Below are 144179 nucleotides of genomic sequence, written 5' to 3'. Positions count from 1 at the left end.
TTAAACTAAACGCTCTCCCCTTTTAGAACATGGGACAAGATGGAGAATATCCCTTGTTTCATCTACCGCACTAATTAATGCCTAGCACAAGTTGATGTTAGCGACCACCAGCCGATGTTGGGGACATATGTTCAGTGGGGTACCTTAGATGGTTCACTTCTAACCAAGGTAAATCGCCACGGTAACTTATGCGGGACTGCTAACCTGCTCCAGTGCAGGCTAGGTTCAAGATAAGAGATCAAAACCTACCAAGGACAGAGTGATGGATCTACAGGATCAAGACAGGGATAGAAGAAAAAGTTAGAATTAATAAAAAATAAGCAGATGTCTTTACAGATGATTGGAATCACACATTAACTTTTTTTCTACTTCTCTGAACTCAGCGTTAAATCTGAAGTTACCTCGACAATGACAAATCCTGCTTCATAGTCCAGGCCCCAGGTGTCAAGTGCAGTGAAGTTTTCTTGCTTGTTTTTCTTACAAATGTTGACATTAAGGCTGTCTTTGCTCTATTTTAAATGAAATATTATAACACGCGCCTGTCATTATTCAGCAAGTGAATACTAGACAGGCCACTGTGCAGTCCTCACATATGGAGGCAGAAAGGCCAGCTCTGCTTTCTACAAATTAAACTGAAGCTGCAGCTTTGAGTTGTATGAGGTTTTCTGGTCCCCAGAGCACAAAATTACCGACTGGATCTGTGAGGTTGTGTGAGAGGCTTAATTAACATTCCCTGAGTGTTTACAGTCACTTATTCAACACAGTAGCTTTCTGTGGGAGCTACTCATTACTCTGACGCAGTCAGAGAGAGAATAAATCCTCTTTTAAAGAAATAGAAATCCAAGAAAATAATCTTTTCTCAAAAGGAAAATATTATGTTTGAAGTATGTAGGTTAACTCTATGATGTTGTAAAATCCCCGCGTCACAGACGACGGGGAACTTCTTCTCTTATTTGTAACTTTATTAAAGTCAACACGAACATGTCACACTTTTTGTTCCTAACTCCGACACTCCTCACATCAACACTCCTCTTCTTCACTCCCCTTCCTCATTCACCCTGACCCGCCAACAAACCAGCCAATGAGAGCCTGTCATCCCACACAACCCCACCCCCATTGGTCTAGAACTGTCACATGCCCCACACCGAACTTTTCACTGACCCTCAGGACATCTCAATATTTATTTAACACGGTGTACTTAGCTGAACAGAAGTCATAACAAACATATAGCAGTCAAAGCGTACATAAACCTAACTACCAGTCCGTTACAATATATACTTAAACCTGAATAACTATCTAATCAAAACAGAAAAAGAAAATGACCCCATTTAGTGTTCAATCACAGCTGGTGGTAGAGCATGTTAAGCAGCTTAGCATTGAATCATTGAAGCACTGTGCAGTGCACTGATCCCCAGAGTGCAGAGTATAACCTTTTCTGGAAAAGGTTTACAGTGCATACATGCTACAGGGTAATTGTGCATATCCGCTAGATTGATATAAAACAAATTAACTACCTCTCTGTCCACACACATGCCTATTCTGCATACAGACACACTCACAAGGTCAATACTTTATGGGTACACAGATATTTACATACATTTACACCCTCCCACCACTAAACAGGCATGTAGCTCTGCCACTGGCAATTACACCTCGTTTTCAGATTCTCTTACTTCCTTTTTTACACATTTTCTCCTCTTTTTCCATCCTGTTGGTTTCTCTGCATGACCGCAGGATGTGTCACATGTGGCTGAGGAGAGGATATACATTGAGATATTAACATTCCTGACGGATTGCTCTGGTTACTTTGAAGAAGCTGTTGACACCTTTTTTAGTCTGGGGTGAAGAGTTACAAGCGGAGCGAAACCGTTTAAATGTTAAAGGGAGAGTTACATTCAAATCAGCATCTAAGTCATAATAAACAGCTCCAACCGGATTAAGGTTGTAGAAATTGCAGTTGCAGGGGATCGGTGGGTGGCTATATTCTGAACTCTGGTGAACATTGACAACTATTGAAAGAATGGTTTCAGTTGTGTTGACTTTTTATCTTTTTTTATTTGGAGATGTTTCAATTCTCTTTTCAAATTCAATTTGTATAGTTCCAATTCATTATATACATTATCTCAAGGCGCTTTATATAGAAAAGTCTATGTGTCTTTCCATCTGCGTGTCACCAGATTTTTTGAACATCAAAATTTAACATCTAATAGTACCTTCACATAATTTTATGCTATCAGGCCATAATTTAATAATCTTCGATTTCGCATTATCAGAATATATGCCACTTATAAAAAAACGAATTTTCTAGATGTCTACTATTATTATTATTTCTTAAGGAAATAATAACAAATACATTTAACCCCGTATTATCCGTTGATATAACCAACAAATCCTTTATAAACCCTAGCTCCACTGAGATTGACAATCTTGTTGATAGCTCTGTAAAGTCATTACCATTAACATTAGACTCAATAGCGCCTCTAAAAAAGAAACGTGAAAAACATAGTAAATTAGCTCTGTGGTATAATTCCAAGACACATGAATTAAAACAAGCGTCAAGAAAACTAGAAAGGAAGTGGCGCTCCAACAACCGTGTTGAAAAAAACTTGAAAATAGTGTTAAAGCATATAAGAAGGCCCTCCACAAAGCAAGAGCTGCCTACTACTCCACACAACAGAAGAAAATAAAAACAACGCCAGGTTTCTCTTCAGCACTGTAGCTAGGTTGACAGAGAGTCGCACCTCCACCGAACCCAGTATTCCTCGATCATTGATTAGCAATATCTTTATGAGCTTCTTTAATGATAAAATTCTCATGTTAGAAATAAAATCAACCATCTCCTGCCCTCTTTTCACTTCCATAGAGTTCATGGATTCTTGTGACAATAGTTCCCCTCAGAGGCGTTTTGTAGGATGAGTTCCCTGAGGCGATCTGGATAATGTCTTGAAGCCCCTTGACTATGTTGATGGGTCTGCAGTCTATTGCAACCCATTTAGCGATAGCATTAGTTAGCTTAGCTGTTTAGCTGTCGTTTTGTTGAGAGCCGACTCTGCTGCACTCCGCCAGTGTAGCTTGATGAGCACGGCTTGATCTCGTCTCGGTGTAGCGTCTGTGTTAGCAAAGATGTGCTTTGCAGGAAGATGGTACTTCACACTCGTTGTACTACGGTGGAAAGACAGTTCATCACTGCAGTATGGACACACAACTTTGGTTTTAGCTAAACTCCCATTCCGAAGCTTTTTAAATCTAAATTTGCCGTTTAGCACACCGGGGTCTGTCTCCTCAATCATCACTTCATTACTTCTTCAGTAATAGTGCAGTACCTGTTCTAAATCTGCCTGAGCAGTACCTATTCAGGCAGTACCTGTTCAGGCAGATTTAGAAAAGGTACTGCACTATTAAAGTCGATGTAAAATCACAAGTGGACATCAGGTCATCATGGATGATGTACATTGGACACATGTAGTCTGAACTTACTGATGAACTTACTAACCATCTATTGTTAACATTTGCAAAAATCAGTACATAAACATACTTCCCAGACAGTGTAGCAGTCACATTTATGCAAATAAACCTGGACACACTTTAAAGGTTGCAAACGTAATTACAAATTTAAGTACCAGTAATGTTACCTATGTGGACCCTGTTACTCTGTGTAAATAATTAAAATGTTTGGCCTGATAATGGTGAAAGAGAAAGGTTTCATGTATGTCAAAAATGTATATTCTCTTCAATTATGAAGGCTTGTGGCTCATCAATTACATTATAGCATATTCAGATTGCTCTGCAAATTACATTTAAATGCTAAATGTCTGTTTTTATTATATTTTCTAGACTTTACAGTAGTTTTTTTCTATTCACCCATTCAAACGCACCTCCATACAGTGCATCTATATGCTACACTTTCTTTTCTGAGCATTTATTGTTTTTTTATTTCCTACATAAATAAACAGTAGACCAGGTCAAGGTCATGGAGTATGAGTCAGCGGATAACAGAAGCAAATAGTTGTGAAAAATGTAAAGATTGGGATAGAGAATTTAATAACAGTCAAGATTCAAAAGACCCCAAAGACTAGAAAAAAATGTAAAGGGACAATAATTATGTACCTAGGCCTCACTAGAAGTGTTGGAATTAATGACACAAATGTCACAGTACTCCGTATTTGTATGTTGATAAATTGAAGAAGTGCAAAGAATAGCATCGTGTTGGAGATGACTTTGGAAGTAAATGTTACAGCAGTGATTGCTTAGCATATGGGATCAACAAGGCCTCTGTAGGTTACCACTTGACAACTCCAACAAATTTACACAAAGCTTGATTATCTCACTGTTTCCATACAATCTTCCACGCACATTACCAATTGAGGCAGCAAGAGAGTGAGGGAGAAAGAGAGACGAACAAACCCTCCTTTTACCAACCAATAAACATTAGTCCAGAGACAATCTGAATATTTATAGCCTCAATAACTCAATCTGCTTCGTTAGAAGTCACATTCTGCTGGAGAGGCCTTTCAAAGACCCACAGAAAAAAGAGTCCATTGTTGAATTCTTGCTCTGAGGCCCTGCAGCAGCTTCCACCATTCCATCATGCTCCAGCAATATTTGTCTGTGTGTAGAAGTCCATTGCAGTGAAATGCTGTGATTAACTCACTTAAGTTGTGTAAGTTGTGTGTGTGTGTGTGTGTGTGTGTGTTTTGGGGGGGAAGGGGTTGTTAGGAATGGACGTATCCAGAATGTCTAAGTAACTTCACAATAGGGGGTTGCCCTGTGAAAAGGCCAGAGCCGAATCAAGACAAAGAAGCAACCTGGATCCCTGAAGTGCACCCACGGGTGGGGGTAAGAGTGGGAGATCCTGCTGATTGCCATGTTTGATGGTTCTTTAAAAGCCAAAGGTAAATTTACTCTGTAATATACTACTTTTTATAGCACTTGTCTTAACAAGTGCTAACCAAGAGGACAAACCCCTACCCCCCCCCCCAAAAAAAGACAAGATAGTTTAGTAGTAGACTAACAATATAGCAACCAAAATGAATAAAATAAAAAAGGTTAAAACAATAAAAATAAATGTAGATCAAATCTTTCAGAAAGAGAGTTTGGTAGATAGATTTCAAAGTATGGGGGCTCTAACAAAATAAGTTTGATCTCCATTTGTCACATACTGCAACCTTGGAGTAACAAGCAAGTAAAACCATCTCCAGATCTGAGCAGTTGAGAGGGCACATCAGCTCAATAAATTCGAAATGTATTTAAGAATTAAGCCATTTGGCATTAAAAGTGAATAATAGAATCTTAAAATCAATTTGAAAACTTACACACTGTGGTCCATAATCTCGTCTATTTAAACCAACTTCTTCTGCTACAGTGTTAACATTCCAACCAAACATTTAACCACTCCTTTGCAAATACTCCCAACGGTCACCCAGTCACCTTTTCTGCAGGCTATTCCTCTCCAGACCCCTTTAACTTAACCCAATATGCCAATGACAACTTTGAGCATTTTAAATATAAAGATAATTCATCTGCTTCAGGGAGTGAAGCATCCTTTTAATTGCCCAAATACTGAACCTTAGAGCTTAGTACTGAATTCTAGCCCTATAAATATCCAGAAGTGACTGGATGTGTTAATCTGCTCCCTATTCATAACCATAAACATGATCTTCTTTATATATGGGTTTGTTTCTGTTTGTCTCTGACTTGCTGTAGGAAGCGAAACCTCTATTATTGGTTTGTTATAGGGCTCTTTCACACTATTAACCACATGTGTAGCCCCTAACTGGCTCTCACTTTCCTTTTTTTAACTACATCAACATAAGATACCTGGTTTATTACATCATACTTCTTCACCTCTCTAGCTTGTCTTTGGGCAGGGCATCCTCCAAAAGCAGCCCTGTGAGCACCTCCGCAGTTGCAGCACTTTTTTTTGTCATCTTGACGACATTTTCTAAAGTCATGTTCAACTCTACAATTTGCACATCTTAACTTTCCTTTACATGGTCCTATGGTGTGTCCCATTCCTTTTCACTTGACTAGTGCTGGGATAAAGTCTCTGACATTGTTATTTAAATATCCCATTCGTACTCTCCTGAGCATGGCAGTTTGAAACCCAAGAACTATTGACAGGCAATCTGATTTCATATCCTATCTTTGAGTTTGTAGGCTTGTAGCTTTCACCACCTTTCTTCATTTCACTTCTTGAAATATCTCTTCCATCATCATTGATAAAGGTACATTGTGAAAAGCACCTCTAAGCTTTGCTGCATTCCATAGGATATAAGCACTGATTCTTTCACCGTTGTAGTTTCAAAGATCAAAAGCCTCCTGTTGCTTATATACAGTTCAGTACTTAGCTAATTTGATTTTACCAATTTCTTTCTCAATTGCTTTAGTCAGTTTAAGTGGGTGAAAATGCCTCTCTTTTTTTGAACATTACAATTTCTTTCCATTCAGTTTGTTCATCCTCCCTCCTCATATTTGTAGCCTTCACTGTTGCTCCTATCTTTTTTCTTTCTAATAATCTCCTGCCATATTATATCATCACTATCTCCATGTGTAGTATCACACATGATTGTTGCATTCACTGTACAATTGTTGCTAATCTGCCAAATCAAATCGCTCAAATCGCACGCCGTCTCTCCCTGTCCCTTTCAGTACTTTTCCATTCATTCAGCCTTGTCCTCACACAGCTTGTCAGGCACTCCCACTTAATCAACCAAACTCCAGTCACCAACAGAACTACTTACCTGCCTCGTCAGAATCACGAAAAATCACCTCAGCCTTCTTTCCCAAACCTCAAGATCTGCCTTAGCCCTCCTGGGTCCTGTCTGCCCATGATTGGTTGGTGTATTCCTCTGTTAACGTTTCTGCCATCTTGCCTGTGGTGAGGATTTTCACATCGGGCCACTACCCAACCAGCCTTTGTGTTCTCCGCGGTTCTGCTGACTCAGCCCGAGACCCCTGCTCGATTTCGAACCTGTTCATTATGTCAAAGAGCATTCACTGTTGTAGGAGAATTATCGTGAAGAATACACAGGAGCATATACAGAGGAAGACCTGCAGTGGAGGAGTTCATTTTATTACACATCAGCTGCAGCTTTTATACTGTTTGAAAAGCAACATTGTTGGCAGCAATAACGTGTGCGAGTGCGTTATTCCTTTCCTGGAAGTCCTTACTTGAAGTGTATGTGGAGTGCTCTCTTGTCCTCATATTGTGTAGTGTGTGTGTCAATTGTGTTTGTGCTTAGACATGTTCTTTGGCCAGATAAAGATACAATTGGGATTAACAATATCCCTTTTAATTTTTCCATTCATTCTATGTTAAACTACATCATATAAACCTTGTAGCGGCTGTGGCTGAGGGGTAGAGTGGTCGTCCTCCAACCTGAAGGTCGGCGGTTCGATTCCCAGTCTGAACCATCTGCATGCCGAAGTGTCCTTGGGCAAGATACTGAACCCTAAATAGCCCCCCATAGAATAACTAAGTGCTGCAAGTAGATGCACTGTATGAATGTGTGTATGAATGGGTGAATGTGAAACTGTACTGTAAAGCGCTTTGAGTGGTCTTCATCAGACTAGAAAAGCGCTATATAAATACAAATCCATTTACCATTTAAATCCATTTACTTTTCGTTGGGTTTGTTTTTACACATCAATGTTTAATAAATATTAAATTCCTTATTGTGAAATTATTAATCTACTTATCTCAATATAATTTTAGCTAAAGATCATACATAGTATGGTTAGAGTTTAACATATTGTACATTAACTTCAACTCTTTGCACATTTACAATATTCACAACAACAATAGAAATAATAATAATCTGTCCATTATCTACACTTCTTATCATTATAGGGTCCCAGAACCGACAGATACAAGCAATCATTCACATTCACACTGACTGTCTTACAGTTTTATGGAAGTGCAATATCTATTTTAAGCCCGATGGCTTTCATTTCAACATTTGGGGATCCCAGCTGCTCTCTTGGGACATTTCAGTCAGCCTACTCACGCTCACAATATTTATTGCAGCAGCAGAAGATAGAGTTTGGCTTCAACTTATCACTTCCCCGGATATGATTACATTGATACAATGGGGTGTGATGAGCAAAGATCTTTTGTGGATGCTGGGGTAGTGGATGGGCTGAATCGGCACGCAGCAATATTGGAACAGAAGAGGTTTTAACAAGAAAAGGAAGATAGGGGACATCTTTGCAGATTAAATACATTTTGAGGGTGTGTATGATAGAGGATTGTGAAATGTGAGGCATGTCACATGAATAGAGCAGCGCAGCTCAACCTGACAGCCTGCACTAACTTGCAAACGGTGCTCCATTAATCACATCATCCTACACCACACGACCAATCAACATGCAGCTGTTGAGCTCGGGTCATCTACCATCATTCACACAGTTATGTGATTGGATACTGACCTCACATGAACCAGGTACACTCTTCACTACCATCTATTACATCACCAGTGCCTTCTGAATCAAGCCTAATTGCAGGGAATTTTGTCGTCAATTCCTCTTTTAATCACAGACTGTTCGGTCCCACAAATGTATACCATGTTTAGCTATGCAACAGCGCCCCCTTGGGGCAGTTCAGGTGTGTGACGTTGCTGTGGGTCAGGGAGTGATTCCCCCGGAAGTGATGCAAAGTTAGTTTTTCTGTGTTGTTTATAGATGGCAGCTCCACTCATAAGTTGTGTCATCCTTCTGCGGGCTAACGCATCGTCTTTTCACAAAATTCAATAAAGTTCGCAAAATACCTACCGTGGAGTTTTTTGAGTGTTTAAGCTGGTTGGAAAGCTAGCGTCCGCGCTAGCGAGACCTTAACAGTGAAAAGACGGCATTACAGCTGGTACGGAGACGACGACATCCAGCTTCGGGAGCTACGCCAGGAGCTAAGTGTCTAACACGGGGGAAGTGGACAGCCTTCACGCCAACCCATCACGCCAGCTTACCTCTTCACCTGATATCGCCATATCAACGGACTTTCACCATAATGGACAACATGGACAACGCGAGTAAAGTGAGCGCAGTGGCAAGCTTCGTGTGCACACACGCGTCACGTGCATCATCCAGCTCAAAGACAAGTTTAGCGGTGGCCATGGCCAGAGCAAAAGCTGAAGGTGCACAAGTTGGAGCAGCACACTCCAAGAAGGAAATCGAGCTGAAAGTCGAGCATGCACATATTCAAGCTACTCTGGATGCATCAAAGGATGAGAAAGAAAAGGATGCTGCCATAGCTGAAGCAAACACGTTGCAAGCTGGTTTAATAGAGCTTGACGTTGAAGTGTCCAGCAGAGGCTCTGGTCCAGTGTCACAGGAAATTAAATACCAGCGCACTGCTGATTATGTGGAATGGCAAGCCGACACAAGCACAGGTGAATAACCTATGAAAATAAATGACATTGTTGCCCCTCATCAAAGTAAACCACAATTAAACAATGATGATGTTAAGCCAACACTGCATTCCCCACTCAAAGGTTTCTCCAAAACACAACCTGCTGCTCCTGCCTACACCACGCCTCATCACACATCACAGGCTCCTCAGGATCATTGATCACCACCACAACAGAACATCTATGATAATTCCCCACTTCCTGAGCAGAGAACCTCTTACGGATCCAGTTATAATCAGCCCCAAACAACCATGGATCTGGCTAAATATCTTGCACGCAGAAACCTAGTAACCTCAGGCCTCACCACATTTGATGACCAACCAATGAACTATTGGGCGTGGAAAGCATCTTTTCTGACTGCTATCGCGGGTTTAGACCTATCTGCTGGTGAAGAAATCGACCTGCTATACAAGTATCTGGGTAAAGAGTCAGCAGAACATGCAAGAAGAATCAAAGCAGTCAACATCAGAAACCCAAATGCTGGACTGTTAATGGCATGGGAGAGACTTGAGGAAATCTACTTCTCACCAGAGGCTATTGAACAAGCCCTCTTCCACAAGCTGGAAAGCTTTCCCAAGTTTACCACAAGAGAACAACAGAGACTCAGAGAACTAGCAGACCTGCTGTTAGAGCTGGAAGCCGCAAAGAGAGACGGCTCCCTCCCAGGCCTGTTGTACTTGGACACCTCCAGGGGGTTGAATCCAATCATCGAAAAACTCCCACACAACATTCAAGAAAAGTGGATGTCTTTTGGTTCAAAGTACAAACGTGATCATCATGTCAGTTTTCCACTGTTCTCTTTATTAGTAGACTTTGTTTGCACAGAAGCAAAAACTCGCACTGATCCCAACTTTAATCTCTTCATGCCAGTCTCTATGGAGAGAAAGAATAAATGGGACAGACCTGTGAAAATGTCTGTATCTGTGCACAAGACACAAGTTTAATCTACAGAAAGATCTGAGTTCAGAGACGACAATAAATCAGCAGATCCGAACAAACATTGTCCCCTGCATAACAAACCACATCCTTTAAGGAGATGCAGAGGATTTAGAGAGAAGAGTCTAGAGGAACCCAAACAGCTTTTAAAGGAAATCTTTGTGTGCTTCCGCTGCTGCTCATCTACAGATCATCTCGCCAGGAACTGCTCAGCTGAAGTCAAATGTATGGAGTGTGGCAGCACCGGTCATGTGACAGCGCTCCATCCAGGACCACCTGTCTGGAAATCCAAGACGTCCCCTCCCTCTTCAGAGCATGGCGGGAGGAAGACAAAGCGGACATCCAGGAGGTCACACAAGTGTGTGGTGAGGGAGTAAGCTACACAGCATGCTCCAAGATATGCCTCGTAAGCGTGTATCCAGCCGGACACAGAGTAGAGGCCAAGAAAATGTATGCAATGCTGGATGAGCTAAGCAACCGCTCCTTGGCACGCTCCAAGTTCTTTGACATTTTCAAAATCTCAGGGTCCTCTTACCCGTACACATTGAAAACATGTGCTGGACAAAAAGAGACAACGGGCATGAGAGCTTGTGGAGTCAGCAGATGAGAGACTTAGTTTTCCTCTACCCAACCAAATTCCTAATAACCGCTCTGAGATACCTACCCCGACTGCAGCTTGCCACCATACTCACCTGAAGCACATCGCCGACATGATACCACCCCTCGATCTGGACGCCAACATACTCCTCCTACTGGGCAGAGACATTCTCAGTGTCCACAAGTGTCCTGCAGGAGCCCACAGACCATCAGAGGTGAACAGCTACAAGACATCCATTTTAGATAATGGTTGGGCCAGCCATCTGCAGCCATGCAACCGCCAAATCAAGGTAAAAGAGATCTTCAGTGAAGCACCTTAGCATTCACATCATGCTGCACTGACCCCCATGTACTGATCAACGACACATCATGACGAAAACTTAGGACAAATGACCTTCACCCGAACTGCTGATGACGATAAACTCGCACCATCAGTGGAGGACACAATGTTTCTCCAAACCATGGAAGCTGAGCTCCATCAAGACAGCTCGAGCAGCTGAGTGGAACCATTACCCTTCAGATCACTAAAAAAGAGACTGCCTAATAATAAAAACAGGCACACAATCGCCTTGTGTCACTGCGACGCACACTCGGAAAACGTCCGCAGATGAAGGCCCATTTCATAGAGGTCATGCTCAGCAAAGGACACACAGAAGTTGCTCCACCTCTAAAATAAAGACAAGAGTGCTGGTATCTACACCCGTTTGGCGTATGTCATCCTAAGAAGCCAGATAAGATCCGTGTGGGATACATCCACAATAGTTTCTAATGCATCCGTCAGTCACTCCTAAATGGTGGAACGAGCCCCCCAATGACATAGGGACACTTGAAAGTGTAGACACTTGAACACTTGGGGCAGGAAATGAGAGGTAGAAAACCTGGTCCTAACATTAATGGGCTTTAGTCTGAAACATACTGTCTGCACTGACTCTGATTAAGGCCACACTGTTGTGGAATGATTGGAATTTAATAGTCAATAAAAATATACGGACCCATTTCCGTGCAAAATGGCGTTTGTGACTGTTCGCATTTGATAATTTGGTGACAGGGAGAGATTGAGATTTACTGGATGTTTTATGCTGTGGCAGAGGGTTACAGTGGTCGTCCTCCAACCAGAAGGTCATCGGTTCAATCCCAGTCACCCATCGGCATGCCAAAGTGTCCTGTTAAGCGTGTTCATTTATCCTTTAAGAGAAGATGAGCCGAACTCAGTTGTTCAATCAAAGTATTTATTTAGGAGGCAATGAACAAGTTATGGATCAGCAAAACAATGGGCTTCCAACAGGTTTGTCGTATTAGAGCCGGCAAACATCCAGCATCTGTCCATTTTATAACAGTAGATCTTCGTTCCTCCCTCCTCGGAAGTGCGCAGGCGTCATCCATCCTCCTGGCATTTGGAATACGGAAGTAGACAGGGAGACACTCCTAATGATGCTGTAGTTGATCGGCAACCTGTTTACTTCATGAAAGGCCTTGACCCAGCAGATGCAATGAGGGGCAAAACTGTTGTCCAGCGAAGCAAAGAATATTATGTTTACTGCTATATCAAAACAATCCTGACTGGAAACATTCGCAACAACTGAACCCAAACAATGTCACAAAATGAAGTCAACAAAGTCACTCTGTCTGACCTCCAGAACTTATCAGACCGCTGCTCGAAATCTATGTGAGTTTAATGAATCTGAGGGAATTACGCTTTAATAGAAATGAGAACAAGTGAAACATTCATTCTTAATTTGTAGATTAAACCCTAGGAAGGAAAAGGTTATTATTAAATAATTTGTACCAAGGCCTTATATCTAGCTAAAACTACTCATATCCTTATTTGGTTGGAATTCTGTCAGCACAGACTATAGTTAAAAATTTGAAATCCTAACAGTCCTAGGGCAAGATACTGAACCCGGAATGGCCACTTGTTGTTCAAAGGATAAGGGCCACATAGAGGAGCAGTAAATTACTGACAGAGCCATTCAATGTGCAATGAAATCGGTTGTCTCGCCCCTATGTAGATTCACGTGCGGTGTGACCGGCTCGTGATGCCTACTGGCCACTGTTGATGTGAACGTGGTGCTCTCCTCATCCCCAAGTGTCCGCACGGACGGAGTCTAATCGATATGTTCTGCTTACAGTGATTTTGTTACCATCTTCCTCTCACTCAACATAAAGTTAATATAAATTGGGCCCCTTTTGTGTGACAGGAACCGTGGGCCAGGTCTGCTCAGCCCGTAATTGATGACAGAAACACTGCTGTTTTGGTTCCCTTGGATGTTTGCCTAGTCCATTTGTTTTGTTCAACTACTTTTGATGCTTTGCTTCCAACGCTTGGTTTGCTTGGCTCACCTACCCATGGTTCGCCTGCATGCCTTGGCTGCTTCGCCTTTACAGTGTGGAGGCCTGAACATAGCTGCACAGCTGGGTAAGCTTTTGGGTTCCTTTTAGCTTGGGTCAAATGCTATATGTTTAAGTGGACTGTGGGGTTACTTCCCTTCTTTTTTCCTGAATTGTTTGTGTTTCTCATTATTTGAATTGTTTATTCCATTTATTTAGTTTGTGATGATTTTTATATTTCATTGAATTGATATTGACTCATTTTCATTTGAGCGTTATTTTTGTTTGTTGTTTTAGAATTAGTTGCATTATGTTTTATGTTCCATTTTGGGTAACTGATATTATTGGAGTTTTTGTTTATTTCATTTAATTATATTAATTGATTATCAAACCTGGTGATTTTGTTTAATTTGGATACTCTTTTCTGAGTAATTTGGGCCTTTATTCAGTTATTTTGTAGCCCGGTGGCTGCCAACCCCATAGGTTTTTGGTATATCGTGTTTATTTGTACATTGGTTAATTTATATTGCCTGTTACCCTACTGACAGTGTTCCCTTATCCCTTTCAGTTGCTGATAGCTGAAGGTGGTGGTTCTTGTGTCCCAGGTGGTCGTCTCCTCCTTTGTGTGCTTGCTACCCCCTGGTTTGATTCACTTTACAACGTATTTGTGCAGGTGGTCTTCACGTGTGACTGGGGAGAAGTTGTATTTTGGTTTTTGGGATCACAACCTCCTAGTCGACCCATTCCCTCATTGGTAAGCCTCAGCTTCTGAGGTGGCGTTGTCTGGCTTTCAATTACTTGATAAAGAATTATTTCTAACGAGCATTAAACTTCCAAACTAACCTAATCCCACTCTGATCACCACATTATTTAATGTTTTTATGGCTATGGGTGAAAGGTAAAAGGCTGATTTGAAAGATTTTTTGCCATCTGTCGTGTGTCTGTGTGTCCATAATTATTAAAAGCCATAGAAGCATTAAGGCTGGCATTGGTATACGCAACACAACTGCAATTCACAATGGGTGTGTTAGATTAGCAGTGTGTGAATGATCAAGTATTGGAAATGGTCAGTAGTATTTCCATCACCAAGGCAGTGCGGGGCCGGCTCTGTTTACAAGCCATGCATGGTACTAAGTTCATCATCATCACATCAGTGGGCTGCAGATTACTTCCTCGACAGAATGGTGGTCCCTGGGACAAAACCAGTTGAAAACCCCTTCCTCAGAGCATGCCAGTACCAGCTAAACGCCTCTCTAGTAGGGAGGCTGTAGACTGCTTTTCTGCTTTTGCACCCACTTCCACAATGACTGACATTCATTAAACAAAATGTGAAGTATTTCACAATGCACAGATAGTGAATGAATAATTAATTGAGAATTCGTTCAAAATTTACATTGTTTCGTGTCGAATTTAAATGTCGGGACTTCCAGACACTTTGACGACACAACAGGAGCAGTACGGAAGCATGGTTTTTCTGTGGTTTTATTACATCTGAAGAAGGACTCACCATTGACTTCAATTGTATTTGATTCTGCTCTAACAAAGTTTACCCCTGAGACTCCAGAAGTGTTTTTGTGAACTCAAACACTTCACTCAGTGATGTCTTCCAGCTTCATCTTGCACTGATAAGTTTCCAACAGGGGCTATTTTTGTTGCTTTTTCTTGCTTGCATGTACTTGCAATTCAAAGAACCCCCTGTGTGTAGAGCTAAACAAAGACAAAGTTGTTTTATGTTTTCAAAAGTAACTTCCAGAAAGAGAAGAGAGAAAAGAAAATTAACTGGAGAGGTGTGTATAATCGATACACAAAAAATGCCCAACAGTAGGTCCAACCAGAATTTCCTGGTTGGACCTACGGTTGGGTTTAAAAAACCTATTCTCTGATTTAAATTGATCTTCATTTGAATGATCCGATAACGATTCATAAAAAGGACAGATTACCCTTTAATATAAACCTGTCAACCTGCTTAGGTTGTCCATTTACTAAAGCAAACCGGGCTGTTGAACTTTAAAAAAAACAAAAACTTATTACACCTGTATCATTAAAAATAATCTTCAGGGTCTTTAATTGCAGCGTCGTCCATTCACACAATATTGACTGGAGCTCATTACCTGACATTGTGATTCCGCACGAGTCAGAGTTTGTTTAATTTTTGTTTTTCTTTATTTAGGATATTTTCATATTTTTATTCTAATTTTAATGTCAGAGTATATATTTTAAGAATTAAAACTTCATTACTTATAGGCTAAGGTTTATTATTATTATGCTTTAATTTGATAATTTTATCAGTGGTATGAAATGGTTTCAAAATGACAATAATATATATTTTAACACACTAATTTCTGCAACAACGTATCTCCCATTAAAATGTATTCATATTAGAAGTTCCCTTACACAGTTCACACCTTTAGTTCTCTCAGTTTTTTAAAATTCTTTTATATCCAAGAAAAATTGGTATTGTACAATGAAATACCTTACCTGAATTGATATTATATCGTATCGAATTGAGAATCGAATCAATTTGGAAAATCAGTTGCAATACCCAGACCTAGTTGGACAGTATGTACGCTGTTCCCCGTTGTCATTCGACAGTTTGCCAACATTTATCAACTCTCACCAGTTTAAACAAGCCTAATAGTGCTACACTTAAAGTAGTCATACACAGTTGTTAAACATTTCCACTATACATACAGGTACCCTCAAATTATTCAAAATACTTTGCTCACAAGGAATAGGTTAAGATTTGAATAGAGAAGTAAGCATATCAGAGATGTAATCAGCACCAGCACTAAAATTCTGACTTTTCACACATGGGCATTTTCATATTTAATGTTTGAACTATTTGTGGACTCTACAAAATACTATGTTATTATAGTCAGTCATCTCTCTAATTGAAAGAATGATAATAATAGAATTTATTATTATTATACAACGGCTTGGTTGAATTTCCTATTGTGAAGCGTTCTTTAAAACTTGGAAAAACACTCAAATCTAAGTCCCCTGTATGAAAAGGTGCCTGCACCTGCAATCCACCACCTAATCTGAGCAGTCTAGTTCCGGTCCTGATGCCTTTTGAAGTACACTTCATATATTATTTGAAAGTGCAGTAAAGGCTTGGGGAAACGGAAACTAAATACCTGCTTGACCAACTCCAAGAACTTATTTATTCATTAGGCTAAAATTGAAATCTGCTTAAGGCACCAGGAATGCTGTCCTTTTTGTTTGTTTGTTTATTCTGTGCCTTCCTGCTATATTGATGCAATATGAATCAAGTAATGAGAGGGAACATCGACTTTAAAAGCGAATGTCCAACTTCAAGATCCAATGGAAAATGTCTGTTCTTTCCAACCAGTCTGCGTTCCAGCTACACCGCACAGATCGGTATGCAGCGTGTTAAACACACACATACACACACCCACACACACACACACACACACACATGTCAGGGCTGGATATTCTTCAGAAATGCTTTGGTTAAAATAATTTCCACTGACATAACTGTTTTACATATGCCATTGAATTCACAGAAAACCAGGATTTCTGATTTCTGAAATCCTGTTGAATCGTGTTAATTGCATCCAGGTTTACTTCACTTGAATAAAAGAGGAAATATTGGGATAAAGATGCCCTTTTGTAAGCCATAATAATATATAATAATATAATATATTATTATTATTATCATCATTATTGCTGTTGATAACAAATAATAATAATAATAATAAGCAAGAGAGCTTGGCTAATCAGATTTCATGGAATTTTCCATTTTCACCTACTTGTCAAGGGTTTACTCATGTTTCCTGATAATACAAGGGAGAGCTCACTTCTGTCAATGAAAAAGAAGAGTGGACGTTGGAATATAAAATGAAAACACGGGAAGACACTAAAAATATTAAATTGTAAAGATGTGCTGAAATTTGCTGTTCTCTAGGAGCTTTCACTGCTCTTTGGATCTCACTGCTCTCTGTGAAGTTTCAATGTTTTTTTCAAGTTATTTTAATGGTCAGTGAAATAACTTGAAACTGACAAAAGTAATAATAAATCAAAATTTACTGAAAATTAACTAAAGACAATCATTTTTTTTTAATTGTGGTTCAACAGAATCATTAGTGGGATAAAAAGACCGGAATGGGGTTTGAGGCGAATTCGCGACATTCGTCTACAAGAGGATAAAATACCTTTTTGCTGAGTTTTGCTGGGGTTCTCTGTATCAGCCACAGAATACAGAAATTTCCCACACGCCAAAACTGGGGCAATACCATACAGCCTGTCGAAATATGAGTGCACCTTACCCACTCTTGTTCTGCTTTTGAGTTTTTCCAAGGTCATGACAGCTTGATTATTTATTTATTTATTTGCTCCTCTTTGAATAAACACAAATGTTTATTCAAAGATCCCTCGGTGGGAATTGCGTGTAGAGGGTGACGCGGAGAATTCACATCGCGTTTGGTGGCATTACAATTCCAGCTTTAACCTGAACTTTTTAATGTTCCTCTTTACTCTTGCATCAGTTAGTTGTTTTATACATGATTATTTCAATACAAGTGAACAGGGACTTCATTATACAAAAAGGGAACTAGCCTTCCCTTGCCCTCCTACCCTTTCTACACTGTATAGGAGTAGACTTCTTCCCCTGGAGTCCCTTTGGCTTGTCGTCCACAGATCCAGGGGCGCAGCTGTGGCCATATCATGGATTACAGTCTGTCGATCGCGTATCAGAGATCGTGATGATGGATCCAGTATGGCGGATTCTGTATCGTGCTGGCTGATCGTGATAATACAGTTATTCACAATTGTTAACAAATGTTTTTCAAAACAATAACGGCTTTCTCAAAAATGCACACAGAAAACTGAAAACCTCACATACGAAATGCTAAACCTGACACTCCCTTTGCAAGATGACTCTTTGCCATCAAATCTCTTAACTGTTCACAAAATGGAACTCGTGTTTTCATTTGGTACACACAGCCATATTTTCAAATGACACACACATACCATTTATTTAGTACACACAACCAAGCATTTGCTTGCACAAATCCAAGCATTTACAGCACACTGAAGTGCAAAATTGAAAACACAATCATCGAAATGGAACACACCATATGAATGACAATGACTGGAGAATTAGCCATTTCTCCTTTTGTAAACTGTCTCAGTGTAGGCCTACTTTTTTCATAGGCCTGTTTCATGTTCATTTCAAACATAAAACAGCACACAAATATGCAGCAAAAAAAGGTTTATTTCGGTACACACAGAGAACAGTACCATACTGACACAGACGGCATGAGAATGCAAGTTCAACACAGTGGGCTACAGTGAGACACTGTAGAAAAGGAACAATATTGGATTACAGGTACAATACATGCATGTGTCAGTGCTGAATGTATGGTACTAACAAACACAAACTCTCGCCGTAACTCCTTGATGTGTCTGTGTTCCGTTCAAATGGGACCCTGTACACTTGTTTCATCCGAATGGCATTCCTATGAAGAATACAGTCCAATGTAGAGAGGCTGACATGGTCAGCCAGGATTCTTGTTTTTATTTTTCTGAGTGTGATAGCGTTGTTCTCAGAAACCATATCTTCAATTTCAGTCTCCTGTTTGGCTGTGAAAATGCGTGTTCTTCCTCCACGGTGTGGTTCTCTTTCAGTCCTGCAAAATATAAATACTGTGAGCACACTGTATTCTATTCTATTCCATTGTTCATCAAACAAAACAGAGGCTGAAGGCACTTTTATGCTGCAGTCCTGACTGCAAATTGCTCAACAGACCTGAATGTTTAGAGATTTGAGTATTTGTGTGTTGTAGGTTGAAGCTTTGAGATTTTACTTGAGAAGTGTGTGCAACAACTGAACATTGTGTCCAGTGTTTTGAAAACAAGGTGATGTGTAATTTACATCAGAGTGTAAAGAAGGAAAGTCAAAGTCTAATGCAGATAAGGGAGTGTGAAGTAGTGCCAAATTGGGTCAAGCGATTGGTACATGAAGTGAATGTTGTGCAATTTGTGCTGAATTTTTGCTTTTTGTGTGTTAACAACTGAGAAAAACTGTAATGGCGGATCCTTTATCGTGTTGGCATCTGATAATAGTGGTGGACCACGATCGAGGTGGCAGCCGATGATGGATCCTAATGGCAGCAGTGGACAATGACTGTGGACTATGGTGGCATCCGATCTTGATGGTGGATCATGATCTTGCTGGCTTGATACATAGTATTTCTCCTTAGAACCCTACCCTTATCAATGCTGCTAAAACCTTTATATTGATGATGTTCTCCTTTAGACTTGACATCTATTGCACTTATGTCCATCCTGGGAGAGGGGTCCGTCAGATGTGTCTCTCTCTGAGGTTTCTTAGTTCTGGTTACCCTGTTAAAAGGGTTTTTTAATAGTTTTTCCTTACTCTTGTTGAGGGTTAAGGGCAGAGGATGTCACACCCTATGAGACAAATTGTGATTTGTGAATATGGGCTATACAAATTAAATTTGGTTGATTGATTGATAGTAGCCCAGTTATATTGTTTAGGTTGAAATGAAAGCTCATGTATGTGTAACGTGGGTGGCTGTAATGCGCTCTGATTTCTGCTCCTCCATAATCGACCCTGTGTCTAAGTTAAAAAATGTCCCAATTACAGCCATTTTGAGCGCAGCTGGTGACGTCTTTTGATGTAATATTACCATCCGATCCAATTAGCCCAACACATGTCAACCTCACCCAGCAGTAACGGCTTATATTCTGAAAATCAGACTGGTCGAACCCTCTCTGTCTGTTCAAGTTTTATTTAGATGTAAATGAGTTTTCCTGAAAAGGCTTGTGTAATTTTTTCCTTCCTAGCAGTTTCTTACTGCACACAGACAAACAGTCAACTGACCTTTGCTGCGTGATTTCTTTGTCAGTTGGAAAGCAAGAGTGCTCAATGACCAGGAGAATACCTGAAAAAATAGACTAGAGGGGGCCAGACATGTAAAGCATTGTACCGTTAGTAGACTGACTGTTTAAAATAGTAAACAGATTGAATGCATTAGTGCTGGCAGAATACAGGTTTAGTTGCCAGCAGGGACGATTTTTTGTGAATGAAGTCTACCATCTAGTGGAGAAAAGACGATATACATTTTTTAGATAATTAAAAACCTCGGAAAGGGACCGTCTTAAACAACATACCTTATCTTAAGGCCTTTAAGTATAATGCAGAGAGAAACCCAATTTACAGTACAGTAAAAAGTGATAGTATATTGTAGTTTGAGGAAGACTAACTATTGTCGATAATAATAATTCTGAAGTAGCTCCAAAGCATCACCACAGGTCAAGAGAACGGCCCATTCCAAACAGGCAGGTAAAGAACTGGCATTGCAAAAGTAAATTCACAAAACAAAACAAAACAACCCTATTCTTTGTATTCATTAAAGAGATGGAGTAACACATCGAAAAATGTTCCTGCACAAAACAAAAAAGCAGTAAAAACTATTAATGTGAGCAACACGTTTAGTACATTTTCCTGTTTTATTTATTTATTTGTTTATTAATTTATTAATTTAATGCTTTTTGTCAGATATGTCATTTTTTAATTTTCTGTCAATAATTGATAATGTGATTATATATATATGTGTATCTCTGTGACTGCTGGAACAGTTTAAAATGAAGGGGGGAAATAGTTGCTAAGGTGTGAATTTGCCAAAGCTCTCTTCTGTTGCATGGATCTCCACGTGACAAGTCTTACGAAAAAGCCATTTTTCGCCCAATCCCCTTCCACTGCCTGGAACCAGAAGTTGTAAGTCAATGGTGTTTATCTCAGGTGAATGGGTCAAGCAGCTCTTTATAAAGGCTCATGGAACAGAGCCCTTACTGTAATTAGAACTATATAATAAGGTGTGGGAGTGTCCAGTGGAAAGAATCAATTATTGTTCCAATATGTGAACTGGGGAAAGAGCCTATTGTGACAGAGAGTTATACGCCTATAACTCAACTTAACTCAACATCTCATACAGGAAAGACGATGGAGAAGATGGTTAATTAAAGATTAGTTTATTATCTACAAAAAAAAGTAAGTTAAAATGTTACCAGGGCGCTTTTAGAAAAGGAAGAAGCCAAATTGATCCAGCATGAAATCGGGAAGGCAGAAGTAGACAAAGAGAGTATTGTGACTGTATTTTTTGACATCGAAAAGGCAGATGACATGGTGTGGAAAAAGGCCTAATAATTAGATTGCTCAGAGATCAGAGATTTATTTCAGTGAGAGTATGGAAAGGTTATTAGATATTTCAGTGGAAAATGTATAATTAGACCAGTTTTATTTTTCAATTATGATATATGAAATATTTAGTAAGGTAGACACATGAATTGGGTTTTATTGGATGGTGGAGCTAAGTTGAAAAGGGGATTAAATACAAAATATTCAACAAGCTGGAAATGAGGGCACAGGAACAGGGTTTTAGATTTTGAGTGGTTAAAAAAAATTGATAGTCAAATCAATCTTAAGTTGTATGCAGGGTTACAAGTATCTCTGGATGTGGTTTGAAAAGACGCTTCCATGGAACATTAATATCAGGAAAAAAGGAGAGAAATGTAAAAAGGTCCTAAGCATTATTAGGTGTCAGAGGGGCAGAGAGTTGGGAGAAAATAGGAATGCTCCGAAACGTATTTATATTGCACTAGTTATATCAGCTCTTGATTATGGATTTGTCCTATATGAATCAGCACCTAAGTCCATGTTAAAAAGGTTGGACACTATTCAGCACCAGGCTCTGAGGTTATGTTGTGGGGCCAAAAAGACCCCTCCAGTGTCAGCCTTACAGGTGGAAATGGGAGAAATGCCTCTTTAAATGAGAAGAACACAACTAACAATCATATACTGGGCAAACTTGAGGGGGTATAACAATACTCTCTCAGTTAAGAGCATACTGGAACCATGTCAAGAAAAGGACAGAAGGAAAGTTAAGTGTTTTGGCTGGACAATTGAGAAGAGTGTCACTTTCTGCAACCCCACTCAGACACAAGACAAGACATAATTTTAGAGATAGCACATACTGTATTATTAATAAAAAGAATAGGGATTGAAATTCAGTTCATATGGATTCCTGCATATATCTGGGTGGATGAAAATATAACTACGCAAAAGGATCAACAACGAAAAGTGATGTAGAAATGATAGTACATTATAGCAAGGAAAAGGAAACAGAGATGGCAGGAAAAATGGGACAGAGGAAATAAGGGCAGATACTTGCAAAGTACTCAAAAGAAAGTAGGTGAACTGAGCCACCAGAGACACCAAGGAAGATGTTGTAGAATCAAGAATGAGGTTTGTTCATACGGGTCTAAACAGCACCTTTAAGATAATGAGCAGGCAGATGTGACAGTTTAAATCAACTGGAAAAAGTGGAGCATATATTCTTGATCTGTCTATAATACCAGAGACAGACACTTGAAAAGTAACTCCAAAGAAAACGTTAACGCCAATTCTAAGAGATATATGATATAGGATATATTCAGGTTTTTAAAAAAACACTGGACTCTTTTATATAATTATATACAGGTTGTGACTCCAACAATGAAGTTAGGTATTAGGTACTCTCTCACTGTATATATTGTTTTGTTTTATATTGTTTTATATATATTTATACATATATATCTATTGTTGTTTAATGTCTGATTGTTATTTATGTAGAATGCACCAACCACACCAAGGCAATTTTCTGTATGTGCAAATATACTTGGCAATTAAAATAATTCTGATTCTGATTCTGATTCTGATCAGGTACATATCCATTCTGGCTCACACTCCTTTCCAGACGGTGGCGGTAAAGCGCACATAAGTTGTTTGCCACTCGCCTTTAAACATCAGAAGAAGAAGAAGAAAAAGAAGAAGAAGAAGAAGAAGAAGAAGAAGAACAACAACAACAAGAAGAAAAAGAAGAAGAACAGCAAGAAAAAAAAGAACTCACTGCGTGGTTTCATTTCAGTTGTTTCATTTGGAAGATGAAGCAGAACTCGAACGTCCCGGCTTTCCTCGCCAAGCTGTGGACGCTGGTCGAGGATGCGGACACCAATGAATTAATCTGCTGGAGTCAGGTGATGCTAAAGCAGTGCCGTTATCCCATCAGGATGCTAACCCCAAGTACACAACTAGACAGCCTTAATTTGACAAACAGTTTATTGTTCATCGGTCCTACATCTTCGTGCCATCCAACTAGTCGTGTCAGCATACGGAACAATTAGTATACCTCAACTGTCAGCTCTGTCTGCCAGCAAGTTTCTTAAATCCTATATCTTCTGTTTGGCTACCCATTATCTGCGTCATGCCAGCATCGCTGCTTTATTGAGATTTTGATACCGAGTCACCGAAAAGCTCTCTGTCCCCATGTGGAGTGTTTACATTTAAAATAAATCCTTTAGCCCGTTTTGACCGACATTGCCGATTGTTTGCAGGAGGGCAACAGCTTCCGAGTGTTGAACGAGCAGCGCTTTGCGAAGGAGATTCTCCCCAAGTTCTTCAAGCACAACAATATGGCCAGTTTCATCAGGCAGCTCAACATGTGTAAGAATCCATTATTTCCCTTGTTCACGAGTTCTGACATAACTAGGTTCTTTGCAGTAGTTGAAGAGTGACCCAGAGTGTCTGCTGGCTGGAACTGTTTGATTCAGGCTATATTTATCCCAGTTGGTTGGTAAGTTGTAACCTGTACTTTAAGAATTAGTTTCAATGCAACTGAACTGTGATGAGCAGCCAGTTAGGTCATTGTTCTAGTATTGCCCCCCCCCTACACCCAAGCAGAAGCAGGGCCACAACAAAGTTTGCAATCAGAAGCTGCTTAGACTATTGACAAATCTGCTGAAATTTACCCAATCATTGTTTGTCCACAAACAAAGGAAATAAAAAGAATAGATAGCTTGTTTGATTCAGAACAACAGTGCAAAACCTAAATGTGTTCAGTTCCCTATCATATAGGACTTTGAAAGTGTCATATCCTGACATTGTAGAAGTTGCTACTAACACCTCTTTGGCAGAACCAAGGTCGATTGAAGCATTTTCTCTACATTTACGCACTCTGCGACTAAAATAGCCGCACTCACAGACACATCTTTAAACCCAGACTGGGTAAAAATATACATATATGCATATACTGTATACATTTAGGAGGGTGTGTTTTTTGATGATTTTTAAGTTGTTTACACCTTTGTGTTTGTGTGCATGCAGATGGATTCCGTAAGGTTATACACATTGACACAGGCATTGTAAAACAGGAGAGAGATAGTCCAGTGGCATTTCAGCACCACTACTTCAAACATGGACAGGATGACCTGCTGGAGAACATCAAGAGGAAGGTAGAGGCATCTTTTTGTTATTTCTCTGCTCATCAGTCAGCAGATTGCTGCCAATGACCTTAAGACTTAAATAGGCTCCAGTAGTGCTTGACAAGCAGATACACCACAAAATCGAATCATAAATGTACAGTGGCAAAAAAGTAAGTGAAACATTTATTTTTCTATTTTACTTAATCCCTTATAACACAAATCAAAGCATTGTTCTCATTTGATTTAGGTTGGAAAAGGCATGTGATCCCTTCAGCTAATGAAACTGGAGTCAGGAGATAGTAAACCTGGAATCTAGTTTATCATACAAGAGGTGTGTTTTAGGGCTACTGATTTTTTTTTTTTAAAACAGGGCTCTGGACTAACTTTTTAAATTGATTGGGCCTAACTTGTAGTTGCACCAGCACATAATTTAGTACCAGAAATATTTTACTGTGCCTTTTGGCACCGCAAAAATACACTTATTAAACCCTTTCTTGACAGTTCCCATATATATATTGGTCCAACCTCTTAAGAGGCGGCTGAGATTCGCCTAAAAACGCCTGTCTGAGGAATACCCAAAGTAAATTGAAAGCTGTTCTTGAACCATTTGTAGCACAAGCTTGGTTTCTTTTGAAAGGTACCATTCTGAACTTTCCCCCCCAACAGTCAGAATCCCCCTAAGTGCTACTGGCATTGAGTAATAGCAGTTGGAACACAGTGAAGTAGAAGGTTTTTATATCCGCCTGAATATTTTTGGTAAACAGATGTCTGCAGATGACTCTAGCTGGGACTTATTAGATGGAAAACACAATTGTACCCTAGCATGAAGCCTTGACTAGCCCAAGTTCAAATTTGATAACAATACCACAGAAAATGAATATTTTACAGATGTTTTCCAAAGGGCATGTCTAGGCGTTTTCCACAAAGGCCATTTGGAGACTCCAGAGGACCCTTTGTAACCATGGTAACGAACTAGGCTAAAAAGGCTACCTTTACCCTCAAAATCATATTTTACACTGCTCAGAAAAATTAAAGGAACACTTTTTTATCAGGGTATGGCATGAATTTAATTGCAGTTTTTTGATAGTTATCTGGTCAGTTAAGTAGCAGAGGGGGTTGTTAATCAGTTTCAGCTGCATTGGTGTTGATGGAATTAACAACAGGTGCACTAGAGGGGCAACAATGAGACGACCCCCAAAATAGGAGTGGTTTTGCATGTGCAGGCCATTTCAAGTTTCTCCCTCTTGATCACTTCGACTGGTTTTCCATTAGTGTTGGCTTTAGCTAGAGTCATTATCTCTACTGGGAGCATGAGGCGATTTCTTAACCCTACAGAAGTTGCACAGATTGTCCAACTCCTTCAGGATGGCACATCCATGCGTGCCGTTGCAAGGAGATTTGATGTGTCTCCCAGCATAATCTCCAGAACATGGAGGAGATTCCAGGAGACAGGCAGTTACTCTAGGAGAGCTGGACAGGGCCGTAGAAGGTCCTCAACCCATCAGCAGGACCGATATCTGCTGCTTTGTGCAAGGAGGAACAGGTTGAGCACTGCCTGAGCCCTACAGAATGACCTCCAGCAGGCCACTGGTGTGAATGTCTCTGCCCAAACAGTCAGAAACAGACTTCATGAGGGTGGCCTCAGGGCACGACGTCCTGTAGTGTGCCCTGTGCTCACTGCCCAGCACCGTGGAGCTCGATTGGCATTTTCTATAGAACACCAGAATTGGCATGTCCACCACTGGCGCCCTGTGCTTTTCACAGATGAGAGCAGGTTCACCCTGAGCACCTGTGATAGATGGAAAGGGTCTGGAGAAGCCAAGGAGAATGCTATGGTGCCTGCAACATCGTTCAGCATGACCGGTTTGGTGGTGGGTCAGTGATGGTCTGGGGAGGCATATCCATGGAGGGACACACAGACCTCTACAGGCTAGAGAACGGCAGTCTTACTGCCATTAGGTATCGGGATGAAATCCTTGAACCCATGGTCAGACCCTACGCTGGTGCAGTAGATCCTGGGTTCCTCCTGATGCACGATAATGCCCGGCCTCATATGGCAAGGGTATGCAGGCAGTACCTGGAGGATGAAGAAATTGATGCAATTGAATGGCCCTCACGACCACCTGACCTAAACCCGATAGAACACCTCTGGGATATTATGTTTGGGTCCATCAGACGCCGCCAGGTTGCTCCTCAGACTTTACAGGAGCTCACTGATGCTCTTAGAGAGATCTGGGAGGACATCCCACAAGACACCATCCGTTGTCTCATTAGGAGCATGCCGCGACGTTGTCAAGCATGCATACAAGCACGTGGGGGCCACACAAGATATTGAGAAGTATTTTGAGTTGCAGAAATTTAATTTTGGCAAAATGGACAAGCCTGCCACACAGTGTTAATTTTGGCAGCTATTTTTGATTTAGTCTTAGTCTTAGTCTTTAGACGAAAATGCATATTAGTTTTAGTCACATTTAGTCATTTTTATCCTTCTTAGTTTTAGTCTAGTTTTCGTCGACGAAAACTCAGAACATTTTAGTCTAGTTTTAGTCGACGAAAACAAATTACATTTTAGTCTAGTTTTAGTCACATTTAATAGCCACATTAAACTCCTTATCTTCCCTTCTCAGGTCCAGGGACCCCCTGTGTTGTGTCTACAACTGCGTACTAGTCTAGCTTGCAGTACTTAGGTTGTCCATTAGATGTCCCTCCTATAGGTCTATAGCAGGGGTCGGCAACCTTTACTATCAAAAGAGCCATTTTGCCCCCTCTTCCCCCAAATAAAATTTGTCTGGAGCCGCAAAACATATTTGATAACAAAGCTGATAAAATGTTATATAAAGTTATACTATACTAATCTGTAGATTATTGCATTTATGAAATTATAGAACAACAATAAAGAAAACTGTTGACATTTTATTTATTTTTACCTGTTACAACAAAGGGAAACACCAAATGCTTATGAAGAGGAGAAGAAAATACACAGGCAAGTGTAGGCCTACTTTGAAATAAATTAAACGCAGAACTATGTAGGGTTATTTGAGTCATCCCCATATTTGTGGGAAATGTATGAAATAAGAAGTACCCTATTTTGAAATAAATAAAAACATATAGCTGCAGCCTATATATTTTAGTTGGCGTTGGCGAAATGTGAAAACAAAAAGTGAAAGCAGATCAGACTGGAGGCGGACAGTGAAACTGCAGCTTGGTAGAAACCAGCTGCAGCCTCTGCTCTGATCCAGAAGCTGCGGCGCTGATCTCAGAGCAGCTGAGACCAGAGAAACTCTGTGTTTTCACTGTTTCCATAGTTAAGAAGCAGCCGGTGAGTCAGTGACGGCCTGCTTCACATGACACTCGCACACACACTCGCCGCTCCGGGTACTTCATGACGGCCTGATACGATTATGTTTTTAAAAATTGTTGTGACTTAGTCAACCGCAAAATTAAAATAGATTTCGTCATAGTTTTTATTTTCAAAGATCCATTTCGTTACGTCTTCGTCTCGTCTTAGTCATGGGAAAAGGGGCGTTAACGAATATTTTTCGTTATCGTTATCGTCAACGAAATTAACACTGGTGCAGGACCAGGTATCAGCTCTGAAAAGTTATAATTAAAACTAACAGTGTACAGTTGCTTTTAGTTATTAATGATAGCAGCAACAGTTAATTTAGTAATACGTAATAATAGGTATTTTTAAGTGCTGTCAAACGATTCAAATATTTAATCGCGATTAATCGCATTTATGTCATAGTCAACTCAAAATCAATCGCAATTAATCGCAAATTTGTATCTATTCTAAATGTCCATTCATTTATTTTTTTTTCATAATTTTTTTTTTTCGTTTTAACGCTCTTATCAACATGGAAAAGTGGATTGGCTTGCTTTATGCAAATGTTTTATTTTATCGAAAAACAACATTGCCAAACAGGGCGGTACAAAATAAACTTATAAAGTGCACATTTCAGGTAAACAAGGACTCAGCCTATAGTGCAGTTAAACCATGACTTAATATTTTCTTTTTTTCAAGTTTGCTGTGAACATAGCAGTCAGGCCTCTTATTTCAGAAACAATGAACCATAACAGTTAGGTTAGCAATATAAGGTAAGCCTACTACTTATTTTCTTTCAGCCAGCTACTCAAACAGACAAGCAACAAAATAACAAACAAACAAAATAGACAGGCAAGTGTCGGCCTACTTTGAAATAAATTAAACACAGAACTTTGTAAGGCTATTTGAGTCCTCCCCATATTTGTGGAAAATGTATGAAATAAGAAGTACCCTATTTTGAAATAAATAAAAACATGTAGCTGCAGCCAAATAGCTCAAAAATATATATTTTAGTTTGCGAAATATTAAAACAAAAAGTGAACGGCAGGTCAGACTGGAGGCGAACACAGATACTGAAGCTCGGTAGAAACCAACTGCAGCTTCTGCTCTGATCAAGAAGCTGAGGCGCTGATCTCTGAGCAGCTGAGACCAAAGAAACTCTGTGCTTTCACTGTTTCCATAGTTAAGAAGCAGCCGGTGAGTCAGTGAACGACAAAAGACCAGAGAGTCTTTTTGATTTATGCCTTTCCGACGACCATCCGTCTGAAAACAATTCACCGCCGAACAGTAGGTGGCGCAACGGAAGACAAGCTTGGAGAAGCCTACCTCACGAGTAATCAGAAGAAGTCCACGCTGTTTATTTACTTACTCCCCACTTCCCTCACACACAGTGTAGGCTACGATAGCAACTAAATAAAATAAAGTGACACCCAGCAGGTCAAAATGCTGATGTAATCGTTTTTTAGCGCAGCGGTTCCCCGGTCTTGTGTCCAAACTGTGTTGCTAATTCCACAGCTTGAAGCTACACGGAGCTAGCTAGCTCCCCCCCCCCCCCCCAGCTTCCACACACAGTCAGCAGGGAACTGATACTAACTACTTCCCAGTGTTTGCTTCTAACCTGACGTTGTTTGAGAAACGGTGTCATGATAGTCGTGACAGCGGGTTTTTGCACTGTTACTACCGCAGTTAGCATGGTTGCTAGCCCGCTAGACTACCCCGCTAGCGCCGTTTTGAAAGCTTGTTATAACCGTATGTGACCCTGCACACATGCCTCAGTGCTCTGACGAGCCACCATCAGCCGGACAACTCCCCTGGCTTAACACACACGTCACATTAATCGTAGAATCGTAGTTGTGTTTATTGTGAAGCAGGAAGTTTGAGGTCCGGAAATGTGAAATCCGTAAATGACTTCGTACGGAAATTACGTCGTAAGGAAATGATGTCGTACGGAAATTATGTTGTTCGCGGACCAATCACAGCCAGGGGGTGTCCGTGGGGTCTCCGAAATAAACACTGACAGTTAGAAAAATCCGAGGTGCACGAAAAGCTCTCCGAGGCGCTCAGAGAGAGCGTTCCACCATGGATAGGGCGGTCCTATCTGTCCGTTTTATAAAAAACGCAGAAGCGTAAATCGGCCTTTAATCTCGCGAGAAAAAAATGTACGTCGTTAAAATTGGTTTGCTTTAATGCCGTTAATAACGCATTTAACTGACAGCACTAGTATTTTTGTTATTAATAGTAATAGTAATAATAATTAGGGCTGCAACTAACGACTATTCTGATAGTCGATTAGTCGTAGGTAATTTAAACGATTAATTGACTAATCGGATTATGAATGACACAAATTCTCAATTGCAATTATTTAGCAAGCAGCTTTTAAATTTAGCTTGAGGTTGTTCGAGGCATGTGATGACTGAAAATAAAGACAATAAAGATCGATACTTCATTCAAAAAAATGTCTTTTAATAAACTTTGCTGCATATAAGGGTACTGTTGACACAAAAGCAAAGAAATCAAGTTTTTGTCCATTTAAAACCAAGGACAGGCAAAGTAAAGTGCGTATTAAAAAAAATTATTTAAATTCAAGTTTCCCTTTTTACTGTGAACCAAGAACAGGCCAAGTGCTGATACTAAAAATAAATTAAAAATCAAGTATCCATTTTTCCAGTTAACAAAAAGGACAGGGAAAATAACATTAATAAAAACATCAACAAACAAAACTACAGTCTTCTTTGGACTAAATAATTGTGATTAAAAAAAGACGTTTGTCAGGCAATAGGATAACTTTTCGCTTTTAAACTCGTTAAAAAAAAAAGTTTAAACCATATTTTTGTAATGGATTCTAGAATCTTGCTCACGGTATGAACGTGTATATATAACATCTGACAGAGGCGAGTCCGCATCGTCTCCGTTACGATGTCACATGTGCCTCCGCCTCACATGCGCGTGTCATGCTTCCATGGAGAGAAGGTCCGCCGCACAGATACTGCAGCTAGTTTTTTTCGGGCTATGTTAAGAGTGCAGTTCTCTCAAACTTTTTACTTTGTGGTGCGCGAGGCAGCGGACGCCGCCATTGGTTCATGTTTTGTCGCTATTGCACGTGCGCGACTTTCAGAGATAGGAAGGGAGCAAGATGGCTCACTCCTCAGGTACTTCCATCAGCACCTCTGGTAAAACGACGTTTAGTTCCGCTGCGCGGCACGAGAAACACGCGCTACGACGTGACCACCAATTCATCGACGAGTAAATTCGTCGGCGACTATTTTTGTCATAAAATTTTAAATCATAAATCGTCGACTGATCATTGTAATGCAGCTCTGGAGTCAGAGATACCTGCAAAGAGAGAGACAGAGAGAGACTATGAGAGGAAGAAAACACATAAGTATTGACATTTATTAAACTAAATAAATGAATGTGGGGACAGAGAGGAGTTCTCAGTGATGGGAGTTCCTCCAGCAGTCTAGACCTACAGACGTGGACAAAATTGTTGGTATCCTTCCGTTAAAGAAAGAAAAACCCACAATGGTCAACTGACAAAAGAATTATTTTTTTTACTGAAAATTAACTAATGAAAATCAGACATTGCTTATGAATTGTGGTTCAACAGAACCATTTAAAAAAACTAACTAATGAAAATGGCCTGGACAAAAATGATGGTACCCCTAGAAAAGATTGAAAATAATTTGACCATAGGGACATGTTAAACTAAAGTGTGTTCTCTAATTAGCATCGCAGGTGTCTTCAAACTTGTTATCAGTCAGTCTGCCTATTTAAAGGGTGAAAAGTAGTCATTGTGTTGTTTGGTATCATGGTGTGTACCACACTGAACATGGACCACAGAAAGCTAAGGAGAGAGTTGTCTCAGAAGATTAGAAAGAAAATTATAGACAAGCATGATAAAGGTAAAGGCTATAAGCCCATCTCCACGCAGTTTGATGTACAGTAGGGCTGCCACTAACGACTATTTTTCTATCGATTAATCGGACGACTATTTTATCGATTAGTCGATTAATCTAAACGACTAATTTTCCTCCAAAAAAATCAAATTGACCATTTCATTTCAGTTAATTTTATTTTGACAACAACAAACTGTATGTCATCGTATAATGCAGCACAAAACAAAATGTAAACAAAGGCTCAAATATTAAAGTGCAAAACTGTAGGTTTAAACTAGCAACTCCAACGTGATAAAAATAAATAAAAAAGAGGGCATATAAGTTAAGTCAGCAGTGCAACTCAAAAAGATATCAAAGTTTCTATTTAACCCCTTATTTAAAAAAGTGGTCTGCATATTAAACAAAGTGCAACAAGTTTAAAGTATAAGAAACAATGGTGTCCAGCTCAGGGCCGGGTCTAGACAGGCATGTATGAGGGGGCAGCCACAAATCTTGAGGGGGCATTGTGCTTTATTATATTATTTTTATTATAAATTGGGATTTAGTTTGAGGGGGCACAACATTTATTTGAGGGGGCCAGGCCCCCTCTTGCCCCTGCCTAGACCCGGACCTGGTCCAGCTCAAAATCAAACTCAAACGTTAGTTAGACATGCGTGTTGTAATGTAAGAATGTCAGCATGTCCACATGTTCTGGACTCAGTCTAGCGGCCCCCCCTCCCCCCACGCGGGCGCCGTAGCTGAGGTGACGCGAGAAGGACCCGACTAGCGTCCAGGGCCGCCGTCCGCACCTGCGACGGACACCGCCCCGCGGTCCAAGAGAAAGGAAGCCCCCGCACCAGCGACGCCGTGAAGCGCCGTGGACGAGGACCCCCCCCCAAAAAAAAAACAACTTGAGGCGGGCCGCACACCGAGCCTCCGGCTGCGTGGAGGGGAGTGCGCCGGGGCGACTGCTGCCCCATCCGCGGCACGGATAGTCTATCGCGGCTGGTGCCCAGCGGTTTTAAAAAAAAATGCGTCTACGCATTTTCAGCGTCAACGTAATCGATGACGTCGACGAATCGCGGCAGCCCTAGACTACAGTTGCACATATTATACAGAAGTTTAAGGTCCACAGGACTGTAGCCAACCTCCCTGGATGTGGCCGCATGAGGAAAATTTATGACAAAATGAATAGACGGATAATACGAATGGTAACCAAAGAGCCCAGAACAACAAGAGAGCCTGTGTTTTGTGTTCGAAGTGATCTATTTGAAAAAAATGGTGTTATGAGCTCTTTGATATATGAAGGAGCTTAATTGTTAAGGGCTTTATATGTGTATATCATGATTTTATTTTAGCTTGTCTTAAGAACATGTTTGTTTTGTTATTATAGTTGTGCATGAGTTATAATGTCAGGTAATTGTGTAGATCTGAGTGGTGTTGCGGTTAAGAGAGAAATTGTTCAAATAAAAAAATATTTAACATATTTTGTTACATGTAACTCTGAACTGGCCTGTTAATTAATTTTCAAAAACAGAAGTCAGTATTTTAGTTTTGTGGTTTGGATAGTAAAGCATCTTAATAATATGTCTGAGCAGCTTTGTTGGAGGAAAGGTCTAAAACTCCCTCTGATCTCTGCTCTAGTCCTGGTTGGAGGTTATTGCTGTCAAAGGAGCTCCGACCAATTCTTAGATACAGGGGATCACTTACTTTTGCTGCCAGCACTGTGAATGTTTATTTTGTGTGTTCAGTAAAGACACAAACGATTTGACACGTTTGTGTAATAAATGTTGAAATGTTTCTTTGTACTTGGATTGAAATCAGATAACATCTTTCCAACGATTAAATCCTGGTTATTCGTTAGGGTTTACCTCATTTCTCCAACCACGATATGCTCATTTTCAATTACATCAAACATCTCCCACAAACAGTAAAGTGATGAGTCAGCAGTTTGATATTGATATTATTTTGATACAACCAGAAAAATTCGGTCATTCGGGTAAAGCTATGTACAGTCTTGACACATGGTCAATCCAAATGACAGACGGATCATGGGGTTTTTGGGGCAGAGAATCCATCACACAGCTCCACAATGAAGCAACGACCCAAAACACTCATAACACTTATGTTATGATAAGCGTAAAAAAGGACAAAGTCTAAGTTTAAGTCTAAGACTTGGTTGTATTTTTAGGTTTCTAATGCTCGGCCGGAGGACAATAAGATTCGACAGGAAGACCTGACAAAAATATTGGCCAGTGTTCACAGTGTTCACAGCAAACAGGAGAACATTGATGCCAGGCTGGCAACACTCAAGAGGTATGTGTAAAGCTATGTGCAAAAACAATATATAATGAAAACGACCAAAACATAGCCAACCACCCTAGAGCATTTAGAGAATTCCATTAATTTAGAATGATCTTAAGGATGATTTATGGGTTTGGTGGCTGTGAGGGTCTGCCTGTTATATACTGTATTTAATTGTTTCCCCAATATCAAGTCCATCTGGATATCTTTGCAAACGGTCAGCACTACAAGCTGGCTGGATGTGATTGTGCATTACTATATTCAAGGTCCTATTCTTGTTAAGAATTTTTTTTCTCTTCTTTGTTTCTTTTTCACTGTGTTGAAAAAAACATCCTGTTTTCATGCATGTGTGGAACATCAGTGTTTACTGCTCTGTATTCCTGCAAAATTATAGATCTAGATCGCCCAAAAAAACTATTTACTCATTAGCTACTCACCACTCTGCCAATGGAGGGATGGTTGAAGCCTTTGAGTCAAAAAAACACTTTTGGAGTTTCAGGGGTAAACAGCGAAGTAACTGGTGGTGACTTTTTCAGATGTAATAAAACAACAGAGAAAAAGCACATCATGCCTCCATACTGCTTGTGTGGTGTAACATTAAAGTCCGACTCGAAAAGGCGTCATTTACACTTGGTTTTAAGCCCATGTTGGAATGATGACATGAGTCTTTGTTTTATCGGCTTTGTTAAGGCCGGCGCATGCTTCTGCTTTTTTAGGGGCCCGCAAGTATAAGAGCCCTTCCGGGCCCTTTACGTGCTTACGTATCCCTTCTTACGTGCTTACGTGCGGCGCCCAATTTTTGTAACTAGACAGCAAAGCTCCACAAGCCTCACGTAGCCGGCAAGGCTCATGGTTTTCCAAGCGTTGATCGTTATGCAAAGCAATTCCCCGCCAGAACACTAGGCGGAGTAATGTTTTTCGTCGAAGTCGGCTCTTCTTCATGCCACACACGAAGAAGAGCCGTTTATTTACATCGCCACGGCGGGTCCTCAGAGCCTTTTTCTGGCGGACAAATCCGCCAGTCAGTGACGGGTTATACTAGTGGTCATAGTTTCGAATCTCTTCTGCCAAGTGCTTCCATGGTTTTCGCCGGTTCCGGGCATGAAACCGGACATGCGACTCCGGACAGGATGTAGTTAGCAGACCAATCACAGCCTCGCCGGCTACGTGAGGCTTGCGGAGCTTTGCCGTCTAGTTAGAAAAATTGGGCAACGCACGTAAACAGGGATACGTAAGCATGTAAGGGGCCCGGAAGGGCTCTTACGCTTGCGAGCCCCTGAAAAAGGCAGAAGCATGCGCCGGTCTTTAGAAAAATTGGGCTACGCAAGTAAGCACGTAAGAAGGGATACGTAAGGGGCCTGGAAGGGCTCGTACGCTTGCGGGCCCCTGAAAACGCAGAAGCATGCGCCGGCCTTAAGACATCTAAGTGGCCGCAGCGGCAGAGACACGGTCCCCTCACCGGCACGTCCCCGGAGCAAACGCCGACACGTCCACCAACAGCGAGCCGCTGACGTGGAGCCAGCAGCCCGAGGACAGCACCCAGCCAGCCCAAGCACTGTGACAGGAACGCCCCGAGCTGAGGAGGGTGCTGTGGCTCGTAACTTACCCCGGTTGCCAACTCTGCTCCTCCGCCAGACCTCCGCCTCTCACCCCGCTCCCCGGCTGGTTAGCTTCCCCCCTCGGCTAGCTTCCCACCTGACACCTGCCGCCCTGGGGCCATGTAGCGAGACACTCATGGAGATCAACCCAGAGCTCGCCATCATCACCATAATCATCTCCTGGCTCCAGGGAGAAACGCGCTCCATCGTGGAGAGTGGGTCTCCCCGGGGAGAGAGTCTCCGCGGTATCCGCCTCGACGATCGGCGTGTTTATCGGCCACTTAGATGTCAGATGGGTCGCTAGCTAGCATTAGCTCGCGAGCTAACTGCCCAAGCTCCAGCTCCCACTGCGGGGCCGAGCTGGGGCTCTCGTAGCCAGCCTTCGGCCCACCTGACTCCCATTATCTCACCGGTGGGGGGTCACCGGTGAGCCCCCGGAGCTGGCTCTGGTGGTGACACCAGATGGGTTAAAAGCAGAGGTTAAATTTCCCCTTGCATGAGTGTGCCTGTGCATGTCTGTGCATGTGTGTGGGATATATAAATGTATCTTAATCTTAAATCTTAATAATGGTGGTCCAAGGCCATGTAGCGAGACTCCCTACATGGGTATGGTGTGACTATGACGTGTGTTCTGGTCGTAATCCCATTCGACGCCCTCTAGCGTATAGTTTATGACATAGAGGAACCACAACAAATCGCGGGAGTTGTTTTTTTCCAGAGTTTTTGGGACGGTAGACATGCCAGATACCCAAATTAACGTGTAGAAGCACTACAAAAGTGGAATTCTCATAATATTCCACCTTTTAAAGTCTATCTTAAAAACACCTTTCTGTTGAAATGTCAGGAACAACTTCAGACATTATCACATTGTATGTAAAGAAAAATAAGTAGTAAGACACAGGAGAAAGGTTGGTTGAGCAGTAGATTATCTGTAAGTGAAACTTGTTTTGTTGTTTAGGGAGAATGAAGCTCTCTGGAGGGAGATCTCAGATCTGAGACAGAAACATGCCCACCAACAACAGCTCATTAAAAAGGTGAGCAGTATACGGGACCATCAGTTTACACTATCTGAAGCTGTTTTCACATACAATACATAACTTCTGTTAGCTCTACTACATTAATTTGCACAACTTTATATTTCTGAGGACAATATGATGCAGTTCAAAGGACATTAGTTAATCATTCATCCATTCAAGAGAATATGTATTTAAACAGATATCAGTTTTTATTAGTACTATTAATATTCTGCACATGCTAGCTTGAGTCAACATCAGCAGTCCTGTGAGTGGTGCATCTTTACCAGGAAAGTCATCTTTGAATATGTGCTGTAATTATTTCAGTGGGATAAACGGAATCAAATGTTTTTGTTAAGTATCCTCACCACTCTTTTGTACTTATAAACCCTCTATTTACATATTATCGGCAGTCAAGCTATTAAAACAGTTGGTTGAGTTAATTTGTAATTTATCATAAACTTGAATGAAATAGCCTTGTATTTAATAATTTTTTATGCTATCTTCCTGTGGCAAAAAGCACATATGGTATGTCCAAAATTCACTGCAACTTTTCAATTTCAATATCGGGAAATTTGAGACTGAAAAATACTGTAAAGGTGGAGTTTTGCAACACATCGGAGATCAAATAGGTTGCCATAGGAATGAATATCTTTCTAGTCCACGTATGGACACAGAGCTAAGTGGAACTGAGGCACTAGTGTCTGTGCTGTCAATCTATCACCATTTTCTGTTGTATCTCATGATATATATATTTTTTTCAGCTGATACATTTCATCGTCACATTAGTACAGAACAACCACATCCTGAATTTAAAGCGTAAGAGGTGAGTTCATCCTTCAACTGGTATCATAGTGAATGACCTACTGAATGAGGCGCCTCATGAAATGCAAAGAGCTGGCGATGTGCAGTATGTTTCTATAAAATTAATGTGAACTTGTGTATAATTTCTTAAAATGTGGTAAGAGCGTTGTTGTCCATATTTTCAGACTGTCTTGTGGTGGTCGAACATGTCATGGTTACATTTGGAATAACTGCTGATTCACTCCCACTACCTACCCCACTGTTGATGGGTTGTTTTTACAATGCTCATTTTCAGATACACTTTAAATTTTGCTCTACACAGTGAAAATGGGATATCATCTGTTTCATAACTTTTCCCAGCCAGTGGTGTAACTTTTTATGGCATCTCAGAATGTGAATTTATTTAATTTCTTCAAATTGTTGTGTAAATATAGTGATTTTCTTTTTCCAGTCAACCTGTAATGATCAGTGTTTGAACTGATCATGCATGATAAAGATACAATGAAACCCAATCTCTGTTAGAAGATGAATCAGCATTACATTTTTTGTTTGCATAACATGCATGATTTTTCTAATTTCAATTACCATGATATCTTTCTCAATAACGCACGTAAATCAACTAACCATTTCAGCACTCTCATATAATGATCTTTGATAATGTGTTACGGTCTTGTCAACAGGCCAATTCTTATTAACAGCAATGGAAAGAAGCCCAAATATATTCATCAGATCTATGATGACAAAGTGTGTGTGGAACAGGTCAGTAAATAAAAGAACTGATACAAACATGGGAGGTATTGCTTACAATGAAAACTTATGAGTCAATGTTTTTTAATATAGATAATTTATAAAAAAAATCATGTTGAATATATGATGTGTTCTTTTTGTCCCGTATAGCCATCTGTCAACAGTCTCAATGGTGTGAAGGGCTCTGAGATATTGGATGATGTTATCATCTGTGACTTATATGAGAATGATGCAGAGGTGATGGCGGAGATCACAGAGGGGTCACATACATACTATGAGGAAGGGTAAGACAAGTAAAATTTGACTTCTTAAGTGAACTTCAAATGCCTTCTCATGGATGATGTGGTAACTGATAACAGCTGCAAAACAAACAGTGTCTGATTTGTGGCAGTGCAATGCTGACAACACACTGAATATGTCATGATCTATTTTACTGCAAACTGCCTGCATAGTGACACAATATGAATTCCACTAATATATGCAACTGAGCCTCGTAAAAATACTTAACTGAGGATTTTACAAACAGTTGTAAACTGTTGTAAAGGTTTTAATTTTCGCACAAACTGATTGATTTATGGCACAATTTGAACCAGGCTCCATCACATCTGAAACTATTGGCACTCCCTGAATAGTTTTACAACCATAGTTCAACATTGTTATGAAAAATCCTACAAGCAGCAAACATCAAATGATAGTACAGTGAAACAGAGAAAATAGCAGTCTGTCTCCTCGAGGTTTAAACTCATAATGATGATGATGTTGATATAATAATTATAATAATGTATGTATATATACTGTTGATCAGTCTTTAGTATAGGAGCCATTTGTTTTCCATTTCTGTATTTAACAAAAGTCACATATGCATTATTCTATGCCCTCATACATTGTGCGTTTTATTTTTGAATAATTTCAAAGGAAAAAATATAATATGCAGGTGGAAGAGCTTAATATATTTACACACCATGTTAAACCGTGTTTTTTTTACATAGTTAAACATATGGATATTTGAGGTTAATTTGAGAGATTAAGGTATTATAAATAATCAAATAAAACTAAATAATTGTCTTTTGATTGAAAATGTCATGATTTATAAAATGTAATTAAGTGGAAAGCAATTAATTGTAAGGAAAGAGTTTGGATGCACCAACATTCATTACTATTTCAAATGCCAAAAATTTTATTCAGGTGAAAATGATAAGAAAATTGTTACAGATAACTTTGGAGGAACATTTAGTTTGTTCTTGATTGCTGAAGTGAGTGGTATCAACATGGTAAGATTCAAAGAGCTATCTGAGGCCTGTAGACTCTACATGCATATGACTCTGGGTAGTTAGTGATATACATAGCTTTAAAAATAATCTCAAATCAGCCATCCGACTGTCTGGGAAGTAATTACAAGTGGAGAACATTTAAAGCAGGTCAGCAAGAGTAAACGGTAGGATGCTTTAAGAAGACAAGAAGTCATATCAAATTAAATAATACTACAATCAGCGACGGCACAAGTTTGATTTTCATAAATTGGCTCCAATGTAGAAACCCTTCCTGACAAAATATCATAAGGGTAAGAATGAATTTTGCCTGAGAACACTTGGACAAAGACCAGGTGGCCTCAATTATAGACGTGTGTTACACACATAATGGGGTACAAAAAATGCATACGTCACTTTCCATACAGAAGTTGGGATCTATAAAAACAAACTTGCTGGGAGAATGTGTGCAACTGTAAGCGAACTCTGGCTCATGCACACAAACATTTTTGAGAAGATAAGTAGGCAACACAGACATGAGGTAGTGAATTGAAACCTAATTATAAATCGACTTTGAGAGAAGTTGTATGCCAACTCAAAGGAAATTACACCAGAAACCATTAAATGGCATTATAGAGTTACACAACTGAACGATTAATAGTTTTTAATAATATATAACACTGTGCATGTACAACTTTTTGATTGTTGTATAAATTAGCTGCAGTGAACATGACTGCTGTCAGGTGAACAGAATGCAGAATGGAGACCCCATAAATAAATGCAATTCTCAGAAAAATTATGGGAACACTTAATCATCACAGTATAAAACCAAGTTAGTTAAACTTCAGGGACATCAATCTGTCCATTTAGGATGTACAAGCGATTTTATCCATTTCACCTTCTTTGGTGCAAGGGAATAGTGTTACATGTGGTGGCCACAGACTGCTGCTCTCTCCTTGTCCTTCCTGAATGATTATTCTCTAGTTTTGTGATCTGCTAGTGTCCTTGTCACTACTGTTAGCATGAGGCGGTATCTGCAGACCAATCAGGTTGCACAGGTAGCCCAACTCTTCGAGGAGGCCACATCCATGCATCCGTTCCCAAGAAGGTTTGCTGTGTCTCCAGCACAGTCTCAAGAGCATAGAGGAGATATAAGGAGACCGGCTGTTACATAAGAAAAGCTGGACGGGGCCGTAGAAGGGCATCAACCCAGCAGCAGAACCGGCATCTGCTCCTTTTGTGCGAGAAGGAACAGGAAGAGCACTGCCAGAGCCCTAAAACAAAAACTCCAACAGGCTACTGGTCTGCATGTTTCTGACCAAACTGTGCAGAAACAGACTCCATGAGGGTGGCCTGAGGGCCTGACGTCCTCTAGTGGGACCTGTGCAGCTCGATTGGCAATCGCAAGAGAACGCCAGAATTGGACAGTCCGCCACTGGGGCCCCGTTCTCTTCAAAGATGAGAGAAGGGTCACACTGAGCACATGTGACAGGCGTAAAATAGTCTGGACACACCGTGGTGAACGTTATGCTGCCTGCAACATTATCCAGCAGGACCAGTTCAGCAGTGGGTCAGTGATGGTCTGGGGAGGCATATCCTTGGAGGGTCGCACAGACCTCCATGTCGTAGCCAACAGCCTGACTGCTGTTGGTTACCGGGATGAAATCCTCAGTGATTGTCAGACCTTATGCCTGTCAGTGGGCCCTGGGTTCCTCCTGGTGCAGGACAATGCCCAGCCACATGTGGCCAGAGTGTGTAGGCAATTGATGCCATTGACTGGCCCTCATCTGGGAAGAGATCACTCAGGACACCCTCTGCCATCTCATCAGGTGCATGCCCAGACATTGTTGGGAGTGCATAATGACAAGCAGAGGCCATACACACTACTGAGTTGCGTCATTTGAGTTGCCATGATGCAATTTTTTACTCAGATTTTCGGTGTGGTTTGGATGATTTTGGTTTCCTTTGACCATTGGTGTGATTTAGGTGTTCTTTAATATTTTTGAGCAGTGTATATTGTGTTCACCTATAATATTACCATTTCCAAATAATTATAATAATTTAGCAGCTTTAGGTTTTAGATTTTTGTTCTTTAAATATTGCTTTTTTAATTCATGCACTGTCCTCTCTGTCACCTCACTGCATTAATCTCAGCTGCAACACCTTGCCATTTGCTTCCTTTTCATTTGTAAGTGATACCACCACTGTGGCAACCAAACAATGTGTCACTCATGAGCCACTCGACTCAGGAGCCAGAAAGTCGTCTCCTTGTATGATTCCACCATTTGCCATCAAAATCATAGATCAGCAGGGTCATTAATATCATTCAGCATTCACAAGGTACTTTTCATTGACTTGAATGTGGGCTAGTAGAGCGTTGGACATGAGACAGATTCACAAATGCATGTTTCCAGGTGTTACGGCCACATCCTCAAACATTTTGTTTGGCTCAACCTACTGACCGCAACATACAAGAGTCATGGTTAAAACAAATCATAAAGTAACAAAATAAAGAAACAAAGAATGTTAAAATAATCTTTGGAAGTGTGGAGGCCTGGCCCAAAAGAACAGAGAAATTGGAAGAGCTTGTCCAGCAACACATTGGGCCATCTAACCCAGATAGTGAAAGTGAACCATGCAACATGACGTGACCCAAAACATTCCAGTAACTCTGGTAAAGTTTTGGTGTGGCCAAGTGGAAACCCAGAGCTTAGTCCCATTGCGACCATTGGGTGATTTGAAAAGGGATGTTCATGCAAGAAACCAATAAAACATTACACAGCTGAAAAAGTTCTAGAGCTGGGTAAAATTTGATGTCAGAGACAAGTTATTGGAAACATTGTAATTATTCCAGACAGAAGGGGAAATACTAGCTATAAGGGCATAGTGTCAAGGGTGGTGTTATAAGTAATAAGAAAGTGTTACATCATGGTATTACATCATCTTTGTCTATAGATATAATTTGAAAAACATCAATATTCACATGTTGATATTTCTTAATATATAACTGAATCTTTAATTGGGTATCCTAATTTTTTCACATGACAGTACTTGTAAGGATTGTCTTAGTTAATGACATGCTGTTTGAAACTACCCTCCCCAGTGATGTAGAAATCGTGGAAGTAGAGCAGGACAGATGTGCAGTCTTGCCAGCAGAGACGGAGGTGAGCACCACCTGCACAGATAACAAACAGACAGAGGCTGGTGTGACAGCATCATCAGAAGATTCCCAGAGGAGCAGCATTTTAGACAGCAGTTGCCCGACCAGCAGCGCCCTGCAGCTCAATAAACCCTCAGGCCTCAGTCTGGAGGACCCCTTCAAGATGATGGACTCCATATTGAACGAAAACGGAGCTATATCACAGAACATCAACCTGCTTGGCAAGTACGTGGCAACCTTTCTTTATATATATAAGTGAATAATTTCTTCCTTTTTTTCAAGAGCTGCTTATTACATATCAGGGCCATTCAAATTCAGTAGCAATTGAGCTATAGGATAACAGAATGTTGGACAACTAATGGCTACAAATAACTAAAGTAGATTTTTTTTTTGCTAAAAAATGTTGTCCCTCCATGTTTGATTTTCTTCTGAAGTCTTGTTTAATCATGCAAGTTTTCCCCACTCCAGTTCAGTAGTTGGCGCTAAGGCACTGAAAAGTTGGTTTCCAACTGCAATAACAAACCTGAAGAATCATGCCAGTTTCTGTGATATTCCAAGTCTCTGGAGTCACCACTGTGAAATAATTTCCTACAAATGGCAAGTGTGTGGTCTTACGTTGTGGAAAAATCATCTTGTGTTTGTGCTCTGGTGATTATAAGATTAGAAATCGGGTAAATCTGTCATTAAGTCTGTGGCCTCCCAATTTGTTATAATTGGTTAAGAGTTGAAAATCCTCTCGTGCACCAGGCTTAAGTGGGTCATGTTAACATGGTAGGGATGTTCCAGAAATTTTAAGGCTGTTGTTTGATCTGCACACCCTCTGTAGGGAATGGAAACTTTTCACCAATGTATGCTATTAGCCAATCTGTTAAGAATATTCCCCGGGTTAATTCATTCAGGCCCAACTTTTGAGGATTATTTTTAATACTTTAATATTATGTATTGACACATCCACAGATAGACATCAAAGGGGGCTTGAGCTTAAATTTGATTTATATTCCTGTTTGCACTCAGAAAAGGAAGGAGAAGGAGCGCCAGGAAAGAGCCAAGATTAGCAAATCTCTATATGCTTGGTTAAAAACAAGTACCAGCAGCAACACCAGAAAAGAGAACAGATGATTCAGATGTAGAAGGGGTTACACCTAAAGGCCGGCGCATGCTTCTGCGTTTGAAGGGGCCGGCAAGCGCAAGAGCCCTTCTGGGCCCCTTATGTACTTACGTATCCCTTCTTACGTGTTTACGTGCGTCGCCGAATTTTTCTAACTAGACGGCAAATCTCTGCAAGCCTCACGAAGCCCGCAAGGCTGTGATTGGTCTGCTAACTACATCCTTTCTGGAGTCGCATTTCCGGTTTCATGCCCTATAATACCGGCGAAAACCACGGAAGATTTAGAAGAATGAATATGGACCAAGAGATCCGAAACTATGACCACTGGTATAACCCGCCACTGACTGGCGGATGTCCGCCAGAAAAAGGCTTTGAGGAGCCGCCGTGGCGTTGTAAATAAACAGTCGACGACGACTGCCACACACAAAGAAGGGCCGACTTTGACAAAAAACATTCAAGCGCAACCCTTGGGGAACCATAAATTAAAACGAGTCCGTCGACACAGCTGCGTGAAAAGCCACAGACGCCGTTGCAGAAGCATGCGCCGGCCTTAAGAGTGCAGTGGAGAGCTCACAAGCAACAACTGAGAGACAGAAGGAGGCTTGTGAGTAGGGCTGCCGCGATTCGTCGACGTCATCGATTACGGCATTTATTTTTTTTTAACCGCTGGGCACATGCCGGGGTTGGGGGAGCAGTCGCCCTGGCGCTCTCCCCTCCACGCAGCTGGAGGCTCGGTGTGCAGCCCGCCTCAAGTTTTTTTGGGGGGGGGTCCTCGTCCACGGCGCCTCACAGCGTCGCTGGTGCGGGGGCTTCCTTTCTCTTGGCGGGGCGGGCCCTGGACGCGGGACGGGTCCTTCTCGCGTCACCTCAGCTACGGCGCCCGCTGGGGGAACCCTCCGTTCGCTCGGGGGGGGGGCGCGCTAGCCTGAGTCCCGAACATGTGGACATGCTGACATTCTTACATTACAACACACATGTCAAACTGACGTTTGAGTCGGATTTTGACCTGGACACCACTGTTTCTTATACTTTAAACATGTTGCACTTTGTTTAATTTGCAGACCTAACTTTTTTATTTTGAAAAGGGGTTAAATAGAAACTTTGATATCTTTTTGAGTTGCACTGCTGCTGACTCAACTTTTAAGCCCTCTTTTTGATTTATTTTTATCACGTTGGAGTTGCTAGTTTAAACCTACAGTTTTGCACTAATATTTGAGCCTTTGTTTAGTGCTGCATTATACAATGACATACAGTTTGTTGTCAAAATTAACAAAATTAGTTAAAATTAACTGAAATGAAATGGTCAATTTGATTTTTTTGGAGTAAAATTAATCGTTTAGATTAATCGATAAAATAGTCGACTTATTAATCGATAGAAAAATAGTCGTTAGTGGCAGCCCTACTTGTGAGGCAATATATTCACTATTCCACAGTGAAAATATAAATAAGGAAAGAAATAAAGGTAGCCAATATATTTTCAGATGAAACCACTGATGTATCTCATTGCGCGCAGGAAGTCAAGGAGCGCTTCCTCCATGTCTTCAATGTCTTAAAAAACAACAGATGAGTAGATGGAGAAAACCTTTTGACTTTGGCGGCTGTGGCTGAGGGGTAGAACGGTCGTCCTCCAACCTGAAGGGCGGCAGATTGATACTCAGTCTTCCACATCTGCATGCCGAAGTGTCCTTGGGCAAGATGCTGAACCCCGAATTGCCATCATAGAACAACAAAGTGCTGCTAAGAGTTGCACTGTGTGTGTGAATGGGTGAATGTTAAACTGTACTGTAAAGAGCTTTGAGTGGTCATCAAGACTAGAAAAGCGCTATATAAATACAAAACCATTTACTTGCTAAAGAACAATGGCCTACAGATCCAAAAACTGGTCAAGGCTATGAAGCGCTGCCAATATGAGTGTTCAATTCACAGGACTGCAGTGAACAATACTGCAACACAATGACAAGGCTCAGTATGTGAATTGCCAAGCCAACTGCTTAGATTTGGTATTGGCTAAATCAATAAATAATTATGAGTTATGAGTATGAATAATGAACCCTTATTGTCACTTGAGCCCCTGCCCCGTAAAATGTCTGTGCATGTCCCTGATTACGTGTTAGTAATGGAGCATTGTTTGTGTGTGCGTGTGTATTGTCAGGGATGAGCTAATGGACTATCTGGACAGTATTGACTGCAGTCTGGAGGATTTCCAGTCCATGCTATATGGAAAGCAATTTGGAATTGATTTTGATGCCATAGAGGTAAAAATGAAATCCCATTCACACAAAAACATTAAGATGATCAATACCTCCTTATACAATTGTTTTGACAATTTTCACAAATTTACTGCTCTAAAGATGGCACTGTTGTCGAAAGCTTGAAACTTGCAGGTCTTCCCACAAGTATATAGAGAAGCTAGCAAGGGGAGTCCGGAAAAATAATTTTGCCAAATGTTGGGCCTTTGATACATTCTAATGCGACTATATCCTTCTATACACTGACTGGTATTGATTATTTTTTTGTTTATTATTTTGTTCACCTGATTAACATATATTCAATAAAAAAAGTATTAGAAATTAAAAATGAATATTCACTGTTTCATTTCAAGCAAAGTGAGAGAGATTTTTTTGTGAAAGGAAAAATGTAAACCTTTGATCAGCAAATTTCATCAAATTTTATTTGTATAGCCCATATTCACAAATCACAATTTGTCTCATAGGGCTTTAACATGGTGTGACATCCTCTGTCCTTAACTCAACAAGAGTAAGGATTAACTACTTAAAACGCTTTTAACAGGGTAAAAAGAACGTGGAAACCTCAGAGAGAGCCACATGTTAGGGATCCCTCTCCCAGGACAAACAGAAGTGCAATAGATCTCAAGTGTAGAACATATTCAAGATATAGGTTTTAGCAGCATTGATAAGGGTTAACATTTTGAAGGATAACTGATGGTAAATCATTGATGGATCATTGTCAGAAATACTATATATCAAGCAGTCCTGCTAAAATCATAGTCTATGGCCAGCAGCCAGCAAGATCAAGATCCACCATCAAGATCGGATGCCACCATAGTCAACAGTCATTGTCCACTGCCGCCAATTAGGATCCATCATCAGCTGCCACCGCGGTCATGGTCCACCACCATTATCAGATGCCAACATGATAAAGGATCCGCCATTATTATCCTGATCAGCCAGCACGAAATAGAATCCGCCATACTGGATCCACCATTACGATCTCTGATACGCGATCCAATCCATGATGTGGACACAGATGCGGCCCTGGATCTGCGGGCGTTAGGGACTCCGGGGAAGGGGTCAAGTCAGAAACATGTATTGATGAGATATGAATTACTTTGATGTGATAATGATTTGAGAAGAGGAAGGAGACGCTGCAAAAAGAAGCTCTGTGTGTCATGTGTCACCCGACCTTCTAGATCTATAGCAGCATAACTAAGAGCAGGTCTAAGACTGGACCAGCTTTAACTATAAGCTATTATCAAAAAGGAAGGTTTTAAGCCTACTTTGATAAAATGTATGATGTCGAGAAGCATATCATTAGTGTATTTATTTTATGAAATTATGGTTAGGAGAATCTGACGTGACATCTCATAAATACATAAATATTTACGAGTCTGTTCTGTGCACATCCATAACTGCCTGGTTTGCATTGGTGCCAACCTGCCCACCATCCAAGACCTGTACACCTCCAGAGTCAGGAAACGGGCAGGAAAAATCACTGCAGACCCCTCACACCCTGGACACAACCTATTCCATCTCCTCCCCTCTGGTAGGTGCTACAGATTTCTGTTCACCAAAACTTCCAGACACAAAAACAGTTTCTTCCCCCTCGCCGTCTCACTACTGAACAGCCAACCCACTGTGCAATAACCCTGGATCTTTATAATAACCACTGTACAATTACTCCCGAAATTATATTATATTATAATTATATTTAATTATATTTATTTATTTCACCCTCACTGTATAACCCTAATACTCATATAGTTAAATATTTATCCGCTTTTTCACCGAGAGATATTTGTTTAGTTTTTTTTCTTTTTTGTATCTGTTTGCGTAATCAAAGCATCTTCATTCCCCCCACTCGCTTGCCATGAATCCAGCGGGCTTACCCTGCTGTGTGCTCACTTTGGATCTTGCGGTATTTCTGTCGAGTGGTATTCAAAGGTAAAGGGGTGTATTTTAAGTGTGTAGCCTTTTGTAATGGTTGAGGTTTTACAAAGGAATGAAACTTCAATGGAAACAATAAAAACATCTACTCATCACAATATGCACATAATTTACACATATTTAGAGCAGGAGTCCAGGGGAGCGTATGTACTCCAAGTCATACAAGTAAGAAAGAGATTTTTTTAGAAAAACACTTTTCTCATTGTATTTATAGTGGAGCTGCCTGAGAATAGTACAGACTGCACTTGTAGACATGTCACTATTGTTGTGTCAATAACAGACTAGAAGAAAAAAAATGTAAACCTGTCATTTATATCTACATTTTTGGGGAGTTTTGAAGCTGTTATGTGTTTTATAGGAGAGTGTGCCCTCCAAAGAGAACACTGCACAGCTGAACAGAGACAGGACAGAAGAAGAACACATTGGTAAGTTGAGAATACTTGCACACTCACAGCCTAACCTCCATTGACATACAGTGGAATTAGACAGTATTCACTCTTTGCACACTTCATTGTGCTGTAGGTTTCATTTTCAATGAAGAAAATCTACACTAAATAATCCAAAGTGATACTTTTACAGACAGCCAATGCAGAGAAGCTAAGGCTGGAGTATTGGCTCTCTTCTTCTAGTTCCTGTCAGCACTCATGCTGCAGCATTTTGGACCATCTAGAGGCTTTTCACAGACTTACTAGGACATCCCGATAATGAAGAATTACAATAATGCTGTTTAGAGGTAACAAAAGCATGGACCAGTTTCTTAGCATCCATCTGAGACATATAATTACATCTTGGTGTAATCTGGGAAATAATGGGAATGCTGCAGTGTCATGGCAATTATTTGAGAACATAGCACTACTTTTATTAGAGGAAATATACTAGTCATACCAGAACACATAGCAGGCACGCAATCTGTGTGAGCAACAGACGCCAGTGAGACACAGAAGTGCAGTGACCCAGTGGTCACGTGCTGCACAGGCAGCCAGACGTTACCCTACTGTAGCCCAATAGTCCAGAATGTTGGCCCAGATGCATAACAGATACATTCATAAATTACATTAGGCACCAGTTTATCATACGTTTTACATCAGTGAAAGATTTTAAGAAGACAATCTGTGTGTTAGTTACTGTTCCACCATGATCCCTCACTTCATTGTGTTAGTTTGAGTTGAGGTGTGGAGACAGTGAGGATACATCAATTTAATCCTCATCAGAGCTTTCAGTGAGCCCTGTAAACTGAATGGAAGCAGCATGTGTCCACACATTTATTCCGCTGTGTCCATAGGTTGTTGGCCGTCCGCAGTGTTACATCAGCACAAAGTGTGATTTGTAGTTCTCTTTACAACACATATGATGACAATTGTTGCATGATTACAGTCAGGCAAATGGTGATTATCGATTATGTTTCCAATTTTTGACCATTTGTTTTTGTTCAGATAAGCAGTTAATCCAGTACACCTCCTGTCCCCTGCTGGCCCCCCTTGATGGCTGTACCCCTTGTCCAGAGTTGGACCCAGGCACCAGTGGCAGCAGCAGCAGCTCCTCTGATTTCTCCATCATCCACCTTCAGCCCTCCAGCTCCAGTGCTTCTGTGGAGGCTGATCCCCCCTCAGAGCTGCTGGACACCAGCCTGGAGTCAAACAGCCAGTCTGCAACTCTTTTGTCTGCCTGGAGCCTCTGACAGAAGCGGAGGCCAGCGAGGACACACTCTTTTATCTTTTACTTGTGTGAACTGAGTCCTGTTGGATTGGAGGTCGACTCGACCCAGCAGCACAGAGTGTGAGCAGACACTGATGCCAGTCACACTGATATTGGTTCACTGACTGTGCCCCTTCCATCTTCCAGATAATGCTGACATTGTGTGTTAATCTTCCTCATCTCTCTGGCATGACGTGTGTGTTTTGGTTGAGAAGCAGCAACCAAAGGGAAGGCAACACAAGGCTTCTGCAGTTTATACCATGTTCCACATTTTTACATGCAAGACTAGAGTTTTTGAGAAATTTTCACATACAATACTAGTTTAATAACCTCTAGAAATGTATCCTTTTACAGATATGATTTGTATCACTCGGTCAAAACAGGAGACATGTATGAAGGACAAATATGTATTAAGTTCTTAAAAGACATGGAGATTGAAGGTCTCCTAATATCCTTAGGTCACCATTTGGACTTAGGGCCAATTTATGCTTTTACGCCTTTTCTAAAACGGATAGAAGACCGCCCTATCCGTCGTGGAACGCCCTCTCCGAGCGCCTCGGAGAGCTTTTCGTACACGTCTGATTTTTCTAACTATCCGTCCTCATGTCGGAGAGCCCACGGACAGCTCTTGGCTGTGATTGGTCCGCGAACGACGTCATTTCCCTACGACGTCATTTCCGGACCTCAAACTTCCTGTTTACTTCCCTGTAGCATCAAACACAACTACGATTCTACGATTAATGTGACGTGTGTGTTGAGCCAGCGAAGTTGTCCGGCTGACGGTGGCTCGTTAGAGCACTGACGGCATGTGTGCACGGTCACATACGGTTATAACGAGCTTTCAAAACGGCGCTAGCAGGCTAGGCTAGCGGGCTATCCACCATGCTAACCGCGGTGGTAACAGTGCAAGAACCCGCCGTCACGACTTTAATTCCACTTCTATCATGACACTGTTTCTATAGTACCATCAGGTTAGAAGCAAACACTGGGTAGTAGTTAGTGTCGGGAGTCCTGCTGACTGTGTGTGGAAGCTGGGGGGAAAGCTAGCTGGGAGGGGAGCTAGCTAGCTTCGTGTAGCCTCAAGCAGATTCAAGCTGTGGAATAAGCAACACAGTTCGGAAACAAGACCGGGGAACCTCTGCGCTAAGAAACGATAACATCAGCATTTTGACCCGCTGGGTGTCACTTTATTTAGTTCTGTTAGTTGCCATGGTTCAGTGTGTGGGAGACAGAGATAAACAGACACACGTGGACTTCTTCTTCCCAAAATTGGGGTAGGCTTCTCTGAGCTCGTCTTCCGTTGCGCCACCTATGGGTTTGGCGATGAATTTTTTTCGACGTACAGTGGTCGGACTAGTAAAAATTTAGCTTTGTTCTATGTAGTTATTACAATGGTATATGGTCTCAGAACAGCCACACTGGAAGGTAGAGTGAGAAGCCAGCCATCATTGTAAGGAGGGGGGGTGATATGGTTTAAAAAAGGGGTTTGTGGTGAACATTTTCAGTTCCCAGGAAGTCATTCATACTGTTAGTTGGTAGTTCACATGAATCTCCCACAAGATAATGAAAAATGTCCTGCCTTTGTGTCCTCTCACATCAGAAAAATGTCACATTAAAGTTATTGTGTGAATCTGTGGTGAATGTTTCAGAAGATTACTGATCTTGGACACAGACCTCCTTAATCCAACATCCCAAGAGGGCTTTCAACAAGCCCTTAGGAAGCAGAGTAAACTATGCTCAAGGTTCAGCACATTCCATTTATCAGTTTCTTGGGTACTTAATTTTTACAACTACGAATGTTTTCTTCAAAGCAAAGGTCTCGGATGTAAAACAAATAAAAAATGAGATCATATTGTTGTTCAGTCAGGTCTCAGAGGCAAGCTCAGCCGCAGTCCAGTATGTCAGCTGACAGCAGCAGCTCTCTGTGCCAGCCCACATCAGCTGATTAATAAGCTGATTCCCTCCTATGCATTAAATTGGCAAAGGTCAAATTGCATTGTTATTGATGGCTGCTGTGTTCTGTGCCAGTGTCCTTAAAGGGATAGTTAGCTGAAAATGAAAATTCACTTATGTCATTATATCACCCCACTATGTCGATGGAGGGGTGCGTGAAGTTTTTGACTCCACAAATCCAATACAATTGGAGGCAATTGTGTTCTCTTCAGACGTAATAATACAAAACCTAATCAACCTGTGGTGGGCCTGCCTTAGAAGAGGATGTCTTGTGATTAAAAGGCCAAAACACCTAAGGTACACAGCTGAAGATGTGTCCCTAATATCCGCTGTTGGTCACTAACATCCGATAACATTTATGTTAGTTGGTAACTTAAATTGTGCATAAGAGCTTCCAACGTACAAGGGATATTTTGGGCGGGGGAAGCGAGCCGGGCAGTGCCGGAAAATATTTTTTGTCTGACTACATTTCATCTAGCACTGCAAAACATCACCAATTTATTGTGTCACTATTAAATATTCCCTCCATATACATTCACTGGAAGTTCATATCTCAGTGAAAAAGAGTTCTCAGTCAACTTCGTTGTCCAGAGAGAGAGAGAGAGATTTGATTTGATTTTTCAAAAACACTTTATTTACATTTTCTTCATTTTACAAAACCGTTGCTTGTATTATAATTTAAATAAATAAGTGCTGATGTTAATAAAAAAACAGTCTGTTAAAGACAAGTCAACACCTGCTCACAGTATTACCACACAGTAGGGGGTCTGTGGTTCAGTCCGGTCTGGTGGATGCTTTTGACACAGTTCATGTATATCGTTTGTTTGTGTTCGTTTGTTTCTGTTAGTAGGGGTCCGGTCTTTTCCCCCAGGCCTGAGCTCAGGATGTGTTTCAGGGTGTGCTTTTTAAGTCTAAAAACGTCCTGGTCTGTGAGGCCAGACTCCTCCCTCTGGCTCATGTGGAGTCTGGTCGAGGAAATAAAAAGACAGAGATCTGGGAAGTGTTCTTCAAGTTTGAGCTGTTGATTTTTTGTGTGTTGTAAAAAGGATTTAAATGTATCTACGGTGAACATTTTCCTTTTCCGACTGCTGTTAAAAAGCGGAACGTCGCTGCACCTTGCTCACTCCAACACTCGCTCACGCCAGTGGAGGGCAGCAAAATGCAGATATACATTTGAACTACCGAGCCCCTGCGTCATCAGAAGAAGAAAGGCAGAACATCCTCCATCTTCTGGGACACGGTCAGAGAGAAATCTAACGCCAGACTGAAGGAAGGGCATCGGACATTATGGGAGCCGTTCTGGGACTTTGCTCCATGGCGAGCTGGGTGAGTATAGCGCCTTCGTACTGACGGTGACATTGGCAGCTGCCGTGTGTTTATTTCTTTTCAGCTGCTCCGTCTTCACTCACCTGCCATGACTGTGCAACACGGAGCAACGGGCTGGGTGTCGCTGGACGCTAAATGTTTGTGTTAGAAAATAGTGGGAACAAACAGCTATGGATGATGTCAACAGAAGTGTTGCGACACCGCAGCGTGTATATATAAACAGTGTCCGGTATCAGCTGTAGACGCACACGGGCCTGTCTCATCTCACCTCCCCTCATCTTCCCGTCCAGTTCCAGTAAACAACTATCCCTCGCTGTGTGTGTGTGTGTAGATCCCGTGCCTGTGCGGCAGCGCCCCCTGCCTGCTGTGTCGTTGCTGCCCCAGTGGGAACAACTCGACGGTGACTCGGCTCATCTTCGCCTTCTTCCTGCTGTTTGGAGTGGGCATTGCCTGTATCATGTTGATGCCGGGCATGGAAGGCCAGCTCAAGAAGGTACATTTTTCACCTACAATACCAAAGTTAGTGAATATTACAACACAGGAAAGAGCATCAGCATGGTGTTTATACTGGGATTATTGTCAATGTCCATTTTTTGCCCTGATGTTACTTTACAGACCAAAACCTGCACAGCCTTCTGAGTGAGAAGGGGGATGTATTCTGATGTTTTTCAGCATGTATCTACAGGAGCAGGTTGTTGTAGTAATGTTGGCAGTAAGGAAGAGTTGACTGTCGAGTCTCACACCCAGGTTCCTAATGGTCTGGGTGGGGGCTGGCACGGAGTTGTCAAAGGTAATAGTCAGGTCATGGGTGGGAGAGTCTTTCCCTGGAAGGAAAAGTAGTTCGGTCTTGTAAAGGTTAATTTTCAGGTGGTGTGCAGACATCAACTGAGAGATGACAGTCAGACAGGCCGAGATTCCTGCTGCTACCTGTGTTTCAGATTAGGGAAAAGAGAGGATTAGTTGGGTGTCATGAGCGTAGTTTTGGTAGGAAAAGCCATGTGAGTGAATGACAGTTGAGTTGCCTGCCTTAAAACCAGACTGGTACGGATCAAAAAGATTGATATAGTGAAGATAGGAGGAGAGTTGATTAAAGATGGCTCGCTCAAGAGTTTTGGCAAGAAAGGGAAGAAGAGAGACAGGTCTGTAGTGGATAACTTCAGACGGGTCGAGAGTGGGTTTCTTCAGGAGAGGGTTTACTCTTGCCTCCTTCAGGGGTTTGGGAATGTGTCCATATGCCGTTTTGCTTGTAGCCAACACCATAATATCAACAGTGATCACTACATAATGACTGATACTTTCCTTAAATTACTAAAATTTTCCTAGCTTCCTGCATTATTTCGTTGACTCCTCCTGATTCCACTTATCTCTTTCTCTTAATAGGTCTTAAATATTTGCAAATAGAGTTGGGGAATTTATCAGTAAGAATCTTTTGCTGTACGTATATGAAGATAAAATAATAACTTGTATAGCACTTATCAGAACGAGGTTACAAAGCGCTTCACACAAACGTCCTTGGCAAAAATGAAGAATCGATTGTAATAAAATATATCTGTTCAGTCCAATTTAAGAGCCAAATAATAATAATAAACATAATAAGGTCAAGACCTTAAGTTTGTAGAAAAAAACCAACAGTTCCCACAAATTACAAGATGACAAATAACTTCACATAGGTCCTTCAGTTTGCCCGTTGTGTCAGATTTAAAGCCAAAACAATCATAAGAAATTTTGTTTTCTTAGCAACAAGCTCTTTACCAGCATTTGCTGATAATAACACATACAGCCAAACAAAGGCACATATGCCTGCGCTCATATCAATCGATTATTGTTGGTCTGATGGTGGCTGATTGGAAAATTGCAGCATATCACCCGACCCTTTATTTGCTGCTTTTGACCTTTCTGATTAGAGGTCTGATGTTGTGGTGCAGCATCTTAGCTTCTGCTCTTTGCTGCTATAGATTCCAGGTTTCTGTGAAGGAGGGACAGGTTCGTCTATTCCTGGTGTGGAGGGTCATGTCAACTGTGATGTGCTGGTTGGCTATAAGGCTGTTTACCGTGTTTGCTTCGGGATGGCCATGTTCTACCTGCTCTTCTCTCTGCTCATGATCAAAGTCAAGAGCAGCCAAGACCCCCGAGCTGCGCTACACAACGGGTGAGGCAGCATCCATCTTTCCACCCACCCATCCATCCATCTTTCTAAGCCCACCTACCCACTAACCATACATGCATGCATGCATGCATCTACTTGTGCATCCATACATGCATACAGACATAAATTCATACATTGTGTTGGTTTCTTGACAAAAGATTTGACTGAATCTTTACCTTATACCTGTGGTGAATTTTCTGATGAACATCAAATCATTTCACCAGAGACTGATGTGAGACAAGTGGAAGTGATTGAAAAGGCACTAATAACTAGATGTTTGTCTCTCTTTCAGGTTTTGGCTCTTTAAGTTTGCAGCAGCTACTGCCATCACAATTGGATCATTTTTCATCTCAGAAGGTCCCTTCACTACTGGTACCTATTCTAGTTAATTCTTATAATTTTGCCTCTCGAAAAAATCCAATGTAGCTGTCAGATGTACCTGTAATAGTGTGACAACTCAAGCTTCTTTTTTTATTTGTTCGCATAAATACAGCCAGTGGTGTCTTTGGACTGGTTCTTCGGCTCAATAATAAACTGATTAGCTTTTAATGGTCAAAGGTAACAGTAACAGTCACTGAAACTGCACTTACTGGTGGAGGCATACACCTGCATTACTGTAATTCTTGTTTACAAGGTAGTTGATATTGTATTTATTCTTTACACATGGTTAGTGAAATTACGGCTAACAGTCAGTGCGTGCTTAGCCAGTTAGCCTTCATTGTGGTTTTGAATTCAGTTTGTGGTGACACTTGTAAGGTCCTGAAATGCCATCGATTTTTGCCTTAAATGAACCCACAGATGTTGTAAGGTAGAGTTTTTTTCTCTGTTTGTTCCACAGTGTGGTTCTATATTGGAATGGCTGGAGCATTCTGCTTCATCCTCATCCAGCTGGTTTTACTCATTGACTTTGCACATTCCTGGAATGAGTCTTGGGTGGAGAAGATGGAGGAGGGCAACTCTCGCTGCTGGTATGCAGGTATGGTTACAGTGTTATCATGAGGCTAAATGTATTGATGTACAGTCTAGTGTTGCACGTAGGGCTTGGGGATAACACGATATCGATAATAATCGCTATATAACTTTTCCTTAATAGAAATTTAAGATGTGTCGATATATAACGTTGATAAAACTCATCCCGTCCATGTTTTGAAAGACAGCATGAACAGCTAATGATAATAAGAATCCCGCAGCGCCAAACCAATCATGTGGCTGGAGGAGAGATACACCCATATCAAGATAGGTTGACGCACACAGCAAAGAGAAGAGGAGCAGCAGCAACACAGGTGTCAATGTTTGGGCTCCTGCAGAGAGGAGGATTGACTCTGCATCGATGTAGTGACTGAACATAATAATGTTTTGCGCTATGTTCATTGTTTCAGCGGATTTCCACTGGTGATAAATTATAACACCGCTGCTTCAGGACAGACTCACGTTAAAGGTCTGCTCATCCTGTCATATTCCTCCTCACTCCTCTGACCTGCGCTCACTTAAAACTTTAACAGTAAACACCATCACTGATCACAAGTTATTAGGACACATACAGGACTAGCGTTTACTTTGTGTTTGTTTGATTATGTAAAGTTAATGAGACAAATGTTTAAACACACCGTGCAGACATTCCCCTGCTTCACACAACACTAGGGCTGTTGCGATTAGTCGACGTTGAAAATAATGTTGGGTGTCCAAACTACGGACCAACTGCGGCCCGCCATCCATTTCTAATTGGCCCGCATCAAAAAAAAAAGATTGCTACAAATTGCTACACTTTGTAGTTTGGCTTTATTTTTGAAGAAATTGTACTTTCTTGATTCTTCTTGGTCTGGGTTTGTATCCTCGGGGTAGAATGCACTTATTGTAAGTCGCTTTGGATAAAAGCGTCAGCTAAAGGAAATGTAATTTAATGGACTATGGCCCACTGTATTGCACTTCTCAGTTTAGACACTTGGTGGCGCCCAACTCACACCTGACCTGCCAGCTGTCCCTCAGAACCGCCATGTTCCTCCTGCAGATTTCAGCAAAACGCAGTGTTTTTAACTTCATTGTTGTAGAAGAAGCAACGTTCCGTTTATTTAGGAACATAAATATGAATTCAGCAGGTTTTTATAAAGATCAGTTCTATGTGTGAGTGATTACAAAACATCAGAGGAGTAGAGTCACTTGGTGCTGATTTAAATTAAGATAAGTCAAAATACAACTGTAGAAATCCAGTGCTTACAGCAGCAGGCAGGTCAGAATGAGGTAGACAAGAGAATAAAGAAATATAAAAGGGCAATAGAACATTATACTGTATTCAACTTTTCACTGTAGTGTATTGTATTAAATGTTATAATTAAAGTGGTGTGGCACAGGATTGTACGAGCAAGTAAAATCTGTTTGGACATAGAAGAACATTGAACAAAAACACACATATGCCCCAACATTTTTTCTGGTTTATTGATTTATATCGCGATATATATCGATATCAATGGACAAAAATATTGTGATAAGATCACCAAGCTCTAGTTGCAAGGTATACTGATAGTAGAAAGGTATCGCAATACCCATTTTATTAGTATCAATGGCCTATAAATGACGTCCGGGCACACCGGCTGCAGATCAGCTGCTCCGCGAATGGCTGCGTGCCTCAATTGTCAGTTCCACAGCGGAGCTGCTACTGCCAGCGCGGTTTTTACACAGGGTTAACACAGAAAATGGCCATAAATGTGTGAGTGAGTTTGTAAGAGAGAGATAGAGACAGAGCGTGACTTTTTAAATATCCCCAGGATTAGCTCGCATACTACTGGTAGCCTCAAAAACTAATTAGGTCCTTAATTCTTCTAACCCATTTTCTTTTGACTAAACTCTCATGGCGACCACAAATGGCTTCAAGATGAAAATCAATTGATCAATCAAATTGTTTTTGTATAGCCTGTGTTCACATTCACAATTTGCCTTATATGGCTTAACAAGGTGTGTCACTCTCTGCCCTTAACACTGAACAAGAGTAAGGAAAAACAAATGTTGGAGCCCTAGGCAAGAATTCAGATTGTCGCACCCCAACAAACACAAGCAAAACTGCATGCGCCCCCCCCACCACACACACAAATTCAAACATGAATGCAAATTCCTTCCTTAACTCCAGAGGTAACATTCACTAGTTAATAAACCAAGTTCACAAAAAAAAAAATTTTTAAATGTAAAACTGGATGTGAATAAAATGCACATTCGCTGCCGGTGTGAACACCCCAATTGATCCGGTGTGTCCCCGGGGTTAGAGGATGATGGTGTGACGTTACTGCATTCGTTAACATTGCATGTATCATGTGATGATAAATCAGCCTCTTCTGGCACCCTCTCGGCATATTGCGCCCTAGGCAACTGCCTATGTCGCTTATGCCAGGAGCCGCCCCTGCCCCCATCCTGACGTCTTAAACTTGTAGTGTTCAATGATATCCCATTGACAACCAAACAGATCGGCATGAGAACAAGTTTATCAATAAGCATGTTTTCTAGTTATTTATGTCATAAAATAATATGATCATATTAAGTTGAAAATTTTTTAAATAATTTGTTCAATGTAAACAGAATATACATTACATTACATTTAGTTGACGCTTTTATCCAAAGCAACTTTCAATCAGTGCATTCAACATCTATGAGGGGCCATTTTGGGGGGCAGCATCTTTCCAAAGGACTCTTGTTATCATATATGCAGTGTAACAGTATTACACATAGTAAAACTTGAAATTGCTTTGTCCACAGCCCTTCTTTCAGTCACTGCAGTCAACTACCTGTTGTCTCTGGTATCTCTGATCATGTTCTACATCTACTACACCCACTCGGACGGCTGCACTGAGAATAAGGTCTTCATCAGCATTAACATGCTCCTTTGCATCGCTGCCTCTGTCCTGTCCATCCTGCCCCAGATCCAGGTTCGCAGATGTTCTTTTTTTCCATCCATGTCTGAGCAGGGATGTCAGTGACTGAGAAAATACGACCATATGTCTTGTACTGTAGACTGTAAATGTCAGGTGAGAGAAGCATCGTCAGTGGTGACAGAGAAGTAGGTTTGAAAGACTGACGCTTTAGAGGGAGACCTGCCACTTTATATGATTAAGAATGCTCATTATACAAGCTGTATTTGGGATTTTGGGTCTGTGGGTCATATGTCACTTGGTTCATGAAGCTCAGCAGGTGAGCTGAAGCTTTCTCTTTTTATTAGTTACTCTTAGATTATTCTCATACTAATTTCCGGTGTTTTCTTGATAAAGGAGTCCCAGCCAAGGTCTGGCCTGCTGCAGTCTTCCCTGGTTACCCTATACACTATGTACCTGACCTGGTCTGCCATGACCAACGAGCCTGGTAATATCATGTTTTTTGAGTGATTTTGATGAAATGTTTAAATTGACTTGCAGAAATCTGGGCGTAAGTCCATTCACTGAAAATACTGCAAGTCTGATGTTGTATTGAGGTCAGCCAGAGCACAGCTTCTCCTCACAGTGCACTTTGAGTTAACTGATGTACATGTGATGTTAAAAAGACTTAACAATCATATTCTAAGAATACTGGATGAACTAACCTTAAAAACACATCTCTATTGACTTATGGTCCCAGTGATACTGTCTGCAGTCATTGTCCTGCTTATGCATACATCTATTCACTGTGAGATCGAGTTTCAATTCGAATCATCGATGCTAATTAGGATAAGAGAGCCTGTTTTTTTTTTTAAATCAGTAGAAACCATGGTCATGTAATGACAGCAGCAGTCTTTCTGTTTTCTTGTGTCTCACAGACAGGAAATGTAACCCAAGCCTTCTGGGTATTATTGGGCTAAACAGTACCAGTCCTGCAACTCAGGACCATGTGGTTCAGTGGTGGGATGCCCAAGGGATTGTGGGATTGATCCTTTTCCTCATGTGTGTCCTCTACTCCAGGTGAGGTTGTCCTTTAACACATCTTTGCAGTCACAAACATGTGAGGAAACACCCACATGAACTGAAGACCCAACTGGCAGGTTGATATTCTATGCTTAACACGACTTCGTTCTGTTCCTTTGTTTTTCCATAAGTATTCGTAACTCATCCAACGCCCAGGTTAACAAGCTGACTCTGACCAGTGACGAGTCAGCTCTGATCGAGGATGGGCCTCAGGCTGACAGTTTCGAGGAGGGCAGCGGCCACAACAGAGCTGTGGACAACGAGAAGGATGGCGTCACCTACTCGTACTCTTTCTTCCACTTCATGCTTTTCCTGGCTTCTCTCTACATTATGATGACGCTCACCAACTGGTACAGGTAGGCCACACAAGGCTTGGAGCTGCAGGGAGTACTAACATACTGTTAACAGGGATTACACATTGAACTGATCTTTAACAATGAAGTTTAAATACTGTGTTTCATAATCTACTGGAAGAATATCTATCCTGTCTGCAGGTGTGTGTGTCTGCCCGTCTCAGTCACTCTTTACACAAACAAAGTATATCACATTTATTGAGTAATTAATCAGGAATGTCGGATCATGAATCCAGATTGTCCCGCCACTTGAACCAAGCGAATCAAACAAACACAAAGTAAACTTCAGATACTGTACGTGTCATAAAAACTTCTGATTAGTGTTGGTGTTTATTGTTAATGGGTAAAGTGTGCATGAAATTAGTGTGGATGTCTGGTTATTGCTCCTCATCTTTCTGTGGTAAACTACAGTTTTGAAACACTGTAATATTTTTCGGAATCCAGACTAGTTGCTGCAGATCTTTAATCTGAATATTCTCCTTGCAGCCCTGACGTCAACTACCAGGCCATGACCAGCAAGTGGCCATCAGTATGGGTGAAGATCTCCTCCAGCTGGATCTGCATTGCCCTCTACGTGTGGACCCTGGTTGCTCCGCTGGTCCTGGTCAACAGAGACTTTGACTGAAACTGCTTATATACGCACCCATGCTCTGCATCACCCATGTTTTGTTTCAGTAAAACATTAGGTAGCTAACCATGCATCAGTTACTGCTGGAGGGGCCGTGGCTGCACTCAGGTTGGGTGTTTTGTTTGGTGGTTTAGGCTCATCTGTCCTTACTGTTGCAGCTTCCTCACTGCAGGGCTGATATACTGGATTTACTGTATGGTATCCCAGCTCTGACTGCAGCCCAGCCTCATCCAGTGTAATGTCATTGTGACCCCTCAGCAGCCTGTAGTAGTGCTCCCCAATGCTGCCACCATTGTAAATATATTCTGTGTAGTACTGGTGAATGATTTAGTTTTCTTTCTATAAAGACAGAGCTGCATGATTTTCCTTTAAAAGTTGATGTGACAATAACAGTAGCTGTATATGAATCTTTTATTACAAACAGGACAATGGCTTTAGTCAGTGTGTTGTATAGGCAGTGACAGTTGTATGGTGTGGTATTACCTATGGGAATAATTTTACATGTAAAAAATGAGAGGAATTGCTTTACATGTGCTGCTGTCGGATGGATTTGTGGATTAGAGTTATGTGTGAGCAGGACTTCAGCTGTGGCACCAGCACATTGAAGCAGGAGAGCACCTTATAGATCTCTAACTCGTACCATTAGCAGTGCTGTGTAGCATTGTGTGTGTTGTGTTACAGCTCTACCATCAGTTTTCACTTTGCATCTTGCTCTCCTTAGCACATACACAACAAAACCATTTGATTTGACTGTATATCCAAAAATGAACATTTATTTAAAACCTCTAGATGACTTGTACGTTAAACCTTAGCATGTGGCTCTTCATAGAGATTGTGGTTATATATTTGTTTCATTTTCTCCCCTGTGCTTTATCCTAATTAGATTTTTTCTCTTGACATGTAAAAGTACATTGTATCCGGATTAATAAAACAGAGGAAAAATAAGCAGTGTATTTTGTTTCCTTTCTGAGTAGCTGCGCTTTGTGCTTTAGCAGGTCTGACAGAGAGCACCAACAATGCAGACAAACTTGGCAGTGATGACACTAAAAACGTGGAGCGGTCTAAAGAAGATACAGAGCTGTGTGGGTTCTTCCTTTTTACAGCTGAACACAAGTTGATCGGCTAAGCTTCAACTCTAGCTCCTGACAGAAATCTGAGGAAATACTTTATTCATCTAAACAAGGAAATATATCGTCAGCAACGAGCCCCAGATCTGCTGTCCATGCTATGACTTCTGTTGGCATGTCAGCTCTTTCAGTTGGAAGAACTGACATACCAGCTGGCATATTTCAGTTATGCATCAAATTCTGAGGGATCAAACCAGTAATTTCACTTTATAACTTCGTACTAGTTTTGATGCTAAAATTTGTTCTATGATTTTTCATACATGACTTTTCATATAATATATTGTGGATATTCTCCCATAGCTTAAGTAAAGGATCTGAAACTGTGTCCACCACAACATTAAAACAATCAGTCATAACACAAATGTTAATTTAGAAAAGAGCTAACACTGAACATGTGAAACCGGCCAAATAAAGTAAAGTCTGATGGGATTGGGATTTGATTGCGGTTTCTGCTGAATTTATTCTTTACTTAATCTCTGAAGTGCAGCCACGACACCTTAACATGCCTTGACAAAAGGTCACCATTACTGGTGTGATGAGATACATAGTTATTTGATGATTTATTGAAATGAAAGAATATTAGTGTAGTTAAGAAAGAAAACCGTCACAGAACTTTTAACAAGCCATAGATTTATTAAAACATCAGAATCATAAACCTCTGATTAAAACTGAAATGTGAAGTATATTAAAAGTTGGTTATTTGATCTAGTATATACAATCTTTATCTTAAAGGTAAATAGGTTCCTATTATCAGGTTATAGGTGGAGGGAAAGAGTCAATTGCTTCGCAGTCAGAAAAGTAAGTAAGTAAGAAAGTAGTAAAGTAAGAAAGTAATTCAATTCACAATGTACTGCTAGTTGGCCCTTCATTTATAACCTGACCTTGGGTATTGCTTGGAGAGAAGGGAGTATGTGTGTGTGGTAGTGGGGTGCGATCAGTGTCGGCTGCAGGAGGGAGAGAGTGCTGCCGGATGCGCTAGGAGACGGAGCTCCAGAGAAGGAGACAATGACTGGCGAGAGAGACACAAGTGTATATGTGTATTTATCTGACTGCAAAGACAGAACTAAAGAAAGCATTAAAAGTCATACCAACTATCCAGCGCTCTCCCGACGAGCTATCTGCTCTATTCTCTTAATGGTGAACAGGTGTTATGTATGAGGATGGTCAAAAATTCTCTCACACCTTGGGTCATGCGACCTCTGGCTCCTCACATGCAGAATGTCTGCCTTTCTTGGCACTCATGTCATTACCACACTCAAATGGAAAACCAGCTAGGGCCACATTCGCTAGCATGGACCACGCCACAATGATGTATTGTTAAATCTTTTGATGACGAACGGCATTGTATGTTTCTCCATACCGTTCTGACAGGCCTGCAGAACTCTTACATTAGAAGCGACCTCCAGCCGTAACTGCAACAAACAACAAGTGACGAGCTGCTTCTCGAAAAACTAAACATTGCTTGCGCAAAGTAAGCAGAAAAAAAGAAAGAAAAAAGAATCAACTTACTCAACAGCGGCCAACCACTGTGATAACACACCTGCAGAGAAAAAAGGGAAAAAAATTATTCGGAACACAGCAGCAAAATTCAGCCTGATGTAATAAATTAACTGAAGAAATGCGTTCAAACATGGCATTATTGAAAAATCTAGGAGCTACAGTTGCACAATTAAGAGAGCCAATTCGGCAGCCTGACCCTGAACAGACACAGTATCTTGCCTCAGCTGTAGCGGAGAAATGCATCCCCCTTCCCCAGTTCCAGTACCCTCCACAAAACTGAAGCCCCCCCAGGACCAGGACGAAGAGAAGAAACAGCTCAATATCAAAGGTTTGCACCACAGCATCAGTACCCCGCTTCGAATCGTGCACAATTAAGAAAATGTATTGGCTGCCAGGAAAGTGGAAGTGAATATTGCCTTCATTGCTACCGATGCGTTAGTAGTGAACACTTCCTTGCAGGTTGCAGAATGAGAGGAACCAGACAAGACAAGGATGTTTCTTTAAATGGAGGAGGGTTACCCCCATGGGACAGGGAGTAACTAACAACCCTGGAATGTCCCAACAGCATTGCTCCCACTGTGGTGTCCCTGGGAAAGAGCAAAGACTCAAAATCATAGCAACAATGCAACCAGCACCCTCACCCACAAGTAAACCAGCACTCTCAATCAAGGGCAGATGCCTTCCGCACCAAGAAAGAGGACAGCCATTCTCGTCTTTTTGCCCTAGTAGGGAAACAGGGTATGGTTGAGTGCTACATACAAGGCCGTAGAACTCGAGCACTGTGGGATACAGGCTCACAAGTCTCTATTGTCGATGAAGATTGGAAAAGGAGACATTTGCCACATGAGATGATGATGAGTTACTTGATGCAACTGACGATTTGAAAATCACAGCTGCTAACGGACAGAGCATGCCTTATAAGGGTTTCATTGAGGTCACTTTTGGATTAGCTGCAGAGGGAGCCAATCTCAAATAGCGTATTGTCACCATGCTAGTGTTAAAAGGTGGAAGGCATTCACAGCCCATCCTAGGCTTTAATGTCATTGAGCAAATAGTTAAAAAAATAGCTTTACAGAACAACTGGAAGCTTCAAGTAAACAGTTGCATGAAACATTAAGAGCAGCTCTCCCTAGCCTTGAGAAAGAAAATGTTACAGCCTTCATCGATCAACTATGTTGTGAAAAATGGGATTAGGCTAAAACCCAGCATGTGCAAGCTATTCAAACGTGAAGTCCGCTATCTAAGAAGAATCATTTCAGTCGAAGGTAGAACAATTGGGCATGTTAAGTTATTACAGACAATATACAAGACTTTTCCCAAATCGCGGGACCACTCCACAATTTTCTGAAAGGGACAACAGAAGAGAACAATGTCACACAAAACAGAATAAGCAGAGGTACAGGGAAAAGTAAAGGAGTGCCGTCACACAATTCAATTGTGTGGACTGAAGAACATCTGGGCATTTGGAGTAGTTAATAGACTGTCTGGTCAAGCCACCAGTCCTCTGGGTTCCCAGCATCAGGATAATAAACTCTGCGTGATAGCCTATGGTTCCCGTACACTGACAGTCAGAGAAAGATTCTGAGAATACCTCTATTATGCACCTACTTTCACTATATTTCACAATAATCCGCTCACTTATGTCCTTTCAAGTGCCAAGCTCAACGCCACCGGATACAGATGGGTAGCAGAGCTTGCAGACTACAAGACTCCAGCTTACCGTGGGTCTGTCCTGTACTTACCTCTTTCCACTGTACAGCTGTGAGTGAAGAGACGCACAAACCATTCTCAGTCGTTGAGATTCGACAAGCACAGTAAAACTACAAGAACATTGGTCCAGTAATGGCACTGCAAACTGAGGGTCAGCAAGCCTTCAGGACATGAACTTAATGCATTCATTATGCAAAGCAAGTGTCTCCTGCGTGGATGGGAAAGATTTCATATTGATGAACATGCCATTCTTCGCAGGAAGACAACAAACAAAAAACAGCTTGTATTACCTGGGCGGTATAGGACCACTGTACTGAAAGAGTTGCATGATGAGATGGTCCATCAAGGCATTGATCATACAACATCACTGATCAGAGATTGATTCTTTTGGCCTTACATGCAAAAAAAGAAATGAAACATTTTGTGGCAAGGACTTATACTTGTCTGAAACAAAAGACACCATGCAAAGAAACACGGGCACCTCTTACCAATAATGTTACCACGCAGCCTTTTGAACTTGTGTCATATATCTTCTCCACTTTGACTAATGTGCAGGCGGATACGAGTATATATTGGTAATCGTTCATCACTTCACTCGTTTTGCGAATGTAAGCGGCTGATAAGGAAATTCACTTTTTCTTCTTGTGTGCGTCAGCTAAATAATTATCCAATCACGTTGTGTCCGCGTCTCACACAGGTGTTAAATAGAGTCAAGTTGCTCTTCTCAAGGTGCCGTAGTCGGTGTTGGTTAACAATCAGTCACGTAAGATCTCTTTCTAAGACATCCAATTCGGTTACACACAGGTTTATGCCACCACCTCAAAGTCTGCCAAAACAGTGGATGATTCAATGATTATGGCCTAAAGTTTTGACTGCCTACACGTATACACTACGACCAAGATGGCGAATTTGAGAACCAGTTCTCAAAAAGAACTGTGTTGTACTAGGACCGCGAACGACACCCATCACCCGCAAGGAAACTGACATGTCGACCGTTTCAACAGGACATTGCTACAAATGCTAAAGATACTCACAAAAAGAAAACAAACTGGAAAGAATCCTTGAACAAGCTGATCTATGCATATAACTGTACACGTTGCAAGGTAACAGGTTTCTCCCCCTTTTACCTTCTGTTTGGAAGATCCCCAAGGTTACCTATTGATCTCCTGTTTGGTCTCACCTCTGAGACAGGATAAACAGGCACCATACGACATAGTACAGGAGAATACAAAGAAGTCAGCAGACAGAAGTAAAAGACATTATGATGGAAAAGTGAGAAGCTCAGTGTTGTATCCCGGTGATCATGTCCTTGTTAGGAACCTGACTCCCAGAGGAGGTACTGGAAAACATTGTAGTCATTGGGAAGAGAACAGCCATTATGTATGTGCACAGGGTGAACACATCGTCATCACAAACAATAGTGGGCAGTGGTTGCAGTCACCTTCGCAGCTGATACAATCTTCCTCAGACACCTGACACAAATTGTCCTCAGTGCCATAAAGTTTTGGAAGAGTATACATGATATTAAGACGACCATGGGGGACATGTTCATTCCTAGATGGTCTAATCAGGTGGCTGTTCCAGGTGTCCTTGGTTGAATCCAATTCAATCTGCCGAGGTGAAAACAGTTGAAATTATGACATTGCACATACTCAATTAGACATTATTACTGAAGAAGAAATTCGATATGAAGCTCTGATTGTTGAAGTTTTGAAGTGTGACTTTGGCTGTTTTGAAGCAATGTTGGAGAGAAGTGGAACAATTATCTATCAACAATGCAGGGGTGTTTGTCCTTTGTGTCATTTGGTCTCATGGTGGTGCTTTTCCCCCTAAGAGTCCTGTACTGTAAGACATACAATTAAACACTGTTAATGTAAATATGACACATTAGCAACACACTTTGAGTTATTGTATCATGTAAATATGAAGTATAGGTGTACTCTCTTACAATGGTTACTCCCCCCTTCTGCACTGGAAAAATCAATCCTTGATAAAACACAAATCATTTTCAGCTCATCCACTAAGCAAATACTTCAGGATCTCAGAGGACAGGCCCTGTTCATTCATAGCACCACCCACTAAGGACGGGGCAGTCCCTCTCCCTTCGAAGGTGGAGTCTGTCACAAACTTCCCATGCCCACTCACAATGAAGTCTCTGCAGGAGTTTATGAGTTCTTAGTACCCAAGAGAAAGTTCAACCATTTTAGCCCGGACCTGGTTGGGCCTTTGCCCCCCTCTCAGGAGTAAACGCACCCTTTCACCATGGTGGACAGGATCACTTGTTGGCCGGAAGCTTTTCAATCGGTTTCAGCTCTCCACGTTTTGAGATATCTATGTTTTGTTCTCCATTTTAATCATGTAACACACGCCAGCCTCAAGGACGGTAACTGGGTCGACAGGCTTCTGTTGGTCATGATGGGGCTTAGGACCACCGCTAAGGAGGAACTGCAAGCTACATCTGCAGAGTTGGTTAATGGCCAGCCGTTAAGGGTCCCTGAGGCTTTGTTCCTGACACCACAGTCCCTTGGTCTTTGGCACAACAATAGGCTATGCTACTGGACAGTGCCAAGGCTCTTGCACCAATCCACACACCGCAACACGGTCTCACCTCAGTCTCACATCTCTGTGAAACTGCATTCAGTTGGATATGTGTTCATTCATCAGGATGCTCATATATTTAGACTCTCTTTCTTCAGCAGATTTCACAATATCACAATGATGCTTATTTTTTCTTTCAAGTTTTATGTTATATTCTATATTGAATGTTTCTCGAACATTTTTATTGTTTTAAAGGATCCCTTTGTGCAGATTCTATATAAAGAATAAAGTGGTATCATGTGCTATCTGATTCATCACCAATGAACTTCCCATGACATTTGAAAGTTGGATGTTTTGACTAATTTTTTATGGATTTATTACTCAGACAGATTCATGAATATTAGAGAGGTTGGGCAACTTTGACGAATACCTCAATTTATATAAAAACGTCTTGAAGTTCCAAATAGGAAACCGAATTATTAATGCATTCATAGAGCAATTAAATTATCTGTATGCACTTTCCTCTAACAAATAAAATATTTAGAAGATTTTATGATAAATTGATGTTCAACTGCCTTGTAAATGTCCCCAAACAAAACATCTCCCTCTTTTCAATTCCAACAAATCTACCTGCGTAACATCGGAAATTGTTATGAACCTAATAAAACCGGATTGGGTATTTCTAAGCAGATGTGTTAAAACATCCAACATCACATGTGTAAAAAATTCATAGACAGTATTCAATAAAAAAGTGGGTCAAAGTTTGTCAATATAGCACTTATCTTTACCATTTTGGGGTATAACATATATTAAACCCTATTTCATTGTTGGTATCATGGTCCTATTACATATAATGGTATTTATAGCGTCAATAGCAACCCTTTTAATTCCTTTCAATGTGTAAACATTTGATGCCAGTCTGTTTTGACCTTTCAGAGTGTAATTTTTTCTATGGCTCCAATTCGCCTAATTCTGATATTCTAATCTCAGCCTGACAAGTGCTATAAAAGTCATACCCCTTTTAGGGAAGTGATATGCTTTCCAGAAAAAATAGGTGAATCTTCAACATAATATTCAGATGAATAGCCTTTAGGGTAAAATCTATAGATTTCTTCTGAAATTACTCTTTGAGCTGTACATTCAACATCACAAATCAATAATGACAAGATTGTCTTTTCTCTCCTGTCTCCTTTTTTCTTATCCAATGAAATAAGACATACTTTTCTCCCCCTCTTGAATCCATTTCGCCCGAGATCTTATATAAGCACCTTGTGCTTTTTTGACATATAAGTTATCCAATTAGGCATGTAGGCTGAAGAAAATGGTTTGATCAATTCAGATATCAAAGTTTCATTGCAGCCATAACTTATTTTCTGTACCAGTTTGATTTCATTTTCCCTGTATTGTCTACTTTTAGATTTATTACATGTTGTTGCTGCTGCTCCAAGTACTTATGTTCTAATCATTTTAGAACATAACTATATTCATGTTGACAATAATAAAGATAGCCTTAGCATAGCATTTATTTCGATACTAGACTCAATTGGTTTCAGTCAGTGTGTACACCAACCTACTCATTGTTGTAACCACACACTTGTATTATCATATGGTGAAAATTTAGCAGTACTTAACCTTCGATTTTTCATTATCTGAATATATGCCACTAATAAAAAACTAATTTTCTAGATGCCTACCTGAAAGTGCTGTAGCTAAATTTAAGGTAATAATTCTGATTACATTTAAACCCGTATTAGATAGATAGATAGATAGATAGATGGATACTTTATTAATCCCGAGGGAAATTTATAAACAACGTCGATATAAACAACAAATTCGTTAAAAACCCGAACTCCACTGAGATTGACCATCTTTTTGATAGCTCTGCAGACTCAGTACGATTAACATGAGAATCAATAGCGCCTCTAAAAAAGAAATGTGTAAAACATGGTAAATTTGCTCTGTGCTATAATTCCAAGACACATGAGTTAAAACAAGTATCAAGAAAACTAGAAAGGAAGTGGCGCTCCAGCAACCATGTTGAAAATCTCCTAGACTGGAAGGAGTAGTGATAAAGCATATAAAAAGGCTCTCAACAAAGCAAGAGCTGCCTACTATTCAAAACTAATAGAAGATAATAATAACAACCCCAGGTTTCAGAAATCTCGGAAACGGCTGAGAATCCTACCCATTATTTAGACAGCTTCTCTCTGATCACCCTTGATCAGCTGACCAAAATAATCTCAGGTTCTAATCTAAACCAACAACTTGTATTTTAGATCCCATTCCTAGAAAATTACTTAAAGAAATTCTGCCCCTTATTGACAGTTTGCTACTGAACCAATCAATCTGTCATTATCATCAGGTTATGTACCATAGTCCTTTAAAATAGCAGTAATCAAACCCCTTCTGGAAAAACCCAGCCTAGACCCAGAGGTTTTAGCCAATTACAGATCAATATCTTATCTCCCCTTCCTGTCTAAAATCTTAGAAAAAGTTGTAGCCAATCAGCTGTGTGAGTTTCTCCAGGAAAATAATATATATGAGGGACTTTCAGTCTGGGTTTAGAGCCAATCACAGCACAGAGACTGCCATGCAAAAGTCACTAATGACCTTCTAATAGCTTCAGATCAGGGATCTGTATCTGTCCTCGTTCTGTTAGATCTTAGTGCAGTATTTGACACAATTGACCATCACATTTTATTACAGAGACTAGAACAGTTAATTAGCATTAAAGGAACCGCCCTAATCTGGTTTAAATCTTATTTTTCTGATCGCTTCCAATTCCTGCAAATAATGATGAGTCATCTGTGCGCACCAAAGTTAACCATGGTGTTCCACAAGGCTCTGTGCTCGACCCAATTTTATTCTCATTATATATGCTTCCACTAGGAAACATTATCAGGACACACTCTGTAAATTTCCACTGCTATGCGGATGACACCCAGTTATACTTGTCAACCTGAACAAAGTAATCAATTAACTAAACTTCAGCCATGTCTTGAGGACATAAAAACCTGGATGACACGCAATTTTCTCCTATAAAACTCAGATAAAACAGAGGTTATAATAGTTGGCCCTAAACACCTTAGAGACACATTATCTAATGATATAGCTGCGCTAGACGACATTGCCCTTGCTTCCAATGAAACAGTCAGGAACCTGGGAGTGATCTTCGATTCTGTTCTTTAATTCACACTTAAAACAAATTTCTAGGACCGCCTTTTTCCACTTGCGTAATATCTCAAAAATCAGACATGTCCTTTAGCAAAAAGATGCAGAAAAACTAGTCCACGTCTTTGTTACATCCAGACTGGATAATTGTTATTCATTATTATCAGGCTCCAGCAGTAGGTCATTAAAGACTCTGCAGCTTGTCCAAAATGCAGCAGCATGTGTCCTGACGCGAACCAAGAAAAAGAGAGCACATTTCTCCAGTATTAGCATCGCTACACTGGCTTCTGGTTAAATCTAGAATAGAATTTGAAATACTCCTCCTCACCTTCAAGGCTCTTAATAATATGGCGCCATATTACCTTAAAGAGCTGTTAGTACCTTATCAACTCACTAGAGCACTCCGCTCCAAGAATTCAGGATTACTTGTCGTCCCTAGAGCTTTCAGCCATCAAGCCCCTCTCCTGTGGAACAATCTCTCACTTTCACTTCGGGAAGCAGACACCATCTGTACATTTAAGAGTAGACTTAAAACCTTCCTGTTTGATAAAGCTTATAGTTAGAGCTGGTCCAGGCTTGTCTTAAACTAATGGTGGATCCAGAATGGTGGATTCTGTGTCGTGCTGGCTGATGGTGTTGATAATGGCATCTGATAATGGTGGTGGACCACGACTGAGGTGGCAGCTGATGATGGATCCTAATTGGCGGCAGTGGATTTTAGTGGCATCCGATCTTGATGGTGGATCATGATCTTGCTGGCTGCTGACCATGGACTATGATTGCAGCAGGACTGCTTGATATGTAGTATTTCTGACAATGATCCATCAATTAATTTACCTTCAGTTATCCTTCAAAATGTTTACACTTATCAATGCTGCTAAAACCTATATCTTAAATACACTTGACATCTATTGCACTTCTGTTGGTCCTGGGAGAGGGATCCCTAACATGTGGCTCTCTCTGAGGTTTCTAGGTTCTTTTTACCCTGTTAAAATGGTTTTTAGCAGTTTTTCCTTACTCTTGTTGAGGGTTAAGGGCAGAGGATATCACACCATGTTAAAGCCCTATGAGACAAATTGGGATTTGTGAATATGGGCTATACAAATAAAATTTGATTCAATTTGATTCATTATTTTAAATCTTTGTTTTCACACTGATGATTTTAACATACCCTTTGTCACTTAAAGGTCTGCATTAAATTTCCAATTATCTTTTTAAAACCTAATTCTGCTTTCTGGATTTAGAGTAAGGGGTTTTACACCGTGATTTGTTCATAGAGGACTAGAAATCGACACATTTGAAGCATATTATGCCATTTCAGATGATTATAACCACAAATCTCTTTGGATTTACAAGTACTATTTGGTTAGTCGGTATTATATTGGTCCTTATATTCCCCTGAGCAATCTACAAATTAGTTCCAACCTGAGGGAGGCAGCAGTGTGCCGTACCAAACCTGACGGAAAGCCAGAAAAACAAGAAGAAGACTTCCCCATAATTCAGTTGGGCATCATGGCGGACGGTAGAGAGAAAGGACTGCAGGATTACAGAAAAAGATTGCTCGAGCACAAAGAAGTTGACGGGCGGTTAAAAGAATGTAAGAGTCGTTTTAACTCGATCGTTGGTCGTGTAGCAGTTAAACATCGTATCTGATGTGGAGAGGTCCATATTACTGTGTAGCTAGCATCAGCTAGCCGGGCAGGTAGTTAGTGCTTTGTCATGCAGTTAGCAACTTCGTGGAAATGAATGGAAGTGAAGCGGTCAGCGCTAGCAGAGCTAACCTAGCTTATTAGGAACAAACATACTCGGAACTCACCAGACAGTCATAAGCTGGTTAAAGAAAACAAATTTATCTTCAGTCTTTCCTGCCATTACCTGGTTTGAAGTGTTGGACTTGTGTTGCCAAGGCTATGAGGAGCTTGGGCTAAGCTAAGTTTGGACAGCTAATGTGAACTCAGCGAGCACTGTTTGTTGTTTGTGGTACATAGCGTTGTATGTGAGTTTGTGTTGCATTTTGTGTTTCTTTTCCAGTGAGAGAGCAACTGAGAGAACAAACCAAACAATATGAGAAGTCAGAGAACGACTTGAAGGCTCTGCAGAGTGTCGGACAGGTAATAAGATATGTCATTTCTTCATGTTGGCCCCGGGGCAGCGCACCCCTTGGTCTTCGTGGTTCCAACACGAAACACACAATATTACAGATAGTCAGAAAATTACCGTGACCATTTTCGAAAACAAAGTACATAGACTATAGGGATTGCGTTGCCGACTCAATTTTAATATTGTGTTGAGATAGCGCTGGTCTAGGTTAAACACCTAGAATGATTATGCCTGAAATTCATGACCCTATTGGAGCCTGAGGATTCATGGATAGGTATGCATGATATATATATTTAGGTTCTGAGTATCAATCTGTATTTGACCTTGGATCCACAAGATAAGATCACAATGTACTTAACCTCAAGCTACTTTTATCGAGTTATAGAAAAGATAACTATTTATTTAACCAAGAATTAGCTGTTCTGTGCTGTTTTAGCTCACTCAGTCATATCTTTCAGCCATCAGTAAAGAGACTAAGGTTGGGCGGGCAGTCTATTTGATTACTTCAAAACACCAGGCCATTTACCTCTTTCAAGAAAATTGTTTATGTTTGGTTTGTCTATCTGTTGGTTTGTAGTATAACATAACTATTGGAGGGATTATCATGAAACTTGGCAGGTTCTGGGATGGATCTGTAAAGTAACCATTGAATTTTGATATGGATCCAGGAGTTGAACATATGGTTACAGAAAAATGAAAATTCGCTCTTTATCTACTCACCACTCTCCCAATGGAGGGGTGGTTGAAGTGTTTGTGTCCACAAAACACTTTTGGAGTCTGAGGGGTAAACAGTGTTGCAGCCAAATCCAATACAATTGAAGTAACGGGTGACTCCTTTTTCAGACGTAATAAAACAACAGAAAAACTTGCCTTCATACTGCTCGTGTTGTCAACCAAGTGTCTGGAAGCCCTGACATTCAAATGCGAAACGGCATCATATACACCACGTTTTAAGCCTAAAAGTCCACTACTGGAAGTAGCAATGCTAGCGGATAACCTGATGCTAATGCTCACCCTGCCCGTGCCCTTGGGCGACAGCTTGTATGTCCATGTTTCTGGTGTGTGGGCACAAACGTGAGGAGGAGTATTACACTACTTTGGGAGTTCAAGATGGGCATTAGCCTTGTTAGTGGTGCTCCCTTCCCCCATAGAATAACAAAGTGCTGCGATTAGATGCACTGTATGATTGTGTGTGTGAAGGGGTGAATGTAAAACTGTACTATAAAGCGCTTTGAGTGGTCATCAAGACTAGAAAAGCGCTATATAAATACAAAACCATTTATTATTTACCTTCTAGTTTTAACTACTGGATTGGTTACACGGAAACTAGGTGGAAAAATGTTGTATGAGTCAGGGTAAACTTAACCAATTTTGATGCAGATCTGGATCAGAAGGCAGATCCTCGAATTCTTTTTTTTCTTTCTATAACCTTGCGAGATTAGGGCTAGGGATTTTTGATGTTTTCTCAGAATAATTCATGGGTCTTTATAAAAAAACAAAAAGGGAGGCATGTTTCAGGGCCCGATATCTATGTGTAATTTGGTGCAACTGGGTTGAATCTTAAGGGGACAGTTGGGTATGCGCTCATTGAGTGCCATGGTAGTTCACTCTATCGTTACTAATCAAAGCTTTGCCTTGTTACTTGTAGATTGTTGGAGAAGTGCTGAAACAGCTGACTGAAGAGAAATGTAAGTTCTGCCACGTCTCCTATACGTGTCATAGCACAGATTGTATCAATTACATTATTCTATTGTTTCACCTAGACACTTGATGCTAATGTGAATTTTGTTGAAATTTCAGTCATTGTCAAGGCTACCAATGGCCCCCGGTATGTGGTTGGATGCCGCAGACAGGTACGTGCTGAACCAGTGCTCATGGCATCTAGAATCGTAAAAGTGGCTGAGAACAATGCACCGCTAGAACAGAAGGTGGCGCAACGGAAGACGAGCTTAGAGAAGCCTACCTCATGAGTTCTCAGAAGAAGTCCACGTTGTTTATTTACCTCCTCCCGGCTTGCCTCACACACAGTGTACAGTGGCAACTAAATAAAATAAAGTGATACCCAGCAGGTAAAAATGCTGATGTTATCGTGTCTTAGCGCAGCGGTTCCAGGTCTTGTTTCCGAACGGACGGTATTTGAGGAACAGTGTCATGATAGCCGTGGTATTAAAGTTGTGACCGTTAGGTTGCATTATTCAATTGTAGGGTATGTTTTAAATCTGTTTGATGTAAATGCACAGGTATTTTGTCAAACTTGTAGGTTTGACATACAAAGCAGTCTCAGTAAATGCTGCCTTGTAAAATAATTGATAAAATCTTTTATCTCAGTTGGATAAGTCGCAGCTGAAGCCAGGCACCAGAGTGGCTTTGGACATGACCACGCTCACTATAATGAGGTAGGCTGGATGTGATCATCACTTTGAATCTGTGAAACTGTCTCAGGGGCTAATGAGTTTCTAACTGTTCATGTGTTATTCTAGACCTCTAATCTCTGGCGTTCAGTGCAAGTATATAGATTAAACTCTTGACGTTAAGACTGTGGGAGAGACACATGCACACACACCCCCTTTTCTATTTTTTTTTTAATGTTGTTTCATGTGAAGTCAAGTCCAGTCCAACATATTCTTTACTGTTCTTCTCTTTACTGTTCCAAATGTTGGTGTTTAAAACACAGACATTTTCCCCTTACATAACCCACTACTTTGACATGTTGTTGTAACACTAAAGATATGTAGTATGTCTTAAACTGTGAATTTTGTGTACAGTTTAAACCATTAAGCTATAAATATGTCACAAAGGTTTGATATAGAAAATGTCCAAAACAAATGCACAGCTGGTAATGCTTATTTGCTCAACATGTGTTTCCTGTTCTTGTAAAGGTACCTTCCCAGAGAGGTGGACCCCCTGGTGTACAACATGTCTCATGAGGACCCTGGCAGCGTCTCCTACTCTGAAATTGGAGGCTTGTCTGAACAGATCCGTGAGCTGAGAGAGGTATAACAACAACCTGCAAATCTATCACTCAGGATGCACACTTCCTGTTTGGCAGGGTTTTGTAGTATCTGTTATTAAACAGAGGCTCTTGTAGAGTGTGTTTTATGAGATGAAAAAAGATTTTGTTGTAGATAATGAAGTTATGACAATTGTTTATTTTCTGGTCGTTGAGTTTTAAACAAAACTGCTGTTTTGTGGCAGGTTATTGAGCTGCCTCTGACCAACCCTGAGCTCTTCCAGAGAGTGGGAATCATCCCCCCTAAAGGCTGCCTGCTCTATGGGCCTCCAGGTTAGTAGTTCACTAAGGACACTCCCATCTGTATTATGCTCCATCACTCACTAGTGACTTCCATGAATACACATCACATTTGTTTTTGCAAAGAATGCAGGAACTGAACTTGTACAATCCTAATAGTAATAAAAATAATGATGATGATAAAAAGTGACTTACTGAGATTTCTTTACAACAGGTACTGGAAAGACTCTTCTGGCCAGAGCAGTAGCCAGTCAGCTTGACTGTAACTTCCTTAAGGTACGTATCAGCTCCATTCTCAGAGAGTGGTGCAGTAGGTCAGGGGGTCTCATTTATAAAAGAGTGCATACGTACAAAAGCCGGAAATGGCATAATGGCAAAAGATAATTCCCATTTATAAAACCGTGCGCACGTACACCTGAACGTAATGTTCGCTTTATAAATCACAGTCCACCTGGAAACGTTCGTACGTGGATCTGCCTCCAAATCCGCACTCCACACGCCCACTTTCAACCATAAATGGTCAATGCAAAGCACGGCACAAATATTGAATGATGCTGCTGACCAATGGGTTTGAGTGACTGTGTGAGATCAGAAATCGCTGAACCCTCGCTTCCTCCTCGTCCACAGTCACTCATCGAGCAGAACCCCGCACCACTGTCACGGCAGTATTTATTTATTTAAAGCATCGGATCGATTCCCTCCCATCTGTGTATCCTTGCCTCCACTCTAGGATATTATTTGGAAAGTTTCCTCATTTCTTGTAAGTGGTCACCTGTGCGCTTGGTGCTCTGTGCGCCTGAATTCACAGTCACGTTCACTGCAGTGATTTGATGATACACGCAGTGTTAGAAGATATTATTAATGACTCGGCTTTGTAACTCCGCTGTTAAATCGAATCTGAACGTAAGCTGTAAGTTGTTTCATATATTTTTAAATTAAAAGGCTCGTGTTGAGCAGATATGCTATAATTTGATCAATAATCTGCTTCAGTTCACCACCTCACGTCTGCATCGCCACTTTCCCGTCTCTACAACATTCATACACATGGGTCAGAGTTTGCGTGGAAATACGCAAATTCTCCCGTCAAATTTGTTTTTTTAAATCCCAACGTTGGTGTCAGAAGTGGCGTACGCACGTTTCAGGCTTTTTCTGTACGTAGGCAACGGTTATAAATGAGACCCCAGGTGATTTTGTGTGTTTTTGTGTACTGACGTGTGTACAATGCAGGTGGTTTCCAGCTCAATTGTGGACAAGTACATTGGTGAGAGTGCCAGGTTGATAAGAGAGATGTTCAACTATGCCAGGGACCACCAGCCATGCATCATATTTATGGATGAAATTGATGCCATCGGTGAGTGATGCCTACAATCTACTTGTCTTTCCTGGGGCTTATGCATTTTTAATTGAGGTTTAATTGTTATTAAAGGCAATGTGCATTTTCTCATCTACTCTGCTTGCCGGTGCACTCGCAGAAACTAAAGGTTTCTTTTGTCAGTAAAAGATTGATAATTTGGATAAGCTAAATTATATATACTAAACTACATTTATTAAATGACTGTTTTGTGTTAAAACCTAAAACCTTGTGTTCCCTAAATCTTGACCAAATGTTCTGTCATGTATGTGTGATATTCCATGTAGGTGGGCGTCGTTTCTCTGAGGGAACCTCTGCTGACAGAGAGATTCAAAGGACACTGATGGAGGTAACAAAGACACTATGGTGGTGGTACAATACGTGACTTAATTTGACAGACTGCATTGATGCAGTGACTGAACATAATCGATTCATTTTTTCCGTTACAATCATTGTTTTAGCCATTTTTCCACTGCTGAATAATTATAACCACCACTGTATAAGGGTAAGATCAGGATCATTGTTCTGAATAGTTCTCTGACTCAATTCTAAGGCTGTTCTGTAAATAGTTTTCTAATAAACAATAATAAAAAATACAAACTTCAGGTTTGAACCCTGCCCACTTTCCGATTTAAGTCCCACCCCTTCAGAGTACATATAGGGATCATTTTGATTGTATGTGTGTGTCCGTAAACTTAAAACTGCACAGCTGGACCATTGTCCTGAAAGGTGCTGTTATTTATTAGTAATCGTAAGTGAAACCATGAAAGTCAGTGCCATAGATGAATTAATTAAAGGCAGTGATTGAGTTGTTTAATGGACCGTATATGTGTTTCTTCAGCTGCTTAACCAGATGGACGGCTTTGACACGCTGCACAGAGTCAAGATGATCATGGCCACCAACAGACCTGACACCCTGGATCCCGCCCTGCTACGACCTGGCAGACTGGACCGTAAAATCCGTAAGATCTCCTTCTGTCCCTGTTGATGATCTGTTTGTCAGCTCTGTAAGAAGACACACAGCAAAAAAAATGTCTTTGTGTGTTCTTCAGACATTGAATTACCCAACGAACAGGCTCGTCTGGACATCCTAAAGATCCACGCAAGTCCCATCACCAAGCACGGAGAAATAGGTCAGTGAGCATCCATCCAACCTCCTCTGTCGTCCCTTAATAGGAGAATTATGTGCTGATTCAACACCAAAAAAAATTGGTGTCTAAAATTAGTGACAGTCATTGTCTTACTAACTAGTTACACAGATATTTAATTTAATTTAATTAAATGTAAATCAGTGGTTGACATCTGGCAGACTGTGGTCCAAAACTTGCCTGCCAGCAATGGTATCTGACCCGGCAGATATTTTAGATTTATTTTTCTCACAATTTCAGAGTGACGTTCCCGGGTTGCGATCTCTGTTATGTAGCAACATTCACAGATGCACTTTGTAGCAATCCTGTCTATAAATTAAAAGCACAATGTTTGTGAGTGTACTTTTCAAGCTGAATTGAACTATAGTGAAGCAGTTAACTTAGCATTCTGTAACAATAGGTCACAAATTCAACTGCATTTAAAAAAATAATTTTTTCTTGCCCATCATATAATGGAGACAAAAGTTGGCCTGCAGGCAAAATTACTCATTAAATTCCATATCGTCCTCTCACTTTACAAATTAGATGCTGCACAGGTCATTTCAGAAGTCCTGGTGCACACTGCTGTGTACATATACACATTTTGCACAGTAGATTGTTTTATGTTCCATTTTGTAATGAGACAATTGGACCGAATTAATTACTGTTTTGGAGCTAAAATAAGTATATGGGAAGTTGGTTAACAAAATGTTCTCAAGTTTTATTTTTCATTCATTAGTTTGACTCTTTTCTTTGATATTTCACAGAACAAATATATTGATTGATTACAAAACCACATAGGTCATGAAATGATTGGAAAAAAACCATCAGATGCATACCTGTTTATTATTTCTGTGCACTCATCAAAGGTTTTACCTCCAACTGTCACAATCCTGACAACATTTTCTGGGCTTCTCCACAGTGTCCGTTTTCACATACAAACATGATATATTGATAAACCGTAGATTTAGTTGTGCAGTCTTAAAGAATCAAATTGTACTTGCACGGTGTTTGAGACGTTACATTTTAAGCAAAGTATCAGCACCCAATAGCATCTACATGACCACAATGTGGTGAGTAGAAAACTGTTTTTTTGAGGGGATGATGAACAGATGGATGTTTTCCCATCTCAGGCAACAGTGGCATCCTGTGTTACTTTGTTTGTTAAACAAAGCAATTCGTTTTTCTTGGTTTGCTCATAAGAACAGCCTAGTGATGTCCACACACTATGTGCTGCACAATGTTTTGAGATCACTCGATCAAGATTGGGTTGGCTATTAATGAGGTGCTGACATGACAGGCATATTTTAAATTTAATTAGATGGAAAACAATTTATTTTATAATTATCAAATTGTATTTTGAGCATAAACTATTTATACATTTCAACCAGGGAGCCAATCCCTACAGATGTCATGAAGAATGATTTTAATGCATAGCCTCACAACTGTAACTAATTTAATCATAAGGAACCATGTGTAATTGCAGCAGAGTTCAATGGTGAACTCACATAAAACTTTTCCTTATGCTTGTTTTCAGATTATGAAGCCATAGTGAAGCTGTCGGACGGCTTCAATGGAGCTGATCTGAGAAACGTGTGCACAGAAGCAGGTGGGATGTGAAGCTGTCTTTCAGTGTAATCAATAATTAGATTTTTCTCAATTTGTGTTGTCAAATAACATCTGTTGTGTGTCTGCAGGTCTGTTTGCCATCCGCGCTGACCGGGAGTACGTCACTCAGGAAGACTTCATGAAAGCTGTGCGGAAAGTGGCTGATTCAAAGAAGCTTGAGTCCAAACTGGACTACAAGCCTGTATAAACCCCAAGTGTGTCAGTCATTTTCTCTACCTGACCTTTTTCATTACATTGTCATTGATTTGCTCTATGCTACAAGGCCAGAGACGACAAGTTTTTGTTTGTGGGAAGCAACATTTGCCAACAAATTAGTTTCACTCATTATCTTCTGTTCTGTTTCCACTTATATAAAATAACTTCCATGTACTGAAATATAACAAACTATTGCAAGTTGTGCGTTTTTCTTATGTCTCAACACTGTCTGCTGAGTGTTCAGTACTGATTTAACACCTGGTGTTTGAGTGTGAAACTTTGTTCCCAATCTTGCCAATAGTAATGGACAAAAGGTATTCTTGACTCAACGTGAGCTTACCAACATCACTATTCAAAACTAAACAATTTCAAATGAAAAGTTAACATCAAGAGTATAAGCTACATGGCCCAACAAACCCTAGTCTTGTGTGACTGTTGTATGGACCTGGTAGCGCCCTCTGCTGATTGTCAATCCATACGCAGGCATACAACAGAATACATGCTTGTCAAATTGATCTTAAAGCTCCTGGTTTACAATCACCATGTACAATGAGTCGGATGAAACGTTTGTATTGGCTGTGGTTAATAAATACTGCGCTGCTGTGAAGTCAAACTAACATTCTAGTACAAATAGACATTTATATCATGGAGGATATTTAGGTCTACAAGGAATTAAAATCATGCAGCTTTGTTTAGCCACAACATATTCAATATTTTTGTATACTATTTAGTTCATAATATACCTATCTATTAAAATCATCAGTCCCATTCCTAACATGTTATTCAAATATTTCAAGCTACCACCTGACTGGTTCAGTTCAGATAGAACCACAGCACATGGAATGATGAATTTAAATGTTTGTGGTGGCACAGCAGCAGAATGACTGTTACAGCTCCATTACCCGTTTGACAGAATTGGTAAGGTTTGACCAGTGTTGACAATCTATGTTGAGGCAAATGTATGGGACTACGTTTGCTGTAAATCTGGCTGCTGACACACTATTCATTCAGTAGTCAGTGCACAGTCTAACTGGAAAACAGCAAATGAACAGTAAATGGTCTGTATTCATATAGAGCTTTTCTAGTCTTGATGACCACTCAAAGTGCTTTACAGTACAGTTTTACATTAACCCATTCACACACATTCATACAGTGCATTTATGGGCAGCACTTTTTACTATGGGGCCATTCGAGGTTCAGAATCTTGCCTAATGACACTTGGGGAAGACTGGGATCTAACTGCCGACCTTCTGGTTGGAGGGCATCCATTCAACCCCTCAGCTGCCCCACAGTATGGACACACATACACTGAGTATGCTGGAGGCAGTCTAATGGAGTGGTCAGTACTGTTTACAGCTGCTGCAGTGTAACTCCCTGATTTTACTCCCAATACATGTCTGCAGTCCAGCCGAACTTTTCCAATAATGGTTCCATTTATGGAAACTGGGTGTAACATTATGTAAATTCAGAGCTTCTTTAGTGATGACTGCCACACTGCATATTATCTAATAAGTGACACTGACGCATCCCACACTGACAGAGTGGGGAGTCACCATTCAACAACTGGTTCTTGTGTCAGTGCGAACGACTCCAGGACAAATGCCCTGCAAATGGGGCAGTGCTGGAAGTGTGACATACAGCGGTCACACACACAGGCGTGTCTGCAGGGCAACAGCACCCTGTTCACTGCTGCATTCTGACAGACCACACAGTCTCTGCCTGTCCCTTCCGACCAGTCCTCGTCATCCAGCACAGAACTCTGCTCCAGTCTGTGTGCCTCCTCTCTGGGTTGATAGGGAGAGGTGCTCTGCTCTGTGTCAGGGGGCCCTGACACCCCCCCGCTGTCAGCTGACATGAACAGAGGCTGCAGGAGACAGGAGGCATAACTTTATCAAAGTAGGTACTTTAAATGTCATAGTAGAGAAAACCTGTTGCTAACAATTGAATGGCAGAAACGTTTCATCAACACAGGATTATAGAAGCTCACATGACACATCAAATGGTTCAAATGATGTGTAGATTTCACTTAAATTGTCACAGAGAATAGACCACTAATGTTAGACATAACATCGGTTCGACGCTCCAGCTACAACTCAATCATAATATCAAGGCTACCTTGTGTAAAGCGCAGAGACAAGTTTCACACAGGAAACACACATAATATAATTATCAGACTGACAGAGACAAATGAAAAGATGCTCTCCACGAGTATTATGATGAGTGATGAAGGATCGAGGTGTTTTTGGAGCCCGACTAATACAAGGGACAAAATTCAGGATACCTCTGCTGCAGTTTTAAATCTGCCGCTCATATAGAACTCTAGACTTGACTATCCCTCATGACAAGAACAACAAGGCCACTGACTTTTTCCTTATGTTAGCAGCGGTCTGTTGACTATAACAAGGAAAGAGATTACATTGCTGCTCCCTTCGTGCCTGTCACACATTTTCTCTTTTATAAATACTTTAAACATTGATACACCTCTCAATTATGTTAGCTGTCTTTTATTGTGTATGATGTAAATACTGTTTGTTGTCACTAACTGTTAAGCCCTACGAGGCAAAGTGTAATTGGCGAATATGGGTAACAAATAAAGCTTAATTTGATTACTAGTATAGTTAAGCTTTGAGGGTCACTCACAGAGAAAACATGCTCATTCTCCTGCTAGGCAAATTAAACTACAGGACATCACATTGAGTAACTGCAGGATTATTAAATTTAGAGACAGAGGTGATGTCCCTAGTCTATAGGATTTAACAGAATTATATTTATATGCTTATGTCCGTACTGGGATGGGTCGGGTCGATCGGTGTACGACTGGACTCAGTTCAGCACAAAGATCACGGATCTACAGGATCTACACTATATTGTATTGCTGTAGGAAACTGACCAAATTCTGACAGTAAAATTCTGTTTTCCAATAAAACAGTATTGTGATGTAGAAAACAATGCATTCTGGGAAATATTTATGAGCAGCTTGCTTTTTTCCGCAAAATATTGCAATATACTGTAAACAGCATTGCATTCTGGGAGGATGTCAGAATCCATGGCAGAGAGGTCCCGCAAAAACGGAATGCTACTATACTTCTAGAAGACATGTGGAACACAAAGTCGTGAAGCCAACTCTTTTAAAGGATTATCCATCTGAATCCTGCATTTTATGAGCAAGTCTTCGGTAAGCTGAAATAAACTTTATCTGCCTTAGCTAGCTTGCAGCACTTGCATGGGGTCCTCCGAATTAGCCATGCACTGACATTTGAGTACAGCAGTAAAGCTACTTTTTAATTATTACTATTTAGAGTGTTAACTAACCCTCTAAATAGTGATTAATTTCATATTATTGGCTTTTTCCATTGTTTGCAGCCAGCAGAATTATTGAGTTTGTCCTCTCTTGTACATTTTGACCCTAATTTGCTGCAAGTTGTTTTTATATATTTTTCAATTAAAGGTTTGTGTGGAACAGTTATGAGCACAAATAATAACACTGTTGGTTTTAATGTTAATGATGAAGTGGATCAATAATCTGGCTTCAGTTCACAACTCAAGTTTGCATCCTCATTTTACTGTCTCCTAAATGTTCATATGCGTAGGTCACAGCTAGCTTGAAAGTGCGCACATTCTCCCGTCAAGTTTGTTTTTATAAATCCAAATGTTTGCTTGAAAGTGGTGTATGACACTTTCAGGCCCCATTTTGTGCGTACACAACAGTTATAAATCAAGCCCCTGGTTCACAGAAACAAAAAGTGTAACATCACTCATAACCTGCACTCATAACTTTTTTAGAGAGGTAACCTTTCAGTTTTACAGCATATCTTGAAAACTTGAAAACTTGAAAGAGAAGATAATTTGTTGCTATCACAGTGCCCTAAATTTGTGTGATTTTCCTCTATTATAATGCCAAAATATTAACATAACTATTAAACTTTGTGAAGTTCTGCTTTGGAAACTTAACGATAACAGATGGACAGATTAACATACTGATCAACTCCTAAAGTTGAATTATATCCTCGGGATAATCAGCAGTCTGTGGAGTTATTAACAATGTGTATTAGATGAAATCCTGAGACGTATTGTAAAAGTATTGCTTAATACACAGAGCAATCAGCTACATTTTGATATATGTAAAAATATAAGTGAAGTATGTGATGAGTGATGGGAGGTGGTTGACATCAGTTAATCAGCAGGGTTGGTCGACACTTGTGATGTGTGCATTGCCTTCATGCACTGTCACCTAATGAGAAGTTGAGACACTAACGACGCCTCTTAATAACAATCAACATTTATCGATCACAGTTCAGGGTAGTTTATTCGCTTTTCAATTCATTCATATCTATTACAACATCTTGTGGGTGGTTTCTTTGCTTTCTGACCACAAACAAAAGGCAGCTGAACTCAACTAATAGCTGTCACAGCAGGAAATGGACGTAATGGGCAAACAAACCAGTTTGTCTGAGGCAAAAAATACAGGTTAAATGTGACAGCAGCATGTTTTGTGTAAAGATGCAGTCATCTTCCAAAGTAAGGGTTTTTAGTGCTAAATTACCTCTAAGCTGCACTATAATGGAACAAAAATGAACCTGATATGTAGGGCTGAGAAAAATATTAGATTACAATAATATTAATTTTAACATGAGGGTGGTATATTTTTTACGGTGGAATATGTTTTAGAAGGCAGCTCTTTGCCAGTATGAACAAGAGGAACAATCACAATATACAATGGTACAAACTCTTTCAGCTAACCACAGCTTTTATACAAAGTATGGATCACCTGACTCTGGGCTTGAGAAAAACAGGAACCACCTGCATAAACCAAAAGGTACTGTACCTTTAACTCGAACATGTTCCCCTGTGAGGTGAGAAGGTATTGAAAAAGAATCCGAGCAGAAAGGCTGTATTTGTCATCAGGAACATGAATAATGGTCACACTGGCCACCTGAAAGAGGAAAGACAGCAAAAAGACTTTCTTTAAATGTGTATTTTCTATTGTTTTTTTGCTGTTATCAGGTGTTTGGGCGTGTGTGTTGAGACAAAACAAAGCTCCTGACTTGTATGGGCCTCTAGTCTCAGTCTTTGTGCAAAGTGAGGAAGATATATGTGTATAATATATAATATGTATACAATTCCACCTCCTTCACTCTCCTCATCTGACACCTCCCAACATGTGTAGATGGACTCACAATGTTGTACACGTCTCTGGCTTCTGGCTCTGCCAGCGTCAGCACAGCCACAAGAGGGTAGTGTGTCCTTGGCAACAATCCAAAGTCTGTGATCCCCTGTTCAGCAGAAATCTGAGTGTGGTGTTCTATGTTGTTGTCACTGCTGACACTGGGAGGGTGGAGTCAAAGAGGCTGACTAGGAAGAATGTATATCAGCCAAAACAATAACTGCCTCAGCAATCAGGGGGTAATATATATATAATATGTCACTATGATAGAATGACAGCACTGACTGCTGTGAGGAAAATGCTTTGTGCTGTGCCAAAACATATTAGAGACATATTTTCACAGATAAGGGGCCAAACATGGATGGGATATCATCTCAGGATAATTCCGCTGCAGCTATGGTGAACTCAAGAACAGAAAACCACTGATGACACAATGGGAAGGTTGTGTCTCAATTTAAACATGATTACCATGGTCAGACTAAGTGCAGATTGATAAAATGGAGGATGAGCATCACAGTGATATGTGAAGTCATTGAGTTGTCATCGTCAGCAAGCAAATGGGGTGTTAAAATTAGGGTTGAGGTCTCAACAACCGCTCATAGTCTACAATGCACTTCCTCAGCTCCTCAGAAACACATGTGCCAAGGTTAGAGTTGATCAAATGAGTGGTTGTTAAGAAAATCAAAGGATGGACAGAAAGAGATAGAATGAAAAATTGTATGTAGAAATAATGTATTCATCATGAATTATGTGATTTGTTTATGTACTTAGGATAAAAGGAAAAAACTAGATAAAAAAAATGTAATGTGTTCATTACAAGGGGGATGAGGGAACAAAGGATTGACTTCATACTTGGCGATGTATTTCTGAGGATGTCTAAATATATAAAATGCACTTGCCGGTACCCATATTTAAACCCTTTGATGATTTAATCTGGGACATCACAGAATGTAGCACTGTGTTCGTAAACAGAACCATTTTCTCCCATCAGGACATGTTACCCCATGCAGCAACAGAAACAGTCAGTTTATGGTAAGTCTTTGTTAGGACTGTAAAGGATACTGGAAACTCTGGGTGTGGTGGTAACGTAGGTGGAAGGCCTCCTGAAAATGTTGGGGGGTGCTGAGCCTCGGCCCGTGCTGGTGAGATTGCAGAGCTCCCTGGACGGCGATGACCTCACATCCCCAGAAACAGCTCAGGATGCAGGGCTCCAGACAAAAAGGCCTCACTGATGCACCATCTGCTAGGAAAAGTTTGCTAATGTCATAATAAAAATAAGTTTTTCAGCTAAGATCATTTCTATGAGGTGTCCAGAACAACATACTAAAAGTCTTAAGAAATCCTAGTTGAGGAAATATGTTTAATTCTCATCAATGTGAGCCAATAAGGCCAGGCAACAATACACCCCAATGGGGCTATTTTTTTCCTTTACTCCTATCAAAATGAAACTTTACACAATGAAAATTTATTTTATTTTGTATTACAAGTTTCTTTGAAAATGAATTTGAATATGCAAATGAGCGATACACTAATTAAATATGCACGAAATACACCTAAATAGGCTTATTTTTTTCCTTTTGTGGGCGGCTGTGGCTGAGGGGTAGAGTGGTCGTCCTCCAACCTGAAGGTCGGCGGTTCGATCCCCAGTCTGAACCATCTGCATGCCGAAGTGTCCTTGGGCAAAATGCTGAACCCTAAATAGCCCCCCATAGAATAACAAAGTGCTGCAAGTAGATGCACTATATGAATGTGTGTGTGAATGGGTGAATGTGAAACTGTACTGTAAAGCGCTTTGAGTGGTCTTCATCAGACTAGAAAAGCGCTATATAAATACAAATCCATTTACCATTTACTTTACTCCTACCACAATAAAACTTTACATAGTAAAAGTATACATGAAAAGTAACTTTTTTTGTATTACAAGTTTCTTTTCAAATTAATTTGAATATACACATGAGCTCCACACTTATTGAATATGTTTTAATTTGCATAGGCAGAAACACCATTCATATGTATGACAAATACTTCGGCCCAATCTTCATCCAATCATCCCACTGCCAATGGGTGATGGCAATGCTGCTTTTAGACTGGCCTCTAACCTGAAAACTGCCTCGCCTCCATACAGTGATACTAGAGCTTTTTCACCTGCTGCAATGATGATGCCTTTTCCCACATTTTCCTGTGACTGGCTGAACACCTTAGCTTGTTCATTTTCAAAGAAACTTGTAACACAAAAATGTTTACTTTTCATGGGTACTTTTATTGTGTAAAATTTTGATAGGAGTAAAGGAAAAAAATAGCCCCATTGGGGTGTATTGTAGCCTGGCCTTATTGGCACACATTGATGAGAATTAAACATATTTACTCAACTAGGATTTCTTAGGACTTTTAGTATGTTGTCCGGGACACCTCATAGAATTGATCTATGCTGAAAAAAATTATTTTACAATTAGTCGGTCGAAAATGCTACTTTGCCTGGACTATTGTCTCACACACCGTGCTCGGCCTGAGGCTTGAAGCCCCCTGGCAGTCAAAAGCCACGGTGAACTGGCCCGGCCCTTAATCCTTGGGTACTTGCTGTAGTTTACATTGTTTGGGTACGGACATCTACACATGGGAGCCTCACAAAACCTCTTTTACACATGCGTAGGAGGGGTTAACTCATCCCCTTAATATCTTTGTTACATTTGGTGGATAGCGAGAGCATTTCACATCCCAGACACGTAAAATTTAGCCTGACCTTGTCATACTTATAATTCTAGTAAGAATATGAGTCTGATACTGCTCCATTGGGCTGTGATTATGGGGCGTGTTTCAACCGAACCAGGAAAAAAATGCCTCTTCGCTCAATTGGATAGACCTACAACCAATCAGAGCAACGTAGTATGTGACGTATGTTAAGCGACGCATAGTTGTTGTCAACAGAACTCAACTGCACGCACGCTGGAAGAAGTAGAAGAAGAAGATGAATTTTTGCCAGAGTTGTAAAAAGAATTTAAGGATACATGGAGAACTTAGCAACACACTCAGCATTTTTGAGAGAAACAGTAAAGGTGAATGCACATACGAACAAGTTCTCCGTTTAGGATTACAACTCCACAACACATCAAACAAATAGTATCGCATTTGTCGGTCCTTTAAAACTTAATAACACGGTTGGAACATGACATTCCCGTGTTTAAAAAATGGACACACGACGAAGGAGACCAGGCTGAAGAAGCGTGTTCATCTGAGGCATCAGAGAAAAGAGACTGGGGGCCTACTCCCTCCAAGACGCCCAGGGCTCTGAAGAAGTTCTGCCCCAATCCATGAACTCCAACCGGTACAAAAACGCGAAGAAGCATTACAGAGGTAAGCTTGTTGTTGATACATTTCTACTTCTTACAATATGACTGTGACAATAACCTCGATTGCCAAGTTTTTCATGTGGGAATGCACGTGTGTTTATTGTCCAAAGTGATAAACACACGTGCATTCCCACACTCCTCATTTCAGTGTAATTTACCTATGATTAAACCATCTTAGTCATATTTGCCGATATGGTAGCCTCACTGTGTGTCTCTGCGCAAGGGGGCAGGGACGGACCCCTGGGTCCAGTGTGTGTGTGCGCTGTTTGGGAGAACACACACACACACACACACACTTCGTGTTTCTCTGTTCCTCTTTCAAATGAATGCGCTGTCGATGTCTTCTAAAACAGACTCAATGGCAGCATCTACACATCTCAGCTCTCCAGCGGCAGGCATGTTTGTTGAAAACAAATTCAACCCAAGCGCTCTTTGGTGACGTGGTTGATTACGTAGCTGTTGATCATCTGTCCATCATCGTATGAAGCCCGCCCTGACAATTTGATTGGTCCGAACAGCTTCTGTTCGGGCATAGTTTCTCCCCAACGGAGCAATGCCAGACCGAACTTCCCGACCTCAAATGTTGTTGGCGCGGCTAAGTTTGTCTGGCATCCAGGCTACGTAAAATTAGTGTTATTATAAATCTACCGTTCCCAGTCACTATCCTATATTATTGATGATGATGGTCCTCACCAATCACAGATGCTGTCCCATAGCTCATCTCCAAGCCGAAGGGATTTGTCACCTGGACCATTCGCTTCTCAGGGGTTGGAAGGATGGACTCTGTCTCATCTGAGCTGCGAAGAATCGCAGGGACATCGAAACCAAACCTGTTGGACGGAGAGACAGTGAGCACAGCACAAAAGTAAAAGTCTTTTCTCTCTTCATCTTCTATCAAGGAAAAAGGTGTTCAGATGTCAGAAGTCGGACCCACTTTGCTGAAACACTGTGGATCTCAATCACTCGCCTCTGCACAACACACACATCCAAACTAAATGGGGAGACTGCCATGAAATGCAGTGACATCTATAACTTAACTATCGAAGAAGTTTAATCTTGCACCACCTTACATTCAATGTGTCAACTTTGAATGATAGTAAGTGCTGCACTGTCCCTGCCTTGCTGTGTGCCGTTATCACCTATGTAGTTAGGAGTAGTCTGCCTCATATTTGGCAACAAATCTAGAACCTGTTCATGATTCACCTCATTATCCCAGATAGTTTACTCTCTTTAACAGGACAGTACACATGCTGCTTTGTGATCCTGACTCTAGTATTACTCGTTGCTAAATCCAACAGAATTACATTTCACCAGCACAAAATCAATGGTAGATAGCAGGGGCACCTAATCCTAAACTTTCGCTGTCAACTAAGTTGATTTGAAATTGATATTGAAGAATGTGGCAGTTGTAGATTATGGTGTCATTAAGAGAAATGGGTAAACAAAAACTGTACAAATAAAACATCCAGCTGCTGCTGCCAGAACTGTGGCTAAGCTAACTAAGCTAGATATCACTTACCAGCCGAGCACGACAGCAGCGGTAACAACGAAACATAAGGACACCACACTGATGTAGAACAGAGGAGAGTACTCATACAGCGTGACCAGGAAAACGGCTGCCATTTTACATTATTTGAGTCCGAGAGAAAGCAATTTAATAAAAGTAAACTCGCTCCATCGCAGCCATGACACTAACGCCACAACTAGAACTACGGTGGCCTCGAAGGTCACAAAATAAGAACACAACAAAGGGCTTCACTGTATTATTTACATGTTTTAGTTTGAACGCAAAGTAACTCAATAGTCCCTTTAAAATAACACGGTGGTGTGGAATATTTGACTGACTGAAATAAGTCACAATTTGAGGTCGTTCAATTTAAAAACCGCGATGAGTAAAGCGCGGCAGAAAGCCACGGCAACACATCCGGCCTCACAATAAAATCCCGTCTGTGGAAATAGACTTGATGGAGCTGTTATCTGGCTCAGCTCTGAAAAACACACGATAAAACTGCACGGACAGTTGTATTTTTATTCAATATAGTCCTTTGCACAATGTTAAGCAGTAGACTATAATAGCTATAATATTGTACTGGTGTGGACTATATTTTGAATGTCCAACAGGAAATTGATTTGACAGCATGGGGCAGCTGAGATTACATCCCAGACAGTACCGTTTATTGATCATCCCAGCAGTCATCACGGAGCCCGTGCACGGCAAGGGGCACAGCCGCAGCGGTGTGTCTTTGAACAGTCCGGACAAGAGCTAGTTAACCTGTAGCTGCTTTGTTACGGACCGCAATCGTGCTCAGAACGGTCCGGTTTACAGATGTTAGCAGCTGTCGAGGAAGAATCTGCTAATCCGGGGTAATAGTCTGACGTCGGAGCATCGTTGTATCAATGTACTGGATCTAACGAGCTGCGGCCGGACAGTGGGCGACATGACGGAGGAAGCGACTATCCGCCAGCAGAGCTCGGAGAATAACTCCGTCAGCAGCAGCGAGTGGGACATGGCAAATGATGTGTTTGTGTCCAGCTACGAGGACAGCGCTGCTGCTGAGGACCAGGATCCGGCGCAGCCCGTCTTGGAAAGACACCTGCCGCTATTATCCCAGGGTGGCATGATGCTGGGCCTGACCGGGGAGGAATATCCGGCCTCATCTTATCTGGACATGGACCCAAACTACACTGAAAGTGATGGGAACGTCGCAACCCATAAGCGCATACGGTCCAACAGCTCCAGGCACCGCGGTGACATCGTCACGGAGCTGGGGCCAGAGGAGGTCCGCTGGTTTTACAAAGAGGACAAGCGGACGTGGAAGCCATTCGTCGGGCACGACTCTTTAAAAATCGAGATAGTTTATCGGAGATTCTGCGAGCAAAACCCAAACAAGGCCAAACGTCCCGTCGATCCCACCGAGGCCGAGGGGAAGGAGACGTGCATGTTCAACGAGATCGAGTCGGAAAGCGGGGCCGGGGACGATGGAGGTGTCCGGGCGGAGCCGCCGGGGAGCCGGGGAGGAGGGCAGCGGTGCTCGGCGTCAGACGAGGTGAAGGATCCGGACGACGTCAGCGTGGAGGCAGTGTGTGTCAGAGGGGGGCTCTATGAAGTGGACATCAGAGAGAAGGAATGCTATCCCGTTTACTGGAACCGTGAGTATGCCAATGTTTTATTCATCATGAGTAACTCACTGTTATTAGCACTGCTGGCACACTGCTGGGCCAACTCAGTTTCTTTAACTATAATAAGAAGTCCCATTATCCCCCCCCCCCCCCCCCTGCTTCTAGTGAGACCTGTTGGAGCTGAGCCATACACTGGACAGACATGCTCCAGCTGCCAGCCCACCACCAGGCTATCAGAATTACTAAAGTTTCCGACTTTCAAACTTTAGATGGCAAACAGGACACATAATAGTCATCGTATCATACCATATAGAGAAGGAATTGTATACTCAGTCAAGTCGACATATGTAATGCACTGTATATTCATGCCACAGCTCCAACTTCTACTCTTTCTTGCTCAAATTAGCAGTGAGTCTTCATTAAATTTCTCCTACTTGAAAGAAATGTGGTAAAGGGCAACTGCCTGGCTTATAGTTGTACTTGTAAGACATCACCTTGGACTTCTCTGGGTGTAAATATAATAATAATTTACTGATTACTAGTTAAATAAATGTCAGGAAATATTCGTCATTTCTATCATTATTATTGTTATCATTAATCTCATTATCTTACTATAAGGCCAAGTTTGTTGACTGAATGATCAATCAATCAATAAAATCATATGTTATTTGTACAGTACCAATTCACAAATATTCATAATAAAACACAATTTGTCATACTATATCACTTACAATTATGTTATCAAATGCAAGCATATCCAAAATTGGACTAAGCACACAACCCGGAGGAACCCAGTGATTTGCCTTAGTGTGCAGATGACTCATTGCAAATTGGAATCGATCTGATAAACAAGATTTAAACCAGCTTAGGCCAGTGAATTTAATGCCAATTCACTGTCCCAGTCTCTGTAGTAGCGTGGGTTAGAAAGATATATATATATATAGAGCTGATGTTGAATAGAGCTGTGTCTGTCTGTCAGCCTGACTTCAATGCTGAGGGGAAACCTAGATTTGTTTTTATTTTCCTTTTATTGATGCATAGTAGTAGTAGGCAGATCTGGCATTTAGGGTCTTCGTCTATATTTTAAGACTGTCTTTCCAGGCTAAGTGAATTTCATTAAGATTGTTGCAGGACCACTTCCTGTTTAGTATTTTTAAAGTTTGCTTTATTTAAATTTAATTTAATACATGCAAATTGGAATTATACCAAAGAGCTAATTTCCTAGGTTTTGAGCTTTTTAAAAGGCGCTATAGAGTAAATGGTAAATGGTGTGTAATTATATAGCTCTTTTTTAGTCTTGATGACTTTTCAAAGCACTTCAAAGTACAGTTTTGCCATTCTCACACACATTCATACAGTTCATCTATGTGCAGCACTTTCGTTATCATACATCATTCATACTCTGCTGGCACAGTCGTCAGGGGCAAATTTGGGGTTTGGTATCTTGCTCATGAGTCTGTAGTGCAGACAAGATGATCGATGTCAGTGGAAGGGTTTTAAAGTACGCTTCTGTTCTATTGAGGCATATGGTATTGAGTTATATTTCGATTTAATTATTTCCTTAAATTTTAACTACAGCACTATCAGATTGACATCTTGAGAAAAATGTTGATGCCATATGTAAGAACAAGATCAAGGGTGTGGATTGATGCATACACTGACTGAAACCCACTGACTCTAAATTGAGTCGAATATTAAAGAACTATCTAGCTATAATTATCAATGTCCACATGAATGATCAAATAACCTACAATAATTACTTTGCCTGTTTTAAGGATCAAGCTTGATAGAAAAGAAAGAAAGAAAGCAAGACAAATAAAAGAAAGTTGTCTTATGTGTTTATGTGGTACGTGGTATTTTCTGACAGAGCTGTAAATACTAAATTTCCATTCATGTGGTGTCCCTCAGAGCAAGACCGTATTCCTGTGATGAGGGGTCAGTGGTTCATCGACGGAACATGGCTTCCCCTGGAGGAAGATGAGAGTGACCTTATCGAGTTAGAGCACCTCACTTGTTATCGGGGGCAGCAGATGAAGGACACCTATGAGATGGAGGAGGAGACCTCCACCGTGGACAGCAAGGATGGTGAGGACTCTGAAACAGGTGACTTGATGAATGTGAACCGAGAGAGATGTGTGTGTGTGTGGCAAAGAGTATAAAAGCATATTTGGAGGTGTGCGTTTGTGTGGAGGCTTAAGGAGTGTCTTATTGTAGTAGACTGGCTGAACCAACAGGATGTTAGACGGATGGTTTTTAAAGTCTGTAAAATGACTCATCACAAACATACGCACATCCTGCACATTCTCATGTGGAATGGTAAATAAATTATGCTGGCACAACTGTGTCACTTAATGTTAATCACAGTGTGACTGTATTGCAGCAATCCACAGTCTGAAGCTGAGCAGGAGTCATGTGGACTGGCACAGTGTGGACGAGGTGTACCTGTACAGCGACGCCACCACCTCCAAGATCGCACGCACCGTCACTCAGAAACTGGGCTTCTCCAAAGGTAGATAAAAAAAAAAGGAATAAAAGGCAAGATCCTGAGTCACTGAAGCATTTAAACTATAGTGTAGACAAGGACGAATGGTCAGGACAACAGGTCTGTCAAACTGTGCCATAAAAGGGCATGGCATTTCCCCCAAAATATCATTGTGGGATAATGGGCTTGCCAAGCTGCATTCTCTGACATCACTGTGATGTCACCCACCACCAAAGTAGACATCACAGCAAGTGCAGTTAATAATAAATTGGAGGTCTGGGTTGGGGTTTGAACAACCGCTCATTGAAACGCTCTTACACAGTTGACGATGCACTTCCCTCCGAGACACATGGTGGTAAGTTTTGAAGTTGAGTGGATAAATGGTAGAGAAAATCTAAAGACAGACAGACATATTGATTTCTGCAGTTATTAGTAAGATGAACATAACAGGGACGCTTCCTGGAAAAAAAACATGTTGCTGTGGAGTTTTTTACAAATCATCATGTCACTTTTCTTTGCTGTGAGAAGCACAGACTAATTCCATTCTCCTCCACTGTAGTCGCATGGAGGCTGAAATCTCTGAGATACATCTCAAAACCAAAACTATTGGACTGGAGTGAAACCGCCAGGGAAGAGAGGAATCATTTTATTTCGTCATTTGGGTGAACTGACGCTTAAATACAGTATGAATGGATTTGTTAAAGTTGAACTGCAGTTTTATCTCAGGGTACTGAACATCCATGGTGCACCTACATATCAGGGATATACATGGACATGTGCTGTAACATGGTTTGCTTGTTGGTGTAGAAGGGTTTCTGAGAAAAGGTGATGTCTTGTTGCTGGGTTTTTGCTTTTGTCACTCTAGGTAAGTGGTCATTAGCACAATAACATGCTGTGTAGTAATCTAGTAATTTGCCTTCTCATGTCCTCAGCCTCAAGCAGTGGGACACGTCTCCATCAGGGGTACGTGGAGGAGGCAGCACCTGAGGACACCCCACCTGAAACCACACACATTGTCTTTGTTGTGCATGGCATTGGCCAGAAGATGGATCAAGGCCGCATCATCAGGAATACCAGCATGTGAGTAATGGGGAAGTTTCTAGCAGGAGCCCTTACTCTAGAACTGAATGGAATCAGAGAACTCTTGAAGTCACTGTTTTCTCTTGGATGGTGTGCAGGATGAGAGATGCTGCCAGGAAGATGGAGGAGAAGCACTTTTCTGATCGAACCACAGAACATGTAGAGTTCCTTCCTGTGGAGTGGAGGTCGAAACTGGCTTTGGATGGAGGTATGCTGTAGCTCAGTTTATATTGACCCACCTCTCCACCTTCTAAATTATTTTTTTTATCTAAACTGGGATTAATTCAGAACTAACTAGACACAAGCAGGACCAAATATTATCCATGGTTAGCATTATATGGCACATAAAGTAAGTAATTCTTGTGTATATCACTCAACAGACACAAGAATTACTTAATTTTTCAACATTTGATTGGGGGTTCAGCTATGTCAGGTAAGTTAAGTGAGAAAGCTAACTGACTTAAAGATCAAAGATTACAACGTCCTGAAACTTCAACTTCTAAGACTAGCAAGTCCTCGCTACAATATAAATGTTCAAAGTTAAAACTCATAACAACATCAAAGTTATCATGCTTTTCTCCCGTTATTGCAGTGCGTTGTGTTTTATTTTCTGTCAAGTTATAATAAAAGAGTGTCCAGATCTATTATTTTTCTTCCAGTACCAGAGTCCAGAGTGCTTGAACTTCAGCCATCATCTAACGTTTGTTAGGGCGTCTCTTGCATGTCTGGGCTTCTCAGGGAGTGGAGGAGGGATATAGAACCAGGCAACATTCAACCAAGGTTATTAAGAATGTACTGCACTAGGTGCATGCAAGTTTCGAAAAAATAATGATTTAATTTTGTTATTGTCCGTTCGACCCACACTCAACCCATACCCATCAATGCGCCAGCATGTTCCGACAACACCCCTGCCTCTTTAGATTGTTGGCAAATGTTCCCTTCCTGTTAAATATATTTTTAATGTCAAAATATTGGTTGGCCCTGCCTGGAGGGTTATAGTCTGGCCTAGGATATATTACACCCCCAAATTCATCACTATGAGAAATTCATCACTAGAATTGCATAGCTCATTTATGATATTTCCAGATTCTGAAGGAAATCTCTCTCTCTCTCACTCTCAGACTCAGCTGAAGTCTCAGACTCGCTACATTTTAAAGGATAGTTCACAGAAGAATGAAATTCACTCATTATCTACTCACCACTATGCCGATGGAGGGGTTGGTGAAGTGTTTCAGTCCACAAAACACTTTAGAAGTCTCAGGTTATACAGTGTTGCAGCCAAAGTGACTCCTTCTTCAGACGTAATAAAACATCAGAAAACTCGAAACGGTGTCATTTACACCATGTCTAGCCTGAAAGTCCACAACCAGAACTGCATGAACGCGCCTCCAAGGAGGATATCACAGGACTTTTTCTGTTGTTTTAGGGTTCCATTTCTTTCATTTGTATTGGATTTGGCTGCACCCTGTTTACCCTTGAGACTCCAAAAGTGTTTGGTGGACTCAAACACTTCACCCACCCCTCCATCACTATAGTGATGTGTAGATAATGATTGCATTTTCGTTTTTGGGTGAACTATCCCTTAAACTTGTCAGCAAGGTTCGAGCTTAGCATCTCTGGCTGGGTCCAGTGTTTGTGTGATCACAAGACAAGGTTATCCTCCTGTAAAAGCAGGGTCAGTAGTAACATAGGAAACAAAGTTCTTTGTTCTTGGAAAATATGTCTAGGGTGGACTTCACATTATGGGTCCCCTTAGGGTGTACTTCAAGCAGAAAGGTGAGAGGTGGAGGATTTGGGGAAACAGAATCCATGTGGAGGCAAGTACCGACATAAGAATCACAGTTTCTCTTTAGAATATGAAACAGTATTAAAAAGCAGGGTTGGATGTATTTTCATGTTCTCCCTTAAGACACGGTGGACTCCATCACTCCAGACAAAGTGCGAGGTCTAAGAGACATGCTGAACAGCAGCGCCATGGACATCATGTACTACACCAGCCCTCTGTACAGAGATGAGGTGAGCCTGAGATAACTCTTTCTTCCACTTTGCCTCACAGTAGTGCTGCTGCACTTGGTCACCCAGTTGCCAGCTTGGGAACGTTGGTCTGAAGGGATCCCCTCAGTCACAACGGAATCCTGGTTAAACTGTTTTAATCCAACACAGCTTTATACCACTGAATTATCGTTGATTGCCTGCCTTGGAAATTATAGATGAATAATCACTGCTCTGAATTTAAGCTATCAACAGAGGTTAAGTGTACATAGGTGTCATTATTGTGTGTGTGTGTGTGTGTGTGTGTGTGTGTGTGTGTGTGTGTGTGTGTGTGTGTGTGTGTGTGTGTGTGTGTGTGTGTGTGTGTGTGTGTGTGTGTGTGTGTGTGTGTGTGTGTGTGTGTGTGTGTGTGCAGATTAACAGGGGTTTGACTCTGGAGCTGAATCGGCTCTACTCACTCTTCTGCTCGCGCAATCCAGACTTTGAGAAAAATGGGAAAGTTTCCATAGTGTCACATTCCCTGGGCTGCGTTATCACGTTTGACATCATGACAGGATGGGACCCTGTGCGCTTTCATCATCAAGAAGCGCCAGACCCAGAGGAAACAAAAGCCCGCTGGCCAAGTGACGAAGAGCGCCACCTTCAGGAGCAGTTGAGACTCACACGCCTCAGGTACTGCACAGGTTTTTATTTTGAAACAGGTGAGAAGTTTCAACCCACGTCTGTTCTGACATCAAATGTCCCTAAAGGTACAGAACATTTCAGTTTAGCTGACAGAACAGAACTGCATGGGATATTTTGTCTTTAAAAAACAGTGCCGAAAGCTATATGACAAAGGAACAAAAACAAAATCTCTAAGAAGGCAATTAACAACTATTGACATTTTTAAGCAAAATGTCCAACTAAATAATGCCTATTTTGTTACGTATAACTTTTCACTTTTTTGCAAAATTTGTCTTTCATACTATTTTGCCTGCTCAGAGCACCTCTAGATTCTAAATGTTCTTGATTCTTCATTTGACTGATGCGCTTCACCAAAATCACAACACATTTTTCATGCATGCTAAGTTCTACCTCTTTTATTTTGAACCATAATTGTACAAGTTGTAAATATGAATATATATATATATTTAAATACAAAATTTAATTTGATTAATAATAAATTCTGATTAATGGTTTTGTTTAGCATATAATTAATTTCTCATGTCGCTACAGAAAAAGTATACAATATACCTGGCGCTGTGGATTTGTTATTTGTGGTCATAGGTTTTCATGGTTGTGAACAGTTTTCCTCTCACTCTCTCAGATACCATAGCCTCACCCCCCCATTGATTTCCTCAGTCCCTTGACTGGGGTGGGCAGGATTTAGTTATGCATACTATGGGATTAACTATCCAATAGGATGCAAACACCTACATGTAACGTGTATGGTGAGTGGCCGCAATTCTAGCCATTTATGGAGTTGCTGTTAGAATGGGTGATGCAAGTAGAGGAATATATATGGGGATGCTGTGGGAAACATCGACAGACTTGGTAGTGACAATTGCTTATGTTACTGTGTTAGCGTTTGTATGTTGTTTCATCAAGTCTACATTAAAATACATCAGCTGCTGCCCGAGTTCTCTTTTCACCAGCTTCCAGAAACCTTCCATAACACCATGCATTAGAGTTACTCTGAATATCTATCATCCCACCAGGTTGAGGGACTTGGAGGATCAGTTCCAAGGTCTACAGACCTCATCTTGTGTTGCAGGGCCAGCCTTGAAATTCAAGGTAACACTGACACGTTGGATGGTACTATATCTTTCACCAGAGGTCACCATCTATTTTCTATTCTGCAAATGTCTTAGATATGATGACACCTATAAACTCCAATTACAAGGTATTGACTACTGATCTTCTGTTTAAACCACAAAACCTCAGGTGGAAACTTCAGACCCGATGATTCAAACTACAAAACTAATGCAAATTACAAACTTCTGATTCAAACTATAAACCTGATGCAAACTACAAACTTCTGATTCAAATTACAAACATGACCACTCAAAGAGCTTTACAATATATGTAGCTTGAGTGAAGAGAGAGCAGAAATCCATCAACAGAGGGATGTAATCAGACTTATACTGTATGTAAGAGGATTTGATTAGTTTGCATGTGCACATACAGTGAAACCTTAAGGTGACTTCACACAGCAGTTCTGCAGCTGCAGTTCTTTATAAGTGGCCAACAAGCATCTTGGAGCAGCTATGGTCAGACAGTTTTTCAGTTGAGGATTTCCAACACTATTTTCTTTGTTGCAGGTAGAAAATTTCTTCTGCATGGGTTCCCCTCTGGCGGTTTTCTTAGCATTACGAGGGATCCGGCCTGGAAACTATACTGTACAGGACCACATCCTCCCGACATCTATCTGCAAACGCCTCTTCAACATATTCCATCCCACAGACCCTGTGGTGAGTTACAGTGTCCTCAACTGATTTTGTCCCTATTCTACTCAGGTCACTATCATCTCCCACTCATCTGTCTAATGAGATTTATAGATCATTATAGCTTGTGATAATGAGAGAAACCCTTTCACTTGATACAATATATGTTTGTATGTAATGATATTATATTACACCACAGAATAATGAAATGAGGTGTAATGCTGACAATTTCAGTAAAATGTGCCAAAAGAACATTTCTGAGAATTAATGTTGTGAGATACCCTCATCTCCTCCAGCATTTGCATCTGTTTGTTTCAGGCCTACAGATTGGAACCTCTGATCTTGAAACGCTACAGTAACATTAGCCCGCTTCAAATCCACTGGTAAGTCATGATGTTATACAGTATATGACAGATAAAATGCTGCTTATATAGACATTTTCAAATGAATTTATCAAATACGTCGAGGCTATGTATTCATCCACAGTTTCCATCTGAGATATCATAAGAAGTTTAAATCATATGATCATGGTTCATTCAGTCTGTTGTGATGTGACTAAAGCTACAGTCTCTTCACTTTAATGAAATCACAGCTGAAGACAGAATGAGGACTGCAGTGTATGTGTCAGTGACCTGAGGTTGATATGGATTTCATGTGCAGGTACAACACCACCAGTCCTACACCGTACGACCAGATCAGGCCCACGCTGCTCAACCCCCCAAAGGAGACTGCATCTGTCTCAGACTCTGAGAGCATCCCCAGCCCCTGCACCTCTCCGCCCCAGGCCAGAAGGCACTACGGAGAGTCTATTACCAGCTTGGGCAAGGCAAGCATCATGGGTGAGTACACAAAAAGGGTTGTGTACATGGATGGCTACATGGAAGGTAGATGCAGTAGGATATAAGGATGTTATATGTGGAATTCAGTGTTCTATTGAAGAACTATTGTAAGAAATAAAATAGACAACTTACAGGGTACCAGATTTGAGCTGACCAGAGAGAAACAGGAGCTACTTCTATTGCTGATGTGTTATTAGGATAAGCAGTGGGAAAAAAGATTTGTCCAAACAAATCAATAGAAGCAATTGGCTTCTGTCTCCTGGATTGAAAACATGATGTAACTTGTCTTTAAGGCATCAGATGGGAAGTGGAGACTAAAAGCAGTAGACTATACCGGCGGGGGTTATACCCCTGGCAGGTACTACCAAGCCAGGCAGTTTTCAGGTTAGAGGCCAGTCTAAAAGCAGCTTTGCCATCACCCATTGGCAGTGGGATGATTGGATGAAGATTGGGCCGATGTATTTGTCATACATATGAATGGTGTTTCTGCCTATGCAAATTTGGACATATTCAATAAGTGTGGAGCTCATGTGCATATTCAAATTCATTTCAAAAGAAACTTGTAATACAAAAAAAGTTACTTTTCATGTATACTTTTATTATGTAAAGTTTTATTGTAGTAGGAGTAAAGGAAAAAATTAAGCATATTTGAGTGTATTTTGGGCATATTCGATTAGTGTATAGCTCATTTGCATATTCAAATTCATTTTCAAAGAAGCTTGTAATACAATTTTTTTTACGTTTCATGGTTACTTTCATTGTGTAAAGTTTAATTTTGATAGGAGTAAAGGAAAAAATAGCCCCATTGTGGTGTATTGTTGCCTGGGCTTATTGGCACACATCTCGGGTTTGATGAGAATTAAACATATTTGCTCAACTAGGATTTCTTAGGACTTTTAGTATGTTGTTCTGGACACCTCATAGAAATGATCTATGCTGAAAAAAATTATTTTACAATTAGTCGGTCGTAAAATGCTATACTTTGCCTGGACTATAATGCAAATTATGATTTGTGAATATCTGTTTCCTACTTATTCCACAAATGTCTGTCTGTATGTTGGAATATGTCTTCTTCTACGTCCTCGGATAAACCACAGCAGTGGTCAGCTGCTGAATCAAACTCAATGTATGAAAAAATAATACCAGTTGAGACAATCGTTCAAACTCATGTCTAAACCACTCACATGAACAGTAATACAAAAACACTAAAATGTTTACCAGAATGGACTGAATATAAAGCTTGATGACGGGGGCTGTTGCCATTCCCAGCATCATTGGGCAAGAAACGGGGTAGTCTCTAGTCAGGGTAGCTCTATATTACGTGATTAACACATACATACAAATTCATAGGCAAGTGAGTCTACCTTGGAGAGAACCTACACAGACTCAGGGAGAAAATGTTAAATACCAAGAAGCTCCTAACCACTGAACAACTCTTCTGCCCAACTCGTCATTCGTCAATCTGGTCACAAAGATGTCTAGGCCACAAGCTATTACTATGGATAAACTGACTTTGCTAATGACACTTATAGGACATTGTTGTTTAGGGAATATTGCATCTATTCTTGCCAAGGTAGGCAGCTGAGAATTCTATTGAAGGATATTATGGGAAATACACACATCCATTTCCTTTCTGAGTGTCTGATGCTCAGATGGATTACGATTTGATATCTATACATAAAATATACAAGTGCATTCATCAGCTGGTTAGCTGCTAGTCTGGTTCAGTCTGAAGATAATATCTACCCACCCTCCTTAATTGGCAAGTTTGATGGTTTTTGTTTGATGTGTGTTTGTACAAAAAAACAGAAGAAGCATCAGGCCAAGAAGTAGTCAAGCACATGCCCCCCTGCCCCCATAAAACTCCATACAGCTCTTACACTACTGCAAGTGTATTCCTTGCCACTTGCAGTAAGTTTGCTGCCGCAATCAAAGGCCGTGCAGGCTGAGAACACACAAACCTGTGACTTCATCCATCATGGTGACGTCTCACTGACCAGGAGAGGTCAGTGAAACACTGCTGTCCAGTCTGCTGTAACCTTTTCTCTCAGAGCTGGTGAACCATTTCCTCTTTTTTCTTGTCAGCTCCTTACAACTCTACTGGATAAACTTGGTAAATCAATCAAATCAAAATTTATTTGTACAGCCTATATTCACAATTTCTCTCATAGGGCTTAACAGGTCTCATGTGAGAAATCCCTCTCCTAGGACGGAAAAGGTGCAATAGATGCTGTACATAAATTACAGCTTGATAAATCTACCTTTTTTTTAAATGAATGCTTTTTTTGATGCATGAATCTTGCTACCTCTCAGGTGCTGCAAGTCTTGGGAAAGGAATAGGAGGAATCCTCTTTTCCCACTTTTCCCGTTCAAGCAGCCAGGTGGGTGGAGTGGAGGAGGAGCCGTCAGACTGCGAGGGGGGAGCTTCTGAAGTGGAAAACATTGCATCAGGAGAGGAAGGAGCCACAGTGGTAGACAGTGAAGAGAAGGACAAACAAGTAGAGGAGGAAAGGAGGGAGGTGGAGCCGACCATGTCTCAGTCCACCTCAGCTGTAATGGACAGCACCTCGTGTAAGTACTATGTGTTTGGTGTGAGACACAGCTGAAATCACTTGCTGTTGGGGACAGAAAGTGAAAATCCAAGTGAGTTTTAGTGAGGTTTTAGCCATTGTCACATTCATATTATGGTCAAAACATTTTACTCAGCCTCATCTAAACTGGATTGCCAACTTTTTGTTGTTGTTCACAAAATATGTCCAGATAATTAGAAACTTAAATAATAAAAAACCCCATTCTGTGAGATAAGTATGATTTCACTTTAAAAAAGAACTTAAATGGATAGTTCACAGAAAATTTTAATTCAATCTATCTATGTGGCGGGGTCACAGGCGTAGTCAAAAAAGTTTTGTTTTCAATTTATTTTCAGCCGGCTCTTGTTGAGCCCGGTCCCTTCTGGACCAGACAGCGCGTTCGTTGATTCGAGGTTCAAGTGGGAAAGGTTAATAATTCAGACAAGATCAGTGTTCAACAGTTTCACAGTAATACATTTATTGTATAAGAACAATACTTACAGAGAGTCTCTGGAGTTCTCCAGGACACGTCACCAGGTCACTGGATCATGTCGAGAAGAAGCCCCCACTTTTCCAAGTCCACAGTATTTGTAAAAGACACAGAGTGCAACACAGAGGCGGTTCTTTTCTTGAGGGCACGCAGCAATTGGCCAGATGTGAACTGTCTCTCAAAGTGCAGTTTTTTGCAAGCACATCATTGTGAGAGAAGGTTTACTCCACCAGGTGTCTCTATCAAGAAGGGAGTTTTTTACAGTGGAGAGACCAAGCAGATTAGACCTTAGAGGAGGATTTCATGTTTTTCCCATAATAATTCATGAAATGGTTCATTGTTTTAGTCCTCTCTCCTTCCTGAGAATTCCTGCTTTCATTATCTCAAATCTCAAGATGAATTTCCTTCTCAGGCTTTCCCCAAGTTGCACTTTGCAGTCAGTTTAACACTCAAATGGTTACTCTCTGTGTTTGACCCTGTGCCTGAGTCCAGAAGTTATACATTACTCCAGATGAAACAAACAGTTGTAATATTGTTAATTCTATAGACTATACAGCTAATATTGATTCACAGGGTATAAATGTAGGTAAAATATAGTAAAATATATTCATAAGATAGAGAACAAAACATAGATATCTCAACAGTCCCTCTGTTGACATGTGTTAATCACATGTCACTAAAATAAGGGTAAGTGATATTGTGGATTTATTTCAGAGAGAAAAATGAAATTTGAAATAAAATTAAACCCTAACACTGTTGACTCTGTTACATGATTAAAATGAATAGAACACTTGAACACAAAAGGTGAAAATAAAACTTTAATACTGTGGACTCTGTTAAATTATTAAAATGAATAGAAAAATTGAACACAAAAGGTGAAAATAAAACTTTAATACTGTGGACTCTGTTAAATGATTAAAATGAATAGAAAAATAGGAAATCAAAGTAAAAACTCCAGCGTCGGTTCACAGGTCCCGCCGAGAGAATCTTCATCAGTGAGAGAGACTGACCAACAATGTAACGCACAAACATTTCCAGCTAGTTTCAAGATTGAACATTCTGAGAATCAAAAGGTTATTGCTAATAATCTGTATGAAGGCCTAACATCTAACTAAAAATACTTCTCTCTTTATTGTTTAGAATTCTCACAGACACAGATTATAGTTTAAAGTTTGAAATCCTCACAAACCCTCTTTTCACACCCTCCATGGGTGTGACCACTTACTGGGGATTTCATGTACCTCAAACCTTCATCCCATCCAGTGTAAACCCATCCTCATCTTCATCATCATTGTCCGTCGTCCTCCGTCATCAGCATCCTCAGCTTCACAGCATCAGCCTCACCATCAGCACCAGCATCCACAGCACCCATCCCCAGTTCAGCATCCACAGAACAGCTGGGGATGAGGCACGTTTTCCTTCATCAGGGCTGTGGTGATCTATTCAGCAATTTCCGAGTCTACAGCCATGTCATGTCATGGTGCGTAGAGGTGGAGAGGGCACTGGTCACCCAGCCACCAGGGGCAGTTTGGAAAAAATGTCTTTCAATAACTTCCCATCATAGTACACACACATAACCCTCTTCTGCAAGCAGCAGATCCAGGGCCATTAGTTTCTGTGTGACCAAACAGGGTACAGGAGCGAGCTGTTCAGCTTTCAGATCTGCTCCAGGAACAACATTATCAAGAATTGTCAGTGAGGCTTTTTCAATTTTAAGAGTCAGTGATCTGGATCTCAGCCTTGTAAAGATCCTTTCGTGGAATTAATACTTGCCACAGGCCAGGTGGTTGGCTTGCACTGTACCAAGCCAGGCGCAGGCGTAGTCGGTTGGGGTGGAGGAGGTGGAGTTGACACCGGATGGGAGTAAGTTGTGAAGACATGAAGCCCAGATCCAAAGTTTGAAAGGAAAACAAACAGAAAAATGATTAATTTACTGCGATGTGTAATTGAGATTAAAGTAGATTATATAAACTTCTTTAAAAAGAAAAAAACAAAATAATCGGAGCAAAACATACATACCCTCTTTTGACAACTATTTCAATGCAACTTTTGAGGTGTGGTCGGCAAAATCAAAAATAACATTCAAATATTCAAACATTCAAAAATAAAAATTAAACTCGTGGCATAAGAGTGACAAAAATCTTTGGCATTTCATAAAATATAAAATGATCAACAAGCTGAATTTCAATAAGCAGCAGATATGACAGTGTTTGAGTATTTGTGTTCAAACCATCTTCCAAAATGTATTGACTGCTCCATAACACGATAATTCAGAAGCTTTGACGTCAAACTGTCCTGTGATAAAACAGGAATCACATACAAAGGACAAATGTTTGAGAGATTAGATTCAATCAAACGTCTCAGAGTTGACAGCTGAAACAATTCAAAACAATTTAAAAGTTATTCTCACAATTTTCTTCATGATGAAATAAAAACAATAATTGGAGCTTAACATCACCTTTCAAATTAAGAGCCTTAGATGTTAATATAACTGGTGAAACAAAACAACAAAATAAAAACCTTCTTTCCAGAGTTTGAAAGTTAAAGGGTCCAAAATTAATTTAAATCTAATTATAGATATGACATTCAAATAAGTGTGTAACCAGAGGGCCTTGTATTATGGTTTCTGCATTTCATTTAAGATGAAACCGGCTATGAGTTAAAGTGTATTTGACCTCTGACCTTTAACTGGATTTTAATTTATTCATCTTCAAAATGGTGAAACATAATTATTTTTAGGTCTGCAAAGTCTAACAAGAGAAAGAATAAAATAAATTATAATACAAAATATAACAATAATAATAATAATTAAAAATCAGAATCCAAATTTTAATTAAATAAAGAATAAAAAATGGAAAACAATGAAAAAACAAAAATCAATAAAATATTAAAAATATTAAAAATATTTGTAAAATAAAAACTAATTAATTAAACAATTATCAAGCAAGTCCAAAATTGACGACCCAGTTATCCCTCCCATGGTATTACCCTTTATCCGTCTCCAGGTGGTGTATAGAGGCCGAAAAAATAAAAATAATAATAATAATAATAATAATAATAATAATAATAATAATAATAATTAATTCAAAGATCTAAATTCGGTTTTGTTTTTTTTTCTTATTTCAGGCAGCTCGGAAATAAGTTCAAAGCTTAGATTTAATTTCTCATCCATTCATCGCAAGCAATTGGATGACTTCAGCTAGTAATAAAAGTCAGCATTACAGCATTTTCAACAGAAACTCAATCAATAATAATCCCTCCTTGACACAATTATCCTAAACTTTCAGTTGATATAATTGATAATTGTTTCAATATACATTTTGTGGAAAGAATATAAAATAAGAAAGAAAAAGGTGAATCATAGATTGATATTCTAAAGGGGATAGAAATATTTCCCCTTCTCCTCTGGCTTGAGCAGAGCAAAACTGACCAGCTCTATATAAATTCACTGTGCTGACTTTATCAGAGCCTAGTTCTCAATTTTATAAACCAAAAACACTGTGAAGCATTCATTATCAACAAAGCCAAGAAAATAAAAACATTGCACATTAACTGTACTAAGAGATGGGCTTTAAAGGACACATTAATGTGATTTCGTGAGGTTTGGTTAATCACTCATCATTGAAGTTTTTATGATAAGATAGAGAACAAAACATAGATATCTCAACACTCTCCAAGGTTCTCGTGGACATTTACAAGAAATACTAAACAAAAATACTTTTAAATCAAATCGACAGGAAAAACTCTTGTCTTATGCTCTCATGAGGTCTGACGTTACCTTCTCTGTAACTAGATTCAGACTCATCCTCAAGGGCTTGAAGCTGCCCTTTTAAACCTTTAGCCCCTCCCAACGGGCTTAATTACTAATTCAATCAATCAATCAATAAAATTGTATTTGTATAGCCCATATTCACAAATCACAATTCGTCTCATAGGGCTTTAACATGGTGAGACATCCTGTGTCCTTAACCCTCAGCAAGAGTAAGGAAAAACTACTAAAAACCCTTTTAACAGGTAAAATTACGTAGAAACCTCAGAGAGAGCCACATGTGAGGGATCCCTCTCCCAGGACGGACAGAAGTGCAATAGATGTCAAGTGTAGGAAAACATGGTCGGGATTAAAGTGTTAAGCAGCATTGATGAGGGTAAACAATTCAGACACATTAATCTGCAAAACCAGTGCTTGAAACCAAAAATAAGAGTTTACAATGACCTATTTACATGTCACCAAATAAATCATCTTTAAACAAATCAAACTTTACTCTGACTGCGAGAGGAGCGCGCCGCGTCCCTAAACCGCTGGAAAGTGTGTGTGTGTGTGTGTGTGTGTGTGTGTGTGTGTGTGTGTGTGTGTGTGTGTGTGTGTGTGTGTGTGTGTGTGTGTGTGTGTGTGTGTGTGTGTGTGTGTGTGTGTGTGTGTGTGTGTAACCCAGATGCGGAGCTGACGAGTGTGCACCCTCGGTCGGCCCAGCGCTAAACAGAGTAGATGATGGTTAGATAGTGATCAACTAGGAACTGTCACAATCTACTCACCACTATAATGGGGTGGATGAAGTGTTTGAGTCCACAAAACACTTCAGGAGTCTCAGGGGTAAACAGTGTTGCAGCCAAATCAAACGCAAATGAAGGAAATGGAACCCCTTTTTCCGACGTAATAAAACAACAAACATAACATGCCTCGATACTGCTCATTTGGTCTCATCCAGGTATCCACAAGCCCGACATTCATATTCAACTCGAAACAGTGCCATTTACACCATGTTTTAGCCTTAAGGTCCTCTGATATCGCGTTCAGGTTCAGACATGCACACCGGAAAACCACATACACTCTTGCCCAAGGGCATGCGCGGGGTGTGCGTTCTTGTGGGTACGTCCGGTAGCGGGAGTGGACTTTTAGGCCCAAAACGCTCGAATGGGAATGCCGGGGCTTGCGGACACTTGGATGACACCACATGAGCAGTATGGAGGCATGTTCATTTTTTTCCTGATTTATCACGTCTTAAGAATAGGTCGCTGTGGCAGTAGACCTTGCTGTGGGGCTCTCCCACACACAGCCAGAGACGTAAGTGTTGCTTTTCAACATACTTTATTTATCACCAAAAATAAACTTAAATCAAACATAAAGCAGACTAGCTTTGCAGCTCAGTCTTGGCGTCTCTCGGAGTGTGTCTGGGAGTCTCTCCATTGTCTGAGTCTCTGAGTTCCTCCGTGACCAATCAGCTAACAGCGCTCACCTCCGCTGATTGATCCTCTGTGGTGCAGGTGAGGGTGCTCTCCCAGCCCCCTCACCTCCACAGTCGCCGTTTCTGAAAAACTGTTTAGCCCTGAAACTCCTTAAGTGTAAAACGCTTCAAGCCCCTCCCCCCCAAAGATTTGACAAAGTGTAGAAATAATCAGATAATATGTTCTAGAAGAGATTAAAACTTTGTGTTATTATGATTTGTATGATAGTCTGCAGAGTAACATCTTATTCAAACCGACACAGTGATGTGGGTCCAACCTTGTTTGTCTGAATGAGTTCCCTCAACCATAGTGGTCCCAAAATAGTGTGCTGTCGATGGGATTATTAGCAGGAATGACCAGTGCCGGTACTGTTAAGACCTGTTGACTAAATTGAACAGACTTAATAGGATGACAGTGGACAATGTAGAGCTGCCCGTCAGGGCAAAGAGAACTACTTTCTTCCTTTGACACTTACATGCTGGATAATGATGTGTCATTTTCTCTGTTGCAGTGGAATTGGAGAGGCGCATTGATTTCGAGCTACGGGAGGGCCTGGTGGAGAGCCGCTATTGGTCAGCAGTGACCTCACATACAGCCTATTGGTGCTCTTATGATGTGGCTCTTTTCCTTCTTACTTTCATGTACAGACCACAGGAACCACTTCAATCTCCAGAAGATAACCCAGATGCCTCGTAACATAGTAGCAGAGTGGCGCATGGAATCATTAACACTCGGGTCAATTCACTTTCTATTCATGCCTCTTGAAGTCTGACTGACTTCATTCCTCATTTTACAATTTTCTTTATACATTAATTTGATTTGAAAATTAATGACACACTATTTAATATTAAATATTATGAATATTGGTTTGGGAAATGTGGAATACTTGAAGACCAATTCTTATTTTAAAAGATGTTTTCATTTTAACTACAGATAAAACTCTTCTGTTTTCTAATATCATGTTATTATGTTAACTTAGTATGAATGGCACTAAAGGGCTGCTTTACACTAGAGAATAATTGGGCCGATTTGAGTGTGAGGAGTTTACAAAATAATATTAACGCTATAGATTGAATCGGAGCCTTCCCAATCTTGAATCATTGAAAACATGTTTGATATTTACGATAATTGCCACCAACAGAGTTCATTCAGACAACTCACGTTCAAACATTTATTGCAGCAGTAGAACAGGTTTGGTGCTTGGAGTCTAGACTCTAACTTAATCATTCCCCCATATTATTACACAGGAATGATGGGAGTGAGCAAATAATGTAACCCCACGTTGGAGCCTGCAGGTGGATGCTTGGGTGGTGGAGGGGCTGAAGCAACTGGTAGCAATACTGTCACATGATTGGAGCAGCGCAGCTTGAGTTGGCTGCCTAAACTAGCTCACAGGCGTCCCTCCATTACTGTGAGCAAACCCGCAATAGACAATGAGAGCGAGCTTTCTGGGAAGCAAAACCAAGCGAATAGTTTGTACTTAGCTGCAGATAAAAACAACAACACATTTATAACTTACCTCTGAACACACAACCTCATATTTGCTTTTCCTCTGATGTCATGTATAACCACATAGGTTTTCCACACTCAAGTTAAGAAGGTGGCGGTAATGCTCCTAAAAGTTGTTTGCCAACTGCCAGAGTAGTGGAAGAAGAGTGTCTGTGAGATTCCAAGTCTCTGGAATCACCACTGTGAAAATCTTTCCTATAAATGGCAGGTGTATGGTCTTACATTCTGGCCAAATAGTCTAGTGTGTGTTGTCTGACTATTATTATATTGAAAATTGGTCAAAACTCTCATGTCTGTAGTCTCCAATGTTTTTAAAATTGGTTAAAGGTCAGAATGTGTAAGATTTAGGTCAGGGGGATTTATTGGCAAACATTTTATATAAAATAATCCTAGTAATGTTTTCACTGGTGTTTACTAATCTAAATTTTTTGAATTGTCTAAACTAAACATCTTTTGAGTTCTAATGACAACAGAATGCTACCGCAGGTTCTCATGCATGTTTGGAAGGGGAGGGTGAGTTGAGGGGTATTGAGCTGAAACTTGCAACTTCACCACTAGATGTCACTACACACTGAACCTTTAACAGTTGAAAATCCTCTAGTGTCCACCAAGCATTAAGAGCCTATAATTCAGATAAAAATAATTGAGGATATGTTCTGCACAAGATACAACAGTTAACTTTGACAGTAATACATAATCAACATGAAATGAAATAGATAGCAAACTCAAATGACTGTTATAACAGAGACAATTAAAAATGAATTGACCATACTCTGACACAATCACACACAAATCACGTATTTGTTCTACGCATCCCAGTCCAAACATTGTGAAATTTACTGAGCAGACTGGGTTCTGACCTTACCTTCACTGAGGCCATCGTGTTTCAAGTGCACCATTAGCCCATGGACACTTTGACATGTGGTCTGTAGGAGAAGCTCATGTTGCTATGATTCAGAAGTGATTGGAGACAAGATATCCATTACAGAATAATAACATCAGAGAATAGCTTTTAACATTTATTTATTGATCTTTTTGCATTTTAACTTTTTAAGGAAGTGAAATCACACTTTTGCTTAAATAAAGCTTGATTTTGAATATGTGCCATGTACATAAATTATTGACTTTGATCAATTATGGCTGAGACATGGAGACACCAGACCAACACTCATAACATGCATATTCTGTGTGTTGTAGAAAATTAAACATTCAAGCCTGCCATACATGAAGCTTCTAAGTGAATGTTTTTACATTTGTGTTCATTGTTGTGTTGTGATACACTTAAAGTCCTGTTGTTATTTAGATTTTCTCATATTTGATGTACATAGTTTAGACTGTAAAACTCCCAGTTGCAAAGAAGACAGGCCTTGACTCTTTACACTGATGTTCTGTTGTGACAGTGACATTATTTCTGACTCCAGAACAGCTCTGCCTCAGAGGATGGGTAGTTATTCTCTTGTTCTGCTTTTTTTCCCCTTCAGGCTGAATTAGCTCAGTTATTAGAATAAAAGTGGATCAAAGCCTGATTTGTTATTTTACTGCAAACACAGATTTCCTTTCAATTGTGTTGACATGTAACTATTTGCAGTTCTGTTGTGTTGAAAATGCTATTTAGTTTTTGATTGTATGTGTTGTTTGTTCATTGACTGTTATTCAGTTCCTGCAATTTCATAGGTCATGTTCTGTGACTTTATCATAGTTTCTTATGAATATTTGGAAAAAGTTAAATATCAAGTGAATACATTCAAAGAGATTTAACAACCAGACTCTCCTTTAAATGTTGTTCTACTATCTCAGTGGGGGCAGCAAAGACTAGAAACGAGTTATGGTTTTTATATGATTTTTGCATCAATATGAAGATGTTCCTAAGAACTGACATTCTTCTCTGGTTAAATGATCTCTGCTTCTCTACAGCAGCATGCATAAACTGATCAGCTCACATAAATATGTTTACAGTGGTAAAAACTGTCAACGAAATAAAATGAAACGTAAAAGCTAGACTAATAGTACCGCTCTAAGCCACATACAGTTATAGATAATAAGTGCCACAAGGATGAATGAGAGATCCACAACCCTAACCCTAAATGATTGGGACTGGCCTGCATTGATTAGTAATTGAGAAGAACTGTCGGTGTTAAGTTGGCAGCTGGTGGTTACCGCCCTCCCCCAGGGCTTAATTTGTCCTTGTTTATATCTTCTTCTGTGGAGCACTCGAAGCCTACCGTTACCTGTGCCAAATGTCAGCAACCCCATGTGTGGTGTACTGGTGATGTGATAGATCCACTTTTATCAATCACATTTTATTTGTACATCTCATAGGGCTTAACATGTTGTGACCTCTTCAGCCCTTAACCCTCAATTAGAGTAAGGAAAAACTACCCCCCCCCAAAAAAAACTATCAAAAGGGGAAAAAAATCTAAATAAAATAACGTTTTGAAAAAAGCCTGAAAGTAAAGTTTTACTGTTCTGTAAATTCACATATAGTAAAAAGATATTTATCTTTTGTTATAGGTTATGACAGTACACTGTTTATTTGTTGTTGAAATGATTGCCATTCTGATTCCCAATCCCTCTGAGACGTTCTGGCTTCCTCAGCTGAGTGGACAGAAATAAATGAGTCCTGCTTTGTCTATTGTCATTCTCACCCTCCCAGCCCTGTACTGTTACTACATGACGAGGTACTTTACCTTGATAGAGCTTTGCTTTGTTTTTTACCCAAATAAAAAAGGGATCTACACCACCCCTACACCATCTGGTCTCCATTCCTTAATTTTGTCAGATCTCATATGTCAGCTCCAGCTTTGGGAGGCACTTACAAGACAGAATTTTCACAGGAAGCCCTGCTTATGAAACAGCCTTCTGTATAAATAACCCCCCCCCCCCACACACACACACACACACTTGGCTTCTCAGGAAGCTATTTAACACTTTACAGAGTTTTAAACAAAAAACAACATGTGCCTCTCAACAAATAACATACCTACGCCTAGAGAGTAGATACTACACTATATAGTAAATAATATAGAAGGTCATTATTATTATTATTAGATTTGAGCTTTTTTCTCTATTCATTGAGGTGTTTTCAATATAAGAAACAATTTGGGTTTCCATAGAAGATCAGAAAACATCCACCACCCCTGCTGCTGGCTCTTTCCATGACACAGCTACTGATTGTTCTCTCTTTTAACCACGTGCATGTCAACCTCTTGAAATGGGGTGGACTGTGGTGAATCCGTGCCTTCCCAGCAAGGCAGCCATTTGGTGTGCTGGGGTATTAATTCATGAGTGAAACCTTGGAAATTCTGAGTTAACAGGCTACTGACAAAACACTTAAACTAACAGAACAACCTCTTCAACTCGGAACCACGGCAAGAAGCAAGAGTCGAGCTTTTAGTAGAGAAGAGAACAAGAACAGGTAAGCCATCCTAAAAGCCTTTTTACCTACATTTGTCAAATCTTGACCCATGAAAGTGTAGGACATCGTCAGACTATTGAAAGGTGAGTTTTACTGTGGCTGTTGAGCATGTGGTCACCAGACAAAAATATATACACAAACAGTATATACAGTATATATTTTTTTATCTTTCTAAAATCGAACGGTTGGAATTAATATAAATGTTATCAAAAGTGGATATAGGATTTGTAATGCTAAAAAATTGACATTAGGAGAAACATTCCAGAGCCTGAGATGACACATTCAGTTGTTTTGTTTTTTCGATATGACAGAGCAAAGTTCAAAGGTGTTCAGTTTACTGTTACACGTCCTCACAGTGGGGTGACTTCAACAATTATAAACTCTTCATGATTATTTTTCTGTTAATTCTGGCAGATCATTTAAGAAAATATTTTGTAACAGAAAAGTTCATGGAAATTGTTTTATTGATCTCATATCAAGTTCTTGACATGTCTGCTGTGAGTACTATTGGCCTCATTCACCTAAAGTTACAAAATTCTTCTTACTTTTTGCACACATTCACCAATGTCTTATTGGTTCTTAGATAGAAACAGAATCTACTTGTACTCAAAGGCAGACATACGCACTCCTCGGTTTTACACTCCGATATCTACAAATTAAACCTACCCAATGTTGCATGGGTTTACTGCTACAGTGTTTAGGAAAATGTTCCATCCAAGTGTAGCCTGTCAAGAGAGCTGACCCAGGAGAGGCAATCACACCACACGGTGACCAGGTCTGTATCCACATCGATCCAGACCTGAGAAAAGGCTCAAGTCACATTTCTCTGTCTGAACTCGTCCGAGCCTGATAAATTGAAATGAAAATTAGTTTGTGTTACCCCTGACCCACAAACACGGTGGCTATTGTTTGTTTTCCCAGGCATGTACAGTGTAAAAAATCCAGTAACTATCTTGAGAAAAATTTAAGCAAAGATATTGGTGGATAAGGTCCAATGCTTAGATATCAGATGAGTTGGTTTCTCTGATCAGCGGATTTTGAGTCTTGCTGCCAAAAAACTTTGTATTGTTTGCCCTTTTCAGACATATACTGACCATTAGTCCAGCAGGCCTTACAAACACATTCACATCCATCCATCACCTGTCTAGGTCACAGAAGCACAATGAACATTCAGTCTGCCATCAACAAAGAGGTCTTCATCCCTCGTGACGAGCGGATGCTGGTGGCAGTGGAGGTGTGGAGGCGGAAAAGGAAGAGACTATCCCTCCTACTGAGTGGAGCCAAAGCAGAGTATGCAACATTCATCTGTGTGTCAGGTAAAGTCTGAAGCTGTAGACTGGTGTTTTTTTAAAGAAACATTGGCTAAGCATTCATGTTATTTCCACACAAAGAAAACTAAAAATGAAAGGAGATTCAACCCTCAGATTAGTAACATGAGCTGTGATTGGGCAGTTACAAAATGCATCTTGTCAGAGAGAGCTTGTCCTGCTTTCTGATCAGCTGGAACTTCATATATTCCTCCTACTTGTGAACACTGGTGAGCTGCAGTTCATTTATGTGAAGTGAGCTGTCTAACCTTCTAACCATGGTGCAAACAGAAACAGTGAAAAGTAAAGCAGAGAACAAATGAACTTGAATTTATGTTTACAAGAGTAAAAGATGTATCCATTTTGAATGCATCAACTAAAGTGAGCTTTAATTTATATGGCCAAATTCAATGCCTGAATATACTAACATGGCATAGTACACATCAGCCTATGGTCACGGCTGGTGCACTGTCCACTGTTTCGTTGTTTGAGAGGAAGAGAAAAGAAAAAGAAAGCAATACAAAAATGAGCTATGATTAATACCTGCATGGTGCCATTTGACCCGTGAAAATGCTCCACCTACTGCAACTTTGTAAGTGTTGCTGATACTGTATGAATGTGTGTGTGGATGGGTGAATGGCAAACTGTAAAGTAAAGCGCTTTGAGTGTTCATCAACACTAGAAAAGAGCTAACATGGTAGCTGCAGCAAATAAAGCTTCCCTTTGAGGACATGCCTTGCATGGCTCACATGTTACAGAGAAGCATCACTGTTTGCCTTTCTATTGTGACACAGGGGCAAAGTGTTCCAAGACTGTAAGGTTGAAATGATACAATGTAAATCTTCCTCTGCAGAATCCCTGCCTTTTCTAACCATGTGTCTAATGCATTAAGACTCTCTAAATTAGAATTTGGCAGTAATTATGTAATGTAATCTGTTGTATTATGCTTTTTATATAATGTCCAAACAGTAGTGATTATTAGTAAGTTACTTGCCAACGATATTTGTCGTTTTTACAGATCCGCAACAATGTTTAAAAGCTGCATCCTTGGTCCATGTCCCATTCTTTCAACCACATTTTGTGGAAACCTCCAGTGTTTTTTGTAATTCTAACTTAATTACATTTCATTTAGCAGTAAATTGGTTCTTCCATTGAAATTATTATTTTCATTAAGCAAAAATTAAACATTTTTTGTACATGATCTCTTTACATAGTGACTAACACAAGGCCACATCAGCTCCTCATAACAAAGGTGAAGCGATTCAGTGGATCCTCCTCCTTCACTGGGAGGTCCCAGTGGACTGTGGAGCAGCTCCGACAGGTCAATGGCATCAACCCAAACAAGGTCAGTAGCACTCAGACATGAGCCGGTGGAAACTTTATAGATCTTGGACACACTGACTTACCGATAAAATGGCCCATCAGGATTTGTCCTGATAGGACTGATGGCCAGTACAACACTGGGGATATAAAATCCTGCAGATACAAGTCAGGCTCTTATTCGATAGTAAAAATGGCCTGATTCTGGATCCTAGGCTGGTTTGAATATTTTTATGAAGTGGATTTAGGTTAACCATAACCCTAACCCCACAATCTTCTTATGGTTACTTCTGGCAGGATAATACTCCATTTACAATACCAAATTCTCAAACTCCCTAGTCACCAGATAAGAGAACACCTTTGGGATGTCGTGGAACAGGAGATTGGCAGCATGAAGGTGCAGTTGATAAATGTGCACAAAGGATGTGATGCAGTCATTTTAACATGGAGCTGAATCTCGAAGGGAAGTTTCCAACAGAAGATATGAGGATGTGTGTAGTGTCATTGTAGTAAGTATTAGTCAGTATGGTGTTCCTACTAAAGTGTTCAGTGGATGTATTTTGGTCTCCTGTACCCTGCGATTCCAGGACACCCCGGAGTTTGACCTGGTGTTTGACAATGGTGTGGACCAGTGGGTGGCCAACTCATCAGCAGAGAAGTGTATCTTTGTCCAGATCCTGTACCATGCCTGCCAGACCTACTGGGTGGGAAAAGCAGGGGATATTGGAAAATCTGGAAAGGTGGGCAAGATGGGCACCCACGATGAGATCAGAGCTGGTCCTAGTGGATCCTCATCTCGCTCTGCATCCAGAACCCTGCAGGCCAGACGGAAAAGCTACATCCCTCCCAAACAGACAGAGTTCATCAACTGCCAGTCCAAACTCACAAGAGGTAGTGCCACACCATGAAGTTTAGTTTATATGTGAATGACCCGATGTATAATGAAATGGACTTGTTCTTTTAGATGCCTGCACCATGAATCTGGTGATCTATCGCTGCAAAGCCTTCTTGAACCATATGAAGAAAAGGATGGTTGCAAATCAAAACCGATCAGCAGATCGAGGTAAGACTGTGATGACACGGGAAATTGCATCATGTGCTCAGGAGCCTGTTGTATAATGTCTTCTGTGAGTCAGGGAATATAGCCCTGGGGATGTTAGTGCTGTCATCAGGGTGCTATACATATCAGTAGACTACTGTGTGATAAAGGGGGGTTGTGACGATTGAAAGATGGTATTGATGCTCTGTGGGAAATATAGGGTTCATTATATATGGAGTGAGACAAATACTGGGGATTAAAAGTCAGGACATTTCAGCCTCTTCTGCTGTTTGTTAAAACTGCTACCACTGCCAGAGTCATGGCAGATGACAAGTTGGGTTATGACCAGAGGTCATCAGAGATCACTGTCTTTGTGTTTTATTGTGTAATTGAAAATAACTGCATTTATTTACTGCATTCCTATAGTCTTAAGGGCCACTCAAAGGTCACAGTCACACAAACATACTCACAATGATGGGTAATAATCAGGGACTATTTTGAGGTTCATTGTCAAAGACCAAGGACACATAGACATGTGGACTGATTCGTTTGTCGGCTTCCTGATCCACAGCTGCAATGGATGAAAGCATATGAATGAATGAAAATACATCTATCATGGTCCTGGTGGAGGTCTGAGCTCTGGCTTATTCCTTCCTTGTCAATAGACAGAGGGTGTATATTGGCAGCAAGAGAAGTCTTTGTCAAGATCCTGTAACACACCTCCCATTTTCATCACTCAACAGGAAGACCGCTTTTGACTCAGTTTCCTGTTACCAGGGATATTTATTCAGAATAACAAACATCCTGTCACAGGTCCCTTCCTTACCTTTACTGTAGTCACCAGGACCAATCAGGTCAAATCATCTCGGTCCTTGTGTCACTCTGGGTCATTTTCTCCTCTGTCTTTTTGTCCATTGTCCGCACTGTGCTGCACCTCTGCTGCAGCAGAAAGGCCTCCCTGTGATGTGGCGGTCAGATGAGAGGAGACTTTGTTTATTTCGGGGAGGTGAATACAATAGCCCTTCTTTAGGAAGAGTCTGAGAGGGTGCCCAGTGCACCATTGAACCCACTGACAGGGGCAGTGTAATGTGTGGGAGACGTGCCAGGCTGCAGCAAAGCACCAAGATACCGGTCAGCAGTGCTTCATGTGTAACCTCAGTCGACCTGTATCAAGTGGCGTTATTGATAATGATAGTTCAGTATGATCCTTCAGACTTGCCATCAGTTCTGAAAATCATCATCAACTTTTCAAGTGGATACAAAACAACTTTAAGATTTCTGAATTTCACATGAAAATTGCAGCATAAACTAGAGGGAGCTCCTGAAATCCAATGAAAGCTTCACCAAATTTCACCCATTGATAGATATCAGTTCTCTAAATATGATTTCTCCGGAGTTGTGTCTTGGGAAAATGTTGAAAACCCCCTCTCGCAATCTTTATGTAAATGATGTCTTCGCAGCTGTAGCTGAGGGGTAGAGCGGTCGTCCTCCGAGCTGAAGGTGTGCAGTTCGATCCCCAGTCTTCCCCATCTGCATGCCGAAGTGTACTTGGGCAAGATGCTGAACCCCCAACTGCCCCACATAGAACAATAAAGTGCTGCTAATAGATGCACTCTATGAATGTGTGTTTGAATGTGTGAATGAAAAACTGTACTGTAAAGAGCTTTGAGTGGTCATCAAGACTAGAAAAACGCTATATAAATACAAAACCATTTACCATTTACCATTCATCTGCGACCTGTTTAGGATCTGCACCAAAGTCTTATGGGTTCGTCCCTAAACCCGTGTACTGTATCATTATTTATTAATTTTTTGTAATCTTGCTTGCAATCAAACCAACCAACCAACCAACAAACAAACAGACAGATGTGAAAACATGGGTAATTAGAAGGACAAATCTGTGTCTGCTTTGGTACAGGATCACAGGAGAATTTGTGTCCTGCAGGACTTTGTGGCTTGCCTAGAAATGTGTGTGCTGATATACCCCTTGACATCAAGTATGTTGCCTCTAGTTGTATGCACTCCTTTCTGACATTGTGCAGGGTACATTATTTTGCCATTGTAGTTAGGTTTGAGTAATAATGCCCAGTTTAACTGTGTGTCTCTGTATTTGAAGCTGCAGCAGGGAATTTGCAAGTAAGTTTAAATAGAAGTTCAAGTAACAGCTGGGACATCTTGAGATCACGAAAGGTAATATAGTAATAGTATTTGTGAGTCTGTCTATCTATACACACCATCCTGGGCTGTGATGGTTCAGTGGTCTCTTTCAGTATGTCGAGTCATTTGGGTTGCCAGGTCAAACTGCTTACAGCAGGTATCACTCCAGAAGAACCCCCCCCCCCCGATCCACTGACCTTTCCTCTAACACTTCTTTTGACACTGTGTGTGTGTGTGTGTGTGTGTGTGTGTGTGTGTGTGTGTGTGTGTGTGTGTGTGTGTGTCTGTGTATATATATATATATGAATAGGTCAGCCTGGGCAGCGTGTCACAGGCAGCACTGTGGGTAATGTAGTCCAGAGGGTGAACGTGGCTCTGGGGGAGCGTGGAGACAGACTGACTCGTGCTGAGGACAAGACTGTGGAGCTGATGCAAAAAGCTCAGCAGTTTGCAGACACTGCTCACAAGGTGACATTAAAATACAGTTATTACATATTTTATACAAGATAAGTAATTAATAATATATGATAACGTTATAGTTCATGTTTGAATATGGGTTGAAGGTATTTTCTTTTTCCATGCAGCTGGCCCTGAAGTATTCAAAGTAGATTCTTTAAAGAAGGAGGATGAATTCTACAGGATGTTGAAGATGAGTCTCAACATTGGCACTAACGCTATCTGATGCACTCCGGGCTCAGTCTGTTTGTGTGGAGACAACCGGAGAAGAGCAACTCTCAGGCATTACAGATTGTCCCAAAACTGCTTTCTTTAAACCTGAGTACAGCAGAGACAGCTAAATAGTCTGTCATTCTAATCTTTGCATTTCACCTCTTTTCCTCGATCTGAGGATCATCTGTGTTTGTCTTTATCCTACTATCAGATTAAGCTACAGTTATTTAACATTGTGTTGTGTAACGATAAGTTGTAATTTATCAAATTTATCAGAGGGAATTGTAAATTGTTGGTAATGTATTTAAATGATTAAATTGCACTAAATGTTTGATTTGATAATAATTATGTGTTCCTTATGTATGTATGTGTCTGTGTGTTTAGATGTCTCAGCGTACACTACCGTGTTCAGTGGAGTGTCATGATGTCAAACCTGTTTAGTCCTTTAAGTTCATATTGATGTATCCTGAATGTCAAAGCACCACTTTAAATGGTTATATGTTGTACTGTGTTGTCTGCTTTGTACATGTCATCACTGTTTTTGGGTGTGTATTGTTCTGAGTGTTTTTCATTTAGGGGAGTTCCATATTGAGCAGTGTGAGTGAAGCTAGTCTGATTAGAAAAGTGAGGTTGAAACATTGAATCTCCTTGTATTCACATCTGATTCAAACAGTCAGTGGTGTTTGTGATTTGAACTTGTTGTTCCTTGTTATTCTGATAAAAGGGAATATATTCTAACCAAACCTCTCTTTTGTGTTTTGTTCAGTACTTTTGAATACAGTTTTAATGCTATAATGTATATGTCTCTGATGTATTAACATATTAATAATGATCTCACTCCTCTCATTGACCCAATTATATAAGACTGGACTTGTATATTGGCTGTTCAGGTTGAGGCCACCAGGGGTTGCTCAAGCAGCCAAAAAGACACAATCCCAAAGCAACTGACAGAAACATCGCTGAAATGTGACTGATGAAGTTTCATTCAATTATTTCGTTTTAATGAACAGTTTTAAAAATGTGACTTGAATCCAATTACTCAATAGCCTAGATTTCAACATATTACCATATGTCATATATAGGTTGTTTATAATGCCCAATAATGGCCCAGAATAATTAAATGTTTTACCTGTTACACAATTAGGATGTATTTCATTAATTGATCAATAATGATTATAATAGTCCACTGTAATAATCTGTGTAATGCCCACTCTTACTATGCCCATGCCTGATTAACTGAATCTGTTGCTGAGCAGCTGAATCTGCTCAATCTATGTGCACCTGTTAGTACAGTGACACATACTGAGTGTTGAGGAATTTTTGACCATCCTCACACATTACTCTATGTTCCACTACATATATTATAATGTATAGTGTATATTTTACATTATATCTGTACAGGAGAATAGTTCCTGTCTAATTCCTCAGATACTCCCCTTTCTCTCTAACAGTACCAAAGGTAAGGTTATAGATAAAAGGCTAACTTACAATGCACTGTAGTGTCTACGTTGAGGGACTTTCATATCTAACTCAGATGCTCCAGACAGAGGCACCAACTCTCACTAACTTTAACTTTTTGCATATTTCATCAGTGGCAAGACATAAGGACAAAATGTGATTAAGGTATGCATGCTTTAGACTTAACTAGCCAATAAGATGCGAACACCTACATGTAACATAGAGAGCGACAGGAATTCTAGCCATTCATGGATTTGCTGTTAGGATGGGTGACGCAAGTAGAGGAAGATATATGGGGATGCTTTGGAAGACATCATCAGACTTGGGGGTAGAAATTGCTCATGTTACTGTGTTAGCGTTTGTATATTGTTTCACCTTCTGGTCTCCTTGATGCACCGAGTCTACATTAAAATCTTCTGCATAAGACATCAGCTTCTGCCTGAGTTCTCCTTTCACCAGCTTCCAGAATACTTCCATAACACAGAGTACTTACTGAGTACCTGATATTGTCGTCATTATAATGACCTGTTCAGTCTGTGGCCCTAAAGTTAAGCAACACATCATGAGTAGACACTAATCAGAGACAGCAAGCAAGCATTTGATAGTATATCCTTTTTTAAACAATATGTTTAAAACTCAAACTTTCTTTTATTTTCTTTGGCACATGTTTGCTAAAGAGAGGGAACAGGATTTTTGCAATTTCTGTTTGTATGTTCTTCAGGGACAGATTCTTCACACACACACACACACACACACACACACACACACACACACACACACACACACACACACACACACACACACACACACACACACACACACACACACACACACACACACACACACACACACACACACACACACACACACTCACACACACACACACACACACACACAAACACACACACACACACACACACACATGGACAAAATATCACTTTCTAAAATGTCTATGCTCAAAATGGTTCTCACAAATATATAAGAACAAGTACCACACACACCCGCAGCAAAGCTGCTGCTCTCCACCAGTCATCTCTGATAAAACAGCATGAGGTTCAGAATAGTGACAGCTGGATTACACCAGATATAAATAGACCAAGAGGAAGGACAGTACAGTGAGTGTGACATATGATGCCATGCATGATGGGGTATTGTTTGTGTGTGTGTGTGTGTTTGTTTGCTTTTAAAACAGGGCCCGGTGTTTCAAAACACTACACACAATTAGCCCAACCACACACCTAATCTGCAGAACCCCTCGGATCCTTTGCAAAATGAAACACTCTTACTATACATTTATTTATCAAAACCAAATTTTGTTACCATCTGAAACACACTCGTTTCATATGACTTAATTCTGTTTGAGCCAGTTACACACTGCTGTTGCTAACCTAAAACACTTTTAGCAATTCTGCTTCTCAGTGATTAGAGTACTGTAAGTGAAGTACACAGAGAAAGTGCAAATATACAATAAATTCACAAAACACTACACAAGACCAATGAACTGATGAAATTATAATTTATTTCTCTCCATATACCCAAATCAGTCAACATGTCGACATGGAGTATCATGAAAAAACATGTCCCAGTTTTCATGCTACTGCAGAAGGGTTCATAACACTATTAGCTCAGCAAATATCAGACCAACAGAATATTCTGTATCCAGTACAGGTTATTATGACCGATTTCACTGTATAAGTTATATGCTAAGATTTGGCTGAACTCTTGGTCCAGCCTCCCTCAGCGTCAATCCGTGGTTCACGACTGAATGGTCTAAACTAGTGTTGCACGAATTTCATTTGATAAATTTGGTCCTCTTCTTCTTTGAGCACGTTCTCCTCCTGCTTCAGGTCTTCCTCTTCCTCTTCCTCTACCTCCAGCTTGGCCTCTACCTCTGGCACGGCCTCTGCCTCTTCCTCTTCCTTCTTCTCCTCCTCTGTGGATTCCCCATCTCACCCTCCTTCTTCTTCTGACTCCTTCCATTTTGGTTGAAGTCAGGTGAACTCACCTGCTGCATTTGTATAGTGCTTAAACATGATTGGTGTGTATACAATTAAGCAATCATGTATTTGCACACCAGATGGCTGTGTTGAACCAATCGGCTCATAGGGGTGGTCATACAGTCAGTGCTTTGGGATTGCAAGGAAGTGACATCTTGATATACTTCTGTGTCTAACCTATACAAGTGTGTTAAGTGATTTGCAAATACTGTGTGTATTGTTTTGCAAAAAGTGTGAAGCTCACATTGTGCTTATAGTGGTGCAAATCTGGGCCAATGTTTTGCTCCTTGAGTGTAAGGTTTTGATAATTGTGTAATACTTTTGATTTTAGTGTTTATGCAATCGAAAGATAACTGTAATTGTGTGCACCTAACTGAAACTGGTGCCTTGCACACACAGAGGAGATATTGTGAATGATGCAGGAATACAGATCAAATGAAATAAGGTAAAACAGAGATGTAGTGAATAAAGCAGTTAGGCTAAAAAGTAGCACAGCTATAAACATTTTACCTGTATATCTGAACCATGTCTATGCGTGCTAATGTAAAGCATGCAGCTCCCTGCTCTTCGCCCCACTTGGCTCTTTATCTGGATTCACCTCATGAGTGGAGGGAATGAAAGTAAATGAAAATATACTTTCTACATCCAGTGCAGTGTTAAATCAGTGTGTTTGATTTCATTGAGCCATGCCCTAGTTCACTTGGCAGCACCTGCCACATAGCTTGCAGTTACTGTGTTGAGGAGCAGATAACCAGGTTATGAAACAAAGAGCCGCACCTCCAGCCCATATGTCCTTGTCTGAGCTACTGTCCATTTCTCAACAAATTGTCTCTCTGTAGCTTGTCCTGTCAATGAACCACCACTCCTTAAATAACCCCTACACACACACACACACACACACACACACACACACACACACACACACACACACACACACACACACACACACACACACACACACACACACATACCTGTTCTCTGCAAAGTTGCTTATACCACATTGTTTTCCACCTCAACCATCCCTTTTCCAAACACCTGGACCTGAATGTAGAAGCAGATTGGAAGAAAAACCCAGAGATGATTGGTGACATATAATAATTTACAACAGAAGTGTAATTGTTCAAAACTGAATCAACGTCTCTCTCAGAGACGTCAAATGAGAGTTTTCCTTTTCACATATAAGAACAAACTGAGCACTATGCAGAAACCAATCAGTTGGATGATAGAGAGAGTTGGCATAATGCTCAATCTATCTACTTACAGTTTTTCACGATTGCTTAAGCACGATTTTGAAAACAGGGCCCGGTGTTTCAAAACTCTACACACAATTAGCACAACCACACACACAATTAGCAGAACACCTCAGATCCTTTGCAAAATGAAACACTCTTGCAAAAACTATACACTTATTTGTCAAAACCATATTTTGTTACCATATGAAACACACGTTTCATATGACTTAATTCTGTTTGAACCAGTTACAGTTTTTCACAATTGTTAACACACGTTTTTCAAAACAATAACGGCTTTCTCAAAACTGCACACAGACAACTGAAAACCTCACACACAAAATGCTTAACCTGACACTTCCTTTGCAAGATGACTCTTTGCCATCAAAATGGAACTCGTGTTTTCATTTGGTACACACAGCCATATTTTCAAATGACACACACATACCATTTATTGAGTACACACAACTAAGCATTTGCTTGCACACTTCCAAGCATTTACAGCACACTGAAGTGCAAAATTGAAAACACAATCATCGAAATGGAACACACCATATGAATGACAATGACTGGAGAATTAGCCATTTCTCCTTTTGTAAACTGTCTCAGTGTAGGCCTACTTTTTCATAGTCAAACATAAAACAGCACACAAATATGCATCGAAAAAGGTTTATTTCGGTACACACAGAGAACAGTACAGTACTGACACAGACAGCATGAGAATGCAAGTGCAACACAGTGGGCTACAGTGAGACACTGTAGAAAAGGAACAATACTGGATTACAGGAACAATACATGCATGTGTCAGTGCTGAATGTTTAGTACTAACAAGTACAAACTCTCGCCGTAACTCCTTGATGCGTCTGTGTTCCGTTCGAATCGGACCCTGTTCACGTGTTTCATCCGCATGGCATTCCTGTGAAGAATACGGTCCAATGTAGAGAGGCTGACATGGTCAGCCAGGATCCTTGTTTTTATTTGTTTGAGCGTGATTGCGTTGTTCTCACAAACCATATCTACAATTTCAGTCTCCTGTTCGGCTGTGAAAATGCGTGTTCTTCCTCCACGGTGTGGTTCTCTTACAGTCCTGCAAAATATAAATACTGTGAGCACACTGTATTCTATTCTATTCCATTGTTCATCAAACAAAACAGAGGCTCAAGGCACTTTTATGCTGCAGTCCTGATTGCAAATCGCTCAACAAATCTGAATGTTTAGAGATTTGAGTATTTGTGTGTTGTAGGTTGATGCTTTGAGATTTTACTTGAGAAGTGTGTGCAACAACTGAACATTGTGTGTAGTGTTTTGACAACAAGGTGATGTGTAATTTACATCAGAGTGTAAAGAAGGAAAGTCAGAGTCTAATGCGGTAAGGGAGTGTGAAGTAGTGCCAAATTGGGTCAAGCTATTGGTACATGAAGTGAATGTTGTGCAAATTGTGCCGAATTTTTGCTTTTTGTGTGTTAACAACTGAGAAAAACTGTAAACACTGCTGTTGCTAACCTAAAACACTTTTAGCAATTACAGTTCTCAGTGATTAGAGTCCTGTAAGTGAAGTACACAGAAAAAGTGCAAATAGACAATAAATTCACAAAACTCTACACAACACCAATGCTGCAGACTCATGAAAATAGAATTTATTTCTCTCCATATTCCCAAATCAGTCAACATTGAGAATCAAAACAAAACATGTCCCAGTTTTCATGCTACTACAGGAGTGTGCATAACACTGTAAGCTCAGCAAATATCAGACAAGAAAATTCAGTACCCTGTGGTGGAAATTTTAACATTTGGGCATTGATTGATGGAAGGAACTACTTTGATGTATAGAAATATGAGCAAATGGATTCTCTTAGTTATCAGGGTGTTTCTCAAAGTAACTGATGTTATATGACTTCCTCACTTACAGGGTCACCTAACAAAGAGGTCACAGGAAAGGGGATGTGAGGGGGTTGTAAAATGTTGATAAGAGATGCTTGTAAACAGATGTTCACTCAAGGAGCCTGAGACCGAGGAGAAGACAGGATACTGATCACCTATTTGTAAAGATCAAAGAGGTTAATTGATAAACATGTGTTCCTCTCACAGGAGGAGCTTGTGAAGGTTTAAAACTGCTGTGTCTTCTGTATGTCATTGCTCATTGTATGAAATCTTTGCCGTGATTTGTACTGTGATGCCCATCTGCAGATGTAGAATTAAAACTCCAGAAAGAACACTTGCTGACTTGTGCTTGATTATTGGTAAAATTCCACGACAATCTGGCTGTTGTCAGGCAGGATAACTTGTGTGAGAGGACGTTCTGGATCTCAAAGCTGAAGGTAAATAGTGCACAAAAGAGTCTAGAAGACTCTTACCTCAACCTCCCTAAACAGTTTGGAGACGTGAGGACTGGAAGCTGAAGAGAAGGGGTGCCCTCTCACTGAAGTGATCTATGCGGACCGAGCACGACAAGCAAACAGTTTCTTTCTGGTGAGTAAAATTCTAATTTCGAAAAATAAACTGGGTTTATTAAGGTTAAGGGATTCATTCATTTTGTAAAAAGTGAGGAGCAGACGTGCTTGCATAGCAAGGTTTTGGAAACCGGTGTTGAATTCAGAGAAGCTTCAGGGTTTGGAACCAATAAAAAAAAGTTAACTGGGTTTAACAGTTTTTTAGTTAACTGGGTTTAACAGTTTTTTAGTTAACTGGGTTTAACAAAGTCAGGGTTTAGAACCACTGCAAAAAAAAAAAGAAAAGAAGTTGAATTGGGATAAACAAAGTATATATAAGATATATGGAGTGTTTATTAATTTAAACACACCTTTAAGATTGAGCTCTGACGTCGAGTTTCATGATAATTATAACTATTTTCATAAGAAAGTAATAGCATTCTCAAGTATTTAATACCTGGAGGGGTATAACTAGAGAGAAGTGTGTGTCTAGAGATTTGAATGATATTTCTCTAAAGGTATTAGGATGCACTAAGTGTATTTAGAAATGTTTTAACCAAAATATAAAAAAAACATTTATAAAAAAAAAAGGGGAAAAGAGGTATTCTAAAACCTCCTATTAGGAGAAGTAACTACGTTAGATAGAATTGGGTTTATTAAAACTAAATATAAAAGAAAATAATCTCAAATCAAAACTCAAATTTAAAAAATACAGATAAATAAAAAAGATATAGATCAAATAAATTAAATAGGAGTTAGGAACATTTTTATTTTTTCTCCCGTACCAGTAGAACTTTTGGTCTACAAAGAAAAATGGGTTTAAACATCAGTAAAGAAGGGAAGAGGAAAGATTCTGTAAATTCACCACAGCCTTCCTCTCCTAGTGTGCAGTACATGATAAAGAATTACGGCAAATGTTGTACTGAACAATTCAGCGAATGGGTTGAGAATTGTGGCTTTCCAAGCACGGGAAGTTTGAGTTTGAATCAGTTACAGCAACTCAAAGTTAAACTACTTGTGAAAGAAGAGCGGAGTAAAGATGATAAGCAAAAAAGAAAAAAGAATAAAAAAGTATTTGTACCAAATTGGGCAGCGTATGACTGTTGGGTCACAGAAGCAAATATCAGAGATAGAAAGCAGAAGGCAGGGACTGATGTTGTCTCCAAGTGTCAGTTTCTCCACTTAGATCCTGATCTCGACTCAGCTCCGCCAAAGGGGAGACCACAGCCGGCAGCGGTGCTGGACCAGCCGAGCGCTCAGCCGCCACCGCTGCAGACGGCGCAAGCGGCAGTTCCAGCCGTCTCTCAACTCTACCCAGACCTCGACCTCCCCGCTGCGGAGGGACAAGACAGCCCTCCAGCCTACAGCACTCCGTGGTCAGCAGCTCACACTCCGAATCGCACCCGAAGAGGTAAAGATTACGGTTTAAAAACATCCGTGCAAGCACCGATGGTGGAGGTGGCCGCAGGAGATGGAAACACTCAGCTGATCTATAGACCATGGACATTCACGGAAATGAAAGAATCCACCGTTTCATTCCTCCCACAAGTCCTAAGTGGGGGAACACAGTATGCAGTGCAATTGGAGGCTTTTTGCAAACAGTTTAAACCAACGAGTACTGAACTGCAGAGACTGTTGATGACGCAGATGGGGATTCATTTTTCCAAAGTGACGAGAGTTTTCCCCGCACGGGAGCGGCGATTGGTGGATCCAGACTGGGCCCATGCTAGTAACCATGAATATGGACAATTCATAACTAATCTGTGTGAGGAAATAACAGAAAAGTTTCCCGCAAGAATGGACATGAGTAAAATTTCCATGTGTAAACAAGGTGAAGATGAGACTGTGACCGATTATCTCCACAGGCTCTCGGAGGTCCACACTACGAATAGTGGCCTCGAGAGGCCGGATGCCATGGGGGGGCAGAATCGTATCACCCCGTGGGAAGCTCACTTGAGGGATCGCTTCATCCACGGCATCAGACCGGAGATCAGTGAGATGGTGAAAACAAACTGCATCGCCTGGGAGTCTGCAAATCTCGGGAAAGTCGAAGTACATGCCACCCATGCTGAAAAACTCTTGAACAGTAAGAAAAAGAAAGAGAAGTCTGAGTTTACAGAGCAGCTACAGATGGCTCAGCTGGCGGCGTATCAGACACAAGGCCGCGGCAGAGGGAGAGGTCGATGGAGGAGAAGAGGACGGGGACGTGGAAGATCTGACGCTTGTTTCATTTGTGGCAAAGTTGGACACTGGGCAAGGGACTGTCCTGATAACCCGCACACAAAGTGCGATTGACTGGCGGGGGAGCTGAGGACAGATACGGATCCAGGTGGTGAAAACGTTGAGACGGAGAGGGAGTTTGAACCCTCACATCAATATCGTAAGAACACTGACACACACACACCATGTAAATTAATGTTGGACACAGAGCAGATGATTACGAAGGCTATTAATCATTGTGAGTTTAAGCAGGAGATTAATAAAGAGAGGCTCATTGAGCTTTATGCTAAATATTCACATGATGCATATAAACAGATGCCGGAACACACGATTGTAGTGAGTGGTAAAGACATCACATTTTTGGTAGATTCAGGGGCCACAGAATCAGTCATTAAATGTGGAGAGTTTGATATTACTCCTAAAATGAGTGCCAGATATCTCAGAACGATTGGAGCAACTGGTACTACAGTGACAGAGAGATATACTGTACCATTGTCTTGTCATGATGAGGTTGAAGGGAGCTTTAAACATTCATTCTTGTTGTCACCACGGTGTCCAGTAAATCTTATGGGTAGAGATTTGATGTGTTTGATGGGCATTATGTTAATCTCAACATCACAAGGTATAGTCGTAAGTAGAGTTCCACAAACATCAGTGTTTGTGAAACATGGTAAAGAGGATTTAATATATTCGTATCAATGGAATATTCCAGACTCTGATCTCACTGCTGTAAACAGCACTCTTCTGCAACAGGCAAAATCACTTAGTACAGATGTGTTAACAGATGTTATGACAACACAAAGCTTACATTGTACAGCACACATCTCCGTTGGATCAGATCATTTGTTTGAGCAAAACTGGTTTAAAGAAGGCCAGGTTGAAGACAAACTTAGGCTGAATTGGCTATACTGGAACAATAACCACTGTGTTGTATCAGTAGCTCTAACTGACTCACTTAAACAAGATTTGCTTGAAGTGTCACATTCTGATCCTTATGTTCCACTAATCAAACCCAGACAGGAAGAATGGAAGGACTTGGAAACTTGGACCAAAAGGTGTAATGCAGCTACTGGATGGGAGAAAACATCTGATCCTAATATTGATTTTCACAGAGGTTTGAAGGTTAATCGTAGGAGATTTTCTGCAGTGATAAATGCAATCAGGAGTGTTGAACTCATTCCTGATATAGATTTTGTCAATGTTAAACATACACCGCAAATAGGAAAACCTCTTGATATGAGTGATGAAGGATTCAGTTTTGTGTTAAACATAAGTGACATTCCTGAATTGAATCAGGTACCGTCATGTGTGTGGGCTGAGCACAAATATGATGTGGGTCTAATCAAAGGAGCAGACCCAATAGTGATAATCCCTAAATCATCATATAGACCATGTCAAAATCAATATCCATTGAAAAAGGAAGCAGTGGAAGGTATTAAACCAGTCTTTGAATCTCTTTTAAGGGCTGGGGTGATAGTTCCATGTGAAAAATCTCCTGTTCGAACACCTATTTTTCCTGTTAGGAAAATGAAGGAATCTGGACAACCACAAGGATGGAGATTTGTGCAGGACTTGCAAGCAGTTAATGCTGCAGTACAGGCTCGTGCACCAAATGTTCCGAATCCTCATACTATTCTTTCACAGGTTCCATCTGAGAGTAAATGGTTTTCTGTGGTTGATTTGTCAAACGCATTTTTCAGTATTCCCATTCACCCCGACAGTCAGTTCTGGTTTGCATTTTCTTTTGAAGGAAAAATGTACACATTTACACGCCTTTGTCAGGGGTATTGTGAGTCACCCACAATCTTTAATGCAGCATTAAGGGACAATCTGGAATCACTGGATCTACCAGCAGGTAGTGCCCTTTTGCAGTATGTGGATGATTTAATGATCTGTTCCCCCACAAAGGAGACATGTGTACAGGACACAGTGGCGTTACTCAAACATTTAGCTACAAATGGTCATAAAGTTAGTTTGTCTAAAATGCAATTTGTTTCGGAAAAAGTTACCTTTCTGGGTCATATAATCACATCAGAGGGTAAAACCCTCTCATCCAAACGAATTGAAGCTATTCAAACTATCCCAAAGCCAGAAACAAAGAAACAAGTCATGAGTTTTTTAGGGATGACTTCGTATTGTCGGCAATGGATTCCACATTATGCTGAAATAGAGGCACCACTATCAGCAATTGTGTATGGAAAAGGCCTCACTGCAAATAACAGAGTCACCTGGACAACTGAAGCTGAGAAAGCTTTTGTTGATTTGAAGTTAGCTATGCAATCTCCTCCGACATTAGGACTACCAGACTGTACCAGGCGCTTTACACAGACTGTGGATGAAAGAGGCGGGTATATGACATCTGTGCTGCTGCAGGACCATGGGGGACGACTGAGACCGGTAGCTTATTTTTCCTCACGACTTGACTCTGTGGCAGCAGGACTCCCAACTTGTCTTAGGGCTGTAGCAGCTGCTGAGAAAGCTGTGATTGCATCACGTGATGTTGTGGGTTATGCTGATTTGACGTTACTGGTGCCACATGCTGTTTCAATGATTTTGCTTGAACAAAAAACTTCTCACCTTTCAACAGCTAGATGGCTCAGATATAATACAGTGTTACTTGAAATGCCAAACATCACTATTAAGAGGTGCACTGTTCTTAACCCCGCTACTCTCCTCCCTACACCAGGTGATGGAGAGCCACATGATTGTGTTGCAGTAATAACTGAAATTTGTTCTCCCAGACCAGATTTACAGGATGTACCACTGGTGAATGCAGACATGGAGCTGTTTGTGGACGGCTCAGCATCAAGGGATCCAGCAACTAGTAGAAACCAAGTGGGTTTTGCAGTAACAACTTTGTATGATACAATCATAGCTGAACCACTCCCATCACAGTATTCTGCACAAGCTGCAGAATTAGTTGCATTGACTGAAGCATGCAAATATGCAAGAGACAAGAGTGTCAACATCTTCACTGATAGTAGATACGCATGGGGTGTGGCACATGATTTTGGCAGACTTTGGGCTAATAGAAAGTTTTTAACCTCTACAGGTAAACCCATTACACACCATACCCTGGTTGCTGCTCTTCTTGATGCTGTGTTGCTACCTAAACTGATTGCAATCTGTAAATGTGAAGCGCATACTAGGGAACTTGACTCAGTTTCACGGGGAAATGCAAGAGCAGATATTGCTGCAAAGGCTGCAGCGAAACGTAGCCTGCCAGTTAATGATGCTTTTGTTTTGGATGTGCCCGTGACACCTAATGCTGATTTACAGGAGCTGCAAGCGAGGGCAACACCAGAGGAGAAGGTTGTTTGGAAGAAAGCAGGCTGTTCTGTTACTGACGGAATTTGGTGTGGGCCAGATGGAAAACCTTGTTTACCTAAATATCTGTTTCCTTATTATGCTAAGTTGATACACGGTAAAGACCATGTGTCAAAGGGGGGAATGCAAGCAGATATACAGAAGTATTGGTTTACAAAAGGATTTTCAAACTACTCAAAAAAATTCTGTCAGAAATGTGTAATTTGTGCTACGAATAATATTGGTAGAGGAATCCATACTGCACAAAGTGCACATCCAGCACCAAACGAACCATTTGATCATTTACAGATGGATTTTATTGAACTAACACCAAGCGAGGGAAAGAAGTACTGTCTTGTTGTGGTTGACATGTTTTCCAAATGGGTAGAGGCTTTTCCCTCATCGAAACAGGATTCTTCAGCAGTGGCAAAGGCACTTCTGGGGGAATTCATTCCTCGGTGGGGAATCCCAAGAAAGATATCCAGTGATAATGGTACTCCATTTGTAAGCGCAGCTTTAAAGAGTGTTGGTGAGTATTTGGGTATCGATATGCGACAACATTGTGCTTACCATCCTGCTAGTGGAGGAGCAGTGGAAAGAGAAAACGGCACATTGAAAAACAAACTGGTCAAATGCTGTGAGGAAACAGGGCTGACATGGACAAAGGCATTACCTATTGTTTTAATGTACATGAGATCTAGAGTGAGAAGTAAGAATGGTTTGAGTCCTTATGAGATTCTCTTTTCACGTCCAATGGAGACAGGAATTGGTCCTGTTAAAAGGCAGCTTCCTCAGACCAGTCAATGTGAAGATGAAATGTTGCGATATTGTGTAAATCTTTCCTCTGTTCTCCTTGATATCCACAGGCAGGTGAAAGACGCCCTACCAAAATCCATAGACGGTGAACTGCATGATTTGAAACCAGGAGACTGGATTGTGGTGAAGGACCTGAGGAGGAAAAGCTGGAGAGCACGCCGGTGGAACGGGCCCTATCAAGTTCTTCTCACCACGCAGACGGCAGTGAAGGTCGCAGAGAGGGCAACCTGGGTACATGCAAGCCATTGCAAGAGGGTACCTGAGCCAGGAGAGGATTCTTCAGGACAGAACGTGCGTTGATGTCAGCAGGTGGTGTTTCCAGCCTTCGATTGTTTCATGCCCGCAAGGAAAGGGGTGTGGAAACCATTAGAGTTACAAGTCTCTAAAATTCAGTGACACACTGATTAAGAGGGTTGCAAGAGGAACACTGCTGATACTCAATGGCGCCGACGGACAAACAGTGGCATCTGATGGGGCGGGCGGTGCGCAGTTGGAAGGAAGGGAAGTGCTCCCTGTTCTTGCTGACTGTCATCTTCGTCCTACCACTGCTGCTGTGGAAAACAAGCCAAAACAACTCGAGCATAAAAGAAATAACCAAAAGAGAACTTTCGTTTGACCCCTATGATGAACAGATAAAACCTGAAAATAATGCATGGTATGAGACCATGAAGGTAATCGCTAGAAAAATCACTAATGAGAGCTGTTATGTCTGTGCACAACTTCCTCATGGTGTGGGTACTACTCTCCCACTTAAGACCATCCCACTAAACACCTCAGAGACATTAGGAGTACTGATAGCTTTCACTCAGGGGCTTTCACTAAAGAACAGGACTGTGCGAGACATGAATAGTAAACTTAAACTACTGAATATCAGTGTAGTTAATTATGGGGGTTCCACAGCTCGATTCTGGGACATGTCTTTGGTGGCAGATCAGGAAATTCACCAACCTGTGATGACAATAAACCCCACCGGACAGTTAGGCACTGTTTGTTTTACTAGACAATGTTTTATGGCTGAGGATCACTATCTGGGAACTTCACCATGTAAGCAAAAAGTTATAGCTACTTGTGGTTTGAGATGGGATCGGGAACCATCAGAAACATGTAGAGGTAACGTGCCATTTGTTGCTCAGTTAAATTTAACTAATACCATCAGTTTAAACAGACCAGGTCATGACAACCCGGTTGTTAGTATGCCTTCTAGTGATGGGTATGGGTCTCTGAGGGAACATGTGTGGGTGTGTGGGAAATATGTTTACCAGTCACTCCGACCGGGGTGGTGTGGGACTTGTTATATTGCCAGACTAGTACCTTTTGTTACCTTGTCACCTAACCTCACCCACTTCCATACAGATTATCCTCACTATTATGTGCCATCCAGACATAAGCGTTCCACAGTAAGAGTGTCTCCAGGAGAAAAAGGATTCGGAGGGTTCTTACCTTGGTGGGGAACTGTGAACAACGCACACAAGATAGATGAGATTGCTATGGAACTGGAGAATCTAACAGCCCTAGTGGGGGAAGGTTTCTTATCTCTGTCTCCCAGTATTCAGGGTATCAGGAATGTGGCTTTGCAGAACAGAGTGGCTTTGGATTTAATGCTCGCAAGTCAAGGGGGTGTTTGCCACATAATTGGGACCGATTGCTGCACATACATACCTGACATTTCTGATAATATGACGCATATAGTTTCCCATTTGAATGATCTATTGTTCGAGGAGAAAAGCAAAGACTCTCAAATTCCTGAAGGATGGAATTGGGGATCATGGTTTACTCTAACGGGTTGGAAAAATGTATTGTTGAAATTTTTGACGCCTATTCTGATTTCATTTTGTGTATTAGTGTTGTTTGCATGTTTTATTGTTCCTTGTGTTAAGACTATGGTAACTTCCCTCATTAAGTCTACGATTGGGCAATATGTTCAACTTCCTGAAACTAATCAATCCTGGACGCTTCCCTTCCAGGATGATGAGATGATTTAAAATTGTATAGAGGATGTTGAGCCTTAAGGTCTCAAAGGGGGGAGATTGTGGTGGAAATTTTAACATTTGGGCATTGATTGATGGAAGGAACTACTTTGATGTATAGAAATATGAGCAAATGGATTCTCTTAGTTATCAGGGTGTTTCTCAAAGTAACTGATGTTATATGACTTCCTCACTTACAGGGTCACCTAACAAAGAGGTCACAGGAAAGGGGATGTGAGGGGGTTGTAAAATGTTGATAAGAGATGCTTGTAAACAGATGTTCACTCAAGGAGCCTGAGACCGAGGAGAAGACAGGATACTGATCACCTATTTGTAAAGATCAAAGAGGTTAATTGATAAACATGTGTTCCTCTCACAGGAGGAGCTTGTGAAGGTTTAAAACTGCTGTGTCTTCTGTATGTCATTGCTCATTGTATGAAATCTTTGCCGTGATTTGTACTGTGATGCCCATCTGCAGATGTAGAATTAAAACTCCAGAAAGAACACTTGCTGACTTGTGCTTGATTATTGGTAAAATTCCACGACAACCCCTTATTGAAACCAGTACAGGTTTCAATGAGGGCCTTGGGCCGGATATCGTAAACCCTCCACCGCCATGCAGAGAAAAACTCTTTGATTGGGTTTAGAAAGGGAGAGTATGGTGGAAGGTATAGTGCTGTAAACTGTGGATGGTGTTGAAACCAGTTCTGGACCAGAGCAGAGAGGTGGAATGACACATTGTCCCATCTGACAATGTATTGCATCTGGTGCCTGTGGTTTACTGCTGTGACGATGTTGTGCAGTGGGTCCAAAAATGTGAGAATGTGAGGTGTGTTGTAAGGGCCCCTACTGGCGTGATGGAGGAGGAGCCCATTCTGTGTAATGGCAGCGCAAAGGGTGATGTTACCCCCACGGTGACCTGGGACATTGATTATAGGCCCGTGGCCAATGATATTTCTGCCTCTCCTACTTGCTTATGTCAGGTTGAACCCTGCCTCATCTATGGATATGAATTCATGCAGGATTTCCTCAGCATCCATCTGTAAAACTCTCCGAAATACAGTGAAAGACAAGATTGTGTAGTTCAGCATAGGTCTGGTATACAGTACATTTACATTATAAAGGTTACGTGTGCAGTATGCAACATCACAGTGCTAAAGTGAACAATACATCCTTCAACATACTCATGCTGCAGCCTTCTCCTCCTCCGTGGATTTCCCGTCTCACCCTCACTCTTCTTCTTTTTTGAGCACAAGCTCCATTTTGGTTGAAGACAGGTGAACTCAGCTGCCGCTTTTGTATAGTGCTTAAACCTGATTGGTGTGTCTTCAATTAAGCAGTCATGTGTTTGTGCACCTGGTGGTTGTGTTTAACAAATTGGCTCATAGGGGTGTCATTTGACAGTCTGTGCTTAGGAATTGCAAGGAAGTGACATCTTCATATCCTTCTGTGTCTAATGCATACAAGTGTGTTTAGTGTTTTGCAAATCACTGTGTGTATTGTTTTGCAAAAAGTGTGAAGCTGACATTGTGCTTATAGTGGTGCAGATCTGGGCTCATGTTATGCTCCTTGAGTGTAAGGTTTTGATAATTGTGTAGTACTTTTGATTTTAGTGTTCAAGCAATTGAAAAAAACTGTAATACTTTATCTCAACATTAAACACCTTCAAGGTCTTTACAACATTTCCAGAAAAGCTTAAAAAAATTCCTTCTATCACCAGCAACCAAGGAATTTGGAATGAAGAATACTGGGATCGAACCTTAAGGTTAGATGTCGACCACTCTAACCCTTTCATGCACATAGATGCACTGTATGAATAGTTGGATGGCAAAACTATCGTGTAGGAGTCATCAAGACTAGAATAACATTATGTAAATACAGACCATATGATCTGCAAACTTGTGGCATACCTTTCCTAGAAAGCCAATACAGAGATTGAACAGAGTGCAAATATGCTAAATATAAACATTTCCATATGTTATCAACAGTGGCACCTTTTCTAAATGGCTTTTTGGAATGGGCTGTTTGCTTAACTTTGGCAATGTTGCTGTGTTTCCCATGACGGATCAGTACCTCTGACATGTGAAATGTAATGTTTATCAGCATTGAAAGCACTGTGTGTCATAATCACACTAAATTCTGCACTACACTCACCAGGACCATAAACAATACACGTTCCTAAGCACTGACTGTCAAATGACCACCCTATGAGCCAATTGGTTAAACACAGCCATCTGGTGTGCAAACACATGACTGCTTAATTGTAGACACACCAATCAGGTTTAAGCACTATACAAAAGCAGCAGCTGAGTTCACCTGTCTTCAACCAAAATGGAGCTCGTGCTCAAAAAAGAAGAAGAGTGAGGGTGAGACAGGGAATCCACGGAGGAGGAGAAGGCTGCGGCATGACTACACAATCTTGTCTTTCACTGTATTTCGGAGAGTTTTACAGATGGATTCTGAGGAAATTCGACATCAATTCATGTACATAGATGAGGCAGAGTTCAACCTGACAAAAGCATGAAGCAGAGGCAGAGATATCATGTCCCAGGGCAAAGTGGGGGTAACATCACCCTTTGCGCTGCACTATCCAGAATGGAGTCCCCCTCTGTCATGCCAATATGGGCCCTTACAACACACCTCACATTCTCACATTTTTGGACCGATTGCACAACACCATCACAGCAGTAAACCACAGGCACCAGATGCAATACATTGTCATCTTGGACAATGTGTCATTCCACCGCTCTGCTCCGGTCCAGAACTGGTTTCAACACCATCCACACTTTACAGTACAATACTTTCCACCATACTCTCCCTTTCTAAACCCAATCAAAGAGCTTTTTTCGGCATGGCGGTGGAGGGTTTACGATCTCCGGCCCCAGTCTCAGGTAGTCCTCATTGAAACCTGAACTGGATACAGAATTTTCTGCTAGTCTGATATTTGCTGAGCTTACACTGTTATGCACACTCCTGTGGAAGCATTAAAACTGGGACATGTTTTGTTTTTATTCTCAATGTTGACTGATTTGGGAATATGGAGAGAATTAAATTCTATTTTCATGAGACTGCAGCATTGGTCTTGTGTAGTGTTTGGTGAATTTATTGTATATTTGCACTTTCTCTGTGTACTTCACTTACAGTACTCTAATCACTGAGAACTGGAATTGCTAAAAGTGTTTTAGCTTAGCAACAGCAGTGTGTAACTGGCTCAAACTGAATTAAGTCATATGAAGCGTGTGTGTTTCATATGGTAAAAAAATATGGTTTTGATAAATTAGTGTATAGTTTTTCATTTTGCAAAGGATCTGAGGTGTTCTGCTGATTGGGTGTGTGGTTGTGCTAATTGTGTGTAGTGTCTTGACACACCGGGCCCTGTTTTGAAAATCGTGCTTATCAATCGAGAAAAACTGTAATAAGGATATAAATTATAATAGGACCAAATGTTTCCTCTTCAATTTTTAGTCATTCAGAGAGATGAAAGTGAACCATAATGGTAAAGTTGTGGTTTGGACAACTAAACATTGATCTCACAATTGTAACTTTTAAAGTGGAATAATTCCTTACGTTCATTGACACCATTTTGGAATCAGGTCTAATGAATCTCTAATTAGCTATGTATTAATGTGCATAGTAATATCTGAACACAAGTCAGTCTTTGTTTCATTTTGCTGACATATTAGAATCAAATATTTTAAGAGAAGGAGTTCAATTCAATTCAATTTTATTTCTATTGCGGCAAAACACAATATTCATTATCTCAAGGCACTTTACATAGAAGGTTAAGACCTTAAAACCCAACAGTTCTAACAATGAGCAAGCATTTTGTCGACTGTGGAGAGAAAAAACTCCCTCAAAAATAACTGCCTGGTTGAAGTGAGCAGAGAAAAAGTTGGAAGGAGAGAAGAGATGGGTGGAAAAGTGGGGACAGAGGGGGAGAGAGAAGAGAGAGAGACCAGGAACAGTTGTGCACAATCAGGTTTCAGCTCTGACTAGTTGTTATGATGAAAACGATGAGAGTGTTTAATGCAATTAATAATATTAATAATAATAATAATAATAATAACAACAATAATAGTAATCAAAAACAAAATCATAATATTGCAGAGATACCTGCAGAGAGAGAGAGAGAGAGAGAGAGAGAGAGAGAGAGAGAGAGAGAGAGAGAGAGAGAGAGAGAGAGAGAGAGAGAGGCTATGGGAGGGACATGAAGTTAGTGAGATGTAGTACAATAAATTAATGTATAGATAGTCTCTTTCTATCACTCCATAAATCAGAAAATCATACCAGCAGCCATTACAAGTAAGCTATTTATTCTTGTTGGAATAAGAAAATTCTTTTCTTCTTTCACTCACAATTGGTTGCTGATACAAAGGGAATTACCAGGTTTGGATCAAATAACCTTGTGCAGGGAAGAGACAGCTTTGATGTGAATAATAATCTTATTCGTATCGTGCTTTTCAGGGATACTCGGATTCCAGATCTGCAGGATCAACAAAAACAAACCGCAATAATTATTATTAGTATTAGTATTATTAACTGGTGCTGCCATCATTAATAACATCATTAAATATAGAAGTTTAATTCTTATTATTTTCATTATAACAACCAGACTGACAGTATGATGGTTACACTCACTTCTCTTCTCTTTCCATTTTTCCCTGCTCACCCCAACCTTTCCCAAAGTGCTGCTCACTTTTGGGAACTGTCGGCTTTCTCTATAATGTTAGAGAAGATCTAGCACAGGGGTGTCCAAACTACGGCCCGCGGGCCATCTGCGCCCCGCCTTCCATTTTAAATTGGCCCGCCTCAAAACATTTTTTTTAAACTAACAATTAAGTAGCACTTAAATGGCACTTACTTATAGCACACTTATTGTAGTTTTGCTCTATTTTTGAAGAAATTGTACTTTCTTGATTCGTGTTGTTCTGGGTTTATACCCTCGGGTACCCTTGAATGCACTTAATATAAGTAGCTTTGGATAAAAGCGTCAGCTAAATGTAATGTAATGGACTATGGCCCACTGTATTGTACTTCTCAGTTAACGCGTTAACACGTTACGCCCCCCCCCCCGCCCTGAGCTACGGGATTGTCAACAGTCCGCTCCAGGGCAGGGGGGCGTGGCGGCGTGAGTGGCCCAGCCCTTCGTATTTTTTTCTGTATGTGACCCTCGGGATAAAAATTTTGGACACCCCTGATTTATCACTATACAAAAAAATGTAATAAAATCAAATTGGATGCGCTTAGGGACAGTGATCAGTGTACTACCAAGACAAAGTGTAGTAAAATAAATACCTGAATACAGTGTTGTGCCAGTTCAAACATATGATATCATGTACATTTGTTCTGCTTTTTTAATGGGATTATTATGATATACAGTGTGTATGTTTTTCAGAGCAGACAGCAGGAACACTGCTTGAACTTAGTTGGTTTAGGGTCAGCAGAAGTTCACCCTGAGGCCAATACCAAGAGGCAACAGTAAGTACTTAGTGACAACGAGGAAAAATAAACTTCTGAATAAATCAGAATCAGAATCAAAATACAATATATAAAATAAAAATAAATAAAATATATAAAAAGTAAAGTAAGAAGTAAAATAAAATGCAAAATGCAAAACAGGAGAGCAATGTCAATGTGCAATATGCAATGTAATATGTGTTAATGTAACACAGAAGTGAGGCATGGGAGCGTGATAGGGGTCCAAGTCAGGTGGGGGTCCCGGGCCTTGTTGATAAGGCCAACTGCAGCCGGGGAAGAAGCTGGTCTTGTGGAATGAGGTTTTGGTCCTGATGGACTGGAGCCACCTACAGGAGGGAAGTATCTCTAAGAGTTTGTGACCCTGGTGGGAAGGATCGGCCACAATCTTACCTGCACGCCTTAGAGACAGGTCCTGTAGAGATAGCAGATTGCAGCCAATCACCTTCTCAGCAAAACGGATGATACGCTGCAGTCTGCCTTTGCCATAGACAGGGGCAGCAGCGTACAAGATGGTGATGGAGGAGGTGAGGATGGACTCGATGATGAAGGTGTAGAAGTGCACCATCATTGTCTTTGGCAGGTTGAACTTCTTCAGCTGCCGGAGGAAGTTCATCCTCTGTTGAGCTCTTTTGGTGAGGTGGTGATGGTGCCCAGGAAGCGGATGGACTCCGCAGTGACGACTGATCACACCAGGTCACCAGATGGTCAATCTCCTACCTGTAGTCAGGCCCAACCCCACCAGAGATGAGCCCAATGAGGGTGGTGTCGTCCGCAAACTTAAGGAGTTTGACAGACTGGTGACTGGAGGAGCAGCTGTTGGTATACAGGGAGAAAGGTAGAGGGGAAAGAACACAGCCTCACACGTTGCCTCGTGTCAGACAGGAAGTCTGTGATCCACCTGCAGGTGGAGTCAGGCACACTCAGCTGGGAGAGCTTGTCTTGTAGCAGATCCAGAATGATGGTGTTGAAGTCAGAGCTGATGTCCACAAACAGGATCCTGGCGTAGGTTCCTGAGGAGTCCAGGTGCTGGAGGATGAAGTGAAGGGCCATGTTTACTGCCTCGTCTACAGACCTGTTTGCTCTGTAGGCAACGACTTTTAGCCTCTGGTGGAAACCAACAGGCTGTAGCAAACTGTGTCCTAGGTGTGCAAGGCATAGTTGTGTTTGGGTTTTAAAATGGCGGTATTGTGATATAGGGAATGAAACAGGAAGTGTGAGATTCCAGAAATGATGACATTCGTAAATGATGTCGTTAGACGACCAATCACCGCCAAAGGGTATACGTAGAGCTCTCCCAGGGCTCTCCGAGGTGCTCGTACCGGTTCGCACTGCGAACCGGCACATTTACCTCTCCTTCGTTGCTTCGCTGTGTATGCAAATGTGAGGGCACCTTTGACCAGAATATTAAAAATTTTGACAGATGAGGCAATGAAAGTCGGAAATAAATTCTCCGGAGTTATGTCACTGAAGTTCATGAGCATCTCTCTGGTGAAAGAGCTCCCGGTTCGTAGGCAAAACACTGAATTAACTAACAAAACAAGACAAAATATCGCACACCAACACACCGAGGCAGCCGTCCGCGGCACCATCATGTTTTTCAAGAGCACATTGAGTAACCTGCACATTTAGTAACTATCTGAGCCTGACATCCATAACACACTGCAAATGGAAAAACAAAGACATAGAAGGACGATTAGAGAGAAAGTAGGAAAAAGGAAAAAGGTCAAAAGTGTATGCATACGCTGAGGGCTGGATGGCAGGAGATAGGTATATGCTCCTGTAAATGCCAATACGATCACATGCTGTTCATCTATCTTTGTGTTTTTACCAAACATAAATATGGGTTGTCAGCTTGGCTTAGGCATTGTACCACATGGGTCAATGATCAATCATGGTGATGAGCCATCCTTTATAGACTGCAGAGTTTAGGATAGCTGATAAGCCGATCAGAAACAAGCTCTGATGCAAATGCAACAAGAAGCCAGAATGCCATTTCCAACAGTCACACACAAAGACAGAGGGGCAAATTTAAGTGGATTGAAGGGAAAGAGGGGATGGAGGAGGGGAGAGAGAGGGAGACAGATGGGCATAGTGGACAAACCTGAAGTCTAATGGATAGACAGGGATGTGCCTGCCTGCTGTTGCTGTCTCCCCTGCTTCCTGTCTTTATGCCAGGCTAGATAAACCCTACCCTAACCTGCCCTGTACTTAACATACCGAATAATGTCTACTCATCCTAATCAGAGAAAGAACGTCAAACATATTACAAGTTTTCCCATAGAAATTCATATTATTTGTTTGACGCTGAGATCACAAACTAATAAAAAGGATTTTAGGTTTGAAATCAGCAGGTGGCAGATGTTAAAACAGTTTTCATGAATTCTGAGTTTTTGTCATACTGAGGAGAAACAGCCACAGAGAGAAGACAGCAAATAAAACAACTACACAGTGTTCCGTCATGGAGGCTTTTGTCCCAGTGTCCCAAACCACTGGCCTACTTCACCT

General features: G+C 40.8%; 7 protein-coding genes across 8 annotated transcripts; 6 read left to right on the top strand and 1 right to left on the bottom strand.

The window, feature by feature from the left end:
* Nucleotides 1-23140: 23140 nt before the first annotated feature.
* On the top strand, nt 23141-51245 carry LOC133024690 (heat shock factor protein 2-like). Its single transcript, XM_061091857.1, is given in 14 exon segments — nt 23141-23324; nt 23682-23790; nt 24451-24578; nt 33940-34064; nt 36609-36684; nt 37428-37489; nt 38148-38226; nt 38365-38498; nt 42565-42846; nt 45882-45984; nt 48272-48338; nt 49347-49544; nt 49547-49626; nt 49628-51245. Coding segments are annotated over 14 exon segments (1602 nt in total). The 5' UTR covers nt 23141-23231; the 3' UTR covers nt 49694-51245.
* A 1528-nt stretch (nt 51246-52773) lies between these two features.
* Nucleotides 52774-61875, top strand: serinc1 (serine incorporator 1). Its single transcript, XM_061090985.1, has 10 exons — nt 52774-52887; nt 53219-53380; nt 54843-55036; nt 55326-55405; nt 55872-56009; nt 58775-58944; nt 59284-59374; nt 59805-59946; nt 60081-60305; nt 60789-61875. Exons 1-10 carry the CDS (start codon nt 52849-52851, stop codon nt 60925-60927), a joined length of 1380 nt encoding a protein of 459 aa, XP_060946968.1. The 5' UTR covers nt 52774-52848; the 3' UTR covers nt 60928-61875.
* A 10604-nt stretch (nt 61876-72479) lies between these two features.
* Nucleotides 72480-81245, top strand: psmc6 (proteasome 26S subunit, ATPase 6). Its single transcript, XM_061091030.1, has 14 exons — nt 72480-72573; nt 73008-73087; nt 74725-74764; nt 74877-74929; nt 75405-75472; nt 75956-76070; nt 76272-76359; nt 76541-76602; nt 77554-77677; nt 77965-78026; nt 78519-78639; nt 78730-78810; nt 80342-80413; nt 80502-81245. Exons 1-14 carry the CDS (start codon nt 72489-72491, stop codon nt 80618-80620), a joined length of 1170 nt encoding a protein of 389 aa, XP_060947013.1. The 5' UTR covers nt 72480-72488; the 3' UTR covers nt 80621-81245.
* cgrrf1 (cell growth regulator with ring finger domain 1) lies at nt 79632-91007 on the bottom strand. Of its 2 annotated transcripts, none has more exons than XM_061091031.1 (6): nt 90659-91007; nt 89833-89969; nt 86855-87035; nt 85806-85953; nt 85454-85561; nt 79632-82492 (listed from the first exon to the last, which is right to left on the bottom strand). In XM_061091031.1, the coding sequence occupies exons 1-6, from the start codon at nt 90760-90762 to the stop codon at nt 82178-82180; spliced, it is 993 nt and encodes a 330-aa protein (XP_060947014.1). In that variant the 5' UTR covers nt 90763-91007; the 3' UTR covers nt 79632-82177. The 2 variants fall into 2 exon arrangements, with proteins under 2 accessions (XP_060947014.1, XP_060947015.1); XM_061091032.1 differs by having other exon boundaries at nt 86855-87032.
* A 487-nt stretch (nt 91008-91494) lies between these two features.
* On the top strand, nt 91495-110149 carry ddhd1b (DDHD domain containing 1b). The gene is made up of 13 exons (XM_061092088.1): nt 91495-92289; nt 94168-94362; nt 94640-94768; nt 95674-95821; nt 95920-96029; nt 97731-97837; nt 98229-98485; nt 99511-99586; nt 100114-100263; nt 100555-100619; nt 100897-101075; nt 103389-103646; nt 109870-110149. The coding sequence occupies exons 1-13, from the start codon at nt 91578-91580 to the stop codon at nt 110052-110054; spliced, it is 2571 nt and encodes an 856-aa protein (XP_060948071.1). The 5' UTR covers nt 91495-91577; the 3' UTR covers nt 110055-110149.
* A 5295-nt stretch (nt 110150-115444) lies between these two features.
* Nucleotides 115445-120787, top strand: stxbp6l (syntaxin binding protein 6 (amisyn), like). Its single transcript, XM_061091105.1, has 6 exons — nt 115445-115598; nt 116804-116934; nt 117497-117800; nt 117874-117972; nt 120416-120589; nt 120690-120787. Exons 1-6 carry the CDS (start codon nt 115445-115447, stop codon nt 120785-120787), a joined length of 960 nt encoding a protein of 319 aa, XP_060947088.1.
* Nucleotides 120788-130280: 9493 nt separating this feature from the next.
* On the top strand, nt 130281-136702 carry LOC133024943 (protein NYNRIN-like). The gene has a single exon (XM_061092113.1). The coding sequence runs from the start codon at nt 130303-130305 to the stop codon at nt 134527-134529; it is 4227 nt and encodes a 1408-aa protein (XP_060948096.1). The 5' UTR covers nt 130281-130302; the 3' UTR covers nt 134530-136702.
* Nucleotides 136703-144179: the final 7477 nt, after the last annotated feature.

Source organism: Limanda limanda, chromosome 18, assembly GCF_963576545.1.
Source record: "Limanda limanda chromosome 18, fLimLim1.1, whole genome shotgun sequence".
NCBI classification, from domain to species: domain Eukaryota; kingdom Metazoa; phylum Chordata; class Actinopteri; order Pleuronectiformes; family Pleuronectidae; genus Limanda; species Limanda limanda.
This window is presented reverse-complemented; position numbering and strand designations above follow the sequence as displayed.

Bases quoted from the DNA above. Each gene is read 5' to 3' on its own strand.
- ddhd1b (XM_061092088.1), top strand. From the start codon at position 91,578: ATGACGGAGGAAGCGACTATCCGCCAGCAGAGCTCGGAGAATAACTCC. The intron at 101,076-103,388 runs GTGAGTACACAA...GCTACCTCTCAG, and splicing joins GGGCAAGGCAAGCATCATGG to GTGCTGCAAGTCTTGGGAAA. The intron at 103,647-109,869 runs GTAAGTACTATG...TCTCTGTTGCAG, and splicing joins TGTAATGGACAGCACCTCGT to TGGAATTGGAGAGGCGCATT.
- stxbp6l (XM_061091105.1), top strand. From the start codon at position 115,445: ATGAACATTCAGTCTGCCATCAACAAAGAGGTCTTCATCCCTCGTGAC. The intron at 117,973-120,415 runs GTAAGACTGTGA...ATATATGAATAG, and splicing joins AAACCGATCAGCAGATCGAG to GTCAGCCTGGGCAGCGTGTC. The intron at 120,590-120,689 runs GTTATTACATAT...TTTTCCATGCAG, and splicing joins CAAGGTGACATTAAAATACA to CTGGCCCTGAAGTATTCAAA.
- LOC133024943 (XM_061092113.1), top strand. From the start codon at position 130,303: ATGTTGGACACAGAGCAGATGATTACGAAGGCTATTAATCATTGTGAG.
- cgrrf1 (XM_061091031.1), bottom strand. From the start codon at position 90,762: ATGGCAGCCGTTTTCCTGGTCACGCTGTATGAGTACTCTCCTCTGTTC. The intron at 87,036-89,832 runs GTGAGGACCATC...AACTTTTCCTAG, and splicing joins TGGGACAGCATCTGTGATTG to CAGATGGTGCATCAGTGAGG. The intron at 85,562-85,805 runs GTGAGTCCATCT...TTCCTCTTTCAG, and splicing joins CCAGAGACGTGTACAACATT to GTGGCCAGTGTGACCATTAT.
- psmc6 (XM_061091030.1), top strand. From the start codon at position 72,489: ATGGCGGACGGTAGAGAGAAAGGACTGCAGGATTACAGAAAAAGATTG. The intron at 74,765-74,876 runs GTAAGTTCTGCC...TTGAAATTTCAG, and splicing joins ACAGCTGACTGAAGAGAAAT to TCATTGTCAAGGCTACCAAT. The intron at 78,027-78,518 runs GTAACAAAGACA...GTGTTTCTTCAG, and splicing joins TTCAAAGGACACTGATGGAG to CTGCTTAACCAGATGGACGG.
- serinc1 (XM_061090985.1), top strand. From the start codon at position 52,849: ATGGGAGCCGTTCTGGGACTTTGCTCCATGGCGAGCTGG. The intron at 53,381-54,842 runs GTACATTTTTCA...TTGCTGCTATAG, and splicing joins TGGAAGGCCAGCTCAAGAAG to ATTCCAGGTTTCTGTGAAGG. The intron at 55,037-55,325 runs GTGAGGCAGCAT...TCTCTCTTTCAG, and splicing joins CGAGCTGCGCTACACAACGG to GTTTTGGCTCTTTAAGTTTG.